Raw genomic sequence first — 144179 nt, 5'->3', positions numbered from 1 at the left:
TGCAAGGCCCGGAGTCTGGAGTCCACGGACAGGAGCAAGACCCAGAAGGCGGGCTCCGCACCGGACCTTAACAGGTACTCTCGAACGAGAAGGGTATTGAATACTATAGGGTAAGATAGACAAGTAGGGTAGTTATGGAAACTATGATGATTAAAGAAGAGGAAGTAATGGCGTTTTCAAAGAATATAAAACTGGATAAGCCTCCGGGTCCTGACTGGATGTTCCCTGGGACTTTGAGGGAAGTTAGTGTAGAAATTGCAGGGGCTCTGACTGAAATATTTCAGATGTCATTAGAAACGGGGATGGTGCATGAGGATTGGCGTATTGCTCCTGTGGTTCCCTTGTTTAAAAAGGATTCTAAGAGTAAACCTAACAATTATCGGCCTGTCAGTTTGACGTCAGTGGTGGGTAAATTAATGGAACGTATTCTTAGAGTAGGTATATATAATTATCTGGTTAGACAGGGTCTGATTAGGAACAGTCAACATGGGTTTGTGAGTGGAAAGTCATGTTTGACAAATCTTATTGAATTTTTTGAAGAGGTTACCAGGAAAGTTGACGAGGGTAAAGCAGTGGATGTTGTCTATTTGGACTTCAGTAAGGCCTTTGACAAGGTTCCACACGAAAGGTTAGTTAAGAAGTTTCAATCGTTAGGTATTAATATTGAAGTAGCAAAATGGTTTCAACAGTGGCTGAATGGGAGATACCAGAGAGTAGTAATGGATAACTGTTTGTCAGATTGGAGGCCGGTGAATCGTGGTGTCCCTCAGGAATCTGTACTGGGTCCAAAGTTGTTTGTCATATACGTTAATGATCTAGATAATGAAGTAGGTTTTCAAAGGTTGCAGAGAGATTTAGACCAGTTAGAAGAGTGGACTGAAAGGTGGCAGATGGAGTTTAATGCTGATAAGTATGAAGTGCGACATTTTGGTAGGAATACTCAAAATAGGACATACATGGTAAATGGTAGGGCATTGAGGAATGCGGTAGAACAGAGTGATCTAGGAATAATGGTGTATAGTTCCCTGAAGGTGAAATCTCATGTGGATAGTGTGGTGAAGAAAGTTTTTGGTGTGCTGGTATTTATAAATCAGAGCATTGAGTATAGGACTTGGGATGTAATGTTAAAATTGTACAAGGCATTGGTGAGGCCAAATTTGGAGTATTGTGTACACTTTTGGTCACCGAATTATAGAAAAGATGTCAAAAAATAGAGAGAGTGCAGAGGAGATTTATTAGAATGTTACCCGGGTTTCAGCACCTAAGTTACAGAGAAAGGTTGAACAAGTTAGATCTTAATTCTTTGGAGCGTAGTAGGTTGAGGGGGAAATTGACAGAGGTATTGAAAATTATCAGGGGGAAAGATAGAGTTCACGTGGATAGGATTTTTCCATTGAGAGTATGAGAGAATCAAACAAGAGGACATGAGTTGAGAGTTAAGGAGCAAAAGTTTAGGGGTTAACACAAGGGGGAACTAAGACCTGAGACCACACAGAGAGTAGTCACTCTCTGAGACCATTCAGAGAGTGGTAGCTGTGTGGAACGAGCTTCCAGTAGAAATGGTAGAGGCAGGTTCGGTATTGTCATTTTAAAAAATGGATAGGTACATGGAAAGGAAAGGAATGGGGGGCTATGGGCTGAGTGCAAGTCGGTGGGACTAGGTGAGAGTAAGCGTGCGGCACGGACTAGAAGGGCCGAGATAGCCTGTTTCCGTGCTTTAATTGTTATATGGTTATATGGACTGAGTAAGTTTTGCGGAAATTGCAGTTGGCCTGGTAGTCCCTGGACCTACTTAAGAGCCGCCGATTGCCCTCGTTGGATCTATTCTGTCTATTCCAGGTCCAAAATGGAAAAGGCTCCGAATCCTGCTTTGCTCTTATCAAACGAGAGGTGAGGTTGCGAAAATAGTGGGTACAGAAGAACAAGAAAAAATCCAATAACAAGTTCGTTTGGCACACAAGGTATTTCATAGAGTTTGCTCAAGCTATGTTACTCCAGCTCTCCTGGAACCCGGTTCTAATCAATACCTCCGGTCAGATGGAGTCAACCAATGAGAATCGCTCCTTATCTGAGCTTCTCAGTGCCCATGGCCATGAGATTCGTTGTCAAACAAGGTGTCCCTCCTTCATACAGTTCATCTGCATACCGTTATACCCGTATATCTGTATACCCTTCAGCATCCACGAGTCAAAGTCTCCCTACCAAAATCCTTCATTGCACAAACATAGCATAGAAGAAATATAAATTAGGTTTCTGGTGAGACTTTGAAAAACGTTCCCATTCCGCAGGGGCCACTTCACAGAAAAGGTAGACATCAATGCTGAAATTCACTATCATCTTCGATGCAATGTAAGACCATAAGACCATAGGATATAGAATCAGACTTGGGCCATTTTGCCTCATCGAGTCCTCTCCGTGATTTCATCATGACTGATCCAATTTTCTACTCAGCCCCAGTCTCCTGCCCGTATCCCTTCATGACACGACCAATCTAGAATCTATAAACGTCTCCCTTAAATATGCATAAAGCCTGGGCCTCCATAGCCACCTGTGGCAAAGATATCACAGCCTTTTATTAACTGTCGAGTAGCATCGTTTCAAACCCTGGCATATACTTGCATTTATCCTGCAGTGGGATGGAGAACAGCCAGAGGTCGTGGTACATATTGGTACCAACGACATAGGCAGAAAAAGGAAAGAGGGCCTAAGGGTAGACTACAGGGTGCTAGGAAGGTAGCTGAGAAGCAAGATCACAAAGGTTGTCATCTCAAGATAATTGCCTGTGCCACGCGACAGTGAGTATAGGAATAGAGGGAGGTGGAGGATAAATGCGTGGCTGAGGGGTTTGAGCACCGGGCAGGATTTAGATTTCTGGATCATTGGGAACTCTTTTGGGGCAAAAAGGACAGGTTGCATTTGAATCCCAGTTGGACCAATATCCTGGCGGGAGGTTTACGAAGGTTATCGGGAAGAGTTTAAACTAGGATTGCTGGTGGGTGGGAACCAAATTGAAGAGACGAAGGAAGAGGCAGTTGGCTCACTAATAGAGAAAGCTTGGAGACAGTGCGACAGGCAGAATAGACAGGTGATCGAGAAGAGATGCGCTCAGACCGATGTTTTGACATGTGCTTATTTTGTTGTAGTGATTCTAGAGAAGTATAATACTAACAGGGTTGTCGTGGTGGGAGATTTTAATTTCCCAAATATCGATTGACATGTCCCTGGAGAGAGAGGTCTAGATAGGATGGAGTTTGTTAGGTGTGTTCCAGAAAGATTCTTGACACAATATGTAGATAAGCTACAAGAAGAGAGGCTGTACTTCATCTGGTATTGGGAAATGAAGCTGGACAGGTGTCAGATCTCTCAGTGGAAGAGCATTTTGGAGACAGTGATCATAATTCTATCTCCTTTTCTACAGCATTGGAGAGGGATAGGAACAGATAAGTTAGGAGAGCGTTTATTTGGAATAAGGGGAAATATGAGGATATCAGGCAGGAACCTGGAAGTATAAACAGATATTCACAGCGAAATGTATGGAAGAAATGTTGCAAATGTTCCGGGGATATTTGCGTGGAGTTCTGCATAGGTAAGTTCCAGTGAGACAGGGAAAGAATGGTAGGGTGTCGGAATAGTGGTGTACAAGGGCAGTTGTTAGTCTAGACAAGAAGAAAAGAAGAGCTTGCGGAAGGTTCAGAAAGCTAGATAATGATAGAAAGCTAGAAGATAATAAGGTTTAGCAGGAAGGAGTTCAAGAAAGAAATTAGGAAAGACAGAAGGGGCCATGAGAATGTCATGGTTTGGTCCGAGAAATGATCATTCCGGTTCATTGTCCGGTCCAACTTCTTATTCCAGGTTGTCCAGTTTTCCCCAGTTTCTGTTGAGGCAGCTGATTGCCATTTGTGTTGGCTTCAAAAATAGCTTCAGGATTCAGCCTCGGGCGGCTGGTTTGTTCCTGTCCAAACCCCCTGTCTGTAGCCCTTCCCTTCACTTTACTACGGGAACCTTGCCTTCCCTCGCCTTGCCTCGCCTGGGGCCTTGACTTGCCTTGCTTCGCCTGGAGCCTTGCTTTGCCTCGCCTGGAGCCTTCCCTTCACCACTGTCAAGATCAACTGTCTTTCATTGTTTTGAACTGTCTCTGTGTCCACTCCTTCGCTAGGTAGGCCTGGCATTTGCCGCTATCTGGTGTTAAGAACCGTCTTTCAGTTCGCGCTTTCGCTTGATAGGTCCGGCCGTCTGCCGCTACCTTGTGTTAGGAACCGTCTCATCGTATTCTGCATGCTGTGTAATGAGTCCCGGTCCGACGTCCTGTACTGAAGGAGGGGTCCCGGCTCTGTGTTCCATGTCCCTATTTCTTCCTCGACCAAGTCAAGGCTTCGAGGTCACGTCCAGTCCTAGCCACGGACAAGAAACTTGACCTGTCCAAGCTACGGCTTTGTGTTCTCGTCTTATTCATGTGCCTCGCCCAGCCCACGAGTACCTTGCCCAGCCCAGTGCTGGGGTTCCCTCGTCTTGTACTGGAGTTCCCTTGTCCTAACCAGGAGTCTCACGTCCAGTCCTGTTGCCTCTCCTCATCCTGTAGCCACGTCTTGTCCTCACCTAGTTCTGGAGTCCGAGCCTGAGTCAAGACCCAGGTTCTGGGTCCTTGTCCAGTCTCTGGCTCGCAAGCCCAGGTTCCTGGTTCCTAGTTCCATGTCCTGGATCCGCTATCCTAGTCAAGTACTAGCCCAAGCCCAGTATCCTTGTCTCGTCCAGGGCCTATATCATGTCAAGCGTCTTTTCTTCCACACTTCCCTTCCTTCCTTTTCACGCCTAGTCCTGTACCTTGTAGTTCAATGTCTGTGTCTTGCATTTGGGTCCGCTCCCAACGCCCTACCTTTATGACAGAGAAGGCCTTGGCAGATAGGATTAAGGCAAACCCCAAGTCAGTCTACAAGTATTTGAAGAGCCAGAGGAGAAGACGTGAGAGAATAGGCCCAATCGAGTGTGACAGGAAACGCGTGTATGGAACCGGAGGAGATAGGAGAGGAATTTAATGAGTACTTTGCTTCAGTATTCACTATGGCAAAGGATTGTGGTGATTGCAAGGATAACTTACAGCGGACTGAAAAGTTTGAGTATGTAGATATTAAGAAAGAGGATCTGCAGGAACTTTTGGAAAGCCGTAAGTTGGATAAGTCACCAGGACTGGGCGAGATGTACCCCAGACTACTGTGGGAGGCGAGGGAGGAGATTGCCGAACCTCTGGCGATCATATTTGCATCATCAATGGGCACGGGAGGGGTTCCAGAGAGTTGCGGATGTTGTTCAATTATTCAAGAAAGGAGTAGAGATAGCCCAGGAAATTATAGACCAGTGAGTCTTACTTCGGTAGTTGGTAAGTTAATGGAGAATATACTGACAGGCAGGATTTTTGAACATTTGGAGAGACATAATATGATTAAAAATAGTCAGCAAGGCTTTCGGTAAAGCAGGTCGTCCCTGCAGAGCTTGATAGAATTTTTTAAGGATTAGACTAAACTCATTGATGATTGCAGAACAGTAGACATCATGGATATGGATTTCAGCAAAGCATTTGACAAGGTACACTATACAGGCTTATTGAGAAATTAAGGAGGCATGGGATCCAAGGGGAAATTGCTTTGTGGATCCAGAACTGCTTGCAAACAAAAGGCAAAGAGTGGTTGTAGACGGATCATATTTTCCATTGAGATCGATCACCAGTGGTATGCCTGAAGGATCTGTTCTGGGACCCCTGCTCTTTGTGATTTTTATAAATGACCTGGATGAAGAAGTAGGGGGATGGGTTAGTAAATTTGCTGATGACACAAAGGTTGGAGGTGTTGTGGATAGTGTGGAAGGCTGACAGAGGGACATTGATAGGAGGTAAAAATGGGCTGAGAAGTGGCAGATGGAGTTCAACAGGTAAGTGTGAGGTGATTCATTTTGGTAGGTCAAATATTATGACAGAATATACTATTAATGGTAAGACTCTTGGCAATGTGGAGGATCAAGGGGATCTTGCAGTCCGAATCCATACGGCACTCAAGGGTGCTGCGTCGGTTGACTCTGTGGTTAAGAAAGCATACGGTGCATCAGCATTAATCAAACGTGGGGCTGATTTTTGCAGCCGAGAGGTATATATTTGGTACAGCTAGATAAGACTATAGAATGCAGTGCTCAGTTCTGGTCGCCTCACTACAGGAAAGATATCGAAATCATTGATATCATTGATAACCAAAGGGTGCAGAGGAGATTTACAAGGATGTTGCCTGGATTGGGAGGCATGCCTTATGAGAATAGGTTGAGTGAACACGGCCTTTTTTCTTTGGAGCTTCGGAGGATGAGAGTTGATCTGATAGAGGTGTATCAGATGATGAGAGGCATTGATTGTGTGGATAGTCAGAGTTTTTTTTCACAAGGCTGAAATGGCTAGCACAAGAAGACACAGTTTTGAGGTGCTTGGAAGTAGGTACAGAGGAGATAACAGGGTAATTTTTTTTACGCAGGAAGTGGTGAGTGTGTGTAATGGACTGCCAGGCGACGGTGGTGGAGACGTATATGATCTTTTAAGAAACTCCTGGACAGTTGTATGGAGCTCAGAAAATATAGGGCTATGGGTTATCCTTGTTAATTTCTTGGGTTAGGACATGCTTGGCACAGCGTTGTGGGCCGAAGGGCCTATATTGTGATGTAGGTTTTCTACGTTTCTCTGTTTCTATTTTGCATTAGTCTTCACTGTGGAATTCGCTAGCAGTATGATGGAAGTTCCAGCTTTCACAAGTCATGAAGTGTGTGAGGTTACCGTTACCAGGGAGAAGGATCGTGGGGCACTGACAGGTCTGAAGTTAGGTACGTCACCTGGACCAGATGATGTATACCACTGGGTTCTGAAAGAGATGCCTAAAGAGATTGTGGAGGGATTAGTAATGATCTTTCAAGAATCATTAGATTCTCGGATGGTTTTGGAAGACCAGAAAATTGCAAACGTCACCCCACTCGACAAGAAGGGAGAGAGGCAGAAGGAAAGAAATTATGGGCCCGTTGGTCTCTCCTCAGTGGTTGGGCAGATGTTGCAGTCAATTGTTAGTGGTGTGGTTTCGGGAAATTTGAAGGCACATGATAAAATGGGCCACCATCAGTATCATTTCCAGAAGGGAAAATCATACCTGACAAATCAGTTAGAATTCTTTGAAGAAATAACCAGCAGGATAGACAGAGGCTCTGTTGATGTTGAGTATTTGGAATTTCAGAAGACCTTTCACAAGGTGCCACAACTGAGTCTGTTTATCAAGCTAACAGCCTGCTGTGTTACAGAAAATATTGTAGCAGAGTTCAAGCAGTTGCTTATTCTCAGAAGACAAAGAGTAGAAATAAAAGGAGCCTTTTCTTGTTGGCTGCCGGTAACAAGTTATCTTGCACAGGGGTCTGTGTTGGGACCGATCCTTTTTACGTTATATGTCAATGATGGAATTGATGGCTTCGCTGTAAGGTTTGCAGACGATATGAAGGTAGGTGAGGGAAAGGTTGTTTTGTGGAAATACAGAGGCTACTGAAGAACTTAAACAATTCAGGAAAATGGGTTTAAAAGTGGCAGATGAAATAAATTGTTAAGAAGTGTATGATCGTGCACTTTGACAGAAGAAATTAAAGTGTTAACTATTTTCTAAATGGACAGAAAATACAAATAAAAAAGACGGCACAAAGGGACCTGAGATTCCTTGTACAGGATTCCCTAAATATCAATTTCCAAGTTGAGTCTGTGGTGAGGAATGCAAATATGGAATTTGCATTCATTTCGAAACGACAAAAATAAAAACAAGGATGAAATGTTGAAGATGTAAAGCACCGGTGAGACCTCACTTGGAGTATTGTCACTAGTTTTGCACCTCTTTATCAACGGAGGTTCACGAAAATGATTGCAGGTTTGAATGGCCTGTCAGGTGAAGAGCGTTTGATTGCTCTGGACCTGTGTTCATTGGAATTCAGAAGAATTCGCGGTGACCTTATTGCAACCTATCGAATGGCAAAATCCCTTGACAGAGAGGATGTTTCCTATGGTGGCACTGTCTAAGCCAGAGGCTACAGCCTCAGCATTGAGCGATGTCCTTTTAAAACCAAGATGACGAGGCATTTCTTTGGCCAGAGAATGATACATCTGTGGAATTCAGTATCACGAGTGGTTGTGAAGGCCCAGTGCCTTATATATAATTAAGGCAGAGTTTGCTTGGTCAGGGCATAGAGGTAGACGGGGAGAAGGCATTAGATTGAAGCTCTAGAAAAAATGGATCAGCCATAATGAAGCAGTGAGCAGATTCGATGGGCCAAGTAGCCTAATTCTACTACTATATCATATGGTCTTATACGATGGCTAGGCAGCAGTGTTGCCTGCCCTTCTCCATATCCTTGAGACACAATCCTGGATAGCAAGGCATTGGAAAGTCAATACCAATGTTCTGTCTGCAAAAACTCCGCAAGAATGGTAAGTAAACTAATATCCGTATCCTCTTCTCGGACAACGCTTCCAGCATTGAATATTTCTGTCCGTTCCGTTAGAGAGACTGCAGTGATGTCCTGAAACAAGCATTGTTTTCTGAGCCTTGTCATGGGGTGAAAATGGCAGGTTGGATCAACGTTCAAAGATCTGCTCCAGGAATTCCTGAACAAATACGGTATCCCCTGTGATTCCAGGAAATTCCTGATCCAATGCCCATTCAAAATGTGAATTCAGGATGGAACCGTAAATCTCTTCAGACGTCCAGAACACGCACATGTCCTGTATGAACAACATTCGGAGTGGACCCAGTGTTTCCAAATGTATATAATTTATGAGATGCATAGCTCGGGTTCCCATGGATATCATCTCAAGCAAATGTGAAGGATCTCTTCCCTTAGCAGTACCCAAAATACAACCCCAACACGGTGACCCTCGCCACTTCGACCTATTCCTACTTATTTCGTCTGTCCCCACCATTAGCCGCACATTTAAACTATACCCATATGTTTTTCTCCATCAACTCGCCCCCAGACTCTGCAATTCACCTGCACAATTTTCATCGTCAGGCCAGCATGTCTTTTGGGTGTGGAATGAAACTGGAGCACAGGGTCAATAAGAAAGCTCCACACTGACAGTACAGAGGTTTGGGTTCCAAACCCTATATTTGACTCTCCCCTATGTGCCGCTGTATCAGATATAGTCCAAGGGATCTTCTCTGTGCCACATGGTTGGAGAAGGCACCTGGATCAGGCACCTGATGACATTGACCGATCTGCAAATGATAACTGGCACCCTTGGCTTCCCGTAATCTGAAGTGCTGCACAGCCCACAGCAGCCTGCAAAAGGTGAACAGTCAATTACTGGCACAAAATGAAGCGAATAATGGGGCTGTTTGAGACTGGAGGTTGATAACGATCTTTCTCTCTTTGATTCCTGTCTCACGTTCAAATCAACAGCGTGTTTCTGTTTCCTTCTGCCACAGGGTGTTACGGTGATAAGACCTCCGGCGTTATGCAAGTTTCACACAGTAAGATTTCCGCCCTGGCTTTTGTTTATCTGCTGCGCAAGGACTGAGCATTATTCTCACCCTTTACAGGTTCTCATCACTGCGTGTCTCGAGAATATTTACACGTTGAAATATTTGTCAGTTGGCGCACTCTGTGCGCAGCTTTCTATTTTACACCAAGATTGATCATTGCAAATCTGAGTTCTCCAAGTGCAAGATGCTCAGAGGATGGCAACAAGGAAATGATGAAAGACTCCTCTTACCCAAGTCATTCTCACTTCTCTTCCTTCCTTCCAAAAGATACTAAACTTTGCAAACAGCTACCAACAGGCTTAAGGATAACTTATATCCGAGTGTATTAACCGACTTCATCCATGATAAAGATGATTACAGTATTTGCATCTTAATTGTGCAGATTGCATTACACTTTCCCTGTGATGCTGACACTATATTTTACAAACTGCTAATATCTTTCCTTTTCTACTTACACTTATTGGCCACTTTACTAAGTACGTCCTGTACCTAATTAAATGGCCACTAGGTGTAAGTTCATGGTCTCCCGCTGTTGTCGTCCATCCACTTCAAATTTCGAAGTGTTTGTATGCTCAGAGATGCTTTTCTGCACAGCGCTGATGTAACGTGCGATATTTGAGCTACTGTCGCCTTCCTGCTAGCTTGAAACAGTTTGGCTTTTTTTCTAACCTTTCTCATCAACAAGGCGTTTTCGCCCACAGTTTCGCGGCTCGCTGAAAGGTGTTTGTTTGATTTCCCACCATTCTCTATAAACCTCAGAGACCGTTGTGCATGAATACCCCAGGAAGTCAGCAGTTTCTGAGATAGTCAAAATACCCCCTTCTGGCACCAACAAACTTTCTGCGGTCAAAGTCACTTACGTTATATTTTCTCCTCATTCTGATGTTTGTTCTAAACAACTGATTCTCTTGAACATATCTGTATGTTTTTATGAACTGAGCTGCTGCCACTTGTTTGGCTGATGAAATATTTGTATTCATGTGTATGTGTACAGGTTTACCTAACTCTGTGGTCACTGAGTGTATATACTTATGCTTCGAAACATCGGGCTGGTTACCGTGTATGACAAAACTTTCACGGCATCTCACTTAGTGCGGCAATCAGAAACCAATGAGAAAGAACTGCTTTTCTCAGAAAGTGGTGAATCTGTGGAATCTCTAACCAAGTAAGCAGTCGAGGCCACATCCATGAACATATTTGATACATTTTTGCATGTTAGGGGAGGGAAAGCAGGCAGATAGAGCTGCGTCCACGGCCAGATCTGTCATGACCTTATTGAATGGTGGAGCAGAGTCGACAGGACAGAGAGCCGACTCCAGCTCCTAGTGATTCTGTGTTCTCATGATTTCCCCTGCAGCTCTATAAAATGCAGAACCTTTCCATGCAGAAATTCCATCACAGCCAACAGAAAGGACAAAAAAACAAAGTGCTAAACAGAAAAAAAGAAGAAGAAGAAGAAGAAGAAGAAGAAGAAGAAGAAGAAGAAGAAGAAGAAGAAGAAGAAGAAGAAGAAGAAGAAGAAGAAGAAGAAGAAGAAGAAGAAGAAGAAGAAGAAGAAGAAGAAGAAGAAGAAGAAGAAGAAGAAGAAGAAGAAGAAGAAGAAGAAGAAGAAGAAGAAGAAGAAGAAGAAGAAGAAGAAGCTATAATTATCATGAGATGAGGAGCCCTTGAAATTGAGACAATCTGTTGTGGGAACAGTTCAGTGACGGAGTAAATAAAGTTGAGAGACATTATCGCCTGTAGCTCAGGAGCCTAATAGTTGAGGGGAAATAATTGTTCATGAACCTGGTGGAGTGGGTCCTGAGGATCCTGTCCTTTCTACCAGCTAGTAAGAGCATGGCCAGGGTGTTGGGGATCCTTGATGATGGATGTTTCTTTCCTTTGACGGCGCTCCGTGTAGATATGCCCAATGGTGCGAAGGGCTTTACCTGTGGTGGAAACGCCCAAAGCCACTGCACTTTGTAGGATTTTCCTTTCAAAGGCATTGGTGTCCATCCCAGCCTGTGATGCAGCCAGTTAATATACTCTCCTCCGCACATCTATAGAAGTTTGTAAAAGTTTTAGGTGTCAGGCCGGATCTTCACAAGCTTGTCAGGTAGTAGAGGCTCAGCCATGCTTTCTATTTTTTTTTAAGTGCACTTTTTTAAATATATTTTTATTAAATTATTAACAGAATTACATAAAATGAATAGAATAATAGAGTAATGAAAATTAATATTAGCCCTCTCCCCTCCCCTTAACCCTCCCCCCCCCCCCCCCACTTAACATCACTGTCTAAACAAGAAAAGAAAAAAAAAGAAAGATTGCCTGGATATCGGTTGATCCCCACATGTTCCATGGTGTTCAAAAAAACTTTAGTATATAACTTTATTTTTTCCCCAAATAACTAATAATTTTATCTTCAAAGGACCTATATAGTTAGTCCTATCTTTTGTAGATAGGGGTGCCAAATTTGCAAAAATATATCATATTCATTTCTTAAATTATAAGTAATTTTTTCAAGTGGAATGCAGCTATATATTCCATTATTCCAACGGTCTATAGTTCAGTATAAATCTGATTTCCAGTAACTGCAATAGCTTTTTTGGCTACTGCCAATGCAATTTCTATCATTTTTTTCTGATTTTATTCAATTTTGTTTTCGATATTATCTCTTCAATATCGCCTAATAAAAATAATATTAGGCTATGTGGAAGTTGTATTCCAATAATTTGTTTCAGTAAAAGTCTTAGATTTATCCACAAAGGTTGAATTTTAAAACATGAACAAGTCGAGTGTAAAAAAGTACCGATTTCTTGATTACATCGGAAACATTGGTCAGATAAATTTGGGTTTAATCTATTTATTTTTTGTGGTGTAATATATAATTGATGTAAAAAATTGTATTGTACTAATCTAAGTCGGACGTTTATTGTATTTGTGATACTATCAAGAGATAGTCATATATCAATTTCAATATTCAAATCAGTTTCCCATTTTTGTCTTGACTTATGAATTCTTGGTTTAATTGGCTGTTTTTGTATCAAATTATACATACAAGACGTAATTCTTTTAATTTTTCCTTTTTGAATTAAAGTTTCTATTTCATTAGGCTTTGGCATTAACATTGTTTGACCCAGTTTATCTTTTAAATAGGCCTTTAATTGAAAATAACAGAAAAGAGTGTTATTTGATATTTTATATTTATTCTTTAATTGATCAAACGATATCAATATACCTACTTCAAAACAATCACCTATATATCTGATCCCTTTTTGAAACCAGTTATGTAAAAATTGATTATCCATTGTAAAAGGAATAAGTCTATTTTGTATTAGGGTTCTCTTTGCTAATAAAGATTTCTTTATCTCATCATCCACATTTACCTTATTCCAAAAATCGATCAAATGTTTTAATATAAGAGATTCTTTCTTTTCCCCTATCCATGTGGATTCCCATTTATATATAAAATCTTCTGATATATTTTCTTCTATCTAGTCTAGCTCTATTCTAATCCATGCCGTTTTCTCTTCATCAAAAAAAATGTAATAAATCTAAGTTGATTTGCTTTATAATACTTCTTAAAATTTCGGAGTTGTAACCCTCCTAGGTCAAATTTACATGTCAATTTTTCCAACGATATTCTTGACATCTTACCTTTCCAAAGAAACTTACTCACACATTTATTCAACTCTTGAAAAAACTTCTAGGGCAGTTGTATTGGTAATGTTTGGAAGCAATATTGTAATCTAGGAGATATATTCACTTTTTATAGCATTAATTCTACCTATTAAACTTATTGGTAACATTATCCATTTATCAAGATCTTCTTGAATTTTTTTCAATAACGGAAAATAATTTAATTTATATAAATTCTTTATATCATTATCGACTCTTACACCTAAATATTTTATACCATTTGTCGGCCATCTGAATTGAGTTACTAATTGACAAAGACTATAATCTCCTTTAGTAAGGGATAAAATTCCACTTTTATCCCAGTTTATACCCTGATATTTTCCCATATTCTTCCAATCTAAAAGATGATTTATGCAACGAATGCAATGGGTTTGTTAAATAAATCAGAATATCATCAGCAAATAAATTAATCTTGTATTCCTCCTGGTTAACTCTGAAGCCCACAATATCTGGATCGGTTCTAATTAATTCAGCAAAAGGTTCTATCGCCAATACAAATAGGGCAGGTGATAATGGACAGCCTTGTCTAGTCGACCTTCTTAACTGGAATGATGTTGAAATAGACAATAGACAATAGGTGCAGAAGTGGACCATTTGGCCCTCCGAGCCTGCACCGCCATTTTGAGATCATGGCTGATCATCTACTATCAATACCCGTTTCCTGCCTTGTCCCCATATCACATGATTCCCCTATACATAAGATACCTATCTAGCTCCTTCTTGAAAGTATCCAGAGAATTGGCCTCCACTGCCTTCAGAGGCAGTGTATTCCAGACCCCCACAACTCTCTGGGAGAAGAAGTTTTTCCTTAACTCTGTCCTAAATGACATACCCCTTATTCTCAAACCATGCCCTCTGGTACAGGATTCTCCCAGCATCTGGAACATATTTCCTGCCTCTATCTTGTCCAATCCCTTAATAATCTTATATGTTGCAATCAGATCCCCTCTCAATCTCCTTAATTCCAGCGTGTACAAGCCCAGTCTCTCTAACCTTTCTGCATAAGACAGTCCTGACATCCCAGGAATTAACCTTGTAAATCTACGCTGCACTTCCTCTACAGCCAGGATGTCCTTCCTTAGCCCTGGAGACCAAAACTCGACACAATACTCCAGGTGTGATCTCACCAGGGCCCTGTACAAATGCAACAAGATTTCCTTGCTCTTGTACTCAATTCCCTTTGTAATAAAGGCCGACATTCCATTAGCCTTCTTCACTACCTGCTGCACTTGCTCATTCACCTTCAGTGACTGATGAACAAGGACTCCTAGATCTCTTTGTATTTCTCACTTCCCTAACTTTACACCGTTCAGATAATCTGCCTTCCTGTTCTTACTCCCAAAGTGGATAACCTCACACTTATTCACATTAAACGTCATCTGTCAAGTATCTGCCCACTCACCCAGCCAATCCAAGTCACCCTGAATTCTCCTGACATCCTCATCACATGTCACACTGCCACCCAGCATAGTATCATATAAATCGTTGAGGTAAATCGTAAACAGCTGTGGTCCCAATACCGAGCCCCGTGGCACCCCACTAGTCACCACCTGCCATTCCTAGAAACACCCATTCACCGCTACCCTTTGCTTTCTATCTGCCAACCAGTTTTCTATCCATGTCAATTTCTTCCCCCCGACGCCATGAGTTTTGACTTTAACCACCAATCTCCTATGTGGGACCTTATCAAACGCCTTCTGAAAATTTTCTGAAATTTGACCATTTGTCACTACTTTAGCTTTGGGACTAGTATTTATGGATTTAATCCATTTTATAAAGTATTTTCCTAACGCATATTTTCCAATACCTTAAATAAAAAGTCCCATTCCAATCTATCAAATGCTTTTTCTGCATCCAAAGCAACTGCCACACTCATTTCCTCCTTCTTCTGTGCCAGATGAATTATGCTAAGTAACCGAGTTACATTATTCGCCGATTGACTATTCTTAATAAAGCCTGTTTGATCCATATGTTTTAATTTTGGTAAATATTTAGATAATCTATTAGATAAAACTTTTGCTATTATTTTATAATCCGTATTCAACAAAGAGATAGGTCTATATGATGTTGGTTTTAAAGGATCTCTATCTTTTTTTGGCAATACTATTAGGATCGCTGTCGAAAAAGATTTTGGAAGTTAATGTGTTCTGTCTGCTTGATATATTAACTCCCTAAAGGGAGGATTTCATAAATACTTGAATTTTTTATAAAATTCAGGCGGAAAACCGTCTTCTCCTGGAGATTTATTACTCTGAAGTGATCCTAACGCTTCTTCAACCTCTTTTAATGTAAAGGGCATATCTAATCCTTTCTGTTCTTCCGAATTAAATTTTGGAAGAGTTACTTGTGATAAAAAAATTATATCTCAGCAATCTCATTTTGTGATTCTGATTGATATAATTCGAAGTAAAAAATTTTTAAAGTTTCATTAATTTCTAAAGGTTTATAAGTAATTATATTTGCACTTGTTCTGATTGCATTTATTGTTTTTGAAGCCTGCTCTGTTTTCAACTGCCACGCAAGAATCTAATGTGATCTTTCACCTAAATCGTAATATCCCTGTTTAGTTCTCATAATTACTTTTTCTGTTCGATATGTCTGAAGTGTATTATATTGTAACTTCTTATTGACAAGTTGTCTTCGTTTTTCTTCTGTCATATATCTTTGGGATTATTTTTCTAATTCTGTAATCTCTTTTTCTATTTGATCAATTTCTACCATATATTCCTTCTTAATCTTAGAAGTATAACTTATTATCTGACCCCTCAAATATGCTTTCATCGCATCCCATAATATAAATTTGTCATCAACTGAATATGAGTTTTTATCCAAAAAAAATTGGATCTGTTTTTTGCATAAAATCGCAAAAATCTTAACGTTTTAATAAAATTGAATTAAATCTCCATCTGTAAATCAATTCCTCCTTATCCATCATTATCACTGTCATTGTCAAAGGGGAATGATCTGCTTCATGTTCCACACTTTTCATTCTATCCTGAATATTCATTGATAATAGGAAAAAATCAATCCTTGAATAAGTTTTATATCTATTTGATAAAATGAATAATCTCTTTCTCTTGGATTAATTCTTCTCCATATATCAATCAAATTTAAATCTTTCGTCAATGAGAAAGTTAGCTTTATTACTTTTGATTTTGTAACAGCCTTAGTTGACCTATCTAGAATTGGGTCTAAACAAAAGTTAAAATCTCCATCTATTAATATTTTATCATGTGCGTCGGCCAAATTCAAAAAAGCTTCTTGTATGAATTTTGAATCATTTTCATTTGGTGCATAGATGTTCATAAGAGTCCATAATTCTGAAAATATTTGTCAATGTATAATCACATATCTACCCACGGAATCAATTGGTACATTTTGTATTTAACTGGTAAGGTTTTATTGACCAAAACTGCAACTCCCCTCGATTTTGAATTAAATGAAGCTGCAATAACACTTCCAACCCAATCTCTCTTTTATTTCTGATGCTCTGTCTCTGTTAAATGTGTTTCCTGCAAAAAAGCTATATCTCCTTTCATTTTCTTAATGTATGTTAAAGCTCTTTTCCTTTTCACAGGTCCATTAAGCCCACTAACATTAAAACTTTAAAAATTTAGTAAATTAGTCATTCCTAATATCTTGGGGAATCTCTTTAAAATTCTCCATGTTGCTAAATGTCTCCCCCCACAATCATCCAGGCAAAAAAAGAGAAATAGAAGAAAGATAGATAGTAAATTTATAAAAAAACAAAATAGCCCCTCACTAATGTTGCGAATGAATAGAAATACAACATTATCCCCCTCCGTTTTACGGGTCATGGCAATCGCCATGATTACATATGTGAATCCTGCAGCAATCGATCAGAAGCTCCTCCATCTCCCCCGTAACAAATAGATATATATATGTGAAGAAGAAAAAATTATAATATCTCTACTCCCAATTAATATTTCTCAATTATGTTTTAATCTTGTTTCCCTTCTATCATATACTTAAAGTATATTTGTATATTCTTCTACTCATAAATGCCCATCAAATCCGATCCCTATCTCAATCTTCATCTTTAATCCATTTCATTTCCATAACTCTTTACCGCATCTCGTGAATATCAGGAAGTTCTTGTATAAACTCCTCCGCTTTCTGATGATCAGTAAAAAAATCTTCTTTCTTCGTCATCCAAAAAACTTATCAGTGTTGCTGGGCAGCACAATATAAATTTATAACCCTTTTCCCATAAGATTTTTTTCACTGATTTAAATTCCTTCCGCCTCTTTAAAAGGTCGTAACTTATATCAGGATAAAACAGAACTATTTTCCCTTCCATCATCAATGGCCCATTTCTCATTCTAGCACCATGAGCAGATGCCTTCAAGCTCTTTTCTTTATCTTGATATCTTAAACATTTTATCAAGATTGATCGTGGATTTTGATCTTGTTGGGGCTTTGGTCTTAAACCTCTATGAAGCCTTTCGATTTCAATTAACTAACTTCCCTCTTCCATTTTCAAGATTTGAAAGAATTTTATTGAATCTTCTTCCTCTATACTTTCTTTATGACCAACAATCTTAATATTGTTTCGTCTGCTGAAATTTTCAAGCACATCTACTTTTTCCAACAACCGTTTTCTTTCTGATGTCCAGGCAAGGATATTATCTTCCATCTTGTTCATTCTTTCAGTGTTGTCTCCCATTTTTTCTACCAACTTTTTAACTTTCTTATCCGTTTTCTTTTGTTTTTCCACCACCTTATCAAGCGCAATCTTCACATTTCTAATATCTGTTTTTATTACTTTTAATTCATGCATTTTGGTATCAGGGCCTTTCTTAAGTCTCCAGAAAGTTTTCCACTTTCAATTTCCTCCTGTTCTTGTTCTTCTTCATCTATTTCTTCAGCTGTGTTTTCCAGAGAGTCCGATTCGATTTCAGATTCATCTTCATTTAAACTTCCAGTCGCAGCTAGAACTTGTAGTTTTGTTTGTACCTGTTTGTGCATAGTCGTTCCTTCACGCATGCGCAGCTCCCGCTGTTTCTTCTTAGAGACCGTTGATATTGCCGCAGTCTCCTGCCCTGCACCATCGGAGGCGACATGTATTTCGCTGGGAAGAGATCCAACTTGAGTACGAGGCTCCGCCAAAACGGCAGGGCCTCTTTTCCCGCCAACTAGCTCTGTCTTCAAAGTAGTAATTCTCTTCTGTTTCTGTTCAGGAGGCATATCTAAAGATAGTCCTGAATTGTTTATAAGTAGTTTCTAGAAGGTATTTATTAACTCTTCTTCACTTAAACTTTGTTTTATTGGTTTTTACGGAAGAGCTGGATTTCCACGTCTCGATCCTACGTCATCACGTGACCCCCTCCCCCTCCCCCACTTAAGCGCACTTAAGTGCTAGGCACAGATCAGATCCTTTGAAATGATAACACCGAGGTAATTGAAGATGCTGACCTGCTTGGCCTCTGATTCTAAATAAGGAATGGCACATGGACCTTCCATTTCCTCCTCCCGAAGTCAATTATCAGCTCCTTGGTCTTACTAACATTGAGTGAGAGGTTGTTATTGTGCGCCCACTCATTGAGATTTTCAGTCTCCCTCCTATATGCTGATTAGTCAGCACTTGGATTCGGCCAAAGATAGTGTTGTAGTCAACAAACGTAAATATAGCATTAGAGCTGTACTCAGCCTCGCAGTCATAAGTATAAAAGAGTAGAGCAGGAGGGCTAATTAAACATGTTTGTGATACACCTGTACTGATGGGTATTGCGGAGGAAATACTGATGTCAGTCTGAATTAACTGGTGTCAGCAAGTGAGGACATCATGGATCCAATTGCACAAGGAGGTATTGAGGCCAAAGACTTGAAGCTTATTGTTTAGTTTTTAGATTTTGTAGTATGAATATGTAGTTGTTGAAGAGCATCCTGACGTATGCATCTTCTCTGTTCAAATTCTCCAGGGTTGAGTGAAGAAACAAAGAAATAGTATCTGGTGTGAATCTGATTTACCGGTCGGCAAATGGGAGCAGGAAAAAGTCGCTTCTCAGGCAGGAGTTAATATGTTTCGTCAGCAAACTCTCAAAGTACTTCATCACAATGGAGGTACGTGCAACTGCAAGAGAAGCTTTGCACCAGATTACCACAGTCTTCTTCGGCACAGGTATAATTGAAACCTGCTTGAAGCAGCTAGGTACCTCAGACTGCTGAAGCAAGAAGTTGAAGATCTCGGCGAACTCTCAGCCAGTTCATCAACAGAAGTCTTTAATATTCGGCGAGGGATCCCATCTGGGCCGGATTCTTTCTGTGGGTTTCCCCTCCTGTAGGATGCTCGTTCGTCGGCCTCTGAGGCTTGAACTCATAGGGCTATCGGGAGCTGTGAGAGTTCATGACGTTTCTTTCATGTTTTGGCGTTCAAAGCGATCATTAAAGGCATTGAGCTCCTCCGGAAGCCAAGCTTTGTTTAAAGTACATTAATTAACAAAGTACGTATACCAAAATTTGATTCCTTGAAGGCTGTTACGGCCAAAATAAAGAAATGAAATGGAATGTGCGAAGAAACTAATCATAAACAATGAGTGACAAAAAAGCCAAAATTCAAAAGAAGACATATTGTGCAAATAGAAAATAATACTGAACCTTAAAGCTGAAAAGAGTCCTTGCATTTGAGTCGTAGGTCAATTCATAACTGTGGTGATTGAAGCTCTCCACACTGGTTCAGACGCCTGCTTATTGTTCCGAAGTCTGATAGTGTGGGACCTAAGGCTTCTGCAATTCCTGGTGGTATCGAGAAGAGAGTATGGCCTGGATGGTGGGGTGGGATGGGTGCAGGAACACCAACACATGTGCCAGAAGAGAGAACGACACCTCAAATTTCTATTCATATCATGTCTGTCTATGTACAACACAATATGACGCCACTTACCACTAATTCCTCTCGTACCCTTGTTCCTGGGAATATCCCGAACCCTAACGTAAAGACTATTGTACACATCTAAATTTTGGAAATTGTCCTTTGAATGGACGGATATTGATCACTGATCCAATATAAAAGTAACAGTTCCTTGTTCCTTGTTCCATGACCGGTGAGAAAAGCAATCGTTTGGTACTATGCCCTGTTCCTATTGCAAAAAAATCAATGTTTTGTCCTTATTTATTCAACAGCCACGCCTGGAGAGAATCCTGCTTTCTACAGGAACTCCAGCAACAATGAATCACCTACAGCTACCGTGGAGGATCTGCTGGTAACGGCTGGGTGGTGAAAGTTATGAAGTCACTACGAGCTGAAATGCACGGTTTGCCGCTGTTGCTTCGAAGGCCTGGTATTGTTGTTGTTGTTGTTGTTGTTGTTATTATTATTTTTTTTTTCATTACACACCTCATCATACCTCATTGAAATGTATAGTAAATACGACGGGTAGATGACTCTGCACTCATCAAACAGTTCAATGCATTCCCTTACAATGTTTCCTATTAAACGATGAGTCAGTGAAGTATTTCAGAGTCTGCTGCACTGAACCGAATTTCCACATTGACCTGACATGGGAGGGCCATGGACTTTGGTCCTTCGCCACAGAGCCTTTGGGTTGGCTGCGTCAGTTACATCACTTCCCTCCTGAACTCCGGAAGTAACCAGTTAGTGGAATTTACTTGCAGGCATAACCAAACAATGTTAGCTCGCGTTTCGGGCACACCAAGCTATCCTTGCAACTAAATGATGAACTCCCATCAGCATTTGGTGATAATCGTGATATGCCTTCCCTCCTCAGACTCTGTGCAGCAAAAAGTCCTCTATTACACACCTGATTACCAATGTTCCTTCCATTCTATTCCGGAAGAAGGTCCCTACTTGATAAATTACAGTCCACGAGAAATTCAAATATTACCTCACTCGTACTGAAGTCAGACTCCAGCTGTGTCGGCAGGATTTCATACGAGGTTACCTCTCATTGGGAACCAAGCAAGAAATCCGCCAATTTATTGCAGGGCTTATTGAGAAAATGGGATGCGATCCAAAGGGACGTTGCTTTGTGGATCCAGAACAGGCTTGCCCTCAGAAGGCAAAGAGTTGTTATAGACGAGTCATATTAAGTATGGAGTCTGGTTACCAGTGGTGTGCCTCAGGGATCTGTTCTGAGACCCCTACTCTATGTAATTTTTAATAAATGACCTGAATTAGGAAGTGGAGGAATGGGCTAGAAAACTTGCTGATGACACAAAGGTTGGAGGTGATATGGATAGTCTGGAGGGCTGTCAGAGTTTACAACGGGGCATTGATACTACGCAAAACAGGGCTGAGAAGTGGCAGATGGAGTTCAACCCAGATAAGTGCCAGGTGGTTCATTTTGGAACGTCAAATACGATGGCAGAATATAGCATTAATGGTAAGACTCATGTAAGTGTGGAGAATCAGAGGGATCTTGTGGTCCGAGTCCAAAGGACTCTCAAAGCTGCTATGCAGGTTGACTCTATAGTTAAGAAGGCATACTGTGCATTGGCCCTCATCAATCGTGAGATGGGTTTAAGAGCCGAGAGGTAATTTTACAGCCATATAGGACCCTGGTCAGACCCCACTTGGAGTACTGTGCCCAATTCTGTTCACCTCACTCTAGGAATGACGTGGAAACCATAGAGGGATGCAACGGAGATTTACAAGGATGTTTGCTGTTGCCTGGAATGGGGAGCATGCCTTATGAGAACAGGTTAAGTGAACTCGATTTTTTCTCCTTGGCATAACAGAGGATGCGAGGTGACCTGAAAGAGGTGTATAAGATGAGAGACATGGATCGTGTGGATAGTCAGAGACTTTTCCACAGGGCAGAAATGGCTAGCACGAGGGGCACAGTTTTAAGGTGCTTGGAAGTAGGTACAGAGGAGATGTCAGGGGTAAATTTTTATACGCAGACAGAATGGTGAGTGCGTGGAATGGGCTGCCGGCGGCGACGGTGGAGGCAGAAACGATAGGGAGTTTTAAGAGACTCCAGGATGACTACATGGAGCTTAGAAAAATAGAGGGCTATGGGTAAAGCTTAGGTAGTTCTAAGGTAGCGATATGTTCGGCATACCTTTGTGGGCCAAAAGGCCTGAATTGTGCTGTATTTTTTCCAAGTTTCTAACTGTCCTGGCTAATGTCAGAAATTAGAGTCAAGAAATGCTGCATTTCTTATCATAAAGGGTACGTGATAATTAGATTCATTTTTAATATTATCAGCATTTGCCGTAAAATTTGTTACAGCAGCAGTACAATGGAATACCTGATAAATAAATATAGAGGCAAAACTGATTTACATTAAGAAAATTAAAGTACGCCTATTAAATAGTATTCCAGTAGAAGTGTTAGAGCCAGGTTCGGTATTGTCATTGTCATTTAAAGCAAAATCGGAGAGGTATATGGACAGGAAAGGAATGGAAGGTTATGGGCTGAGTGCGCGTCAGTGGGACTAATTGAGAATAAGCGTTCGGCACGGACTAGAAGGGCCAAGATGCCGTGTTTCCGTGCTATAATTGTTATATGGTTATAAAAAGTAAATTTAAGGAAGTATTTCTCTATAACAGAAAAATAAAGTCGTGACTGGTTAAGTATCTGTTTAGAAATCTGATAGCAGAGGGGAAGAAGCTGTTCCTGAATCGTTGAGTGTGTCACGGTACATTTGTAGAGGATTTCGGGAGTTTTAGTTGACAAACCAAATCTCCTCAAGCTGCTAATGAAATATACCCGCTGTTTTACTTTCTTAATAGCTGTCATGGTTCTGGTTGGCCGTTCCCCTTTAACACTTCTTTCTCCCTGATTTTGCTCCAATTTCAGTCACATGTTGTTTGTTTACCTAATTGCCATACACCGACTTCTCATCAAAGACTGGGGAATAAATACCACGGCGACACGATCACAGATTGCCAGTTTGATAGTCAATTCTCGTGTGATACTTCGTTCCCTAGTCTGATTGGAACCGTTAATTCTAAGTTCCACACTAGTTTCTCGATAGTCCCTGTAGATCCCGTCTCCTTGTCAAGATTCCTCCAGTTTCATGTTCTACGTTCAGGTCTACGCCAGCCTCCCCAACTCTGTTGACGAGCCGGAGTCCTGCACGTGGGTTCTCCTCAGTCACCCCCCAACCCCCACCCGCAACAATAGCTGCATCAGTATGTTGAGACCAGGTTAGGTCCTCGGAGATATTGACAACCAGGAACTTGAAATTGCTCACCCTTTCCACTTCTGGCCCCTCTGCAAGGATTGGTTCGTGTTCTCTCGTCGTACCCTTCCTGCTGTCGACAATCAGCTCTTTGATCTCGCTGACGCTGAGTGCAAGGTTGTTGTTGCGACACCACTCATCGAACTGGCATTTCTTTCACATGTACGCCCTTTCAACACCATCTGAAATTCTGCCAACAATGGTTGTTAATACATACGTAGGCATACTTTAATTTTCTGTCAGTTTATAGATATTGTTTGAGCTATGCCTGACCACCACAGTCATGGGCGCACGGAATAGAGCAATGGGCTCAGCCCACATCCCTATGGCAAGCTAGTGTGAATTGACAGTGAGGTGGAGATATTATCTCCAGTCTCCACAGATCGTGGTATTCCAGTTGGGAAGACGAGCATTAAGTTCCAGAGAGAGGTACAGAGGCATAGGTTCTGTAGTCTGTCGATCAAGACCCTAAGAATGATGGGTTAAGTGCTGAGTCAAGTACAGCATTCTGACACAGGTATTTGTCTCCCTGGTGCCAGGGTCCGGGATGTTTCTGATCGCGTCCAAGATATCCTGAAGTGCGAGGGTGAAGAGCCAGAGGTCATGGTACATATAGGTACTAATGACATAGGTAGGAAAAGGGAAGAGGTCCTGAAAGGAGAATATAGGGAGTTAGGGAGGGAGTTGAGACGAAGGACTACAAAGGTAGTAATCGCGGGATTACTGCCTGTGCCGTGCGACAGTCAGAGTAGGAATGGAACGAGGTGGAGGATAAATTCGTGGCTGAGGGATTGGAGCAGGGGGCAGGGATTCAAGTTTCTGTATCATTGGGACCTCTTTTGGGACTGGTGTGACCTGTACAAAAAGGTCGGGTTGCACTTGAATCCAAGGGGGACCAATATCCTGGCGGGGAGATTTGCTAAGGCTACTGGGAAGACTTTAAACTAGAATGGTTGGGGGGTGGGAATCAAATTGAAAAGATGAGAAGAGAGGAGGAGAGTTCACAAATAGAGAAAGCTGGGACACAGTGTGTGAGGGAGGATAGGCAGGAAAGGATAGGCGATGTAAGGGAGAAGGAAGGAAAAGAAGATAGTAAAGTTGTTTGCACCATTAGGGTTAAACAGATAGTACGATGTGGAGAATTCCTTAAGTGTATTTATTTTAATGCTTGGAGCATTGTAAGAAAGGTGGATGTGCTTAGAGCACGGATTGATATCTGGAAATATGATGTTGTAGATATTAGTGAAACATGGTTGCAGGAGGGGTGTGATTGGCAGCTAAATATGCCTGGATGTCGTTGCTTCAGGTGTGATAGAATCTGAGGGGCATGAGGGGGAGGTGTTGCATTGCTTGTCAGAGAAAGTATTACTGCTGTGCTTTGGCCTGATAGATTAGAGGGCTCGTCTAGGGAGGCTGTTTGGGTAGATTTGAGGAGTAAGAATGGTGTAGTAACACTTAATGGGGTGTGTTATAGACCATCTAATGGGGAGCGAGAATCGAGGAGTAAATTTGTAAGGAGATAGCAGATATTTGTAGTAAGCACAAGGTTGTGATTGTGGGAGATTTTAATTTTCCACACATAGACTGGGAAGCCGATTCTGTAAAAGGTCTGAATGGTTTGGAGATTGTAAAATGTGTGCATGACAGATTTTGCAGCAATACTAAAGATGGTACAAACTAAAGATGGGGCAGAGTTGGATCTCCTGTTCGGGAATGAGATAGGTCAGTTGACAGTGGTATGTTTTGTGGAGCACTTGGGGTCCAGTGATCATAATGCCATTAGCTTCAGTATAATTATGGAGAAGGGAGGACTGTACCCAGGGTTGACATTTTTAATTGGAGAAAGGCTAACTTTGAGGAGATGCGAAAGGACAGTTGTCATTGAGGAAGCTCACTCTGCCTTTCTCGGGCACTGGTATTAATGTTGTCCTCTTGAAGCAGGTGGGAATTCCTGACTGTAGCAGTGAGAGATTCAAAAATGTCTGTGAATACTCCCGTCAGTTGGTTGGCACAAGTTTACAGAGACTCATGAGGGGTCTTCCTCGTGAAAGGCAGCTTGACGTCGATCTCCGAGGTAAAGATCACAGGGTCATCGTATGCAGCAGGGATCGTCTTTTCTGTGGTTTTAGCCTACCTTTCAAAGAGAGCACAAAGGTCGTTGAGCTCGCCTGCTAGTCAAGTATCGCTGCCATTCGTGATCTTTGGTTTTGCTTTGAAGGAGGTAGTGGCCTGCAATCCTTGTCAGAGTTCGTGTCCATCCAATACTGCTTCCAACCTCTCCCAGAATTGTTCCTTAGCTCTTGAAGTAGCCCTCCGCAAGTCCATTCCTGGTTTTCTTGTACAAACCTGGGTCACCAGACTTAAGTACCATAGATATAGCCTTCAGCATACTACGAACTTTCTGGATCATCGATGGCGTTTGGTTGGGAACGTATGGTAAGTTTTTGTAAGCAGACACTCATCCACAGAGGTTTTTATGAGGTAGGTGACAGCTCTAACATACTCATCTAGGCTTGAAGATGACTCTCTGAGCACAGTCTAGTCCACTGATTCAAGGCAGTCCTGTAAGCGCTCATGTACCTTTCAGGTCCATACCTCACTACTGGCGCTGTAGTCTTCAGTGTCTGCCTACACTCGGGAAGTAGAAGTACAGCCAGCTGATCAGACCTACCTAAGTGCGGCATGGGATGGCACGGTAGGCTCTTGAACTTAGTGGAACAGTGCTCCAAAGTGTTATTTCCTTTGGTACTGTTGATGTTTTACTAATACTAATTTTTATTGACTTTATCAAGCTGGCCTGCCTAAAATCTCCCAAAATGGTAGGGTAGGCGTTGGTATCCGTGTCGATTTCATTCGTGTCGATAAAATCATTCAGTACGTCCAGAACCAGTTTGGCAAGCTGTTCTACCAAAACTATCATTAATTCCAAGCGTGTATAATAAACATGTGTAATAAGTATGTATATTTGGAAGTGGTTTAGCATAGAATACCCGGGGATACGAGCTCCATCGCTTTCTGAATGACAAAGGTCCCACTTTCGAGGGAGGTCTAAGGAGGTGTCTGAGACTCGGCCCTGGCCTCTGGGAGTTATTCGTTTTCTCTGTACATTGACGCCCGATGGTTCTGTACGGACATGTGTAGTCTATACTAGGGAAACGGGCGTTGCGACTGACATTGTCCATGCTGCCAATCGATAACCCATTTATACTAATCTCACATTCATCTTTTCTTCACATCCGAATGTCGTACCCTCGTATTCTGCCATTCAGGCTCATATGTCTTTTCGATCAGGGGACAAATTGGAACTCGGGGAAAGCTCATCATTGTTACTAGGAGAAGGTGCAGACTCCACGCAGAAATCATGCTGGAATTTCTTTAGTCAGAGGGTGATGAATCAGTGGAATTCATGGTCATGCTGCCGTGGAGGCCAAGTCGTTGGGTAAATTTAAAGCTGAAGTTGATAGGCTCTTGATTAGTAAGGGTGTAAAAGGTGTGCCTCTGTTGGTAAGAGATGGAATACCATCTTTTGAAAGAGATGACATAAGGTCAGAGAATGTTGAATTTTTGCGGGTGGAGTTAAGAAACTGCAAGGGTTAAAACAGCACATTATAGGAATCATATATAGGCCTCTAAGAGGTAGCCAAGATGTGAGGTGAGATTGCAAAGGGATGTGGAAACGGCATGTAATAATGTCAATGTTATAACAGGGAACATCTATATGCAAGGGGATTGGGAAAATCAAATTAGTGTCAGATCACAGGAAAGATAATTTGTTAAATACTGACGAGATCGTTTTTAGAGCGGCTCTGCTTGAGCCTACCAGGATAATGCTGTCTTAGATTGGGTGTTGTGTAATAAACCAGATCTTATAAGGTAGCCTATCGTAAAGGAACTCATATTCTAATTTGAGAGGAAGAAACATAAATAAGGTGGGTCATTATCATAATGTAATAAAGGCAATTCCAGTGGCATGATTGAAGAGACTGCCCAGATGGATTGGAAGGCAGAGCAGAGGTGGCTGAAATTTCTGGAAATAGTTAACCAGGCGCAGGATAGGCAAGTCCCACAGAGGAAGAGTTTCTCAAATAGCAGGTGTAGACTGTGTCTGACAAGTGAAGTTGAGGACTGTATAGAAGCCAAGGAAATGGAATGTAATCTAGCAAAAGTGAGTGGAAATTTGGATGATTCGGAAGTTTTTAAATTCCACAAAAGGCAACTTTAAAAAGCCATAAGAAGGGAAAAGATGAAATATGAGGGCAAACAATCCAATAATACAGAGCAGAACATTAAAAAATTTTCCAGTTATTTCAAGAATGAAAGAGAGCCTTGAGTTGATATTGGACCACTGAAAAATGTTTCCGCTGAGGTAGTAATACGAGACAAAGAAGTGGTGCCAGAGGTCCGTGAGTGTCTGGGAGCAGGAGCGAGTGCCATTGCTATTATAAAAGAAAAATGTGCTAGACAAACAGAAGGTCATGAGATGGATAAGTCACATGGACCAGATGGACTACATCCTAGAATTCTAAAAGAAGTTGTTGAAGAGATAGCAGATGCATTGGTTATGGTTTTTCAAGAATCACTCGATTTTGCCATGGTTCTGGAGGAATGGAAAATTGCAATAGTCACTTTAAGAAGAGAGGAGACCAAAAGAAAGGAAATTATAGGCCAGCGTAACGTCAGTGGTTGTCAAAGTGTTGGAGTCTATTATTAAGGATGAAGCTTTTGGGTACTTGGAGACTAATGATAAAATGTCAAAGTTAGCATGGTTTCTGTGAGGGAAATCCTGCCTGACAAATCTGTTAGAGTTCCTCGAGGAAGTAACGAGCAGGGTGGACAAAGAAAAGACTGTGGGTGCGATTCACTTGGATGTTCTGCAGGATTTGATAAGGTGCCACATACGAGGCTGCTTAACAAGATAAAATCCCATGGCATACAGGAAAGATACTACCAAAGGCATAGGAATGGCTGACGGGAAGAAGGCAGTGAGTGGGAGTAAAGAGCGCCTGTTCTGGTTGGTTGCCAGTGACTAGTGGTATTCCTCAGGGATCAGTATTGGCACCGCTACTGTTGACGTTGTTTGTCAATGATTTAGGTAATGGTACTGATGGCTTTGTGGCAAAGTTAGCAGATGTCACGAAGGTAAGTGGAGCTGTAGGTAGTGTTGTGGAAGCAATGTGATTGCAGAAGGTCTTAGATACATCGGAGGAATGAGCAAAACATGGCAGATCGAATAGACTGTTGGGAAATGTATGATAATGCACTTTGGGAAACGGAATAAAAGTGCAGACTTTTAACTAAATGTGGAGAAAATTCAACACCAGGGGTGCAGAATGACTCGGGATTCCTCGTCCAGGATTCCCAGAAGGTTAATCTGCATGTTGAGTCTGTGCTAAAGAATCATAAGTCTATGGCATTCACTGTCGGAGGTGGTGGTAGGTGCTGATATATTAAGGATATATCTTACATAGATCGGCATGTGGACGGAAAGGAAATTGAAGAGCATTGTGGGCGGGAATGATTTGATTGCTCTTCGATCAAGTTAAGAAATCAGTAGAACTTAGTGGTCCGAGGGCCCCGGACTATTCTCTACCGTTATCCGCTCTATGTTCTCAGACACAGTAATACAGAAGCGGAAAGAAGCTGCTTGATTGACCAAGGTCCCATGTTTGAAGGAGGTATGAGGTGGAGCCTGAGACCCGACTCCTGGCCCCTGCGGGTCAATTATTTATACTCCACCTCAACATCCAATTTTACCTTACGGGTTGCTCGTGTGAAGTATATAGTTAGTTCTCCCGTGCACCTGTTCAGTCTGAACCTACCGGTGGGGTATATCTTGAGAGGAAACTGACCGATAAACTTAGAGCTCTTTTATACATTTATTTTTATTTTCATTTCATTGAGAGTCAGCATGGATGATTTATTATCCCACTCAACCCCAAACTTCTGCAAAAACCCATAACCTTTTACACCCTTACTAATCAAGAGTCTATCAACTTCAGCTTTAAAATTACACAACGACTAAGCCTCCATAGCTGTATGACCATGAATTCTACTGATATCAGCACCCTCTGACTAAAGAAATTCTGGCCCGTCATGATTTCTGCACGGAGTCTGCACTTTCTCCTAGTAACAATAATGGGCTTCCCCTGAGTTCCAATTTGTCCCCTGAATGAAAAGACATGTGAGTTGGTAGGTTAATTGCGTGCAGATGAATAGCCGCCTAGTAATCCCCCAATGTAATGATATGTTGACTTTGGCCTATTTCATCGTGTGCCTCCACGGTGAAGACCGATGCAAACTATCTATCTATCTATCTATCTATCTATCTATCTATCTATCTATCTATCTATCTATCTATCTATCGGTCTATCTATCTTCCGTTCGTCCGCCACTTCCTTGTCCCCAGTTACTGTGTCCAATGAAGAATCCCACACACCCTGCCTATGGACTCTTTGCCCCGCTCCTTTAGCGAAGAGGCAACAGCTACTAGGTTTGGAAACAGTTACTTCTCCTAGCCGTCAGGTTGTAGAGCATCCCCAGCCATTAATTACCCATCTATGAGCTCCCGGCGCTACCAACCACAATCGGGTATTTGTACATTGGGTTTTGTTGGACTGTTTCCATGTTTATATGAATTTTGTTCTCGATTTTTTATTGCGTTCTTCATGTTTATTGCGTTTTTGAATGCGGCATCGGACCTGGAATAGCAAGCGTTCTGATTTCCTTTAGACTGGTGAAGGATAAAAATAAACAACTCTGACTCTTGAAACTTGAATATTCAGTAATCTATATCTCAAAACCACAGACTCCTCTGCCCAGCAGATTCGGCGATTTTGCTTATGTTAGCTAATTATATTTTATTGTGACTGGATTTAATTCCATTCTTTTCTGCTTAGCCCTTGTCGGCACTTGAGCAAAGCACAGCAACATTTCGCTGCCTGCCCGCATTCGACCTTGCCTCAAAATTTGTACTGTCTAGTCAACTGACGTCAAAGACTATCACTATTCGTTTTATATTTTGATATTCCTTTCAGCCGAAGTGTTACCTTCGATTTCCATTTGAGAGTTTTAGTTAACGGCCCTGTTTGTCCTAGTGTTTATTGGTTTCCTTTCCCTCTATCTCTGTTCCCATTAAAGTCTGTGAACTATCGACCCACTTCAGTTTCTCTGCCTCTCCCCTCCCCCCTCTCTCCCCCCTTCGCTCTCCCTCTCTCTCCGTCCACCCCCGCAATTGGGCCATATTCAAATTTACTGACACTGCATCCTGCGGTTAGAGCAATTGACCTCTGCCAAACACAGCGTCTTTCTTTCTGTGAATTATTTCTCCAAAATTAGAAGGTTTTCCATTGAATTCCATTTTATCAATTTTGAATTGACCACAGACCCTACCCTGCTTGTCTTAGTCTACCGGAGAATGGTATTATCCAGGAGAATTAATCTTAAGTAGCCCGTTCCTGAAACGGTATCTGCATATCAGTGAAGGAGCCGTTGTGTTTAATAGTAAGGGAGGTGGGTTGAGATCCTCCGGTAGATGATGATCAGACTGAGCACCGTTGTAATGATTGCCTTAACTCTCTGTGTGGGTTATGCTTGGGTGTCAGGGTGTGCGATGATAAACGACTGAACCCCAGTGGAGGAACGACAGACTCCCGTGTTGAGACAGAAACTGCAGTTTATTCACAGGAATTCCAAATGAACATCTGAAGCATTTTAAACAATCGCGCCAGTCAATATAAACTTGTCAAGACTGAACAGCAAGCACACGAGATTAACGACTCTAGAAGGTCGGGTGGGTGTTATCTGATCCTTCAGCTGATCCAACACAGTATCCAGGGCCTTAAACAGTCCTTCCAGTTGAAACGACACTTCCCCTCTGAGTCTGTTCGGTTCATTTACTCTGTTCAGTGATCCCGGAGTGGCATCCTGTACATCGGTAAGACCCGATGTAGATTTCGAGACCACTTCGCCGAGCATCTACGCTCGGTCCGCCAGAACAAACGGGATCTCCCACTGGCCACCCATCTGAACTCTACTTCCCATTCCCGTTCTGATATGACCATCAATGGCCTCCTCCACTGTTGTGATAGGGCCACTGTTAGGTTGGAGGAGGAACACCTTATATTCCATTTAAGTAGCCACCAATCTGATGGCACGAACATCGCTTTGTCAAACTTCCGGTAATGCCGCCCAACCATTTCTGATCCCCTTTTCCCTTTCTCACATCATCTCCCTGGCCGCCTCCAGCATTTTCTGTGTTGCTCGAATTTCCACCATCTGCAGACTTCCTCGTGTTTGCAACAGAGTTTTATAACTCCGCAACATTTGACTCAGGACTTGGTTGCATCAATTTCTTATCGGTGGTCATCTCGTTCTCTCTTTCACTCTAAACACTCTAAATCGTGAGCAGGGGCAGCGACAGACTCCTCAGATCTGCCCGGCTATTCAATATGATCATGGCTGATATGCCCCAGGCATCAAACACTCTTCTGTTCCAAATCCCCTAAACTTCAATTTGTCCATCTGCCAAATATTCATCTATTTTCAGTTTAAATTTATCACTTTCCTCGGTCTCTTGTTTAATCTCTCTGCCCGAGAACAGCAAGGAACTCACTGGTCTTGCACATCATACCGTAGTGGCGTGTTAACTGTGATTTTACAATCCACCCCCTGCCCCCCACGGTTCTGCGCTCTAACTCGTGGCCTTTAGTGAGGAAACTTTTATTGAGTTTTTTGAGACATAACTTTTTAATTTCGGGTTCCTGATTTGTTACAGTTGTTTCAGTCTCCAGTTTTGATCAGGCAGTATTGCGAATGGAAATGCTGCTTTGGTTGAGTTGTAGTCATCTAGTGACCTATCGGGGGTTGCTACTGGACAGACGTCATTGATATGGTCTCATCCATACTATCCGCTGGTACGTTGGGTCGCTGAATCTTCCGCTTAGGCTTACCGAGCTTCAGTTTAGCAATGAAATCTTTGGCTGAATCTTTTGTATATTCTTTTGCTTTATTTTCCAATTCTTCGTTCAATTTATTCTCCAATTCTTGCATTTCCATCTTCTCCAGCATGTTCTGATAGATTGCCTCGTAATATCCCTCCTCAGTGCAATAGCCACACTTCCACGTATAAAGGAAGTAAACATGTACCAGCAGAGTCATGGTCGCCGCCAACAAAATGACTCCAATCATCTGTTGGGATTGAAAAAAAAGACGCTAAGAGACCGAAGCAGACAGATATCTTTATGTCTGTTGTTCAATAAGATCAAGTTTACGTTTTCAATGACGTCACCTTCGACCGTTCAGCAAGATCATGAATTTTTCCGCTAAACAGGTCATCTTTTACCTCAGTACTTCTTTTCTCGCCCCGTAACTTCTATGGCTATTCTGATGACATAAACTGGTAAACAAACAAATAGATGAATAAATGAATAAAAATACGCAAATGCGATTGATAAATGAAAACAAATATAGGCATAAATAGACAAACAATCAATAATTAAGTCAACTAAGAAATAACTAAATAAATAATAAGAAATTAATAAGTGAACAAACAGATATATAGTTAAACGGAGAAATAAGTAAATAAATGCATAAACAGATAACAGACAGACAGAGGGATAGGTGATTGATAACCAGTTCAATAAATAAGATGATTTATTTCTGTCCCAGAGGTCGTGCACTGAAGCATCAGAAGACGGACAATCATAGCACCGCTGAATACAAGAACTACACCATCGTCCACCCACCCGGTCAATGCCATCAACCTAGAGCTATTTGCTCGCACTAAGTCCGTCTGCCACAATTTGGTTCAGATACAATGGGCTAGAGTCTAATTGTACGCTCCTTTATCTCCATGTCTTGCTGTTTTTTCCATACAATCACCACCCTCTATGTGGAAAATCTACCCATCAGGTCCCTTTGTGCTGAAACCTCTACGTCCCAAGCTCCAGTCCAGTTCCAGTTCTGACCGGCTTCCCGGTAACACGCAGTCGTTATGCAACATCAACAATGCGGGCATATTCGCGGGCCCGAGTGCAGAACCCTTACAGTCACAGACTCGAAGCCACAGCTTCGAGTCTGTGTAGTAACTCCCGTCCAGAAATACACTGACGATCCATAAGACAGATGGCATCCCTACTTTCACCAATGTCTTCGTTGGAAAACAACATTGAATACAGGGGCACTGGACCTTACAGGAACCGCTGGTCTCTCTGCGAGGACGGATACAGCCTGGCCCACACTTCAGCACTCTCTGTGAATCCGGATCCAAGAAAGCGCAGATCATATAGAGGATAACTGCGGGCACAACGAAAGCAATCGCGGTGTAGGTTGTGTTCCAGTCCGGAATACAGGGACATGGGCTGATTTTCATCAGACGTCTTTCATGTAGCAAACCATTCAATCATGGGATCATTTTCCTCAACCTCCTTTGAACCCTCTCCAGTTTCAGCACGTCCTTTCTAAGATAAGTCCTGACATTGCGCACAATACTGCATGTGAAGTCTCCCCAATGTTTTATAAAGTTCCAACATTACATCCTTGCCTTTATATTCTAGTCCTCTTGAAATTAAACACAACATCCAATTTGCCTGCCTCACCACAATCTCGACTTGCAAATTAATCTTTAGGAAATCCTGCAGAAAGCCGCCCAAGTCGATTTATCCTCAGTATTTTTGTATTTTCTCTTAATTTAGAAAATGACCAACCGTTTCATTCCTTCTACCGAAGTAAATGACCATACACTTCCCAACAATGTATTCCATCTATGACTTCTTTGGCCATTCTCTTAAACTGCCTATGTCCGTCTGTAGCCTCTCTACTTCGAGAAAACTACCTGCCCCTCCACCTATCTTCATATCGTCTGCAATCTTTACCACAAAACTATCCATTCCATCACCCAAATCATTGGCATATAACGTAATAAGAATCTGTCCCAACAAAGATCCCTGTGAGACACCACTAGTCATCAGCAACCAACCTTTATTCCCACTCTTTGCATCCTGCCAATCAGCCACTGCTTTATCCTAGAATCATTCCTGTAATACCATTTGTTCGTAGCTTGTTAAGCAGCCTCAGTGTGTCAAAGGCCTTCTGAAAATTCAAGTACACAGCATCAACGGATTCTGCCTTGTCTATTCTGCTTGTTGTTTCTTCAAAGAATTCTAACTAATTTCTCAAGCAATATTTTCTCTTGAGAAAAACATGTTGGCTACGGCCTTTATAATCACGTGCCTCCAACTACCTTGAGACCTCATCCTCACTGGTCGACTCCAACATCTTCACAAACGTTGAGGTCAGACAAACTGATGTGTTGTTACCATTCTTCTGTCTCTCTCCCTTCTTGAAGAGTGAAGTAAAGTTTGCAATTTTCCAGTCTTCCAAAACCATACTAGTATCTGGAGATTTTTCAAAGATCATCACTAATGCCTCTAGAATCTCTTCAGCCACCTCTTGCAGAAGTCTGGGGTGCACACCATCTGATCCAGGTGACTTGTCTATCTTCAGACCTTTCAGTTTCCCAAGAATCTTCTCCCGAGTAATGTTAACGCCCCACACCTCATGGCCCCCGACACCTGCAACTTCCACCATACTGCTAGTGTCATCCACGGTAAAAACTGATGGAAAACACATATTCAGTTCTTCCACCATTTCTTTGCCCTCCATTACTACCACTCCAGCATCCTTCTCTAGTGGTCCAACATCCACTCTTGCCTTTTATTTACACTGTGTGAATCTGCACAAACTTTTGGTATATTCTTTAATATTATAGGCTAGCTTACTTTCGTATTTTATCTTTACTTTTTAAATGGCTTTTTGGTTCATTTTTGTTGGTTTTTGAAAGCTTTTCAATCCTCGAAATTCCTACTAATTTGTCCTCTATTATATGCCTTCTCTTTGGCTTATCTGTTGACTTTGACTTCTCTTGTTAGCCACGGTTTTGTCATCTTGCCTTTAGAATATTTCTTCCTCTACAGGATGTTTATGTCCTGTGCTTTCAGAATTACTTCCAGAAATTCCAGCCATTGCTACTCTGCTGACATCCCCACTGGCGTTCTTTCCAAATCAATTCTGGTCAAATTCTTTCTCTTACCTCTGTAATTCCCTTTCTCTACTGTAATACTGTTACATCTCTCTTTCGCTTCTCTTCCTCAAATTTCAGTGTGAAATCGATCATATTATGATCACGTGCTCCCTTAGAGTTCTTTTGCCTTAAGCTTGCTGATGAAGTTCTTTTCACAACACCTCATAGAGAATAGTTGATGCCCGGGTGGGTTGAACCACGAGCTGCTCTAAAAAGCCACTTCTTAGGTACAGTAGATATTCCCCTCCTGGTATTCAGCACGAACCTGATTTTCCCTAATCTACCAGAATATTGAAATCCACCATTACTATGGTAACATTGTCCTTTTGGCATGCATCGTCTATCTCCCGTTGTAATTTGGGGACAACACTGCAACTTTTTACCCTTGCAGTCCCTTAGGTCTATGCACAATGATTCTGTATACTGCATGCATTTAAATACAACACCTTCAGTCCTATATTCACCCTTTCCGGTTTCGTCCACATTTTACGTTGCAAATCATCCTATTGTCTGAACCTATGCTTTATCAACAGCCCCTCCTCACTGCATACTGCCCCTGTTTATAAACAAGCCAACTCGTGGATTTTGTAGCAATAAACCCACCTTTATTGCATACACCTACGGCTGGGGTGTATAGAACTCTGGTCACCAAAACCATGTTTCTGATTAATCTCCCGCCCAAACCCCGGTTTGTGTGAATTCGTGTGATTTCTTGTTCTGCTATAGCCCGACAGCATGAAATAACTAATCGCACACTGAATACAAACATAATATATTTGTGAACGTTAACTTAAAAGTGTTGGTAAGGAAAAGAAAGAAAAAAAGGAAAAAGGGCCAATAAAATTAAACAATCAAATGTGCACAGGTTGGAGCACATATCTTCCAAAAGCTATATTCACCAACTCCCGCGCCTTGGCTCCACTGAATCACATTTCCCACCAGATCGAATCCTATGACCGGTTCTCACCAGCGTCTTCTCTCTTCATCTCTGCCGATCAAAGGCTAAGTCTCACACCAGTGTCAGGTACAGTAAAAACCGCTCCTGCAAAGGGGTGTTTTGGAAAGTGGACCTTCTGCCCTGATTGGATGGCCCACATTCCAAAGCCCCCTTTATCTCTAACAGTAACCCAAACACCGCTTCTACAGAAAGTCCATTCCATGCAATACCCTATAACATTAGCAGTAAAACCTTTACCAAGGCATTATATTAACTTTGTCTGAGGTCTTACCAATAACTACCTCAACAAACTTTCCAGTAATTGTTCTAGCATTCTGGTTCCTACTCCCCACCCCTGTAATTCTAGATTAAACTCCACGGTGCTGCATTAACAAACCTTCCCGCGAGAAGATTAGTCCTCCTCTAGGTCAGATGTAAACCGTCCTTTCTGTACTGGTCCTACCTTTACTATCTTTAAGGTTATTTTACCTTAAACTCTCTAATTAATTCCAATTTATTGCACAAAACCCAATCCAGAGTAGTTGTCTCTCACCCACATCTCTGCTATTTTGCGCACATCTGTCCTCGCACCATCCTCGCGCCGCCAACCCAGACATACAGTTCTTAATGTCCTCAATTACCACCCCACTAGTCACACATCCATCATATACAGTGTCCAGGCCTAAGTTTTGTCTGTCCTCCTCTATGACACTGAGACACAAACCACATACAGCATGGTATTGGAGAGTCAATAGCAATCTTCTCTCTATAAAACGCCACAGGCAGAATAAGGGAGACAATAGCAGTGCCCTGGATGTCCTGAAGCAAACACTATATTCTGAACCTTGTCATTGGGCAAGACTACCAGGTTGTTTCATTAATCAAAGATCTGCTCTCAGAAGGTCTGAACTCATAGTACTCATAGAAACACAAAAACATAGAAACCCTATATCACAATACGGGCCCTTCGGCCCACACAGTTCTGCCGAACATGTCCCTAACTTAGAAATTACTAGACTTCCCCAGGCCTCCATTTTTCAAAGCTCCATGTGCCTATCGAAAATTTTCCTAAACGAACCGATTGTCTCCGCCTCTACCACCGTTGCCTGCAGCCCATTCCACGCACTCACCATACTGAGTAAAAAACATTACTCCTAACGTCTCCTCTGTACCAACTCCTCGGCACCTTAAACCTGTGTCCTCTTGTGGCAACCATTTCAGACCTGGGAAAAAGCTTCTGACTATCCACAGGATCAATGCTTCTCATCATTTATACACGTCTGTCAGGTAACTTCTCATCCTCCGTTGCTCCAAGGAGAAAGGCCAAGTTCACTCAACCTGTTTTCATAAGGCATTTTACCCAAACCAGGCAACATCCTTGTAAATCTCCTCTGCCCCGTTTCTGTGGCTTCCATAGCCTGGCATGGATCGGTCCGTAAAATCCGCATGCTGGTTCACGGTCCGGTCCTATTCCTTACTCCAGGTTTTCCGGTTCCCTCTTGTTCTGTTGGGTGCTCTAATTGAGGGACCGGATTCTCATTTTGGGCTGGCTACAAAAATAGCTCCTGGGTTCAGATTCATCGGCTGGACTGTTCCCTTCCCTTCCTTCTGAAGTCTTGCCTGCAACCTCGCCTGCATCACTGCTAAGTTCCACCACCGCAGCAAGACCGGAGCCGAACTGTGTCTGGATAAGGAACAGTCTATCGTTGTTTGAAACTGTCTCTTTGTCTCCTCGCCTTCGCTGGGTAGGTCCGACTGTTTGCCGCAACCTTGTGTTAGAATGGTCTCTTTGTGTCCTCGACTCCGCTGGGTAGATCTTGCTGTTTGCCACTACCTTGAGTGGAGAACTGTCTCTCAGTGTACTGTGTACGAATCCCGTCTCTACGTCCTGTTCCCTAGGAGGGGTCATGACTGTGTATGAGAAAAGGCCGAGTTCACTCAAACAGTTTTCATCAGGCATTCTCCACAATCCAGGCAACATCTTTGTAAATCTCCTCTGCACCATTTCCATGGCTTCCACAACCTTACTGGAGCGAGGCGACCAGAACTGAGCACACTAATCCAAGTTGGGTTTGGCCAGGGTCCTATATAGCTACAACATTACTTCTCCGCTCCTAAATTCAATTCCACGATTGATGAAGGCCAATGCACCGTACGCCCTTCTTAACCACAGAGTCATCCTGCGCAGACGCTTTTAGCGTCCTATGTACTTGAAACCCAAGATCCCACCTCACACTTAGATGGGCTGAACACCATCTGCCACTTCTCAGACCAGTTTTGCAGCCTATCTATGTACTGCTGTAACCTCTGACAGCCCTCCATACTATCCACACCTTAAGGCGATTAAGCACCTTAGGGTAAAGGAAGCTTTAGGACCCTCGCGTTAACCTCAGGGTTAACCCTCGCGTTAACCCTGAACTTTTGGCCCCTAACTCTCAACTCATATCCTCTTGTTTGAACCTCCCCTACTCTCAATAGAAAAAGCCTATCCACGACAACTCTATCTATCCCCCTCATTATTTTAAATACCTCTATCAAGTCCCCCCTTAACCTTCTACGCTCCAAAGAATAAAGACCTAACTAGTTCAACCTTTCTCTATAACTTAGGTGCTGAAACCCCGGTAACATTCTAGTAAATCTCCTCTCTACTCTCTCTGATTATTATTATTATTAATAATAATACTCTCTCTAATTATTATTAATAATAATACTCTCTCTAATCATTATTCCTAGATCGCTCTGTTCTGTTGCATTCCTCAATGCCCGACCATTTACCATGTATGTCCTATTTTGATTAGTCCTACCAAAATGTAGCACCTCACACTTATCTGCATTAAACTCCATCTGCCATCTTTCAGCCTACTCTTCTAACTGGCCTTAATCTAACTGCAAGCTTTGAAAAGCTACTTCATTATCCACAACGCCACCTTCTTAGTATCATCTGCATACTTACTAATCCAATTTACTACCCCATCATCCAGATCATTACTGCATATGACAAACAACACTGAACCCAGTATAGATCCCTAAGGCACACCCCTAGTTACCGGCCTCCAAACTGACAAACAGTTATACTCTCTGGCATCTCCCATCCAGCCACTGACGAATCCATTTTACTACTTCAGTATTAATAGCTAACGATCGAACCTTCCTAACTAACCTTCCGTGTGGAACCTTGCCAAAGGCCTTGCTGACGTCAATGTAGACAACATCCACTGCTTTACCCTCGTCAAATTTCCTCGCAACCTCTTCAAAAAATTCAATAAGATTTGTGAAACATGACCTTCCACGGACAAATCCGTGTCGACTGTTTCCCATCAGACCCTGTCTATCCAGATAATTATATATACCAACTCTAAGAATACTTTCCATTAATTTACCTACCACTGACGTCAAACCTACCGGCCTGTAATTGCTAGGTTTACTCGTAGAACCTTTTTTAAAGAATGGAACCACATGAGCAATACGCCAATCCTCCGGCACCATCAGCGTTTCTAATGACATTTGAAATATTTCTGTCAGAGTCTCTGCTATTTCTACACTGGCTTCCCTCAAGGTCCTAGGGAACATCCTGTCAGGATCCTAAGACTTATCCAATTTTAGATTCTCTAAAAGCGCCAGTACTTCCTCTTCTTTAATCATCATAACTTCCATAACTGCCGAACTTGCTTCCCTTACCTTATACAATTTAATATCCTTCTTCGTGAATACCGAAGAAAAGAAATTATTCAAAATCTCCCCCATCTCCTTTGGCTCAACATATATCTGTCCACTCTGATTCAATAAGGGACCAATTTTATCCCTCACTTAATCCTTTTACTATTAATATAACTGTAGAAACGCTTTGGATTTATTTTCAGCTTACTTCCCAAAGCTACCTCGTATCTTCTTTTAACTTTGCTGATTTCTTGCTTAATATTCCTTTTCCATTCTTTATATTCATCGAGCACCTCATTTACTCCATGCTGCCTATATATATTGTCGATCTCCCTCTTTTTCCGAACCCGTTCCAATATCCCTTGAAAACCATTGCTCTCTCAAACTTTTAACCTTTCTTTCAACCTAAGAGTAACATAAAGATACGGTACCCTCAAAATTTCACCTTTAAATGACCACCATTTCTCTATTACATCCTTCCCATAAAACAAATTGTCCCAATCCACTCCTTCTATATCCTTTCGCATCTCCTCAAAAGTTAGCCATTCTCTAATCAAAAATCCAAACCCGGGCTCCAGTCCTATCCGTCTCCATAATTATACTGAAACTAATGGCATTGTGATCACTGGACCCGAAGTGCTCCCCAACACATACCTCCGCCACCTGACCTATCTCATTCCCTAAAAGGAGATCCAACACTGCCCCTGCTCCAGTTGGTACCTCTATATATTGCTGCAAAAACTATCCTGCACACATTTAAAAGACTCCAATCCATGCAGCCCTTTTACAGAATGGGCTTCCCAGTCTATGTGTGGAAAATTAATATTTCCCACAATCACAACCTTGTGCTTACTACAAATATCTGCTATCTCCTTACAAATGTGCTCCTCTAATTCTCGCTCCCCATTAGGTGGTCTCTAATACACCCCTATAAGTGTTACTACACCTTTCCCATTCCTCAAATCCACCCAAATTATCTCCCTAGACGAGCCCTGTAATCCATCCTGCCAAAGCACAGCAGTATTTTTTTTCTCTGACAAGCAATGCAACACCTCCGCCTCTTGCTCCTCTGATTCTATCACACGTGAAGCAACGAAATCCAGGAATATTTAGTTGCCAATCATACCACTCGTGCAACCATGTTTCACGTATAGCTACAACATCATATTTCCAGATATCAATCCATGCTCTGAGCTCATCCACCTTTCTTACAATGCTCCAAGCATTAAAATAAATACATAAATAAATAAATCTCCCCGCCAGGATATTGGACTCCTAGAAGTGCAACCCATCGTTTTTGTATAGGTCACACCTGCCACAAAAGAAGTTCCAATGATCCAGAAACTTGAATCCCTGTCCCTTGTTCTAATCGCTCAGCCACGCATTTACCCTCCACCTCATTCCATTCCTACTCTCACTGTCGCTTGGCATAGGCACTAATCCTGAGATTACTGCCTTTGCAGTCCTTCTTCTCAACTCCCTTCCTAACTCCCTATATTCTCCTTTCAGGACCTCTTCCCTTTTCCTACCTATGTCATTGGTACCTATATGTACCACGACCTCTGACTCCTCACCCTTCCACTTCAGGATATCTTGGACGCAATCAGTAACATCCCGGACCCTGGCACCAGGGAGGTAAACAACCATCCGGTCTCCTGCCTGCGTCCACAGAAACTCCTATCTGACCTCCTAACTATCGAGTCCCCTATTACTACTGCCTTCCTCTCCCTTTCCCTACCCTTCTGAACTACAAGGCCGGAGCTGTGCCGGATGCACGGCCACAGCTGCTTCCCCAGGTAGGCTGACCCGCCCCCCCCCCAACAGTACTCAAACAGAAGTACTTGTTGTCAAGGGGTACAGCCACTGGGGTACTCTCTAGTACCTGACTCTTCGCCTTCCCTTCCTAACGGTGACCCACCTGTTTGCCTCCCGCAGCCACGGTGTGACCAACTGCCTGTAACTCCTCTCTGTCAACTCCTCACTCTCCCTGACCAAACGAAGGTCATTGAGCTGCAGCTCCAGTTCCCTAACACGGTCCCTTAGGAGCTGCAGCTAGGCGCACCTGGGGCAGATATGGACGTCCGGGAGGCTAGGAGACTCCAGGACCCCCACACCTGACTCCGAGAACAACAAGCTGCCCTCAGACTCATAATTCTTCCTTTCCTCAAATAACAGGAAAAATTGAAAACTAAACCTACCTTGGCTCGCCCGTTTCCGCCTTAGCCCGTTGAGCCAAAGCCCTTAAACCTTCACTCCGCTCCCGGCTCACTCCGCCGCCCGCTGTATAGGGCTGTGTTCCTTTTAAATTTTCTGCGCTTCACTCCCCGCGTCACACGCTTGTGCAGTCGCGCCTCTCTTCACCCGATGAGAAGAAAAAAAATCAAAACGGCTCCCGCAGTACTCACGTTCTGATTCTCAGAATTCCTTCTCGAAAAATGTCACAATATGATAGAGTTTAACTTGAAATTTGATAGGAAGAATGTAAAGTCTGATATAGCAGCATTTCCATAGAACCATAGAACACTACAGCCCTCCATATTGCGTCGACCCATATAATCCTTAAAAAAAGTACTAAACCTATACTGCTCCATAACTCTCCATTTTTCTTTCATCCATGTGCCTGTCCAAGAGGCGCTTAAATACCCCTAATGTTTTAGCCTCCACCACCATCCCTGGCAAGTCTTTCCAGGCACTCACAACTATCTGTGTAAAAAACTTACCGCTAATGTCTCCCCTAAACTTCCCTCCCTTAATTTTGTACATATGCCCTCTGGTGTTTGGTATTGGTGCCCTGGGAAGCAGGTACTGACTATCCACCCAGCTATGCCTCTTATAATCTTGTAGACGTCTATCAAGTCCCCTCTCATTCTTCTACGCTGCAAAGAGAAAAGCCCCAACTCTGCTAACCTTGCTTCATATGACTCGTTCTCCAAACCAGGCAATATCCTGTTAAATCTCCTCTGCACCTTCTCCATGGCTTCCAAATCCACATAACTCCATTTCAGTAGAGTAAAGGAAATCACAGTGGTATGAGAGAGCAGTTGGCCAAAGTAAATTGGAAGGAGATTCTGTTGGTGACTGCAGAGCAGCAATGGCGTGAGTTCCTGGGAAAATGAAAGAAGTACAGGATAGACGTATTCCAAAAATGAAGACATACTCAAATGGCAAAATAGTACAACTGTGGATGACAAGGGAATTCAAAGCTAATTTAAAAGCAGAAGAGAGAGCATTCAACAAAGCAAAAGTTGGTGGGAACACAAAGGATTGAGAAGATTCTAAACCCCTACAGAGACCATCCAAGAGAATCACTGGGGGGAAAAGATGAAACATGGAAGCTCGCTAGTAAACAATATCACAGTGGATAGTAAAAGCCAGAGAAATAATAATGGGAGACATTGAGAAAGTAGATGATTTAAATTACTATTTTTCCTCAGTTGTCACTGTGCAAGACATGAGCAGTTTGCCAGATGTTTAAGACTGTGATGGAAAAAAAGTGAGTGCAGATATTATTACAAGGGAGAAAGTGCTCAAAAATATGAGAGCTTAAGAGCACATAACTTACCCGGACCAGATGAACTGCACCCAAGGGTTCAGAAAGAGGCAGCGGTTGAGATTGTGAAACCATTAGTAATGTTCCTTCAAAAATTATTGGACCTCTGGCATGGTGCCAGGGGACCGGAAATTGTAAATGTCACTCCACTCTTTAAAAAATGGAAGAAAGCAGAAAGTGGGTGGTTTTATTGAACCCTCAACAGTCACAGAAACATCGAGGAGCAGATAGGCAGGCAGATTCTGGTACGGTGCAATTATTATAGGGTTTTTGTAATAGGAGATTTTAACTTACTAATATTAACTGGCATCTGCTTAGAGAAAGGGGTTTAGATGATGTAGAGTTTGTTCTGTGTATTCAAGAAGGTTTCCTCATGCAATATGTAGCTAGCCCAACGAGAGAAGAGACGGTATTGATCTGGTATTGGGAAATGAACATAGCCATGTGCCACATCTCTCGTTGGGAGATCATTTTGGAGGTAGTGATCATAACACTATCTCCTTTATCATAGCTCTGGAGAGTGATTGTATGTCAGTACCTCCAGCTGAACTTTGCCTTTTTGTGCGTTTTCCCCTTAGCCGTCAGTCTATGTTTTTCTTATTGTCATGTGCTCTTGTTTGTTTTCATGCCCCATGTGCTGCTGTCCCCGCTCCTGCTCTACTCCGGTCCCTGTATTGCTGAGTACTCCGTCTCTCAGCTGTTTCTCACAAGTTATTACCTGTTTTGCTGCCACTTCGGTCTCATTGTGCTCCACCTTTCATCTGCCTCTCTGTTTACTGCTCAGTGTATTTCAGTCCTGTGTTTTCACCTGGTCGTTGCCAGATTGTGCCAGTGAATTTTCCTGAGCCTTTCCAGCATTTGTATCTGTATTCTGTCCGTCTGATTATCGACTCTGCCTGTTTCCCGATTCTGGTTTTTGGATTTCGCTGAATGTTTTGATCTCTGCCTGAATTCTGACGCAGTCTTTGTTGGCACCTCGGAATTTGTTACTCAATTAATATCACTTTCTGCACAGTACTGGTCTGCGATTGGATCCCTGCTCCAGCGCCCTGACACAGGAGCAGAAAATTTTGCAACATAATCTTTTGGGATAGGGGGAAACGGGGTACTGTTAGAGCTCTAGAAAATTACGAGGGTGGCAGGAAGGAGCTCAAAACGAAAATAGGAGAGCTAGAAGGGCCACACGATGGCCTTGGTGAGCATGATTAAGGTTTTCAACAAGTAAATGAAGAGCAACAGGATGACCTGTGCGCAAATAGGAGCAATCAGTAGCGAGAGTGCATGTGCATGGAGCCGGAAAAAGTAGCGGAGGTATTAATGGATACATTGCTTCAGTATTCACCAGTAAAAAGGACCTTGTAAATTGTGGGTTGATTTACAGCGGACTGACAAGCTTCGATGTACAGACATTAAGAAGGAGGAAGTGCTGGACCTTCTGAAAGACATTAGTTAGATACGTCGCCAAGGCTGGATGGTCTGGAAGGCTGTCAGAATTTACAGCGCGACATCGATAGGATACAGAACTGGGTTGAGAAGTGGCAGATGGCATTCAACCTAGATAAGTTTGAACTGGTTCATTTCGGCAGGTACAATTGGAGGACAGAATGTAACATTGAAGATAAGACTCTTGGCAGTGTGGAGGTTCAGTGACATCTTGGGGTCTGTGTCCACAGGACTCACAAAGCTGCTGCGCAGGTTTACAGTGTGATGGTTTACAGGCTTATGGTGTGATGGCCTTCATTAACCGTGGGAATGTGTTCAAGAGCAGTGAGGTGATGTTACAGCAATAGAAGACCTTATCTGGACCCCACTTGAAGTATTGAGTTCGGATCTGGTCAGCTCACTTCAGTAAGTATGTGCATACTATACAAAGACTGCAGAGGAAATCTACAAGGATGTTACCTGGATTGGAAAGCATGCCTTACGAGAATAGATTGAGTGAATTTGGCCTTTTCTTCTTGGACGACAGAGGATAAGAGGTGATCTGAAGGAGGTGTGTAACATGATGAAGATATTAATCGGGTGGATAGCCAGAGACTTTTTCACAAGGCTGGAACGGCTTACTCGAAGGGGCATAATTTTAAGATGCTTGGAATTAGGTACGAGGGGGATGTCTGAGGTGAGTTTTTCACACAGAGTGGTGGATGCGTGAAGCGCACTGCCAGCGATGCTGGTAGAGGCAGATGTAATAGGGTCTTGCAAGAGCCTCTTAGATAGCTACATGGATCTTAGAAAAATAGAGCGGTTTGTGGTAGGGAAATTCTACGCAGTTTCGAGTGTAAGTCACATTGTTGGCACAACGTGGTGGACCGAAGAATCTGTAATGTGCTGTAGATTTCTATGTTCTATGTTCCATGTTCTAAAGTAAAGTATAGACCTCAGTGTTTGGAAGGATGTTGTAGTCAATTGATAAGGATATGGTTATGGAGTACTTAGTGACACAGGACAAGATAGGACAAGTCACATAGTTTGTGGAAGGGATAATCTTTCCTGATGAACCTGTTGGACTTCTTTGAGGAGATTACAAATAGTATAGATAAAGGGGATGCAGCGGATGTTGTATATTTTGAATTTCCAAAGGCCTTTGACAAAATGACACACATGAGGCTATTTACCAAGTTAAGAGCCCATGGTATTACTGGAAACTTACCGACATGGTTAAAGTATTGGCTGATTGGCAGGAGATGGGGGTGGCAATAAAAGGATTCTTCTCTTGTTGGCTGCCAGTGACTAGTGGTGTCCCGCAGTGACTGGTGTAGGGACTGCTTCTTTTTTATGCCGTACATCAATGATTTAGACGATGGAATAGATGGCTGTGTTGACAAGTTTACAGATGATATTGGAGGAGGGACAGATAGTGTTGAGGAAACAGGAGGATGCAGAAGTATTTAGACAGATTTAGAGAATGGGCAAGAAAGTGGCAATTTAAATAGAATGCTGGAAAATACAAGGTCATTCATTTTCGTAGGTGAAATATTGATGCAGACTATTTTCAAAGCGGGGAGAAAATCCAAAAATCTGAGATGCAAAGAGACTTGGGAGTCCTTGTGCAGAACACCATTGAAGTTAACTTGCAGGCTGTGTCAGTAGTAAGGACGGCAAATGCAATGTTAGCATTCATTTCAAGAAGTCTCGGAAAAACAAACAAGTATGTGATGCTGAGGCTTTATAAGGCACTGCTGGGGATTCAGCTTGAATATTGTGAACAGTTTCGTCTCCTCATTTCAGAAACGATGTTCTAGCTTTGACGAGAGTCCAGAGGCCGTTTAGAAGGGAGATTTCGGGAATGAAAGAGCTATCATATGAGAAATGTTTGATTGCTATGGGTCTGTACTCGCTGGAATTTAAAAGGATGGTAGCGGAGGATCTCAGTGAAAACTTTCAACTGTTGAAAGTTCAAGAGAGAGTAGATGTGTAAGGTTCTTTTCCCATGGTGGGGAGTCTAGGACAAGTTGGTATAGCCTCAGGATGGAGGAGCGTCCATATATAAAACAGAAATGCAGAGCAATTGTTTAAAGTAGTGAATTTGTAGGATTTGTTACTATGGGCAGCTGTGGAGAACAAGTCGCTGGGTGAGTTAAAGCAGAACTTGATGGGTTCTTGATTGAATAGAGCATCAAAGGTAATGGAATGAAGGCCGGTGAGTGATAATTTATGGTTGAATGGCAGAGCAGATTCGATGTGGCCAAGGACCTGTTTCTGCTCATGTGTCTTATGGTCGTACCAACTTAATTGATTTATTTGACAAATTACGAGGGAAATTGATGAAGGTAGAGCAGTTGGTTTGTCTATATATATTTCAATAAGGCTTTTCACGAATTCCCTCATGGGGGCAATCGAGAAAATTGGGATACATGGGGTCTGCGGCGAATTTGCTGAACAGGTTTGCGCATGGTCATGGTCGAAGAGATTAATTCGAGCTGGAGACCTACAATTAGTGGTGTGTGCTTGGACCTCTGTTGTTTGTGATGAATATAAATACCCTTGATGAAAATATACATGGCTATGGTTGAGAATTTGTGGATGATACCAATACTGGTGGAGTTGTGGATAGTGTTGAAGACTGGCTAGGAATACAGTGCGAGATAGAGCAGTTCCAGTAATGGGCAGAGTAATGTCAGGTGAATTTTTAACACAGAGACATGTGATGTGTTGAACCTTGATCAGGCAAACGCAAGGAGACAGTACAGTTTTAAGGACAAGAGCCTTAACTGTGTTGATGAGCAGAGAGATGTAGGGGTCCAAGTTTATAGCTCCTTGAGAGTGTCTACACAGGTCGGTAATTGGTTAAGAAGGCTTCTGGAATGCTTGCTTTCATTAGTCAAGGACTTGAGTGCAAATGTCAAGAGGTTACGATGCAATTTTATGAAACTCTGCTTTGGGTACATCTGGAGAATTGCACCCAGTTCTAGACGCCTCATTACAGATTGTCGCGGTTTGGAGAGAGTGCAGACGCGATCTACCAGGTTGCTGCCTGGTTTAGATGCCATGTGCTATCATGAGAAACTGGAGAGTCTTGATGTTGTTTTCTGCTGTGAGGCGTCGGCTGAGGGCACGTCTGATAGAGGTTTGTACGATTATAGGAGTAGACAGAGAATATATTTTTCCAGGGTGGAAACATCTAATACCGGAGGACACGCATTTAAGGTGAGGAGAAGGTTCAAGAGGGGTGTGAGGGGTAAATTGTTTATGCAGAGAGTGGTGTATACTTGAAATTCGCAGCCTGGAATGATGGCAGAGGCAAATACATTAGACCCTTTTAAGAGACACTAAGGTAGGTATTTGAATGTGAGGAAGACGGAGAGATATGACCACTATGTAGGTGGAGGGATTAGTTATTGAGTTGTTTTATTTTACTCTTTAGCCAGTTGGGTACAGAATTGTGTGCAGAATGGCCTGATCCGGTGCTGTAATGTTCTAATCCTCTGTCTATGGCTAAGCATTCCACATCGGAAATGAGAAAAGTGCTGTGTTAATTCGGACTCGGCTTCCATAATCTTTGGAATGAATTATAAAATTTGAAAACAAAATTAAATTCAGCCCCGGGCTAAAGCGTTAACACTCTTATGAAAAAGAGTCTAAATGGACAAAGTTACTGCAACCGCATGTAATTTAGTTTACTGGACTTCAAAAAAGTGACAGGTTCTTAAGAATTAATAAGTTCTGAAAATGTTATTAACTTTAATTAGCACATCACCGCTCCCTCAAGTACATCCTGTGCTAACAAGAAGTGAGAAGTGCACTGATGCACAACCACAAACATACTGTTTCTTTTTTTCTCTCTCACACACACACACACACACACACACACACACACACACACACACAATCTCCCATGCATTCTCAAGAATTTACTTTGCATCTTAGCAGTTGTAATGCTCCATAACGCATTTTTGAAACTCGTAGAGCACCGGTGCACATTGAATCCGTTAACAACAAAACTGAGGGTGACTTTTTTAGAGTGAATTACAAAGGGCTTAAGAACATAAGAAATAGGAGCAGGAGTTGGCTATCTGGCCCGCCGAGCCTGCTCCGCCATTCAGTAAGAAGGCTGATATGGCCATGGACTCATCACCACCTACCTGCCTTCACCCTCGTCCATGACCCTTAATTCCCCTTCTATGCAAAAATATATCCAGCCTTGTCTTAAATATATTTACTGGCGTAGCCTACACTGTTTCACTGGGCAGAGAATGCCAAACATTCACCACTCTCTGGGAAAAGTAGTTCCTCTTCATCTCCATCCTAAATATACTGCTCTGAATCTTGAGGCTGTGTCCTCTAGTTCTGGTATCACTACCATTGGAATAACAACTTTCTTGCTTCCATTTTATCTATCCCTTTCATAATTTTATATGTTTCGATAACATCTCATCTCATTCTTCTGAATTCCAGCGAGTACAGTCCCAGGCGACACAATCTCTCCTCATAGCCTAACTCCCTCATCTCTGGAATCAACCTGGTGAAACTCGTCTGCACCGCCTCCAAAGCCAGTATATCCTTCTTCAAGTAGGGGGAGCAGAACTTCTTGCAGTACTCCAGGTACAGCCTCACCAGTACCCTGTACAGTTGCAGCATAACCTCCCTGCTTTTAAATTCAATCCCTCAGGCAATGAAGGCCAGCTATCCAATTCCCTTCTTGATAGCCTGTTGCACTTGCAAACCAACGTTCTGTGATCTAACCAACATTTTATGATTCAAAAACCCTCTGATGCCTACTTCAACATGACGTTTATGCTTTAAAGTTTTAAAATAAAGTACGTCTGGAAGGTAAAAACATGTATTATATGAGAGTATTGCTATTATAAGTACTGGCTTCTGATTAATCGCAGATAATGAGCCACTATTAGAACTCCCCTCAGGGCAAATATATTACTCGCCCTTTTTAGCAGATGGTTAGTTTTGATAAATGCACAGATTGCTAAAATGCTTAATTCCAGACGTAGGCCTCTTAAACATTGACAAAAAGTGTCTCCCACCAAATGATTACAATCTATTCTTCTTCATTGTTTCATTGTAGATAAACCAGAATCTGGTCGGTCCATTTGTGCCATAATTTTAAATTAATCCTGCTGTCCTTATTCGCAAACCTGGCTAATATATTGTTTTCATGTTGCTCAATTAGGGTCTTGGAGGAGTCAAATTCTAGCCTGTCCTGTCCAAATTGAACAGCAGACATTAATCTTTTTCATATTCCTCAAAACACTGATACTCATTCTAATTAGAAAACAAAATGTTGCTTCTCTGCCTGTGAGAGCTGCCGGACATCTAGCAATTGTAGGATCATGTGACCTGTATCAGAAGTTGTTGTCAAAGTGTCTCTGCCATCAATTGAGATTATTTCTATGCTTCAATGCATTTATAATTTTACTAATCATGTAATTTTCTTCTCATTTATCAACCTTTTTTAAAATTCAGAGGAGGTACCGGTTGCTCCTTCAAAATTAATTTATTGTCCATATACAGTTCCACGTAACTTTATCTTATTCCTCATGAGGAATCTACTCTGAATGTCATTCTGTGATAGACTATTGTTACGGATTCAAGCAACAATAAATATATGAGTTAGGCAGGGGTTTTTATAACAAATAGCACGTTTATTAAACACTGAAAGCAAACCCCCCAAAAGTAAACAAACCACTCACTTAACCGGAAATCAGCTGCTGTGCGGCAGCTTAAACAGTTCTTAAAGCAATGAAGCTTAAACAATTGTTAAAGCGATGTTGCAAAAACAGTTCTTCAAAGTAGTATTGGAAAAGTTCAAAATGCTCACAGTCTATTTAAGGGAGAGACTTTTTAGGACGATTTAAATTCTCTTTCACGTCGTGTTGCTTCGGTTCCCAAATCGAACTTTTCCCACGAGGAATTTACGTAGATTGACAAATGGAACGGCTTAAAGGCACTGACCTTTCCTTTACAGAACTGTTCCCAATCCTTTCTGCTACTTCACAGGGATTAACACGAGAACAGTCAACGAATTCTTTCCGAATGAGGATCAAACAAGGTTGAACCTGTTTCACCGTCAAAATCGATTCTCTTCGATCTTTTATCTCCCGGACTTCGATCTTCACTCTCCACTGACTCTCAACTAGCAGTATTATAAAGAAACTGCTGGCAATGACCTTTTAAACTTTAGGCATTAGATAAAACTTCATCTTTCAACTAAACTGCATCATAACATTAAATCACGCAGTGGCATGAAGTCAAATCCAACCACGAACGGCCCGTCCTCACAGGGAGGGGTCCTCCTTTTATACCCTGTTTAAAAAACCTGTCACATGACCTCTACTGGCGGCAAAATGACGTCACTCCCCGATTCCAAGACCATTACCTCAAGTCCAATATAACCAACCCCAGTCACGGGGCAAGGGTACACCTGTCACGTGTCACGGGTACGTAACACTATCAACATATGATAAAATGTTGGAGGTCACTTGATAGGCCAAATGGATTCGTTCTGCTCATGGTCTTATGGTCATTCAGCTACGAAAATTGTTCTCTTACAGCAGTTGTCGCTCTACCTGTCTTTCCATCATTAAGAACGGCCATAATACAGGACATGCTGTTTTCTCCAAATGCCCTCTAAAATGCACTCAAAATTTTAGTAACAGCTTCTGCCTCTCTGCAAAACAACCAATTTCCAGACATGTGCCAAAAATATTCAAGCTGATTACCGGATTCTGATTCAAATTCTGTTTGTCTCAACTCTGTTCTTCATCGTTACCTGAACGAAGTTTACAACGTTATGAGCGGCTCAGACAGGATGAATAGAGTGAAATCTAGTACCCATATATTAGACCTGGCCAACCTAGAATCTATCAATCGCTGCTTTAAATGTACTTAAATACTTAGAGGCAGACAGTACTGCACAGAATTAATTCCTTCAGCGCATCTAGTCCATGCCAAAAACAATTTAACTGCCTACTCTCAATGCCCTGCACTGGCACCATAGCCCTCCCTATCCCTACTAACCATGTACCTATCGAAACTTCTCTCAAACGTTGCAATCGAGCTCCCATGGACAGCTTGTACTGGCAGCTCATCCCATACTCTCACGACCCACTGAGTGACGGGGTTTCCCTCACGTTCCACTTAAACTTCTTCTCTTTCACATTTAAGCCATGACATCAGGTTGTTGTCCCACCAAACCTAAGTGGAAACAGCCTGCTCGCATTTACCCTATCTATACCCCTCATAGTTTTGTACACTTGACGAAATGGTAGAGGCAAATAAATTCGAGGCTTTTGAGAGACACTTGGAGAGGTATATGAATCTGAGGAAGACGGAGAGTTATGGCCGCTATGTAAGTGGAGGGATTAGATTTCGAGTTGTTTTAATTTAATTTTTAACTGGTTCGGTACAACATTGTAGGTCGAATGGTCTGTTCCTATACTGTCCTATTCTAAGCCTATATCTGTGTCTAAGCATTCCTCATCGGAAATGAGAAAAGCAGGGTGCTAAGTCCATCTCGGCTTCCGTAATCTTTGCAATGACCTGTACAACCTAAAAACAAAATTAAATTCAATCATGGGGAAATCGTTGACATTCATATGAAGAACAGTCCAATTGGGTAAAGTTACTGCAACCGAACGGAATTATGTTTACAGACCTATAAAAAGTGATAGGTTCATAAGAAATAATAACTTCTGTAAATGTTATCAGCTTTAACCAACAGATCACTGTTCTCTTATACACATCATGCGTTTTATTTATGGCTTATAATTGACCTCAGCTAAAGGTTTTCCCAAATCTACCACCATCAGAAACCTAACAAGAAGTGAACAGTGCACTGCTGCACATTTGCATATATTCACAACCCACAAACATACTCCCCTTCTTTCTTTCTCTCTCACTGTCTCTGTCTCTCACGCACACACACACACACACACACACACACACACACACACACACATGCACGCACGCGCACACACACATGCACACGCGCAATCTCAAATTCTTTCTCTACAATCTAATTTGCATCTTTGCAGTTGTAAGGCTTCATAAAGCATTTCTGAAACTCGTAGAACATTGCTACACTTTGAATACGTTAAAACCAAAACTAGGGGTGAATTTTTAGAGAGAAATACAAAGGGCTTAAGAACATCAGAAATAGGAGCAGGAGTAGGCCACCTGGCCAGTCATCCCTGGAATCATTAAGCCACGAAATCAGGTTGTTGTCCCACTAAGCCTTAGTGGAAACAGCCTGTTTGCATTTACCCTACCTATACCCCTTATACTTTTGTACACCTAAAAAGAGACTTGGGGGCCAGGCCTCCACGGCTGCCTGTGGTGATGAATTCCACAGATTCACCACTCTCTGGGTGAAGAAATTACTCCTCAACTCCGTTGTAGTAGGATGTCCCCCTATTCTGATGCTGTGTCCCGTCCTCTTTGGCTCACCCGTCATTCAATACCGGAATTATTTTCGTGAAACTCCTTTGAAACCTCCTGAATTTCAGCAGCTCCTCCCTAAGTTAAGGGGTCCAAAACTGCTCCGGATACTCTCGATGAGGGCTCACCAGTGCTTAAAAAGTCTCAACATTACATCGTTGATATTATATTCTAGTTCTCTTGGAATGAGTGCTAACATCGCATTTGCCTTAGGTCATCAGTCGCCTAAACGCAGTGATACCCTCGAGCCAGGGATCACTGGTTGGCCTTGGGTAACCGGCCATCTTGATGACTGGCGGGAAGTGCCGATGCTACCAGCCTGGAGCGCGAACAGATGGGCGCCGTCTCTAAACCTGTTCACCACACCGAATGTTCATGGGGAACCCGGTGCTAAAATATTTACAGACGACCTAATTCGCGCTCAGGGTTTTGTAATAGCCAGAGCAGCTACCTCGCTGCGATCTACTGAAAGTCATCCCTCCAGCCAAACTTTTGTCGGTCGATAGATCATACCTGCCTACAAGAGGGGCAGGCACGCGCCCTGTCGTACTCCTCACTCGGTCTGTCGATCTCTCCGGATTGCAACCGCCGCGCCCCCGGCACTAACCTCGTCCTCTCACTGGTGTGTTGCAATGATTTTATATGTTCAGACAAGGAAAATATGCGTTCTCTGTTTAAGATCGAAACGTTACTAAAAATGTCATCATGCTATTTACTTAGAAGTGAGTTATAATTGACTTATCACTATTTTGACTCTGCTCAGCCACTCAATCATGTCTGATCCTTTCAACCTCTCCTCAGCCCAACTCCCCGGCCATCTCCAGGGAACCTTTGATGCCGTGCCCAATCAAAAAAAAAATGTCAAGCTCTGCCTAAAATGCACCCAACGACCTGACATTCACAGCTCCCTATGGTAACGAATTCTACAAATTCACCAAACGCTGCCTAAGGATGTTTCTCCGTTTCTATCTTTAAAATGGACGTCCCTCTATCCCGAGGCTGTGCCCTCTTGTCCTTGAATCTCCCATCAAGGGAAACACACAATCTACATCTACTCTGTCTGAGCCATTCAACATTCAAAAGGAATTCCTTCTAAATTCCAGCGAGTGCAGACATCAAACGTTCTTCGTATGATAACCATCCCATTCCCTGAATCGATCTTGTCAACCTCCTCTGAACCCTCTCCAATGCCAGCACATCTTTTCGTAGATACGGAGCACACATCTGCCCACAATACTCAAGGTGATGCCTCCACCAGTGCCTTATAAAGCCTCGGCATCGCAGCCCTGCTCTTGTATTCTAGACCTCTTGAAATGAATACTAATATTGCATTTGCCTTCCACAACACCGACTTTACCTACAAGTTAACCTTTCAGGTGATCTTCCCAAGTCCTTTGGCATCTCGGATTTTCTGATTTTCTACCCGTTTAGAAAGTAGTCTGCACATTTACTTCTGCAACCAAATTGCATGGTCATGCATTTTCCAACATTATATTTCATTTGCCACTTCCTTACCCGTTCTCCCAATCTGTTTGTCCTTCTGCAGCCTCTCCATGTCTGATCCTCCGATGACTACAGGATCAGACATGAGGACCTCTAATTTTCCTCTCCTGAAGTTAACAATCAGTTCCTTGGTCTTATTGACTTTGAGTGAGAGGTTGTTGTTATTACATCACTCAGCCATAGTTTTGACCTCTCTCCTGTATGCTGATGCATCAGCCCCTTTGTCATAGCCCACAACAGCTGTGCCATCAGCAAACATGTAAATTATGTTGGAGCTGTACAGTCATGGGTGTAAAGCGAGTAAAACAGAGGGACACATCTCTGCGGTTCTCGTGTGCTGACAGAAATCGTGTTGCTAATCCGCATTGACTGGGACCTACAAGTGAGAAAATTCAGGACCAATTGCACAAGGGGGTATTGAGTCCAGGTCTTGGACTTTACTGATTAGCTTTAAGAGGATGGTCGTGTTAAATTCTGAGCAGTAACCGATAAAGAGCATCCTGATGTATGCACGTTTGCTGTCCAGCTGCTTTAGGGTTGTGTGAAGAACCAAGGAGATAGCATTGGCTGCAGACCTATTGCTTCGGTAGGTGATTTGGAGCAGATACAACTCAACATTAAGACAGGAGATTATATGGTTCAACACCAGCCTTTCAAATCACTTCATCACAGTGAACGTAAGTGCCACTCGGCAATATTCATTTAGACAGGTTACCACGCTCTTCTTGGGAACCGGTACGATTGTAAACTGCTTAAAGCAAGTGGGTAGATAGATAGGTATATATATATAGTGATAGATCGATAGATAGATAGATAGATAGATAGATAGATAGATAGATAGATAGATAGATAGATAGATAGATAGATAGATAGATAGATAGATAGATAGATAGATAGATAGATAGATAGATAGATAGATAGATAGATAGATAGATAGATAGATAGATAGATAGATAGATAGATAGAGAGAAATACAGACAGACCGTTAAAAGCATAGATAGACAGTCAAACAGAACTATAGATAGGTAGATAAATGTGAATGAAGACACTTGAAAAAGTAGTGGTAGCTATGAATTTGCTTCATTATTCGACAAATTCAGATACAGCAGGCATCATATTGAGGCCCTTTTGGTTGACGGTCTGGCTGACCCAAAGTGAGGCATGATACATTATGTGCTAACCCCAACATCACATCTTGTGGCGAACCACTTCCCAGCGCACTCGAACCGGCTCACAAATTGGCGCGCCCCGGCCTTGAGGCCGGCCCTAAAAAGGGCGCCTGGCCTTCTTCACCAGCAAGGGGGAAAGCCCGCGCGCGGGACGGGACTTGAATATGCGCCCCCCTACAGCACCCCCGCCCGGGGAGGGCGGGAACACGAAGACTTTAAAGCGAGGCTGCGAAGTTTGAATAAACCTCTTTTGCGACTGCAGCTCACCGACTGCGTGTGTAGCACACCGCTGCAATCTCCGGATTCGCATACACACCACAGACGACAAAATGAATTTTAATCAGCATTGTCTGGTCTGCCATTCAAGGCCCTTAGGAACCTATTGTGCACAGTAGCCTTCTGAATTAAATCTCTAATTTATATTGATGTTTGAAGATTGGTGGCTGAAATATGCTAAACCCAAAAATCGCTCCAACATTTTCTCCGCTTGGTCTTCCAGGACAAAAATAATTTTGTACAAGGAAGGCCAGCTTTAAGGAGGATCGTCTCAAATAGAGCAGCAGAAATGCGCTACCGCTGAATTTCCCCCAATCGCTTTATATGTCATCTACATCTACCCGACCATCCCTCAACATTACTTACAAAATACTTAGCACAGAGATTCTTCCAGAAATTTGAACAACAGTCTTTAGAACAGCAGCTTCATTCCTATGCGTGTTGGCTCTTCTCCTGCTCGCTGATTGCAGCTCAATCGTACTCTTTGTCTTCAGTTCGTCCTCTGGTAGCTAAAGCTCTCTCTTTAGAGGGGTACCAGCAAGGCCAGTTTATCAGATTCACGGACCTTCTCATCCATGTACAGGAAAGGATTTGGGTGGTCTCCATTTCAATAACTGGAAGGATCTCTCCCCTCTGGCACCTCCTTCCAACCTGCAAACTCGAGGAAATCTGCAGATGCTGAAAATTCAAGCAACACACACAAAATGTTGGTGGAACACAGTAGGCCAGGCAGCATCTATAGGAGAAGTACTGTCGACGTCGTCAGTGTTTCTCCTATAGATGCTGCCTGGCCTGCTGTGTTCCACCAGCATTTTGTGTGTCTTCCTTCCAAACTGTCCAGTCGATCGCCGGTCCAACCGCTGAAAGGGCAGTTGCTCAAATTGCATTCACTCCCCATTTGGGCTGAGAGTGACAGCCTTCTGATGCTGTGTGCTATCTTTCTCAGTCTGCCATGCCAACGAAATTGTTAACCTGATGTTGGTGCTTTAACTTAAATCCCTTCCCACCAATGTCTCCCAATATCTTTTCTATTCTATGCTATTCATCGTATCGCCTACCTGCAGCAACCAACCTTCAGGAGAGATTATCATTACCATTACTGTTCTGCATGCAATTCACGGTTTTCTGTCATGCTCTGGGCGTCTTCTCCCTTCTCGTTTGCTGTGGGTGCATTTCCATCAACTGTGCTCTGGTGTGACGGGGCCAGCTGGAGTTTATTAGGTTCTCTGTAATTACACAGTTACTAGGTACACTTGATCCCCCGCACTGTCTGTGAAAGCAACAAAAAGGTGAGTCGTACTGTTTAACCTGCACCAACCGGCTTCATCGCCAAGTCTGCTCACAGACACAAGCGTCACTTGTTGAAAGTAACATCTGTGGTCCTGTCGATCTGGGAGGAACCCCTGTCTTTTCAGGCAGCACCCTCACCAAGAACGTGTCACCTGGTTATGCGAGGTCTATCTCCTTGCCCTCCGTCTCTCTGATCAGCAAAGTGCTGCTGTTGTTTTGGTTGGTCCTACAACAATATAAGTTGGTTACAATGCCCTTCACACACTGTGTCAATACATCCCTGTAGATCCCCGGCTCATAGCACCCGGGAATTACCCATAAGGGAATCACATTGCTTGCCACGTTAATAATTCATACGGGCTGAGACCAGTGTGTGCTGCTCCGGGTTCCTTGCAATCTCATTGGGATTCCTGGTAAATCACATCTTTCCCATCTCAGCGATAGCTTTGGCTAAGGAATTCTTAGTCTCCTTCGTTCAGTTCATCATTGCCAGTATTCATGAACTCTGAGAGTAGTAGGGTACTTGGAACCAGCCTGTGCGATTGTTCACAAGATTAGGTCAGTTATCGATACGGATACTGATGTGTCAACTAACATATCAAGGGGGACATTTCTTTGTGGATCCAGAACTGGCTTGCCTGGAGAGGGCACAGAGTAGTTGCAGACGGGTCATATTCTGCATGGAGTTCGGTAACCAGTGGTCTGCCTCAGAGATCTGTTCTGGGACCCTTACTCTTCGTGATTTTTATAAATGACCTGGATGAGGAAGTGGAGGCATGGGTTGTTAAGTTTGCTGATGACATAACGTTTGGGGATGGTGTTTATAGTGTGGAGGGCTGTCAGAGGTTACAGTTGGACATTGATAGGATGCAAAACAGGGCTGGGAAGTGTCAGGTGAAGTTCAACCCAGCTAATTGTGAAGTGGTTCATTTTGGTAGGTCAAATATGATGGCAGAATTTAGTAATAATGATAAGACTCTTGGCAGTGTGGAGGATCAGTGGGATCTTGGGGTCCCAGTCCATTGGACGCTCAAAGCAGCTACGCAGGTTGACGCTGTGGTTAAGAAGGCAGGCGGTGTATTGGCCTTCATTACTCGTGGAATTGAATATAGAATCCGAGGGGTAATGTTACAGATATATCGGATCTGGCTCAGACCCCACTTGGAGTACTGTGCTTAGTTCTGGTCGCCTCACTATAGGAAGAATGTGGAAGCCATAGAAAGAGTGCAGAGGAAATTTACAAGGGTGCTGCCTGGATTGGGAAGCATGCCTTATGAGAATAGTTGAGTGAATTTGGCGGTTTCTTCTTGGAGCGATGGACGATGAGAGGTGTATAAGATGATGAGAGACATCGATCACGTGGATAGTGACAGGCTTTTTCCAAGGGCAGAAAAGGTTGCCACAGGAGGACACAGGTTTAAGGTGCTGGGGAGTAGGTACAGAGAAAATGTCGGGGTAAGTTTTTTTACTCAGAGAATGGTGAGTGCGTGGAATGGGCTGCAAGCAACGGTGGTGGAGGCAGATACGAAAGGGTCTTTTAAGAGAGGTTTGGATAGGTACATGGAGCTTAGAAAAAATAGAGGGTTATGCATAAGCCAAAAAAAGGAACATGCTCGGCACGACTTTGTTGGCCGAAGGGCCTGTATTGTGCTGTAGGTTGTCTATGTTTCTAGGTTTAAAAGCTGCTGAAAGATCATCAGCTTTGTTAAAGACAAAGGCTGACGGCCACTGGGAAAGTCCACCATTTTGTCCTCTCTCTCTCTCTCTCTCTCTCTCTCTCTCTCTCTCACACACACACACACACACACACACACACACACACACACACACACACGCACACACACACACACACACACACACACACACACACACACACACACACACACACACACACACACACACACACACACACACACACACACACCCTCCCCGCCGCCACCGGCTGTCTTCAAGTCTAACATCAAAGCTGATGGAAAATCAATCATCAGCTTAATGTAAGACGGCGCGAAGCTCCTCGGCGTCTTCACAGAAAATGGGTTTCATTTTGAAAGTAAAAATCTAACCGTGGTCGACAGCAATTGCTCGCAGTTCTTCAAAAAGCACTTCAGCATCATAAACAGGAAATGTGAACTCTACACCTTTAGCTAGAATGTGACAAAGGTGATAAATTGCACGGTTCTGGCCAGAGGGTGTATCTAGTAAACAATGTTTGTGTTTCTTTAGAAACATCCTGTAAGATGTTTCTTTAGAAACATCCTGTAAGATGTTTCCTTTACTAAAGCCACCATGGGAGCAAAGTATCTCAGGAAAACAGATCTGACCACAGGGCATTCCCTTTCATATCCTTCTTACACAGTCAGCGCCATCTTGCCCAACACACCGCCCTCGGATCTATTGCCTTGAGGATGAGACGATCGCCTGTCTCATTGTGGACTGTACATTTGCAAACAAGGGCTAGAAAGGGACGGAAAAGGAAAAGGGTCGTTGTTGGGGACCATCCCGAGCTGTTGTGTGGCAGAGTACTCTGTTCGGCTGGCTGATCCCAGGAACACACATGAAGACAAACATAAAGATATATAAGAAAGGAAATCTGTATGTAAGGCGCCCCATCAATGATCACACTTACAAGGTGAGCTACCACAAGAAAAGATCCCCATCATCAGGCCACGTTTTCTCCTTGCCGCTACCTTCCAGCAGGAGGCACATGAGCCTTGGGCCCCATTACATCAGGTCCAGGAATAACTATTACTATGCAAACTTCAGGCTCCTACTTCAGTGTGGATAACATCATTCACTTCAACGATGACCTGAGTTCACAACCTATAGATTCACTTTCCAGGGCTCTACAACTCAATATTAATTAATTATTTATTTATTTATTCATTTATTTATTCATCCATCCATTTATTTATTTATTTATTTATTTATTCATTTATTTATTCATCCATCCATTTATTTATTTATTTATTTATTTATTTATTTATTCATTCATTTATTTGTTCATCCATCCATTTATTTATTTATTTATTTATTTATTTGTTCATTTATTTATTTATTTATTGTTATTTATAATATTTTTCTTGTTTATGCATTGGTTGTTTGTCAGTCTTTGTTATTGTAATTTTCTTAAAATCTATTTTAGTGCTTTATTATCTGAAGGTAGTAAATAGTGACAAGTACGTACTTTGACAATAAACTAAACTTCGAATTTTGAAGAGCTCTGGAAGATCATCAATTCGGTGATGGAGTACACTAAAGCCCAGTCACCACCGGAAAATGAAAGATTTGGTCGTTTGTGGAAAAAATACTCTCAGACCTTTCATGTATACATATCTCAAGGAAGCCATCGAAATGACTATGCGCCTTGTATGAAGAATGCACCAACATTACAATGTATAAACTCCAAGAGACTACGAATTTATTTAAAAATGCACACTTGTTTGTAGTCCTTGTGTATACTTTTCATCAATAACATTACTTTGAAATAAGACTGCTCACTCAAGAACGAGTTCTTTAGCTTTATTTCACAGTAGTAAGTTATATCCAATAATTTTTCCCAGATTTATTTTATCCTAATAGCTCAATGATGTGTGCGCTTGAAAAGATAAACCACTGCATCGTGCATTACATATGGTGCGGCCAGCTGGTGTTAATCTTTCTGGTTCTCGGTAATTACATAGTTACTGGTACACTTGATCCGCTACTCTGGACCTGGGAGCAACAAGAAAGTGAGTCGTATGGTTTAACCTGCGTCCATTGTCTCCACTGGCTGCCTCGCTGAGTCTGCACACAGACACAAGTGTCTCTTTTTAAATTTACCATCTCTGGTCCTATCCATCAGTTACAAAGGCCTTTCACATGCTGTCATTCTATCCCTGTAAGTTCTCAGCTAACCACAACCGGTATTGCCCCAAAAGGGAGTCACATGGCTCGCTGCATCAATAATTTGTAGCTGGTGAGACCGAGCGTGCTGTTTGGGGTTGCCTGCAATCTCATTCGGATTCCTGGTAACGCATCTACCCCTGTCTTTCCCGTATCAGCTCTCGCTTGGGCTATTGCATTGAATGTTCAGTTCTTCCTTTCCTGAACTCTGAGAGTGCTGTTGGATAGCTGTGAAGTTACAACTCCACGTCGTGCCCATGCCATCAGATAATCATGCACATAAGGTATACCAGCTGTCTGTACAGCATATGTATTTACACGTTGCCTTTACTATAAGACCTTAAGACCATAAGACTTAGGAATAGAATTAGGCCATTTGGCCCATCAAGTATGCTCCGCCATCCAATGATAGTAGATCCTTTTTTTTCTCCTCCTCAACTCCATTTCCCACCCATCTGCTCGTAACCTTTGATGCCATGTCAAATCAAGAACCCATCAACCTCTACCTTAAATACACACAACGACCTGGCTTCCACAGCTACACGTGGCTACAAATTCCACAAATTCACCACCCCCTGCCTAAAGAAAATTTTCCGCACCTCTGTTTTGAATGGACACTGCTCTATTCAGAGGCTGTGCCCTCTTCTCCGAGACACTAACACCACGGGAAACATCCTTTCATCATCTAATCTGTCTTGGCCTTGCAACATTCGAAAGGTTTCAATGAGATCCCCCCCTCACCCTCCTAAGTTCCAGTGAGTACAGACCCAGAGCCATCAATGGCTCGTAGCATAACCTTTTCATTTCTGGAATCATCCTTGTGAACCTCCTCTGAACCCTCTCGGACGCCAGCACATCTCTTCTAAGAAGAGGAGCCCAAACGTGTATACAATGCTCAAGGTGAGGCCACACAATCATATCCCTGGTCTTGTATACTAGACCTCTTGAAATGAATGCTAATATTGCACTTGCCTTCCTCACCACAACTTATCCTGCAAGTTAACCTTCAGAGTGTTCTGCACAAGGACTACCAAATCCTTTTGCATCTCAGATTTTTGAATTTTCTCCCCATTTAGATAACAGTCAAAGTGCACGATCATGCATTTTCTAACATTATATTTCATTTGTAACTTTCTTGCCCGTTCTCCTAATCTGTCTGTCCTTCTGCGTCCTACCTGCTTCTACAGCACTACTTGCCCCTCAACCAATCTTCGTATCATCTGCAAACTTGGCATCAATTACATCTATTTCATCATCTAAATCATTTATATGTAGCAGAAAAGGAAGTGGTTTCAGAACTAACCCCTGCGGAACACCACTAATCGATGGCAGCCAGCCAGGATCTTTTTATTTCCACACGATGCATTCTTCCAACCAGCCAATGCTCTGACCTTCTCAGTCACTTTCCTGTAATACAATGGGCTCTTAACTTTGTAAGCAGCTTCATTTGTGACATCTTGTCAAAGGCCTTCTGAAAGTCCAAATATACAGCATCCGCTGCATCCTCTTTACCATCCTACTTGTAATCTCCTCAAAGAATTCCAATAGGTTTCCATATGGGAACCATGCTGACTTCGTCCTGTATTGTCCTGTGTCAACAAGTACCGCATCACCGTGTCCATAACAATAGACTCTAACATCTTCCCAACCACTGAGGTCATACTAACTGGTCTATAATTTCTTTTCTGCTGCCTGCTCCTTTCTTAAAAAGCGGATTTTTGTAATTTTCCAGTCCTCTGGCACCAAACCAGAGTCCAGTGATTTTTGAAAGATCATTTATAATACCGCCATAATCTCTAATGCTACCTATTTCAGAACCCTAGGGTGCAGTTCATCTGGTCCAGATGACTTATGTACCTTTACGTCTTTCAGCTTTTTGAGCACCTTCTCCTTTATAAGAGTAATTGCACCCACTTCACACACTAAAACCTCTGGTACGCTGCTAGTGTATTCCACAGAGCATAAATACTCATTTAGTTCATCTGCCATCTTCCTGTCTCCCTTTATTATTTATCCTGCCTCATTTTATTTCACTGTCATTTCACTTTTATTTTCAACATACTCTCCACATTGATATTATTTGCTAACTTGCTTTCATCTTTCACCTTTTCCCATCTAATGGTTCTTCTAGTTGCTCTCTGCAGGTTTTTGAAAACTTCCCCAATTCTCTAGCTTCCCACTAATGTATGCTTTGTTCTATGCCCTCTCTTTTGTTTTTAAATTGGCTTTGGCTTTCCTTGTTAGTCACGGTTGTACTATTTTGCCATTTCAGTATTTCTTCATTTTTGGAATACATATGTCCTGCACCTTCCTCATTTTTCCTAGAAACGCACGCCACTGCTGCGCTGATGACATCCCTGCCTACACAGCTTTCCAGGTTACTTTGGCCAACTCCTCTCTCACACCACTGTAATTTCCCTTACTCCACTGAAATACTTCTTCGTCAGACTTTACTTTCTTCCTATTAAATTTGAAGCTGAACTCAATCAGATTGAGATCCTGATTCCTAAGGGTTCCTTAAGCTCCCTAATCGCCTCCCATACATTATGTAAGACCCAATTCAGTATAGCTGATCCCCTAGTAGGAGCTACAGGCAGCTAGTCACACCAGAGCCTCGGGAGACATTTAAGTTGTAACAGTCAGGAGAGGGAAGTGCAGGAGTCAAAGGCTGGAGGGTACCCCTGTGGCTGTCCCCCTTGGCAATATCTACTCTTGCTTGAGCACTGTTAGGTGGGAAGGCCTAACTGGGGGAAGCAACAGTGGCCACGCTTTTGGCACATTGTCTGGCCCTGTGGCTCTGAAATGTAAGGAAATGAAGAGGATGGCAACAGTGATAGGGGACTCTATAATTAGGGGGTCCCACGGGCGATTTTGTAGACGCAGGAATGAAGCATGGATGGAAGTTTGCCTCTCAGGTGCCAGGGTACAGGATGTTTTTAATCCCGTCCTGAGGTGTGTCTATTTAAATGTGATGAGTATTGAGAGGAAGGTTGACGAGCTGAGGGCGTGGATTGACACGTGGAATAATGGCATTGTAGCCATTAGTGAAACTTGGCTACAGGAGGGGCAGGACTGGCAGTTTAATGTTCCAGGGTTCCGATGTTTCCGACAGGATAGAGGCAGAGGGATGAAGGTTGGTGGGGTGGGGGGGAGAGGTGGCATTGCAAATCAGTGAAAATGTTACAGCAGTGCCCAGGCCGGACACATTAGAGGGCTTGTCTACAAAGGCTGTATGGGTGGAGCTGAGAAACAGGAAAGGTATGACCATATTAATGGGGCCGTATTATAGATCACCCAACAATCAGTGAGAATTGGAGGAGAAAATCTGCAGAGAGATAACAGACAACTGCATGGAACATAAAGTTGTGATAGTAGTGGATTTTAATTTTCCCCGTATTGATTGGGACTCCTATACTGTTAAAGATCTAGACGGGTTAGAGTTTGTAAAATGTGTCCAGGAAAGCTTTCTAAATCAATATATAGAGGTACCGACGAAAGAAGATGCAATATTAGATCTCTTATTAGGAAACGAGTTCGGACAGGTGCTGGAAGTCTGTGTAGGGGAACACTTTGGTTCCAGTGATCATAACACTATTAGTTTCAACTTGATCATGGATACAGATAGACCTGGTCCTCGGGTTGAGGTTCTAAACTGGAAAAAGGCCAAATTTGAAGAAATGAGAAAGGATCTAAAAGGCGTGGATTGGGACAGTTGTTCTCTGGCAAGGATGTCGTTGGTAAGTGGGAGGCCTTCAAGAAAGAAGTTTTGGGAATGCAGAGTTTGTATGTTCCTGACAGGATTAAAGGCAAAGTAAACAAGAATAAGGAACCTTGGTGCTCTAGTGATATTGGAACTCTGATAAAGAAGAAAAGAGAGGTGTATGACGGGTATAGGAAACAGGGAGCAAATGAGGTACTTGTGGAGTATAAAAAATGCAAAATTTACTTAAGAAAGAAATCAGGATGGCTAAAAGAAGACATGAGGTAGCTTTGGCAGTCAAGGTGAGGGATAATCCAAAGATATACAGGTATATTAAGAGCAAAAAGATAGAAAGGGATAAAATTGGTCCTCTTGAAGATCAGAGTGCTCGGTTATGTATCGAAACAAAAGAAACGGGAAAGACCTTAAAAGGTTTCTTACGTCAGTATGTACTAAGGAAACTGGCATGGAGTCAATAGAAATAAGATAAACAAGTAGTGAGGTCATGGAACCTATACAGATTGAAGAGGAGGAGGTGCTTGCTACCTTGGGGCAAATCAGAGTAAATAAATCCCCAGGACCTGACAGGGACCTTGAAGGAGACTAGTGTTGAACTTGCAGGGGCCCTGGCAGATATATTTAAAATGTCGGTATCTACGGGTGAAGTGCCAGAGGAATGGAGGACAGCTCATGTTATTCCGTTCTTTAGAAAAGGCTCTAAAAGTAATCCGGGCAATTAGAGGCCGGTAAGTTTGACGTCGGTAGTAGGTAAATTATTGGAAGGAGTACTACGATACAGGATCTACAAGTATTTAGGAAGACAGTGAATTATTAGGGAGAGTCAGCACGGCTTTGTGCGTGGTTGGACATGTTTAACAAATTTATTCGAGTTTTTCGAGGAGGTTACCAGGAAAGTGGATGAAGAGAAGGCAGTGGATGTTGTGTACATCGACTTCAGTAAGACCTTTGACAAGGTCCCGCATGGGATGTTAGTTAGGAAGATTCAGTCGCTAGGTATACATGAAGAGGTAGTAAATTGGATTAGACATTGACTCAATGGGAGAAGGTCGAGAGTGGTAGTGGAGGATTGCATCTCTGAGTGGACGCCTGTGACTAGTGGTGTGCCACAGGGATCTGTGATGGACCCATTGTTATTTGTGATCTATACCAATGATCTGAATGATAATGTGGTAAATTGGATCAGCAGATTTGCTGATGATACAAAGATTGGAGGTGTAGTGGACAGTGAGGAAGATTTTCAAAGCTTACAGAGGGATCTGGACTAGCTGGAAAAATGAGCTGAAAATGGCACATGGAGTTTAACACAGACAAGTTTAAGGTATTGCAAATTGGAAGGTAAAACCAGGTTAGAACATACAAGGTGAATGGTAGGGAACTGAGGAGTACATTAGAACAGATGGATCTGGGAATACAGATACAAAATTCCATAAAAGTGGCATCACAGATAGATAGGATAGTAAAGAGAGCTTTTGGTACATTGGCCTTTACAAATCACTATAAATGTGACTAAACTCGTTGATTAAGATTGAGCAGTAGAGGTAGTGTATATGGATTTCAGCAAGGCATTTGATACGGTACCCCATGCAAGGCTTATTGAGAAAGTAAGGAGGCATGGGATCCAAAGGGACATTATTTTGTGGATCCAGAGCTGGCTTGCCCACAGAAAGTAAAGTGTGGTTGTAGCCTGGTCATATTCTGCATGGAGAGCGGTGACCAGTGATGTTCCTCAGGGATCAGTTCTGGGACCCTTACTCTTCGTGATATTTATAAATGACCTGGATGAGGAAGTGAAGGGATGGGTTAGTAAGTTTGCTGATGACACAATGGTTGGAGGTGTTGTGGATAGTGTGGAGGGCTATCAGAGATTACAGCGGAACATTGATAGGATGCAAAACTGGGCTGAGAAGTGGCAGATGGAGTTCAACGCAGATAAGCGTGAGGTGGTTCATTTTGGTAGGTCAACTATAATGGCAGAATATAGTATTAATGGAAGACTCTTGGCAGTGTGGAGGATTAAAGAGATCTCGTGGTATTAGTCTATAGGACATTCAAAGCTGCTTTGCAGGTTGACTCTGTAGTTAAGAAAGCATACGTTGCATTGGCCTTCATCAATCGCGGGACTAAGTTTAGGAGCCGAGAGGTAACATTGCAACTGGTCAGACCTCACTTTGAGTACTGTGCTCAGTTCTGGTCGCCTCACTGCAGGAAGGATGTGAAAACCATAGAAAGGGTGCAGAGGAGATTACAAGAATGTTGCCTGGATGTGGGAGCATGGCTTATGAGAATATGTTGAGAGAACTCGGAATTTTTTCCTTGGAGCAACGAGGGATGAGAGGTAGTCTGTTAGAGGTGTACAAGATAATGAAAGGCATTGATCGTGCGGATAGTCAGAGGCTTTTTCCCAGGGTGGAAATGACTAGCACGAGAGGGAATAGTTTTAAAGTGTTTGGAAGTAGTTACAGAGGAGATGTCAGAGGTACGTTTTTTTACTCAGAAGGATGTGAGTGCGTGGAAATGGCTGCCGGCGACGGTGGTGGGGGCAAATACGACAAGGTCTTTTAAGAGTCTGCTGGACAGGTACATGGAGCTTAAAACAATAAAGGGCTATGGGTACCCCTCGGAAATTTCTAAGGTAAGGACATGTTCGGCACAGCTTCGTGGGTCGAAGGGCCCGTATTGTGCTAGACGTTTTCTTTGTTTCTGTGCAGGAGACTCAAAGTCAAACAGCTCTAAAAAGCTATATCTTCGGTATTCAACAAACAAACTCTCTTGAGAGCCATTAGCGACCTAATTTTCCAAATTGATCTGCAAGTTCAAATCTCCCATGACTATCATAACATTTCCCTCTTGACATGCCTTCTCTATTTCCTGTTGTAATCTGTGGTCCACCTGCCAGTCACTGTTGGGAGGCCTGAATATGTCTGCCATCAGGGTTATTTTACACTTGCAGTTTTTTAACTCAGCCCAGAAGGATTCAACATCTTCCGATCATATGCCACATCTTTCTACTGATTTGATGCCGCTCTTTACCAGTAGATCCACGCGGCGGGAATTAAACCCGAGTCGTTGGCGCTGTAATAGCTTTATGATCATCGTAACGCTACAATGCCACCCTAAAGTTACCTGGATAGACCAAAGACGCTGGGTCAGTCTTTTTGGGACACGGAAGATTGTAGTTGATCTGACGTGTTTAATTTTATGTAAGGTATAATCCAACTGGCTGGAGCGAAACTACTTTCATTTCCAGAGATGCAAAGTGACAAGACAAGGCACACAGACTTAACGTGATTGACTAGAGTCAAGACGTACACCAGAATGAACATAAATAGCCTTTTTGCATCGCAGGTGACTGGGGATCTGGAATGCCATTGCACAAATTGTGGTCGAGAGAGATTCAACTTTAACACTCAGAGGGGAGCGGGATGCGTATCTGAAAAGAAAGGACACGTTGATGCTGTTGCTCTTGAACACAGATTGTCAACGTTGGCAATTGTTCACTGTTTTCTTATTGTCTCACGAACCGAAATGCACTGCAAGCTTTGTCATACCTGGCACTCAGCCTGATATTTTGAAGCATAAGTAGACGCACTCAGCGGCCACAGAGTTAGGTCAGCCAGCACATATACTCATGAATACAAATATTTAATCAGCCAATCATGTGGCAGCAGCTCAGTGCATAAAAACATACAGACCTGGTCAAGAGGATCAGTTGTTTAGAGCAGACGTCAGAATGGGGAAGAGATATAATGCAAGTGACTTTGACCGTGGAAAGTTTGTTGGTGCCAGGGAAGGGGGTGTTTTGACTATCTTAGAAATTGCTGACCTCCTGGGGTATTCACGTTCAGCGGTCTCTGGGGTTTAAAGAGAATGGTGCGAAAAACAAACAAGCAACCTTGAGTGAGCTGTAGAACTGTGGGTGAAAACACCTTGTTGCTAAGAAAAGTTAGAAGACCATGGCCAAACTGTTTCAAGCTAGCAGGAAGGCGACAACAACTCAAATACCAGACGTTACAACAGCACTGTGCAGAAGAGCATCTCCGAAGTTTGAAGTGGATGGACGACAGCAGCGGAAGAGCATGAGCATACACCCTGTGGCCATTTAATTAGGTACAGAAAGCACCTAGTGAAGTGGCCAATGAGTGCAACTACAAAAGGTAAAACAGTAGCAGATTGCAAATATACTGTCAGAATTACAGGAAAAGTGTAATGCAATCTGCACAATTAAGATGCAAATATTCGTCTTTATCATAGATGAAGTCAGTTATAACACCGGGATAAAAGTTATTTTCAAGCCTAATGGTAGCTGTTTGCATATGACTACAAAAACATAAGATACAGGACCCGATACAGTAGGCCATTCTGTCCAGCGAGTCTGCTCCTCCATTCAATCAAGGACTGATCCAATTTTTCCAGTTATCCACACTCTCTTGCTTTCAATCCATACGCTTTGATTCACTGGTTAATCAGGAAAGTATCTATCTCTGCCTTAAATACACACAATGACTTGGCCTCCATGTCCACTCGTGGCAACAAGTTCCATAGATTTTCCACCATCTGACGAAAGTAATTTCTCCACATCTCAGTTCTAAATAGACGTTCTTTATTATTTAATGTGAATAAGTGTGAGGTTATCCACTTTGGGAGTAAGAACAGGAAGGCAGATTATTATCTGAACGGTGTAGAGTTAGGTAAGGGAGAAATACAAAGAGATCTAGGAGTCCTTGTTCATCAGTTACTGAAGGTGAATGAGCAAGTGCAGCAGGCAATGAAGAAGGCTAATGGAATGTCGGCCTTTATTACAAAGGGAATTGAGTACAAGAGCAAGGAAATCCTCTTGCATTTGTACAGAGCCCTGGTGAGGCCACACCTGGAGTATTGTGTACAGTTTTGGTCTCCAGGGTTAAGGAAGGACATCCTGGCTGTAGAGGAAGTGCAGCGTAGATTCACGAGGTTAATTCCTGGGAAGTCTGGACTGTCTTACGCAGAGAGGTTAGAGAGACTGGGCTTGTACACGCTGGAATTAAGGAGATTGAGAGGGGATCTGATTGAAACATATAAGATTATTAAGGGATTGGACAAGATAGAGGCAGGAAATATGTTCCAGATGCTGGGAGAGTCCAGTACCAGAGGGCATGGTTTGAGAATAAGGGGTAGGTCATTTAGGACAGAGTTAAGGAAAAAATTCTTCTCCCAGAGAGTTGTGGAGGTCTGGAATGCACTGCCTCGGAAGGTAGTGGAGGCCAATTCTCTGGATGCTTTCAAGAAGGAGCTAGATAGGTATCTTATGGATAGGGGAATCAAGGGATATGGGGACATGGCAGGAACCGGGTATTGATGGTAGTTGATCAGCCATGATGTCAAAATGGCGGTGCAGGCTCGAAGGGCCAAATGGTCTACTTCTGCACCTATTGCCTATTGTCTATTGTCTATTGAAAGTAATTTCTCCGCATCTCAGTTCTAAATGGACGTCCTTTAATTGTGAAATTGTGCTCTCTTGTCCTAGAATCTCTTATAATGGGTAATAACTTAGTCAAATCTAATCTGTTTAGGCCTTTTTAACTTTTGAAATGTTTCTATGAGATCCCCCTCAATCCCGAACTCGAGGGAATACAACCCAAGAGCTGCCAGACGTTCTTCATACGGTGACCCTTTCGTTCCTGGAATCATTCTTGTAAATCTACTCTGAACCCTCCGTAACGTCAGTATATCCTTTCGAAAATAAGGAGCCCCAAGCTGCATATAATGCTCCAAGTGTGGTCTGACGAACGCCTTATAGAGCCTCAACATCACAACCCTGCTCTTATATTCTATGCCTCTAGAAATGAATGCTAACATTGCATTCGCCTTCTTCACAACCGACTCAACCTGGAGGTAAACCTTTAGGGTATCTTGCATAAGAACTTCCAAGTCCTTTTGCATCTCTGAATTTTGAATTCTCTCGCCATATAAATAATAGACTGCCCGTTTATTTCTTCCACCAAAGTGCATGACCATACAACTTCCAACATTGTATTTCATTTGCCACTTCTTTGCCCATTCCCCTAAAGTATCAAAGTCTCTCTGCAGGTTCTCTGTTTCCTCAACACTACCCGGAAAGAAGGAAAAGAAGAGAGAATGATTGCGGTGAGAGGGGTCTTTGATCACTTCATTGTTACCATCTTCTGAGCATCTTGCACGAGGAGAACTAAGATTTGCACTAACTTGCACAGAGTTTGGCAACTGACAAATATTTCAACGTGTAAATTGATAGGCAGTGATGTGAACCTGTAAAGGGGGTGAATAATGTTCAGACCTTGTATAATAGATAAACAGGGTGCCAGTTTTCATTTGCAAACCGGCCAATGTCATCAGGTGCCTGATCCATGTGCCTTCTCCAACCACGTGGCACGGATGAGATCCCTTGGACTATATCTGATACGGTGGCACAAAGTGTAGAATCAAAGACAGGGATTGGAACCCAAACCCCTCTACTGTCAGTGTGGAGCTTTCTCATTGACCCTGTGCTCTAGTTTCATTCCACACCCAAAAGACATGCTGGCCTGACGATGAAAATTGCGCAGGTGAATTGCAGAATCAGGGTGGAAGGAAACATTTATGATTAGTGTGGGTATAGTTTAAATGTGTGGCTGATGGTGGGTACAGAGCTGATGAGCCGAAAGCCCCTTCTTCCAGACTGACGAAATTAGTAGCAACAGAGCGAAGTGGGGAGTGTCACTTTTGAGGCTGCATTTTGGGCACTACTGAGGGAAGAGATCCTTCACAATTGCTGGAGTTGATATCCATGCGAACCCGAGTTATGTATCTCATAACTTTATGCACATTTGGAAACATTGGGTCCATTCCGACTGGTCTTCATACAGAGCATATGCGTGTTCTCGACGTGAAAAAATTTACAATTCCATGCAGAATTCGCATTCTCTGTTTTGAATGAGCATTGAATTAGAAATTCCCACGAATCCCAGAATGTTTGTTTTAGGACAACACTGTAGTCTGCCCAACGGAGCGGACTGAAATACTCAATGCTGGAAGCGTTGTCCGAGCAGAGGATACTGATATTAGTTTATTTACCCTGCCTGCAGAGTTTTTAAGAGACAACATTGTTATTGACTTTCCAATGCCTTGCTAATGAGGCTCTATGTGGCTTCTGTCTCAAGGACATAGAGGAGGGCAGGCAGCCCTGCTATCTAGCTATTGTATAAGACTATAAGATACACGAGTAGAACTTGACCACTTGATCCAACGACTCTGCTCCGCCATTTCATCATGGCTGATCCATTTTCCACAGCCACAATCTCTCGCCCTCTGCCCGTATTCCTCTATGCCCTGACCAAGCAAACTCTGTCTTAAATATACATAACGACTTGGCCTTCACAGCCGCTCGTGATAACGAATTCCAGATATGCGTCATTCTCTAACCAAAGAAATGCCTCCTTATCTCCGTTTTAAAAGGACATCACTCTATTCTGAGATTGGACACTGCCACCAGAGGAAACATCCTCGACATGTCCTGTCTGTCAAGGATTTTTGCCATCGATAGGTTTAAATTAGGTCACCACTCATTCTTCTGAATTCCAGTGAACACAGGCCCAGAGCCATCAAACGTTTTTCCGTTGACAAGGCATTCAAACCTGCAATCGTTTAGTGAACCTCCTTTAAACACTCTCCAGTTTCAGCACATCCTTTCTCAGATAAGTTGTTCAAAACTGTTTACAACACACCATGTGAGGTCTCACTGGTGCTTTAACATTACATTGTGGCCACCCACTTCCTAGCGCACTCTAACCGGCTCACAAATAGCCAGCGCGCCGGCATAAAGGCCAGTGCCAAAAGGGCGCCAAGTCTGCTTCACCAACAAAGGGAAAAGCCCGCGCGGGACTGTGAATACGTGCCCCCTAAAGCTCTGCCGCAGCAGTTCCACCCCACCCAGCGCCGTTTCGACTACATTCATGTGGATATCGTGGGCCCCCTGCCTGTGTCGCGCGGAGCGCTATCGTGGACCGGTTCACCAGATGGCCAGAGGCGATCCCGCTCACCGACACCACCTCCGAATCTTGCGCCCGGGCACTGATCGTCACCTGGGTATCACGCTTTGGTGTACCGGCCCACATTACCTCCGAAAGAGGCGCCCAGTTCACCTCCGGCCTGCGGTCGGCTATGGGACAGGACTGTGAATACGTGCCCCCTGCAGCATCCGCGCCCGGGGAGGGGGGGGGGATCAGGGAGGCTTTAAAGCGAGGCCGCGAAGTTCGAATAAAATCTTTTTGTAACTGCAGTTCACCGAATCCGTGTCGTTATTTCAGTAGCACACCGCTACAACATCCTTGTTTTATATACCTGTCCTCTCGAAATGAATGCTAACACCCCATTTGCCTTCCTCACCGCATACTCAACCTGGAAATTAACCTTTAGGGATTACTGCACAACGACTCCCAGGTCCCTTTGTGCCGACTTTTTTGAATGTTCTATCCATTTAGAAAATAGTCTGCACTTTCGTTTCTTCTATAGAAGTGCACGACCATGCGCTTCCTAACACTGAAATTCCATCTGTCATTTTTACCCATTCTGCTGAATTGCTTAACTTCTTAAATAGACTCTGTACTTCAACAAAACAGCCTGCTCCTCCACCTATCTTCATATCGTCTGCAAACTTTACAACAAAGCTATCAATTCCATCATCCAAATATTGACATATAACGTAAAAGGAATCCCCAACACAGACCCTTATGGAAGACAACTTGTCACCGACAGCCAACAACAAAAGGCTCATTTTATTCCCACTCTTTGCCTCCTGTCAATAAGATGACAATAAGATGTAGCTTTATCTCTGCTACAATATTTTCTGTAATTCAATGGACTCTTAGCTTGTTAAGTAGCCTCAGAAGTGGAACCTTGTGATAGACTTCTAAAAATTCAAATATTCATCATCAATATAGTCTCCGTTTTTTATCCTGCTTGTTATTTCTTCAAAGAATTCTAACTGACTTGTCAGGAAAGATTTTCCCCTGAGGAAATCCTGCTGACTATGGTCCATTGTATCATGTGCCTTCAAATACCCCAAAACCGCATCACTAACAATTGACTGCAACATCTGCCCAACCACTGAGGAGAGACCAACAGACCAAAAATTTCTCATAGAAAACATAGAAAACCTTCAGCACAATACAGACGTTTCGGCCCACAAGGCCGTGCCGAACATGTACTGACTTTAGAAATTACCTTGGGTTACCCATAACCCTCTACTTTTCTAAGCTCCATGAACCTATCTAGGAGTCTCGTAAAATACCCTATAGTCCCCGCCTCCATTACTATCGCCGGCAGCCCATTCCAGGAACTCTCCACTCTCTGCATAAAACATTTACCCCGGACATCTACTCTGGACCTACTTCCAAGCACCTTAAAACTGTGCCCTCTCGTGTTAGCCATTTCAGCCCTTGGACAAAGCCTCTGACTATCCACACGATCAATGCCTTTCATCATCTTAAATACCTCGATCAGGTAACCTCTCATCGTCGATCGTTCCAAGGAGAAAAGACCAAGTTCCCTAACTCGGTCTCTAAGGATCTGCAGCTGAACGCACCTGGCACTGTGGCCGTCCGGGTGGATAGCTGGGAGTTTCTCGGGCTTCCCACATCTGACACCCAATACAGAACACAGGCCTTGCAGACATACTTCCTCTTCCTATTCTTGACAAGTAACTTTTGTCACCTCGACCTGTTATCGCCGAAACCCCGTTGAGCCAAAGCCCTCCTGCTCTGAATACCTACACTGTCGTCCTCTCCTCCAACGCCCGCTCTATAAAGCTGTCTTCTTTTTAAATTCTTCCTGCAGGTCTAACTCGCTAATGGCCACTTGATTGCTCAGTTGTGCCTCAATCAAAGCCCTTCTTCTGCCTTTCTCCCTTCTTAAAGAGTGGCGTGACATTTTTTCAATTTTCCAGTATTCCAGAACCGTACGAGAATCTACTGATTCTTGACTGATCATTACTAATGCCTCCACAGTGTCTTCAGTCCCATCTTTCAGAACCCTGTAGTGTCCACCATCTGGTCCAGGTGACCTATCTACCTTCAGACCTGTCAGTGTCCCACGATCCTTATCCCTAGGAATCGCAAAGTCACACGCTTCATGAACTGTGACACTTGGAGCTTCCATCATATTACTAGTGAATAATGCAAAATGTAGGTATATGCCAGGTTTGAATCGATGCTATTTGGCAGTTAATTAAAGGTTGTCATATTTTTTCCACAGGCAGCTGTGGAGGCCAAGGCTTTGTGCATATTTAAGGCATACATTTATAGACTCTTTATTGGTCGGGTCATAAAGCGATACGGGGAGAAGACAGGAGACTGGAGCTGAGGTAAACAATTTGATCAGCCATGGTGAAATCGCGGAACCGACTCAATGAGCCATAATGGCCTAAGTCTGTTCCTGTATCTTATGGGCTTATGGTCTTAGATTGCTTAGAGGATGATGGTGAATTTCACCATCGATGTCTACCTTCACAGTGAAGTGGCCCCAACGGAATGGGATCATTTTTCAAGGGTCGATTATTAACCTAATTTATTTTTTCTTGGATGCTATGTTTGTACAGTGAAGGACATTGGTAGGGGGACTTTGGCATGTGGATTCTGATGGGTATACCTGTCACTGGATATGCAGATGTACTCTAAGACGAAAGGAGGGGCAAAATGTTTGACACCAAATCTCATAGTCATGGGCATTGAGGGGCTCAGATAAGGAGGGGTCCTCACGGGCTGACTCCCATTTGGCCAGAGGTATTAGTTGGAATTGGGTCCAAAAACATTCTAGGAGAGCTAGAGTAACACAGCTTGATCAAACTCTATGAAATACTTTGCATGCCAAACGAATTGTGTCATTGGAATATTTCCTTTGTTTCTGAACGCACTATTTTCTCAATCTCGTCTCTCGTTTGAAAGGAATGTGACGGGGCAAAGCAGGATTCCTGGCCTTTTCCAGTGTAGACCTGGGATAGACAGAATAGATCCATCGAGGGCAATAGGCTCTTAAGTAGGTCCAGGGACTGCCAGGCTACCTGTAATTTCTGCACAACTAACTGAGTGGAGACGCTTCCCCTCACGTTCCTCGTAAATCCTTCATATTTCACGCATCGCCCATGATCTCCAATTGTAGTCCTACCCAACCTCAATGGAAAAAGCCTCTATACCTCACATAATATTATATACCTCTATCAATCTAAAGAATACATTCCTAACCTATTCAATTTTTCCTTATAACGCAGGTCCTCCAGACCCGGCAACATCCTTCTAAAGTTTCTCTGTACTCGTTGAACCTTGTTTACATCTTTCCTGTAGGTAGGTGACTAAAACTGCACACCATACTACAAACTAGACCTCAACAACGTATTATTGAGCTTGCACATAACATCCATCTCCGCTGCTCAATACATTGATTTATGAAGACTAAAGGTTTTCTTTACGAACCTATCTACTTGCGACGCCACTTTCACCGAATTATGATCCTATTTTTCCAGAAACCTTTGTTCCCCCACACTCCTCGATGGTCTAATGTTCACTGTGTAAAACCTACCCTGGTTAGTCCTACCGAAGTTCAAATCCTCGCACTTGTCTGCAGTAAATTCCATCTGCCATTTTCAGCCCATATTTCCAGCTAATGCAGATCCCTCTGTAAGCTATGAGAGCCTTCCTCACCGGCCACTACACCTCCAGCCTGGGTGTCATCTGCAAATTCGCTGATATAGTTAACCACATTATCATCCCTATCATTGATATAGATGACAAACAACAAAAGGCCCAGCAACAATCTCTGCGGCACACCTCGTCACGGGTTTCCAGTCAGAGAGGCAACCCTCTGCTACCACTCTCTGGTTTCTCCCACAACGCCGATGTGAAGTTCCATTTACTGCCTTGTTCTGAATGCAGAGCGACTGAACCGTCTTAATCGTCCTCCCATGTATGACAGTCTCAAAACCTTTCTAAATTCAATGTGGACAGCATCCACTTTCCTGGCAACTTCCACGAAAAACACTATAAGATTGGTCAGACATGACCTGTCAAGCCCGAGGCCATGCTGACTATCGCTAATCGTGCATGTCTATTCATATACTTATATATCCGGTCCCTTGGAATACCTTCCAATGATGGAGTGGATGACTTTGTGGCGAGGGTTGCAGACAACATGAAGGTAGGTGGAGAGCAGGTAGCTTTGAAGAAGTAGAGGGGCCAGATTAAGAGAATGGGCAAAGAAGTGGTAGAGGGAATATAGTGTCATGTACTTCGCTAGAAGCAATGAAATGGTTGGTTATCTTCTAATTTCGGTGAAATTTTTCTTTAAAAAGCAGCAACTGAGTATTAAAGGATCTTCGGGTGTCCTTGTGCAGGTTTCCCTAAATTTCCTAATTTGTAGGTTGAGACTGTAGTGAGGTAGGCAAATGCGATCTTGGCACTTATTTCAAAAGGACTAGAATATAAAAGCATGGATGTAATGTTGAAATTTTATGAAGTACTGGTGACGCTTAACACGCAGTACTGAGCGCAGTTCAGGGCACATTATGTTAGAAAGGATGTGCTGAAACTGGACAGGGTTTAAAGGATATTGACGAAAATGACTCCAGGATTAAATGGTTTATTACATGAAGAGCTTTTGATGGCTCTTTCCCTGGATTTACAGGAATTCAGAAGCATGACTGGTGACCTAATTGAAACCTAACCAATGGTGACAGGATGGGATAATGAGAAGATTTTTCCAGTGGTGGGAGAGTCTAAGACCAGAGGACACAGCCGCAGAATAAAGCCGTGTCTTTTTGGAGCGGAAATTAGGAGGAATTTCTATAGTCACAAAGTGATGAACCGATGAAAAGACGCCACGGGCAGCTGTGGAAGCCAGGACTTTATGTTTCGTTAAGGCAGCAGTCGATTGATTGTTCAAAGCATGAAAAGAGAAGGCAAGAGATAGGGGCTGAGAGAAAAATTGGATCAGCCATGATGAAATGTTGGAATACACTCGATGGGTCAAATAGTCCTATGCCGCTCCTATACTTTATGGACATGGTCAAATTAGTTTAAACTTTCCCGAACAACCCTAGCAAGCATGGCTGCAATGGCACTGGCCCCACTCAGGTTCAGATGTAACCCGTCCGTACCTTCCCCAGAAGAGTTCACAATGGTCCGCAAATATGAACCCCTACCCCATGAGCCGGTTGCTCAGCCACGCATTCACCTGCCAAGTCATCATATTCTTACTCTCACTGGCGCGAGACATTGGTCCAGTTTTCAGTTTTCTACCTCTGTCCCTCAAATCTCTTTTCAGGACCTCCACACCTTGTCCACCGATGTCATTGGTGCTAATATGTACCAAGACCCTCGGTTGCTCATCTTCCCCTTTCAGAATGCCATTCACCGGATCTGAGACCTCCCTGACTCTGGCACGGGGGAGGGAACATAGCATCTCGGTGTATCTAGCCCGCCCGCAGACTCTCGTATCAGTTCCACTGACTATGGAATCTCCGTTCAGCACTTCAGTCCTCGCAGTTTTCTGCGCTTCTGAGCCACAGCACCAGAGACTCTGTTTCTGGGACTCTCTCGGTAGGTCGTCCCTCTCAACAGCAAATCAAGTGTTATACCTATTATTGAAGGGACTTCGCACTATTGACGCCGCCTTTCTTACTGGAATTCCCTGTTTTCGCAAAGCGGCAGTTGCGTCCTTAACTCACCACTGTTGCGGATTTGTTCTCACAAGTTTCCGGATTGCAAGCCGAACTTCAGTCAGGGCACACTAGTGCGCATGTCACTGCGGATTTTAAAGTTATGCCGACAACCCCTTCCCTATTGGGTGGCGTTTAACCGATTAAAATAAAAGCTGCAGCCCATCGCTGTGCTGGGTTTCCTCAGAGGTAGAATACACTTGGCGTCGACCCCCATGGCGCTGCAAGCGTTCAGAAAATTGAAAGATATCCTTCTGAAGAATTACCCTAACGCGCTGAAAATCGGTGGGAATGGTGCGATCACAGCAGTCCTGTATGGGTTGGAGGAAACGTTGGAGAAAATCAGCCCGTGTCCCTGTATTCCGAAATGGAACGCAACCCATGCCGTGATTGTTTTCGTTGTGCCCGCAGTTATCCTCTATATGATCTGCGTGGTCATGTACCCAGATTCACGGAGAATGTTGAAGTGTGGGCCAGGCTCTACCCGTCATCGCAGTGAGACCGCCGGTTGCTTTAACACGTGCTGCACCTGGAATAAATGTGGTTTTGCAACGATGACATTGCTGAAAACAGGGATTCCATCTGTCTTATGGATCGTCGTTGTATTTCTGGACGGGAGTTACTATACCTGTTCGAAAGACCGAAACGCGACCCGCGAAATATGCAAAAATTATTGCAGCAGTAATGATTCCCCTGACGTGGTCGATCATTGCTTCGAGTCTCGGGTGAGTGTCATCAGCTGTGACTTCGAGTCTGTGACTGTAACGGTGCAGCACTCGGGCCCGCGAATATGCCCACGTTGTTAATGTTGCATAACGACTGCGATTTACCGGGAAGCCGGTCAAAACTGGAACTGGAATGGGGCTTGGAGGGTAGAGGTTTCATTTCAAAGGGACCTGATGGGTAGGTTTTCCACATAAAGGGTGGTGATTGTATGGAATGGAAAGTAAGACACGGCGATAAAGGCGCGTACAATTAGACTGTAGCCCATTGTATCTGAACCGAATAGAGGCAGACGGACTTAGTGCGAGCAAATAGCTCTAGGTTGATGGCATTGACCAGGTGGGTGGACGATGGTGTCGTTCTTGTATTCAGCGGTGCTATGATTGTCCGTCTTCTGATGCTTCAGAGCACGATCTCTGGTACTGAAATAAATCAACTTATTTATTGAACTGGTGATCAATCATCTATCCCTCTGTCTGTCTGTTGTCTATTTGGTCATTTATTTACTTATTTCTCCATTTATCCATATAATTATTTGTTTACTTATTTGTTTCTTACTATTTAATTATATATTTCTTAGTTGACTTAATTATTGCTTCTCAATTTATGCCTATACTATTTATTTATCGATCGTATTTGCGTGTTTTTATTCATTTATTCATCTATTTAGTTGTTTACCTGTTAATGTCATCAGAGTAGAAGTTACGGGCTAAAAAAGGAGTACTGAGGTAAATGATGACCTTAAGTTCATGATCTTGCTGAACGGTCGAAGGTGACGTCATTGAAAAAATGAACTTGATTAAATTGATCAACATTCGTAAGATATGTGCCTGCTTCTGTCTCTTAGCGATTATTTTTTCAATCCCAACAGATGATTGGAGCCATTTTGCTGGTGGTAACCGTGATTCTGGTAGCAATATTTTACTTCCTTCCTGCGTGGAAGTGTGGCGATTGCACTGTGGAGAGATATTACGAGGCAAAATATCAGAACATGCTGGAGAAAGTGAAACGGACCAAGATGAAGGAAGAATTGGAAAAGGAAGCAAAAGAATTTGACGAAGAATCATCCAAACAGGTCATTGGTAACCTGAACCTCGGTAAAACTAAGAGGAATGATCAGCAATCTAATGCACCACCGGGTAATGAGGACGATACAGCGAATCTCAATCCTAATCCAAACGTCATCCCAATGGCACCTGTCCATTAGCAACCCCTGATATAACCATATAACAATTACAGCACGGAAACAGGCCATCGTGGCCATTCTAGTCCGTGCCGAACGCTTACTCTCACCTAGTCCTACCTGCCTGCACTCACCCCATAACCCTCCACTCCTTTCCTGTCCATATACCTATCCAATTTTTTTAATGACAAAATCGAACCTACCTCTACCACTTTTACTGGAAGCTCGTTCCACACATCTACCACTCTCTGAGTAAAGAAGTTCCCCCTCGTGTTCCCCTAAACTTTTGCCCCTTAACTCTCAACTCATGTCCTCTTGTTCGAAATTCCCCTACTCTCAATGGAAAAAGCCTATCCACGTCAATTCTATCTATCCCCCTCATAACTTGAAATGCCTCTATCGTCCCCTCTCAACCCTCTACTCTCCAAAGAATAAAGACCTAACTTGTTCAACCTTCCTCTGTAACATAGGTGCTGAAACCCAGATAACGAAAACCAGGAATATTTAGTTGCCAATCACACCCCTCCTGCAACCATGTTTCACTAACAGCCACAACATCATATTTCCTGGTATCAACCCATGCTCTAAGTTCATCCACCTTTTTTACTATACTCCTGGCATTAAAATAGATGCACTTAAGAAACTCTCCACCTCTTCTTCTCTGTTTATCCCTAACGGTGCAAACAACTTTATTACCTTTTACTTCCTTCTCCCCTACATCTTCGGTCTGAACGCTCCCCTTCTCTATCACCTGCTTATCCTCCCTCACACACTGTCTGCTAGCTTTCTCTATTTGTGAACTAACCTCCTCTCCCCTAGTATCTTCAAATTAATTCCCACCATCCAACCAATCAACAGTTTGTAGTTTCAAGTCTTCCCAGCAGCCTCTGCAAATCTCCCCGCCAGGATATTGGTCCTCCTAGGATTCAAGTGTAACCCGTCCCATACCCTGGCTTCTCAAGAACCTATCTCTGTCTGCTTTAAAGGCACCCAGTGTCTTGGCCTCCAAAGCCGCTCATGGCAACCAGTCTCTCAGCCACGCATGAATATGCCTGATCATGCTACTCCTGTGCTTGTTATCATGTGGCACGGGCAGCAATCCTGAAATCAGTAAACTAAAAAGTTATATTTCAAAGGTATGGATACCAGCCCGACTTTACTCAGTAAAAGCCACGAGTTAGAGCGCACAACCGGGGCGGGGAGGAGGCGGATAGTAAAGTCACAGTTAGCACGCCACTAAGAAATGGGCACGTGCCTGGAGGGATCCCCGCTCTTCTTGGTCAGAGAGATTAAACAAGAGGAAATTGATTTACTTAAGATGGAAGTAGATAAATATTTGGCAGATGGACAAAGTGGTACAGCCGGTGCGTATCAGCCACGATCATAGTTAACAGCGGGGTTGACTTGAGGAGTCTGTCGCTGCCCCTGCTCCCGATTTAGTGCGTTTAAAATGAAAGAGAGAACGAGATAACCACCGATAACAAATTGAAGGAACTGAGATTCTGAGTTAAATGTTACAAAGTTATAAAAACTCTGTTGCAAACAAGGGGAAGTCTGTAGATGCTGGAAATCTGAGAAATAGACACAGAATGCTGGAGGTGGGCAGGGAGATTAGATGAGAGAGGAAAAAGGGGTTCGGAAAAGGAGGAGGGCGGAGCTGGGGGACATTACCGCAAGTTTGAAAAATCGATGTTCTTTCCATAAGATTGGAGGCTATACAAACGGAATATAAGGTGTTCTTCCTAAAACCGAAGTGTGACATCCTCCCGACCGTGGAGGAGGCCATAGAAAAACATATCGGAATGGGAATGGGAAGCGGAAGTAAAATGGGTGGCCAGTGGGAGATCCCGTTTGTTCTGGCGGACCGAGCGTAGATACTCGGCGAAAATGTCTGCCAATTTACATCGGGTCTTACCGATGTACAGGAGGCCACTCCGGGAGCACTGAACAGAGTAAATGAACCCAACAGACTCAGAGGGGAAGTGTCGCTTCAACTGGAAGGACTGTTTAGGGCCCAGGATACTGTGTTGGATCAGCTGAATGGTCAGATAACACACACCCGACTGTCTAGAGTCATTAATCCCTTCTGCTTTCTAGTTAACCTTGACATGTTTATACTGACTGGCCTGTGCGTGATTGTTTAAAATGCTCATTCCGATGCTCATTTGGAATTCCTATGAATAAACTCGAGTCTCTGTCTCAACACGGGAGTCTGTCGTTCCTCCACTGGGTTTCAGTCGTTTATCATCGCACACCGTGACATCCAAGCATATCCCACACAGAGAGTCAAGGCAATGCTTATAACGGTGCTCAGTCTGATCATTATCTACGGGAGGATCTCAACCCACCCCCCTTACTATTAAGCACAAAGGCTCCTTCGCTAGCATAGGAATTCAAGATTAATTCTCCTGGATAATACCACTCTGTGGTAGGCTAAGACAAACAGGGTAGGATTTGTGGTCAATTCGAAATTGGTAAAATGGAATTCAACGGAAAACCTTGAAATTTTGGAGTAATAACTCAGAGACAGAAAGACGATGTGTTTGGCAGAGGTCAATTGCTCTAACCGCACGATGTTGTCTTAATAAATTTGATTATTCCCCAATTGCGGGGAGGGAGGGGGAGAGAGAGAGAGAGAGAGAGAGAGAGAGAGAGAGAGAGAGAGAGAGAGAGAGAGAGAGAGAGAGAGAGAGAGAGAGAGAGAGAGAGAGAGAGAGAGAGAGAGAGAGAGACCAAAGCGGGTCAATCGTTTACAGACTTCAATAGGAACAGAGTGAGAGGGAAAGGAAAACAATAAGCACTAGGCCAAACTGGGCCGTTCACTAAAAAGGAAAATGAAGCCAACTCTGCGGCTAAAAGGAATAACAAAATATAATACGAATAGCGGTAGTCTCCGGCGTCAGTTGACTAGACAGTCCAATTTCTCAGGCAAGGCCAAATGCAGGCAGGCATTTGCTGAGCTCTGCTCGAGTTTCGGCAAGTGCTACGCCGAAAAGAATGGAGTTAAATCCCATCACAATAAAACAATCATTCGCTAACATGAACGCAATCGCCGAATCTGCAGTGCAGCGGAGTCTGTGGTTTTGACATATAGATTATAGAACATTCAAGATTCAAGAGTCGGGGTTGTTTATTGCCATCCTTCAGTACACCAGTGTAATGGAAATCAGAACGCCTGCTAGTCCAGGTACGATGCCGCATTCAAAAACACAATAAACATGAAGAACACAAAAAAAAACGTCGAGAACAAAATTAATATAAACATGGAAACAGTCCAATAAAACCCAATGTACAAATACTCGAGCGTGGGTGCACATGCTTAGGTTTACCTCATGTACATAGTGTGATTGTAGTTACATAAAGTAACGCTAGCTGCCGGAGTATCTGCGCATAAGGTGACTGACAGGAAGTGATAAAGTGATAAGGTAGCAGCAGGGCACATGGAACACAGTAAGACACTGACTGAGTCAGTGTAGGTATGAGGTGTGGAGTGTCGGTGTAATCGGGCAGCACATGTGGGGAGAGGGTGTGGGATGAAGGCTGCCGAGGGATTTTGGGTAGAAGTGGGTGATTTGGATGTAGTGGGCGTGGTAGTGAGGGGAGCTCATAGATGGGCAGTTAATGGATGGAGATGCTCTTCAACCTGACGGCTTGGAGAAGTAACTGCTTCCAAACCTAGTAGTTGTGGCCAGGGCATTTGTTCGCCTCTTCCCTAATGGAGCGAGGCAAACAGTCCACAGGAAGGGTGTGTGGGATCCGTCATGAGAGGTACTAATGAGGGAACAAGGAAATGGGTAAGAACTGAATAAGTATTTTGCATCAGTCTTCACCGTGGAGGCACATAATAAAAATAGGCATAGTCAACATGGTTTCCTCAAGAGATCCTTCATAATATGGTTGGCATTTTTCCAGCACATCTCTGTACAAATGTTCCTGATGTCGGTAGGCCGGTGCCCTTGATGGATGCTCTGAGCGATTTTAACTATTCATTGTAGAGCACTACAGTCCATCACATGGAACACAGTAAATAATCTCGGGAATTACTGCCTGTGCAACATGACAAAGAATGTAGGAATAGAAGGAGGTAGAGTATAAATGTGTGGCTGACTGATTGGAGCAGGGGGCAGGGATTCAGATTTCTGGATCACTGGAACCTCTTCTGGGGCAGGTGTGACCTCTACAAAAAGGATGGCTTGCACTTGAATCCGAGGGGGACCAATACTCTGGCAGGAAGGTTTGCTAAGGCTTTTGGGGAGAGTTTAAACTAGATTTGCTGGGAGATGGGAACCGAATTGAAGTAACGGAGGAAAGAAAGGTTGTCTTACAAAAAGAGAAAGCTTGGAGACAGTGAAAAAGGGAAGATAGGCAGGTCATAGAAAAGGAACGCACTGAGACCGATGGTTTGAGATGTGTCTATTGTAATACGAGGAGTATTATGAATAAAGTGGATGAGCTTAGAACGTGGATCAGCACTTGAGCTATGATGCTGTGGCCATTACAGAGACTTGGAAAGAGCAGAGGCAGGAATGGCTACTTCAAGTGCCAGGCTTTCGATGTTTCAGAAAAGCAGGGAGGGAGGCAAAAGAGATAGGGGCGTGACACTATTGAACAGATATAGCGTCACGGCTGCAGTAAAGGAGGAAATCATGAAGGAGTTGTCTACGGAGTCTCTGTGGGTGGAAGTTAGGAGTAGGAAGGGTTCAGTAACTCTACTGGATGTTTTTATAGACCACCCTGTAGTAACAGGGACATCGATCAGCAGAAAGGGAGACAGATTCTGAAAAGGAGTAATAATAACAGGATTGTTGTGGTGGAACACTTTAATTTCCCTAATATTGATTGGCATTTCCCTGAGGGGTTTAGATGGGGTGGAGATTGTTGTGTGTGTTCAGGAATGTTTCTTGACATAATATGTAAATAAGTCTATAAGAGGAGGGACTGTACTTGATCTGGTATTGAGAAATGAACCTGGTCAAGTGTCAGGTCTCTCAGTGGAAGAGTATTTTGGAGATAGTGATCACAATTCTATCTCCTTTACCATATCATTGGCGAGGGATAGGAATAGACAAGTTAGGGAAACGTTTAATGGGAGTAAGGGAAAACATGAGGCTATCAGGCAGGAACTAAGAAGCATAAATTGGAAAGAAATGTTCTCAGGGAGCCGTATGAAAGAAGTGTGGCAAATTTTCAGTGGATATTTGCATAAGGTTCTGCATAGATATGTTCCAATTAGACAGGGAATGTATGGTAGTGTACAGGGACCGTGGTGTACAAAGTCTGTTGTAAATCTACTCAAGAAGAAGAGCTTACGAATAGTTCAAAAAAAATAGGTAATGATTGAGATCTAGAAGATGATAAGGCTAGCAGGAAGGAGGTTAAAAATGAAATTAGAAGAGCCAGAAGTGGCCATGAGAAGGCCTTGGCGGACAGGATTAAGGAAAAGGAAAACCCCAAGGCATTCTACAAGTACGTGAAGAGCAAGAGGGTAAGACGTAAGAGAATAGGGCAAATCAAGTCTGACAGTGGAAAATCGTGTATGGAACGGGAGGAGATGGCAGAGGTAGTTAATGAATGGAAACATTCAAGTTGGGTAAGTCACCGAGACCGGATAAGATGTACACTAGGCTACACGGGGGAGGCGAGAGAGGGGATTGCTGAGCCTCTGGCGATGATCTTGGCATCATCAATGAGAACAGGCGAGATTCCAGAGGATTGGAAGGTTGCGAATGTTGTATCCTTCTTCAGAAAAGGAAGTAGGGATAGTCCAGGAAATAATAGACAAGTGAGTCTTACTTCACTCGTTGCTAGGTTCATGGAGAAGATCCTGAGGACTTATGAACATTTGGAAAGGCATAATATGATACGGAATAGTCAATATGGCTTTGTCAAAGTCCGGTCGTGCCTTACAAACCTGACTGAATTTTTTGCGAATGTCACTAAACACATTGATGAAGGTACAGCCGTTTATGTAGACTATATGGATTTTAGCAAGGTATTTGATAAGGTACTCCATGCAAGGCTTATTGATAAAGAAAGGAGGCATGGGATCCAGGGAAACATTGTTTGTGGATCCATCACTGGCTTGCCCACAGAGGGCAAAGATTAGCCTGGACGGGTCATAGTCTGCATAGAAGCCAGTGACCAGTGATGTGCCTCGGGGATCTGTTCTGGGACCTCTGCTCTTCGTGATTTTAATAAATGACCTGCATAAGGCAGTGGAGGGATGGTTTAGTAGATTTGCTGATGACACAAATGTTGGGGATGTTGTGGTTAGTATGGAGGGCTGTCAGAGGTTACAGTGGGACATTGATAGGATGCAAAACTGGGCTGAGAAGTGGCAGATGCAGTTCAATGTAGATAACTGCATAATTATAACTGCATAGATAAGTCTGAAGTGATTTATTTTGGTAGGTCAATTATGATGGCAGAATAGAGCATTACTTGCAAGACTCTTGGCATTGTGGAAGATCAGAGGGATCTTGGGGTCGGAGTCCATAGGACACTCAAAACTGGTGCGCAGGTTGACTGTGTGATTAGGAAGGTATACAGTGCATTGGCCTTCATAAATCGTGTGATTGAGTTTAAGAGCCGAGAGGTAATGTTGCAGCTATATAGGATCCAGGTCAGACTCTGCTTGGAGTATTGTGTTCAATTCTGGTCGCCTCACTAAAGGAAGGACGTGGAGACCATAGAAAGGCTGAAGAGGAGATTTACAAGGATGTTGCCTGGATTGGGGAGCATGCCTTATGAGAATAGGTTGAGTGAACTCGGCCTTTTCTTCTTGGAGCGACGGAGAATGAGAGATGACCTGATAGAGGTGTATAAGATAATGAAAGGCATTCATCATGTGGATAGTCAGAGGCTTTTTCCCCAGTGATGAAATGGCTAGCACGAGAGGGCATAGTTTTAAGGTGCTTTGATGCTGGTACAGAGAAAATGTAAGGGGTAATTTTTTTACACAGAGAGTGGTGAGTGTGTGGAATGGGCTGCCGGCGATGCTGGAGGAGGCAGTAACGATAGGGTTTTTTTTTTGAGACTCCTGGATGGATACATGGAGCTTAGAAAAATAGTGGGCAATGGATTAGCCTCGGTAGTTCTAAGGTAAGGACATGTTGGGCACAGCTTTATGGGCCGAAGGGCCTGCATTATGCTGTAGGTTTTCTATGTTTCTATGATTCTAACTGGACAGCAAAGTACAGGCCTTTCAGTTCAAGATATTGACATTTTAATATATTCCAAGATCAAGCTGTAGGAAGGACTGATCACTTATATGAATCGGACTGGGATTTTCGAGTGTCTTTATATTGAGTTTCGTTCAAACCGTAGGCAGGGTGAGTTCTTTGGAGTTTAAACCCGACATATTCCTGGGTGCTAAAACAGTGCAAGTTCATTAAAATGCTTGCAAGTTGGTATAATTTTGTATCATAAAATTATTCTGTTTAATACTATCACATCTATATGTTTCATCTATAAGATCTTGGTCAATCAAGCAGCTTGTTTCCGCAGGCATTCTCCCTAAGACGCTTGTGGCATTACAGAGTCTTAGAACAGTCATTCTCAACGGGAGTCATATGGCCCCCTTGGGGGTCCTGGCACATTTGAAAGGGGCCACCGACGGAAAACTGTGAGATGACCTCCAACTGTCGTTGCCTAACTTTTAGCCCGATATCATGAAACTTGCAGAAAAGCACCAAGCTCAAGGATCGCATTAGGCCTGATAGATGTTTATTTTCATACAGTCTTTTTTTAAGATTTGTCCAGTATGTCAAAATGTTCAAGCTTTCTTGGTGTTCAATAATAAATGATTTTCTCTCTATCTGTTTGTGTTGTATCTCTGTTTGAAAGGGGGACCCTGGACCCTGAGAAGAGCACCTATGGGGGCCGTGGCCAAAAGAATGGTTGAGAATCACTGTCCGAGAACATAGAGCAAATAACAGAAAGGAATATTCCGGGTCCCTCAGACCACTATGATCTACTGACTTCTTAGCTTGCTCCAAGATCAATTGAAATCTACTCCCCACAGAGCCCTCCATTTTTCTTTCATTCGCATGTCTATCAGGGTGAAATTGTGGAAGACATAGCAGTATACCAGAGGTCCGTGAGTGTCAGGGAGCAGGAGTGAGCGCCATTGCTATTATAATGGCAAAAGGTGTGAGACAAACAGAAAGGTCATGAGATGGATAAGTCACATGAACCAAATGGACTACATCCCAAACTTCTAAAAGAGGTTACTGAAGAGATAGAAGATACATTGGCTATGATCTTTAAAGAATCACAAAAAAAATGGAGATGAGAGATATAAAAAACAGCCATGATGGAATAGCGGAGGAGATTCGATGGTCCTAATAACCTAATGGTGCTCCTATGTCTTATGGTTTTATTGTTTCTTGGCACCTACTGTTAACCCCGACTCACATTCAGAAAAAAAGTTACAACTCCCAGCTGAATTTCAAAATGCTGTGCGCTTCTAACACACAGCTAATGAGGAGTGAACCTTGAATACAGCTTTAAGAGGGTGACGAGCTCAGCAGGGTGGAAACATTTTGCTCGAACCAGCTGTCGGTGCTTCCTGGGTGGAAATTAGCAAATCATATGATAGCTAACTCACACAGGTTTGCTGTTAGGATTAGCGTACCGAGTGCTTTGGAATTGTCACTCATTCACCCTGCGATACCATCGCTTGTTCCCTTTCAGAAGCTGTAAAGCAAATTTTTCAAAAATAAATCCCTGTATCCGGTGGGACTAAGTACAATTGTAACTGGAATCCTTTACGGAGTGGAATACCTGATGGAGAAAGAGAGTCCGTGTCCCTGTGATCCGAAGCAGAATGTTCACTACGCGTGTATTTCTTTCCTTATTCCAGCATCCGCGATGTTCCTGCTCAGTCTGCTGGTGTCACCCGATGCGGGGAAAGTGGTTATGTGCAGGGTCAGCTTTTGTTTCCCAGCTACTTCCACATCAACCCCGGCCAGAGTGAAGTAGATTGATTTAAGTGGGCTTTAAATATGTGACGAGACTTCGATGGCCCTTTTACCCCAGCCTTCGCCCTAACTTGAAACTATCCGCCCTCAGCCCGTGATCCTGCTGGCGTAGAGTTCTACATTCATTCATCACAGAAGGCAGTGCATGTTAGACCATAAGGCATAGAAGCAGACCTTCCATCATCGTAGATTTATTATCCCTCTCAATCCGTTTAGCCCATTTTCTCACCGTAACCTTTGACTCCATCAATGATCAAGTACCTGTCAAACTCAACTTTAACTAATAACTTAATGACTTGGCCTCCACAGCCGTCCGTGGCAATGAATTCACATATTCACCAACCTCTTGAGAGAGAGAATTCCTCTTCATCTCTGTTCCAGATGGACTTCCCTCTATTCTGAGTCTGTGCCCTCTGGTCCTAGACTCAGCCACATGGAAACATCTTCTCCACAAACACTCTATCTCGTCCTTTCACTGCTCAACAGCTTTCAATGACTTCCTCCTCATTCTTCGGAACAGCTGCAAGTACAGGTTCAGAGCCATCAAAAGCTCCTCAGATGTTCACCCTAACATTCCCAGAATTATTTTCGTCAAACTCCTCTGAGCCCTTCCAAATCCTGCACAAGGAACCAAAGCTGATCATAATCCTCCAAGTGCGGTCTGACCAACGCTTTATAAAGCCTCAACGTCAAATCCTTCCTCTTATATCCTAATCCTCTCAAAATGAGTGCCATCTTCAGATCTACCTTGCTTACGACCGACTCAACCTACAGGTCAGACTTTAGGGATTCGCGAACGAGGACTCCCAAGGCGTTTGCACCTCTGATATTTTAAATTTCTCCTCCGTTTACAAAACTGACTACGCCTTTATTTCTGCCAGCAAAGTGTATGACCATACACTTCTCTAAACTATAATCCAACTGCCACTTCTTCACTCATTACCCCAATCTGTCTAAGTCCTTCTGACGACTTAGCTTTATACAGTTTACAAACCTGGCCACAAAGTTGTCAATTCCATCTTCCGAATCATAACCATATAACGTGAAATAAAGTGGTTCCAATACTGACACTGTGGACCATCACTAGTCACAGGCATCCAATCAGAAAAGGATCCCTATATCCCCTCTTTTTTGCCTCCTTCCAGTTAGGCAATTTTCTATCAGTGTCAATATATTTCCCATTCCACCGTGGGCTCTTTTCTTGTTAAGCAGCTTCACGTCCAGCACCTTGCTAAAGGCCTTCTGAAAATCCATGTGAGCAACATCCAATGATTCTTCGTTCTCCATTCTTTCTGTTATTTCCTCCATTGCAGTAGCTTATCCATTTCAAGGTTGGAAATGCTTTGCGTTCTGAGATGCTGTTCTGCACAATGCTGTCCTAACTCATGGTTATGTCGCCTTTCTTTCAGCTTCGACCAGTCTGGCCATTCTCCTCTGACCTCTGTCATTAACAAGGCGTTTTCGCACACAGATCAAGATGTTCTTTTTACACCATTCTCAAACTGAAAATCCCAGGTTATCACCAGGTTATGAGATCCTCAAACCACCATGCCTGGTACTATCATTCCACGGTTATAGTCACATAGATCAAATTTCTTCCCAATTCTGATGTTTAGTCTGGACAGACTAAAACCTCTTGACCGTGTCTGCATGCTTTTTTCTGCACATAAATGCTGTCACGTGATTGGCTGATTAGGCATTTGCATTAATGAGTACATGTAATAAATAGGCCACGGAGTGCACATGATAAAATGGGCTGTAGGCAGAATGGTTTCCTCAAGGAAAAATCTTGCCTGACAAATCTGTTGGAATTGTGTTAAAATATAACAAGCAGGATAGACAAAGGAGAATCGGTTGTTGTGTACATGGGTTTTTGTGCACACGAGTCTCCTTAAAGACTTTAGCATGGATAAAGCAGGAGATGAATAGTGGGAATAAGGGGAACCTTTCCTGGTTGGCTGCAGGTGACTAATGGTGTTGCACAGGGGTCTGTACTCGGCCCATTTCTTTTTACGTTAAATGTCAATGATGATGGAATTGCTGGCTTTGTTACAAAGTTGGCAGACGAAATGAAGATAGTTGAAGGATCAAGTAGTTTTGAGCAGGCAGATAGGCTACAGAAGGCCTTATAAGGTTTAGGAGAATCGGCAAAGAAATTGCAGATGGAATACAATGTCGTGAGGTATACAATCATGCACTATGGTAGAAGAAATGAAAGGGTTGACTATTTTATAAATGGAAAGAAAATTGCAAAACAAAGCTGAGGCACAAAAGGTCTTGGATGTCCATGTGCAGGAATCCCTCAGGGTTCATTTGTGCGTTAAATCTGTGATGAGGAAATCAAATGAAATATTATCATTAATTTTAAGAGGACTAGAATATAAAAGCAATGATGTCATGTTGAGTCTTCATAAAAGAATAGTGAAGCTTCACTTGGAGTATCGTGAGAGGTTTTGGGCCCCTCCCCTTAGAGATGATGCTCTGAAACTAGAGCGGGTTCAAAGGAGGTTCACAAAAATGATTGGAGGATCGAATGGCTTGTCATATGAAGACCCTTTCATAGCCCTGGCCAGTATTCACTTAAATTCAGAAGTCTTGAGGGGTGATATTTTTGAAATCTATCGAATGGCAAAAGGCCTTGATAGAGTGGAAGTAGAAAGGATGCTGCCGATGGTGGGAGAATCTAAGATCAGAGGGCACAGCCTCAGAATAGAGGGACATCCTTTTAGAAGAGAGATAAGGAGGAATTCCTTTAACCAGAGCGTGATGAATCTGTCAAATTCTTTGCCACAGGTTGCTGTGAAGGCCAAGCCATTATGGCTATTTAATAATTTTTGATTGGTCACAGCAGGAAGGGCTACTAGGAGATGGCGGAAAATTGGGTCTAGGCCGAGATTTGGATCAGACGTGATGAAATGTTGGAGCAGACTCGATGGTGCAAAGTGCCTGATTCTGCTCCTGTATATTATGGTCATATGGTCTTATGGAGTTTATATACAATACCTAATCGGTATTACGACCAAGTCGTCTTTAAGAACTCGTCCAGTTTCCCTGTGTTTGGTCCATAATCCAAATTTAGTCTATCCATGTACCTAACAAACTATCTTTAAATGTATTTGTTTCCACAGCTACCACGTCATCATTTCAGATACCTGCTTTCAGATACCTGCCAGTCCCTGTATGAAAAGGTTGGCTTCAGAGCGCATTTAATTTTCTCCTTGCATTTTAAACGCATGTCCCACAGTTTGAGACACCTCATAAACCCCATCCCATACATCTACCTGCCTTTCCTCACCGCCACCGCCGTGGAAAAAATTTGCCCGTTCTGTAAAATGAGTTAAACATTTTAGATTTCAATTGTAAGGAGCGTGAATGAAGAATGGATATGGCCAAGAGAATATCTCTGATAGAGTGAGAATAAACGATAGTGTGCCAGTTAGAAACCTATTATGCTTCTCAGTCTCTCATCGCGTGGCAAACAGACGGCCAAAGGTCTTCACCGCACACCCTCTGCAGCAATTACATTTATTTAGGTAAGAAGACCTAAATAGTCCATGATGCTATACACGTATGATTGTAGTTAGACTGTTCTCACCCCTTTCAAATTCTCTACTATGGTTTACCTTCCTTCGGGCGCTGTATCCGCATATTCTTCTTCATCGCAAACGCACACATACCTCATTTAATGACATCATTATCTTAATAAGATAACATAATTTTCAGTTTTGGGTAGAAGTGGAGAATATAACGTCTCTCCGCATTGTCTTTTATCGCTAATATCCTTGACTAGTCACCCAGTTTTTTATCTAGTCACGTCCTTATCCTTATTCGTTTTCTCACTTACATCTCTATCATAATTCTTTTATTGCTTTATGTAATCATGTAATTTGGCAACTTGGTTAGTCACTCTTATAAACTGAGGAACATTAGCGGAGTTTTTTGCATTTCTTTCATACAGATCGATTGAATATAAAAGTTCATTGAGGCAGTGCATTTAAAATAACAGAGCGCCAACTAAATCCTTATAGTGCAGAGAAAGGGCAGTGTCGGTCAACACTAAAATTCAAATTTATAATGACGAAGACTGTCAATTGCCCTTGTTTATATTTGTTTGCTTTGTATCATTTTGCTTGTGTGTAACTTAGTATGAATAAATATTTTAAATAAGTCTGTTCTGTGTTTTCACTTGCATTATTCAACTTGATAGGTTCAAGAGTGAAAACTGAGAAAAGAATTTCATGTCCATCTCCAGAGTGACATTGTGGTATCCCAATATGGAATAAAAGGAAGTTAAATACAGCAAAAGAGTAAATCAGCAAGAAGTTACTTTTGAACAGCACAGTTAAAATTCTGGTGGGACTTAGCAGGTAGGCCAGCATCTATTTAGGGAAATGCATCCCTGTGTCACAATGGAGCAATATTCAGTAATGCTACATTTGGCCATGCCATTCAATAATTATATCCTGGCCCGGTATTATCTTCCCACGGTGCTTCAATTCACAGATATCTGAGTTAACTTCCATCACCCATTCCCTTGCACACACCCTCAGTTGACTAAATTCCTAATGTAACATGAAATTAAAATTTTTCACTATCCAAAGTACTTCTAATTTTAATGTCATCCGCAAGAATATGGATCATCCTGTCTCTATTCTGTACCACATGGGAACGGAAAATGCATTTCAATACAAACCCTGTGGTATGCCGCTGCTTCCTGCAGCTATCAGGTTTTTAGAAAGCAAAGAAAACGACTCTCCGCTCTCACAGTGTTGCCTCCTACCTCCAAACAATGTCGCATCCGATAGCTTCTATGTCATCTGACCCTGTGTGATACATCCTTTGTGCGCGCGCGCACGCACACGCACACGCACACGCTAAAGTCTTTCTTTGTCACACACTCAGGATCAGTGCACACCATCAAGTAATCAAGTATCTCCTCGCTACAGATTAAGCCTTATTTCCCATTCATTTCGCCGTGAAGTTCTTTATTCTGCTGCAGGTGCTTATGAAAGGCCCGACCTTTGTGAACCTACGTGACTTAAACCACCAAAAGCCGATCTTTACCTGTTCACGTCAGTTAGCATATCTGCATGCACACAAAGCAAGGCTAGTTTCAGAAATAAATCCATCTCGTTTTCTGCAGTCTTTCTGGAACGCGAATCCTCTGCCTCTCCTCCATTCTGGTCTAGGCCCCACAGAATGGTTCCACAAACTCGAGAAAATCTGCAGATGCTGGAAATCCAAAACAACACACACAAAAATTGCTGCAGAAACTCTGCAGGCCAAGCAGCATCAATGGAAAAGAATAAACAGCCCATGTTTCAGGCCGAGACCCTTCGGTAGTACAGTCCTCTTTTCCAGAGAGACTGCCTGGCCAGCTTAGTTCCTCCAGTATTTTGTGTATGCTGCTCCAACAGAATGGTTGGTTGCTGTTTAAATCCCTGGTTTAGCAGCACTTACTGACGGTGAGTAAGTTATAGCACTGAAATATTATATAGGATCATATATTTTCACACTCTCATTGCACCTGTGGGTTGCTGAATAGAGACGAGATCCTTCAAAATGATATTAAGGAAACAAAGATTAAATTTATTTTTCACGTGTATATCGAAATAAACAGTGAGTGCATCATTTGCCTCAGCGATCAGTCGTATATGTGCTGGTGGCGCCATACTTCCAGAGCAAACATAGCATGCTTACTACCCTGCAACCTAACCGTACACCTTTTGGGCGTGGGAGGAAACCGGATCACTCGGAGAAAAGGTACACAGTCACAGAGGGCAATGGCTGGTGCATCCAGCCGCTGCTTCTAACAATCCGCGTTCAGGAGTTGAAGCTGGAACTGAATGAACTCCGGATTATTACACCAAAGGTGCAGGACACAGGACAGCCAGAAAGGGGGAAGTGTTTAAGGAGCCAGTGCAGAGTGCCCCTGTGGCCATTTGCCTCAACAACAGTCATACCACTTTGGGTAATATGGGGGATGACCTAACAGGAAAATCATAGTGGTCGGGTCTCCGGCACTGAGCCTGCCTCTGTTACTCAGAAAAGAAGAGGGAGAAGAGCCGTGTTACGGCGATAGGGGATTCGTTAGTTGGGGAACGCACAGGGGGTTCTGTGGGTGAGAAGGAGATTCCTGAATGGTATATTACCTCCGTGTACCAGCGTCCGGAACATTTCAGATCCCGTCCTCAGCATTCTAAAGTTGGAGCTTAAAGAAGCAGAGGTCGTGATCCACACAAAGCCATGGGGTACGAGTGACGAGGTTCTGCACAGGGAGTTCAGGGGGTTAGGTGCGAACTTAAAGCGCGGGGCCTCCAGAGTTGTGATCACCGGACTGTTGCCCGTGTCACGTGCTAGTGAGGCCATAACTAGGAAAATTATGCAGTTTAACGCGTGGCTAAGGATTTGGTGCAGGGCAGAAGGCATAAGATGTTTGGATCATTAGTCTCTCTTCCAGGGCAGGTACAAAAGGGACGGTTCGCAATGAAACTGGAAGGGGAACTAATGTCCTAAAGGGGACGGTTTGTTTTTTGCACCATGGACCGGTTTAATATTGACAATATTGCGGACCAGCCGACGGGGTGTGGGAGGTGGGTGTTAATCACGACAGGAATGTAGGTGATAAGTCAACTCTAAGTCACTTATAAGTGCCTAATACACTCAATTTCGTTTCTAAAAGGGTTTATCTAACGAATTTAATATTAAACACACAGCGCATATTTTCCTTGCATTATAAGTCAATAGCATCAAAGTAACGTTTGGATATGAAACACACAGCGCATATTTTCGTCGTAGTCCAGTGAGAGGACAAGGTAAGGGCCAGAGGTCCCCGTCCCGGGGCCGCGGCGGTCGCGGTCCGGAGAGGGCAACCGACTGAGCGAGGAATGCGACAGGACGCGTGCCTGCCCCCTTGAAGGTAGGCAGGATCTATCGACCGACAAAAGTTTGGTTTCAGGGATTACTTTCAGTAGATCGCAGCGAGGCAGCTGCTCTGCTACTTACGAAACCCTGAGCTCAAATTAGGTTGTCAGCGAATATTTTAGCACCGGGTTCCCCACGAACATTCGGTGTACTAAACAGGTTCAGTGACGGCGCCCATCTGTCCACGCTCCAGGCCAGTAGCATCGGCACTTCTCGCTGGACGCGCGAGGCGGCCGGTTACCCAAGGCAAGCAGTGCTCCCTGGCGCGAGGGGATCACTGCGTTTAGGCGACTGATGACCTCGCGTGAGTTCAAGTTCAACAGTGGGCGTGACAGGGAATGAGGAAAGGTGCAGCTGACTCATATCGTTTCATATCGCCAAATCATATCGTTTCCCTGCAGCCCGGTGGCTGGGGGCCACTGTGTTAATGCTCCACGGTAGGATTTAAAATAGAGCTGCAGGAGGGTGGGAACCAGTGTGCCAGAACGGCTCGTGAATAGGTTGTGGAGACAGATCTTTGTAAGAGCTCAGACAAAGTCAGGTATCATAAGGTTGAGCATGGTATGACAGGTATCCCGAGTTGTGTTTATTTCAATGCAATAAGTATCGTAAGAAAGTTGATAATCTTATGCTATGGATCAACACCTGGAATTATGTCGTCATAGACATAACGTCATAATTGGGTGGGACTGAGATATTAAATAGGTATGACCATGGTAATGGGGCTACATTACATACCACCCAACAGTCCTAAGGATTTAGGGAACAACTTTGTAAAGTGATCACAGAGTGTTTTAAGAACCATAAGGTTCTTATCGTTGGTGATCTTAAATTTTCCACATATTGACTTAAGAATCCCATACTGTAAAAGGACAAGATGGGATCGGTTTGTCAAATGTGTTCAGCAAGGTTTCCTTCATCAGTACATAGATATCCGAATGAGAGAGTGTGCGTGACTGCATTTGCTATTAGCGAACCAGACAGTTCAGATGACAGAAGTATATGTCAGGGAGTGCTTTCCCTACAGTGACCACAATTCATTAGTTTCAAGATAACCCCGCAAAAAGTAGGTCTGGTCCGCGGGTTTAGATTTTAAATTGGAGAGAGGCCAATTTTGATGCTATCAGAAATTATCTACAAATTGTGGATTTCTCAAGACCACAAGATAAAGGAGCAGATGTAGACCATTCGGCCCATCGAGTCTGCTTCGCCATGAGCTAAACTATTCTTCCACCTGGTTCCAGTTTCCGGCTTTTTCCCCATATCCCTTGACTAATTACATACCTATCAAACTCCTCCTTAAACACCCTGAATGATCAGGGCCTCCACAGCTGCATGTGGCAATGAATTCTATAAATCCACGAGCCTCTGGCTAAAATAAAATTCTCCTCATCTCTGTTATAAATGGGTACCCTCTAATTCTAAGACTGTGGCCCCTTGTCCTGGACTTACCCGCCATTTGGATTGATTTGGACCGGCTGTTTTCTGGCAGATGTGTACTTGTTAAGCAGGAGGCTTTAAAAGCTAAACTTTGACAATAGAAAGCTTCTTTGTGACTGTCAGAATAAAAGAAACATGACAAGTGTAGAAAACATCGATTTTCAAGAGATATTGAGCCCCTGGTTAAGAGAACAACGGAGGTGCACAGCAGGTATAGGCCATCCGGAACAAATACACTGCTTAGGAAATGCAAGAGAAAACATAACAAATAAACCACTCAGGCTAAAAGAAGGTATGCAGTTGCCCTAACAGGCAACTAACATATGCCCTAACATATTCTACAGGTATCATAAGAGCAGAAGGATTGCAGGAGGCAAAATTGGTTCTCTGGACAACCAGAATAGTAGTCCATGTGAGGAACCACAACAAGTGGGAGAACTATTAAATGAATTCTTTGCATCTCTATTTACTCAGGAGACGGACACAGAGTCTATAGAAGTGAGGAAAAACTGCATCAACTTCGTGGAGCATGCCCAGGTTAAAGAAGAGGAGGTGTTTACTACCGTGAGGCAAATCAGGGTGAATAAATCCGCAGGGACTGACAAGGAGTTCCCTCGACGCCTACGGGAGGCAAGTGCAGAAATTGCCAGATCCGCAGCACAGATATATAAATCATCTTTAGTTACAAGGGAGGTTCCAGAGAATTGAAGGATAGCCAGTGTTGTTCCATTGTTTAAAACAGGTACAAAACACAAACCGGGAAATTATAGTCCAAAGAGTCCAAAATCAGTTGTTGGAAAGTTATTGGAAGGTACTCCAAGTGACAGGAGGAAGAGATATTTGGAAAGACATAAACTGATTAACGAGAGTCAGCATGGCCTCTGGTAGGCCATGTCTAACCAATCTTACAGAGTTTTTCATGGAATTTGCAAGGAAAATTGATGTTGTGTACATTGAATTTAGTAAGGCATTTGACATGATCCTGCATGGGAGACTGCTCAGTAAAGAACAAAGAACAATACAACACAGTGCAGGCCCTTCGGCCCACAATGTTGTGCCGACCCTTAAACCCTGCCTCCCATATATCCCCCCAACTTAAATACCTCTATATACCTGTCTAATAGTCTCTTAAATTCCACTAGTATATCTGCCTCCACTACTGACTCAGACAGTGCATTCCACGCACCAACCACTGTCTCAGTAAAAAAGATTCCTCTAATATCACTTGAATTTCCCACACCTTACCTTTGAAGCCATGTCCTCTTGTATTGAGCAGTGGAGCCCTGGGGAAAAGGCGCTGGCTGTTCACTCTATCTATTCCTCTTAATATCTTGTATACCTCTATCATGTCTCCTCTCATCCTCCTTCTCTCCAAAGTGTAAAGCCCTAGCTCTCTTAATCTCTGATCATAACCCATACTCTCTAAACTAGGCAGCATCCTGGTAAATCTCCTCTATACCCATCCAATGCTTCCACAGCCTTCCTATAGTGATGCAACCAGAACTGGACACAGTACTCCAAGTATGGACTAACCAGAATTTTATAGAGATGCAACATTACTCCGCAACTCTTAAACTCTATCCTTCGATATATGAAAGCTAACACCCCATAAGCTTTCTTAACTACCCTATCTACCTGTGAGGCAACTTTCAGAGATCTGTCGACATGTACTCTCAGATTACTCTGCTCCTCCACACTCTCAAGTATCCTGCCATTTACTGTGTACTCTGCCATAGAGTTTGTGCTTCCAATGTGTACCACCTCACACTTCTTCGGGTTGAACTCCATCTGCCACTTCTCAGACCACTTCTGCATCCTATCAATGTCTCCCTGCAATCTTTGGTAATCCTCAACACTATGCACAACACCACCAATCATTGTGTCGTCTGCAAGCTTGCCAACCTACCCTTCTACCCCCACATCCAGGTCATTAAGAAAAATTACGAAAAGTAGAGGTGCGAAAACCGATCCTTGTGGGACACCACTAGTCACAACCCTCCAATCTGAATGTACACCCTCCACCACGACCCTCTGCTTTCTACAGGCAAGCCAATTCTGAATCCACCTGGCCAAACGTCCCTGGATCCCATGCCTTCTGACTTTCTGAATAAGCCTACCGTGTGGGGCCTTGTCAAATGTCTTACTAAAATCCATGTAGATCACATCCACTGCACTACCCTCATCTATATGCCTGGTCACCTCCTCAAAGAACTCTATCAGACTTGTTAGACTCGATCTGCCCTTCACAAAACCATGCTGACTGTTCCTGATCAGACCATGATTCTCTAAATGTCCATAGATTCTATCTCTAAGAATCTTTTCCAAAGGCTTTCCCACCACAGATGTCAGGCTCACTGGTCGATAATTACCCGGACTATCCTTACTATCTTTTATGAACAAGGGGACATCATTCGCCTCCCTCCAATCCTCTGGTACCATTCCCGTGGACAATGAAGAGATAAAGATCCTAGCTAGAGTCTCAGAAATCTCTGCCCTCGCCTCATGGAGCAGCCTGGGGAATATACCGTCGAGACGAGGGGACTTATCCGTCCTAATGTATTTTAACAACTCCATCACCTCTTCTCCCTTAATATCAACATGCTTCAAAACATCAACCTCACTCATATTGTTCTCACCGTCATCAAGTTCCCTACGCGCGTGTGACGTCAGCGTCGAGCGCGCACTTTAAAAGCCAGGACTTCTTTTCAGAGTGGTCATTTGAATCGGGAGCAAGTTACAGCTTGTGATTCACCTGGGAGCTCAGAGAATTCGACCGTGTAGGTAGGATTTAAGCCTACCTGGTCAATACCTGTGGAGGAGGGGGAACTGCGCAGGCGCGAGTGACGTCAGCGTCGAGCGCGCACTTTAAAAGGCAGGACTTCTTTTCAGAGCAGGCAGCGGAGTCCGTGGAAGCAGAATCCTGGGCTTTGGCTAAGTGGGTTTCGGCGTAAGGGGGCTTCGGGAAGCCTGTGTGATTGCTCGCTGAGGGGAAGAAGGTAAGGTCGCTCGGTGCTTTTTAGACTTATTCTATTAATCCAGTTCAGGTATGGGGGAGACAGTCAGAGCAGTGTTGTGCTCCGTATGCAGTATGAGGGAAGTCAGGGTCAACATAGTTGTCCCTGATGACCACACCTGCAATAGGTGCGTCCAGCTGCAGCTCCTATCAGCCCGAGTTAGGGAGTTGGAGCTGGAGCTGGATGAACTACGGATCATTCGGGAGGCAGAGGCAGAGATAGATAGGAGTTATCAGGAGGAAGTCACACCAAAAAACCAAGAGGTAGGCAGATGGGTGACGGTCCAGAGAGGCAGGGGGAGCAGGCAGAGAGAGCAGAGCACCCCTGCGGCCATTCCCATTAACAATAAGTATACCGTACTGGATACTGTTGATGGGGATGACCTACCAGGAATGGGTTGTAGTGGTCCTGCCTCTGGCACAGAGGTTGAACCCTCAACTAGAAAGGGGAGGAGGGAAGAGAAGAGAGCGATAGTTTTAGGGGATTCTATAGTCAGGGGGGCAGATAGGAGATTTTGTGGGGCAGATCGGGAGTCTCGGATGGTATGTTGCCTCCCTGGTGCCAGGGTCCGGGACATCTCAGATCGGGTGCAGGCTATTCTTGAGAATGAGGGCATGAACCCAGATGTAGTGGTCCATGTAGGGACCAACGATGTAGGTAAGGTGAGTGAGGGGGTCCTGCTTAGAGAGTTCAGGGAGTTAGGAGTGAAGCTGAAAGGCAGGACCTCCAAGGTGACAATCTCGGGATTGTTACCTGTGCCACGGGCGAGTGAGGCGAAGAATAGAATGATTATGCACATTAATACGAGGCTGAGAGCATGGTGCAGGAAGGAGGGGTTCAGGTTTTTGGATAATTGGTCTTTGTTCCAGGGACATTGGGATCTGTTTCGAAGGGACGGTCTACGTCTGAACCGGAGGGGTACTAACATTCTTGCAGGAGTGTTTGCCGGTGCTGCTCGGGGGGTTTTAAACTAGATGTGCAGGGGGCAGGGATCCAGATCCAGAGGGTTGGTCAGAAGGAGCATGGGGTTAAATGTGTAGAAGGTTTGGGTGATCTTGAGAAGGTCATCAAAATTCAGGGTGCAATTAGCCCGATGGAAGTTCAAGGAGCTGGGTTAGGTACAGTAGACAGTGTTTTAAGCAAAGAGAGGAGGAATGGGCTGAGAATTCGATACTTGAATGCGCGTAGTGTCAGAAATAAGACAGATGAGCTTGAAGCTCAGATGAAAATGGGGAACTACGATATTGTTGGGATAACGGAGACATGGCTGCAAGGGGATCAGGCCTGGGAATTGTGTGAGGGAAGAACTGGCCAAAGTTAAATGGGCGGCTGCCCTGGCAGGAAAGACAGTGGATCAGCAGTGGCAGATATTCTTGGGCATAATACAAAAGATGCAAAAGCAGTTCATTCCAATGAGAAGGAAAGATTCAAAGAGGGGGAAGGGGCCACAGTGGTTGACAAAGGAAGTCAGAGATTGTATAGCATTAAAGAAAAAGAAGTATGACAGGGCTAAGATGAGTGGGAATACAGATGATTGGGAAAGTTTTAAGGAACAGCAGATCTTAACTAAAAAAGCAATACGGAGAGAAAAAATCAGGTATGAACTCAGTCTAGCCAGGAATATAAAAGGGGATAGCAAAAGCTTTTTTAGCTATGTGAAGAGAAAGAAGATAGTTAAGAACAATGTTGGCCCCTTGAAGAATGAATTGGGAGAAATTGTTATGGGAAACAGGGAAATGGCAACAGAATTTAATGCGTACTTTAGAGCTGTCTTCACCAGGGAGGACACAAGCAATCTCCCAGATGTATGGATGGGCCAGGGTCATAAGATATCAGAGGAATTGAGACAGATTGACATTAGGAAAGAAACTGTGATGAGTAGACTGGTAGGACTGAAGGCTAATAAATCCCCGGGTCCAGATGGTCTGCATCCGACGGTTCTAAAAGAGGTGGCTCAGGAAATTGCGGATGCATTGGTAATCATTTTTCAATGTTCCTTAGATTCAGGATCAGTTCCTGAAGATTGGAGAGTGGCTAATGTTATCCCACTTTTCAAGAAGGGAGGGAAGGAGGAAACGGAGAACTATCGCCCTGTTAGCCTAACGTCAGTCGAGGGGAAGATGCTTGAGTCCATTATTAAGGACGAAATAGTGGCACATCGAGATGGCAGAAATAGGATTAGGCCGAGCCAGCATGGATTTACCAAGGGCAAATCATGCTTGACTAATCTGTTGGAGTTTTTTGAGGGTGTAACAAGGATGTTAGACGAGGGTAAGCCAGTGGATGTTGTATACCTAGATTTTCAGAAGGCATTCGATAAGGTGCCACATAGGAGATTGGTGAGTAAAATCAGAGCTCATGGCATTGGGGGCAGGGTTTCAACATGGATAGAAAACTGGTTGGCAGATAGAAAGCAAAGGGTAGCAGTGAATGGGTGTTTCTCGGACTGGCTGGAGGTGACTAGTGGGGTACCACAGGGCTCTGTATTGGGTCCACAGCTCTTTACGATTGATGTCAATGATTTAGATAAGGGCATTGAAAACTATATCAGCAAGTTTGCTGACGATACTAAACTGGGTGGCAGTGTGACATGCGAAGAGGACGTTAGGAGAATACAGGGAGACTTGGATAGGCTGGGTGAGTGGGCAGATACTTGGCAGATGTCATTCAATGTGAATAAATGTGAAGTTATCCACTTTGGAAGCAGGAACAAGAGGGCAGAGTATTGTCTGAACGGTGTAGAGTTAGGTAAGGGAGAAATGCAAAGAGACCTAGGAGTCCTAGTTCACCGGTCAATGAAGGTGAATGAGCAAGTGCAACAGGCAGTGAAGAGGGCAAATGGAATGTTGGCCTTTGTTGCAAGGGAAATTGAATACAAGAGCAAGGATGTCCTTTTGCATTTGTACAGGGCCCTGGTGAGAGACCACACCTGGAATATTGTGTACAGTTTTGGTCTCCAGGTTTAAGGAAGGACATTCTGGCAATTGAGGAAGTGCAGCGTAGATTCACTAGGTTGTTTCCTGGGATGGCAGGGCTGTCTTACGCAGAGAGTTTGGAGAGATTGGGCTTTTACACGCTGGAATTGAGGAGATTGAGAGGGGATCTGGTTGAAACGTTTAAGGTAATTAAAGGATTTGATAGGATTGAGGCAGGAAATATGTTCCAGATGTTGGGAGAGTCCAGTACCAGAGGGCATGGATTGAGAATAAGAGGTCAGTTATTTAAAACAGAGTTGAGGAAGAGCTTCTTCTCCCAGAGAGTTGTGGAGGTGTGGAATGCACTGCCTCGGAAGACGGTGGAGGCCAATTCTCTGGATGCTTTCAAGAGGGAGCTAGATAGATATCTGATGGATAGGGGAATCAAGGGATATGGGGACAAGGCAGGGACTGGGTATTGATAGTGAATGATCAGCCATGATCTCAGAATGGCGGTGCAGACTCGAGGGGCCGAATGGTCTACTTCTGCACCTATTGTCTATTGTCTATTGTCTCATTGGTGAACACCAAAGAGAAGTATTCATTGAGGACCTCGCTCACTTCCGCAACCTCCAGGCACATCTTCTTCCCTTTATCACTAATCGGTCCTATCTTCACACTTGTCACCCTTTTGTTCTTCACACAGTTGAAGATAGGCTTGGGGTTTCCTTTATCCTACTCGCCAAGGCCTCCTCATGCCCCCTTCCTGCTCCCCTCAGCCCCTTCTTAAGCATCTTTCTTGTGACCCTATTATCCTCAATTGTCCCATCTGATCCTTGCTTCTAAATCTCACGTATGCTAAACACAAAGTACGCTGCAGATGTTGTGGTCACAGCAACACGTACAAAAGCTGAATGAACTCAGGAGGTCGGGAAGCATCCGCTGAAATGAGCTGTCAATGTTTCGGACCGAGATCCTTCCTCGGGACTGAAGAAGGAGGGGGCAGGGGTCCTATAAAGAAAGTGCGAGGAGGGTGGAAGGTGTCAGGTGAAAAACCAATCAGTGGAAAGATCAAAGGGTGGGGAAGGGGAAGCAGTGAGGGGATAGGCAGGAGACGTGAAGAAGGAATGTAAGGGGAAAGCACTATGGGTAGTACAAGAAGGCAGAGTCATGAGCGAGGTGATTGGGAGTTAGAAGAGGAGGCAGAGTGAAAGTGGGATGGTGGAAGGGAGAGAGAGGGAATGACTGGAAGTTGGAGAATTCAATGTTCATACCAAGGGGCTGGAGACTATATGAAGTGTTGCTCCTCTAACCTCAGTTTGACCTCATCATGGCAGTAGAGGAGGCCATGTAAGGACATATCCGAATGGGAATGCGATGCAGATTTGGATGGCAGGGATCGGTGCTCGGCTCTTTGGTGTTTGCCATCTATATCAATTATATGGATAATAATGTGGTTAATTGCATCAGCAAATTTGCAAATGACACCAAGATAGGGGATGTAGTGTCCGTGATGAAGGCTTGCAGAGGTATCTGCACCATGGGAAATATGGGCTGAAAATGGCAGAAGGAATTTAATACAGACAAGTGCGAGGTTTTTGAACTTGGGTAGGACCAACCAGGGTAGCTTTTACACAATGAACAGTCGGGCATTGAGGAGTGTGGTAGAACAAAGGGATTTGGGAATATACGTCCATAATTTGGTAAAAGTGGCATCGCAGGTAGATAGATTCGTAAAGAAAACCTTTAGCCTTCATAAATCAGTGTATTGAACGGGGGAGATCTATTTTATAGGGAAGTTGTATAATGCGTTGGTGAGGCCTAGTTTGTAGTACTGTGTAAACTGTTGGTCAGGAAAGATGCAAACAAGTTTGAAAGAGTATGTAGAAAATTTGCAAGGTTGCTGCCGGGTCTGAAGGACCGGCATTATCAGGAAAGATTGAATAGGTTAGCAGTGAACGCAGAAGATTGATATATGTATACAAAATTATGTGGGATACAGATTGGGTAAATTCAAGCAGATTTTTTTCACTGAGCTTGGGTGGGAGTACAGTTAGAGATCACGAGTGAAGGGTGAAATGTGAGGAGTTTAAGGGGAATATTTGGAGAAGCGTCTTAACTCAGAGGGTCGGGAGAGCATGAACTGAGGTGCCAGCACAAGTGGTTCATTGGAGCATGATATCAAAGTTAAAGAGAAATTTAGGTAAGTAAATAGATGGCCACGGTGCAGATCGATGGGAGTGGGCAGTTTAAGTGGATTCGGCAAGGATAAGATGGATCGAATGGCCTGAGTCTTGGCTGTTAGAGACAATAGACAAAAGGCGCATAAGTAAACCATTCGGCCCTTCGAGTCTGCACCGCCATTCTGATTTATGGCTGATCATCTACTATCAATACCCAGTTCCTGCCATGTCCCCATATCCCTTGATTCCCCCATCCATAAGATAAATATCGAGCTCCTTCTTGAAAGCATCCAGAGAGTTGGCCTCCACTGCCTTCCGCAGCAGTGCATTCCAGACCCCCACAACTCTCTGGGAGAAGATGTTTTTCCTTAATTCTGTCTTAAATGACCTAACCCTTATTCTCAAACCATTCCCTCTGGTACTGGACTCTCCCAGCATCTGGAACATATTTCCTGCCTCTATCTTGTCCAATGCCCTAATAATCTTATATGTTGCAATCAGATCCCCTCTCAATCTCCTTAATTCCAGCATGTAAAAGCCCAGTCTCTCTAACCTCTCTGCGTAAGACAGTCCGGACATCCCAGGAATTAACCTTGTGAATCTACGTTGCACTTCCTCTACAACCAGGATGTCCTTCCTTAACCCTAGAGACCAAAACTGTACACAATACCCCACGTCTGGTCTCATCAGGGCCCTGTACAAATGCAAAAGGATTTCCTTGCTGTTGTACTTAATTCCCTTTGTAATAAAGGCCAACATTCCATTAGCTTCCTTCACTGCCTGCTGCACTTGCTCATTCACCTTCAGTGACTGATGAACAAGGACTCCCAGATCTCTTTGTATTTCTCCCTTACCTAACTCTACAGCGTTCAGATAATAATCTGCCTTCCTGTTCTTACTCCCAAAGTGGATAACCTCACTCTTATTCACATTAAACGTCATCTGCCAAGTATCTGCCCACTCACTTAGCATATCCAAGTCACCCTGAATTCTCCTAACATCCTCATCATATATCACACTGCCACCCAGCTTAATATCATCAGCAAACTTGCTGATGTTACTCTCAATGCCTTCATCTAAATCGTTGACGTAAATTGGAAATAGCTGGGGTCCCAATACCGAGCCTTCTGGCAACCAAATAGTCACCACCTGCCATTCTGAGAAACACCCATTCACCGTTTACTTTCTATCTGCCAACCAGTTTTCTATCCATGTCAATATCTTCCCCCCAATGCCATGAGCTTTGATTTTACCCACCATTCTCCTATGTGGGACCTTATCAAATGCCTTCTGAAATTCGAGGTACACTGCATCCACTGGATCTCCCTTGTCTAACTTCCTGGTTACATCCTCGAAAAACTCCAATAGATCAGTCAAGCATGATTTGCCCTTGGTAAATCCATGCTGGCTCGGCCCAATCCTATCATTACTATCTAGACATGCCACTATTTCACCTTTAATAATGGATTCTAGCATCTTCCCCACTACTGATGTTAGGCTGACAGGACGATAGCTCTCTCCTTTCTTAAAAGGTGGGATAACATTAGCCATTCTCCAATCCTCAGGAGCTGATCCTGAATCTAAGGAACATTGGACAATGATTACCAATGTATCCGTAATTTCCAGAGCCACCTCCATTAGTACCCTAGGATGCAGACCATCTGGACCTGGGGATTTGTCAGCCTTCGGTCCCATCAGTCTACTCATCACCGTTTCCTTCCTAATGTCAATCTGTTTCATTTCCTCTGTTACCCTATGTCCTTGGCCCATCCATACATCTGGGAGATTGCTTATGTCTTCCCTAGTGAAGACAGATCTAAAGTATTTATTAAATTCTTCTGCCATTTCTCTGTTTCCCATAACAATTTCACCCAATTCATTTTTCAAGGGCCCAACATTATTCTTAACTATGTTCTTTCTCTTCACATACCTAAAAAAGCTTTTGCTATCCTCCTTTATACTCCTGGTTAGCTTGCGTACGTACCTCATTTTTTTCTCCCCGTATTGCCTTTTTAGTTAAGTTCTGTTGTTCCTTAAAAATTTCCCAATCATCTGTCCTCCCACTCACCTTAGCTCTGTCATACTTCCTTTTTTTTTAATGCTATGCAATCTCTGACTTCCTTTGTCAACCACTATGGCCCCTTTCCCCCCTTTGAATCCTTCCTTCTCCGGGGGATGAACTGATTTTGCACCTTGTGCATTATTCCCAAGAATACCTGCCATTGCTGTTCCACTGTGTTTTCTGCTAGGATATCCGTCCAGTTAACTTTGGCCAGCTCCTCCCTCATGGCTCCGTAGTCTCCCTTGTCCAACTGCAACACTGACACCTCCGATCTGCCCTATCCTTGTCAAATTCTTCTCTTTCTGTTCTGTTTTTCTGTTCTCTTTACCTCCGTAGAGGGTGCAAGCATAAAAGGATGAAGGCTGCGATTTACCCTTAGAGTCAGAAGACCTGTTTGAGATACTAAAGGAAAACTTTAAGTCGGTGTTCAACAAGAAGGAGAGTGAGAGCAATGTGTAAAACGGAATATGAAATTTTGCGATCACAAAGGACCCGCTGCTAGGGTTCTTGAAGAACATTAAGATAGATAGCTAAGTGATTGAGTAAGTTTTGTGGAAATTACAGGTAGCCTGATAGTCCCTGGACCTATTTAAGAGCCTAAAAATCATGAAAGGTAGGGGTCCCAGAAGCATTCCTTGTGGGACACCACTAGTCTCAACCCTCCAATCTGAATGTACACCCTCCACCACGACCCTCTGCCTTCTGCAGGAAACCCAATTCTGAATCCACCTGGCCAAACTTCTCTGGATCCCATGCCTTCTGACTTTCTGAATAAGCCTACCGTGTGGAACCTTATCAAATGCTTTACTATAATCCATGTAAATCACATCCATTGCACTACTCTCATCTATATATGCCTGGCCACCTCCTCTAAAAAGGCTTGTTAGACACGAACTGCCCGTCACGAAGCCATGCTGACTGTCCCCAATCAGACCATGATTCTCTACATACCCATAGATCCTATCTCTAAGAATCTTTTCCAACAGCTTTCCCACAACAGACTCACTGATCTAATATTATCCGGACTATCCTTTCTACCTTTTTTGAACAAGGGGACAACAGTCGCCTCCCTCCAATCCACCAGAATCATTCCCATAGACAATGAGGACATAAAGATCCTAGCCAGAGGCTCAGCAATCTCTTCTCTTACCTCATGGTGGAGCCTGGGGAATATCCTATCAGGCCCCGGGGACTTATCCGCACTAATGTATTTTTAACAACTGCGACACCTCTTCTCTTTTAATATCAACATGCTTCAGAACTTCACCCTCACTCATACTGTCCTCACCGTCATCATGTTCCCTCTTATTGGTGAATATCGAAGAGGAGTATTCATTGAGGACCTCGCTCATTTCCACAGCCTCCAGACACATGTAAAAAATGATGGATGGCTTGAGTCCAAAGACAATTGGAAACCTGGATTGGAAGGGCTAGAGAACAAAGAGAAAATATGGACTTAAAATCATTTATGACTGAAACCTGAAACTGGAAATAAGAGCAGAAATTACACGTGTGTGTTACAGGTTTAACTCAATATGATAAGAAATTTGACTACTCTACAACCACAAGTAGCTGGAGCTGCTCTAGAGTCCAAATGTAGTGAGACCCAGTGTAACACAAACAAGTAGGATCAGTTTTGGGAGATACAGGGGAATTTGTCACTTTGGTACCAGGGTACCAGCAAGCACAGGTAATATTTAATCTAACTGAAATAATGGTAGCTAAATGGTGCTCGTCTACAACGGAACAGTTATTTACACATTTTCTTGGGAGAAACTAAGCAGCAGTGTGTTTAATTCGGTCAAAAATAGAAAAAGAGAGGACTACTGGAATTAGTGAAAGTAGGTTATGCATCAAGGTTTGCAACGGTCAATATGTATGTACAACAGTTAAGAAACCAGATGTCATCCTTTCAGCAGAAAATGCGGGATATTACTGGAGAAAAGTATTGGATTCAGATGCAGACTAATCAAATTGGTCGGAGTGCATCATAGGTAACTCTGGATTCAGGGAATTTCTGAAGCCCCTTCAAGATACCATGAATTCGATAATTGACTGCATACAGTAGACCTGAGGAAAGCTGAGATCTGTGCTACATATAACTGTACTAGTTGGTTGTGCGTCATGATTTATACAACTTGATTACAACCTGATTCATATCGATATCACACTCGGCATCAGATGAATAACTAAAACAAGCGTTTGTGGAAAAATGCTCTTGTGTTATCTTAGAGCTTACACTAACCGATAGAGTACCGGGTGTGTATGACGATGGTGAAAGAAAGTATTATCTCCGAAATGAGAAAAGCACGGTGTTAAGTCCATCTCCACTTCCGTAATCTTTGAAATGAATTGTAAGACCTAAAAACAAAATTCAATTCAAACATGAGGTAAACCGTTAACACTCATATGAAGAATAGCCTAATTGAGTGAAGTTACTGCAACCGAACGCAATTATGTTTACAGAAAATCAGGATACAGAGAAAGCTACACTGGACTACAGACCTACACAGGACTGCATAAAGTGCACAAAAACAGTGCAGGCATTACAATAAATAATAAACAGGACAATAGGGAAAGGTGATAGTATTATCCACCCTGAGGTTCCGTCTAGTTTTTGTACTGTGTCATGTAATACCATGGTTCTTAAAAAGTGATAGGTTCATAAAAAATAATAAATTCTGCAATTTTAGCTACTTTAACTAACAAATCACTGTTCCCTTATGCACATCCTGTATTTTATTTATGGCTTATGATTGAGTTCAGCTAAAGGTTATCTCAAATTTACCACCATCAGAAACCTAACAAGAAATGAGCAATGCACTGGTGCACATTTACATAGAATCACGAAACACAAACATACTCTCCTTCTTACTTCTCTCTCACACACACACACACACACACACACACACACGCCAGCGAGCGAGAAATCTCAAATTCTTTCTCTACAATCTCACTTGCATCTTTCCAGTTGTCAGGCTTCATAACGCCATTTCTGAAACTCGTAGCACACTGGTGCACTTTGAATCGGTTAAAACCAAAACTAGGAGTGACTTTATAGAGTGAATTACAAAGGACATAAGAACATAAGAAATAGGAGCAGGAGTAGGCCATCTGGCCAGTCAACCCTGGGATCATTAAGCCATGACATCAGATTGTTGTCCGACCAAACCTAAGTGGAAACAGCCTGCTTGCATTTACCCATTCTATACCCCTCATAGTTTTGTACACCTAAAAACCGAATTGGAGGCTTGGCCTCCACAACTGCCTATGGTGAAGAATTCCTCAGATTCACCACTCTCTGGCTGAAGAAATTACTCATCGACTCTATTATAAAAGGAAGTCCCACTGTTCTGAAGCTGCGTCCTGTCCTCTTAGGTTCTACCAGCATAGGAAACCTAATCACGACGTCCACTCCATCAAGGGCTTTCACCGTTTAGTGTTGCCTTATTCTTTTGAATACTGGAGAATACAAGCCCAGAGCCATCACATGCTCCTCGTATGGGAAGTCATTCAATACTGGAAATATTTTCAAGAAACTCCTTTGAAACCTCCCGAGGTTCAGCAAATCCTCTCTAAGATAACGGCTCCAAACCTGCTCAAGATACTGTCGAAAATGCCTCACCGGTGCATTACATCATTGATTTTATATTCTAGTCCTCTAGGAAAGAAATGATAACGTCGCATTTGCCTTCATCACCATAGACGCAAAATACAAATTAACGTTCAGGGAATCCTACACAAGGACTGCCTTTGCATGATAGGTTTTCTTTTCTGTGTTTTCGTTCCATTCAGAAAATAGTCAATCTTTCCATTTCTCCTACCAAAGTGGATGACCATATACTTCACCAAACTGTATTCCACTAGCCACTGGACGTAATGTTGAAACTTCATAAACCACTGGTGAGGCCACACTTGTGGATTTTGCGAGCAATTTGGAGCCTCTCATTTTTAGTAATAATGGAGAGTGTTCGAAGGAGGTTCACAGAAATGATTCCAGGATTGAATGACTTGCCATGCGAAGAGTGTTTGATGGCTCAGAGCATTTCTTCACTAGATTTTAGAAGAATGAGGAGTGCCCTTATTAAAACTTATTGAATGGTGAAAAGCCTTAATAGTGTGAATGTTAAGAAGATGTTTCCAATGGCGGGAGAGTCTAAGGCCAGCGGATACTGCCGCAGCATGCAGAGGAGTCCTTTTATAATGAAAATGACAAGGAATTTCTTCAGTCAGAAAGAGGTGAATCTGTGGAATTCTTTACCTCAGGCAGCTGTGGAGGCCAAGTCTCTATGTATATTTAAGGGAGAGGATGATAGATTCTTGATTGGGTAACGCGTGAAGGGATACTGGGAGAAGGCAGGAGATTGGGGCTGAGATATTTATTCGTTCATTCATGATAATACATAAGACAAGGAGCAGAATTAGGCCATTTGGCCCATTGACTCTGCTCTGCCATTCAATCATGCCTGATCCTTTCATCCCAACTCAGCCCAAATCCCCGGCCTTCTCCAGGGAACCTTTGATGCCGCGCCCAATCAAAAAAATGCCAAGCTCTGCCTAAAATGCATCCAACAACCTGACATTCACAGTTCCCTGTGGTAACAAATTCTACAAATTCTCCAAACGCTGCCGAAGGATGTTTCTCTGAATCTATGTTTAAAATAGACGTCCCCCTACTGAGGATGTGCCCTCGTGTCCTTGAATCGCCCATCAAGGGAAACACACAATCCAAATCGACTCTGTTTGAGTCTTTCAATAGTCAAAAGGTTTCATCCTTCTAAATTCCAGCGAGTGCAGACGCGGAGCCATCAAACGTTCTTCGTATGATAACCATTCCATTCCTGGAATCGTTCTTGTTAAAACTCCTCTGAACCATCTCCAATTCCAGCCCATCTTTTCTTAGATACGGTGCACAAATCTGTTCACAATACTCAAGGTGATGCCTCACCAGTGCTTTATAAAGCCTGGGCTTCGCATCCCTGCTCTTGTGTTCTAGACCTCTTGAAATGAACGCTAACGTTGCATTTGCCTTCCTCACCACCGACTTTACTTGCAAGTTAACTTTTAGGTATTCTTCCGAAGTCCCTTTGCATCTCAAATTTTCGGATTTTCTCCCCGTTTAGAAAGTGATCTGCACATTTATTTCCGCTACCAAAGTGCATGACCATGCCTTCTACAACATGATGTTTAAATTGCCACTTTCTTACCAGTTCTCTTAATCTGTCTCAGTCCTTCTCCAACCTCTTCATGCCTGATCCTCTGATGACTACAGGATCAGACATGAGGACCTCTGATTTCCCTCTCGTGAAGCCTACAATCAGTTCCTTGGGCTCATTGATATTGAGTGAGAGGTTGTTGTTATTACACCACTCAGCCAAATTTTTTAACCTCTCTCCTGTATGCTAATGCATCACCCCCTTTGACATAGCCTGCAACAGTACTGCCATCAGCAAACTTGTAAATTATGTTGGAGCTGTACAGTCATGGGTGTAAAGCGAGTATAGCAGAGGGCCACATCTCCGTGGTGCTCATGTGCTGACAGAAATTGTGGAGGAGATGGTTTTACTAATCCGGACTGACTGGGACCTACAAGTGAGGATATCCAGGACCAAATGCACAAGGGGGTATTGAGCCGAGGTCTTGGACTATACTGATTAATTTTAAGGTAAAGGTCGTGTTAAATTTCGAGCAATAACCGTTAAAGAGCATCCTGATGTATGCACGTTTGCTGTCCAGATGTTTCAGGTGTTACGTACCTCGTAACTGGGTTAACGAGTCAGCAGAAACGGACTGATACGTTGGAGTCTGGTGGTACTGTAACTAAAGGTGTTTATTAGTAAACTAAGTAATACAGTGTCAAAAATGCAAATATACAGATAAAACAGGTTAGCAATGATATATATATTTATACAGAGGTGTGGAAATAAGAATCAAAAACCAAGCTCTATCAAAGTCTAGGGGTAAATAAGTAGATAATGCAAAGTTCAGTTCAGTTCTATGTCGAGCTAGTTGCTGTTGTGACATTGGAGAGAGAGAGAGTGAGAGCGCGAGACAGAGAGAGAGAGAGAGAGAGAGAGAGAGAGAGAGCGAGAGAGAGAGAGGGGGGAGAGGGAGAGAGAGAGCAAGATGTGAACAGCTGCAGCAGGAAAACATTCCGTTGTCTTCTTGTTCCATTGCACTGATGTGATCATTCGGTTATGACCCCTCCGTTCTCGGCTAGACCGTTCTTCCGTGGTGGACTCATCACTCTGGCATGAGTGACCACACACACAAGCCCCCACCGGTCCTGCCGTCAAACTGTGAGTTTTGTGACCGATCTCCTGATTCGGTCCTCCAAGCCCCCACCTTCCTGTGGGTGCACAACAATCTTACAGTGTCTCGTGGCGTGTCTGAGCGTGTCTCCGCAGACCCGTCTTTTATCCCCACTGACGGGGTATCAGCCATCCATCAACTCTACGTCCATCAAACTGACCACTCCCTGCTGTCTCCTCAGGAATGTTAACGAGCAAAGAAGTGTCCTTGTAGCAAAAGGTAAATAATCAGCGAAGAAGCCATAATACTAAATCATGTGTGTGTCTCTCTCTCTTACCTGCATCAGATGACTCTCCCTCTGTTCTCCAGCTATCTCTCTCAGTAGCAGCATAGGTCACGGGGGGGGGGTCAACTCTGGACCCCAGCTCCGTCTTGCTCTCTCATCACACATAACACAGGATTCTGTCAAGAGACAACGAGATAGAATCTGCTATAGACTTATTGCTTCGGTAGGTGAATTGGAGCAGCTCCCACTCACCATAAAGACAGGGAATGATAGGCTTCAACTCCAGACTCTCAAATCACTTCATCACTGTGAAACTAAGTGCCACTAGGCAAAAGTCATTTGGACAGGTTACCACGCTTTTCTTGGGAACCGGTACCATTGGAAACTGCTTAAAGCAAGTGGGTAGATAGATGGGTAGATAGATACAGATAGATCGATAAATGGATAGAGAGAAATGCAGACAGACCGACAAAAGGATAGATAGACAGTAAAATAGATAGACGGTCAGCCAGAACTACAGATAGGTAGATAGATGTGAATGAATTGACTTGAAAAAGTAGTGGTAGCTGTGAAGTTGCTTCATTATTCGACAAATTCAGATACGGCAGGCATCATACTGAAGCCCTTTTGGTTGACGGTCTGGCTGAGCCAAAGTGGGGCACGATACCTTATGTGCTAAACCCATCATTGCATCTCCCGATTCGCATCCATACCACAGACATCTAAACGATTTTTAATCATCATTGTCTGGTCTGCCATTGAAGGCTCTTAGGAACCTATTGATCATAGCAGTCTTCTGAATTAAATCTCCAATTTCTACACATATTTGAAGATTAGAGAATGAAATATGCTAAACCAAAGAAGAATCCGTTGGGGTCTGGTGGTACCAAACTAAAGGTGTTTATTAATAAAAATAAGAAAGACCATATCAATAATGCAAATATACATATAAAACAAGTTAGCAGTAATAAACCTAAAAGTGTAGGAATAATAATAATCAATAATAAACAAGCTCTATCGATGTTCAGGGGTAAATAAATTGTCATAGAAAAGTATAAAGTTCAGTTCAGTTTATAAGTGCTGATGTAGTTATGGTTGCTGTATTGTAATCGTTGGAGAGAGAGAGAGAGCGCGAATGAGCGAGATGTAACAGCTACAGCAGCCAAACCTTCCTTTGCTTTCTTAATCCGTCGTATCGGTGTGGTCATTCAGTTATGGCCTCTCCGTCCTTCTGTTAGACCGTTCTTCTGTGGTGGACTCGTCACTCTTGCATGAGTGGACACACACACAAGTCCCCACCGGCCCTGCTTTTACACTGATAGCCTTACTGACCTACCTCCTGGTTCAGTCTCCGAAGCCCCCACCTTTCTTGTGGGTTCCAACACTCAATCAGTGTCCACTGGCGTGTCTGGAGGGTGTCTCTCCAGACCTGTCTTTTTAACCCCACTCACGGGGTCTCAGCTATCCATCACTACTGAATGACTGTGTCCATCAAATAAGGCCAGTCCACTGAGGAATGTTTATGGGCAAAATAGTAGAAGATAAATAACCCTTGCAGAAATCATAATACAGTAAATCAACAGTCTCTCCCCCCTCTCTTATCTGTAGCAAATGTTCTTGCCTGTTTTTCGTCTCTTTCTCATGAGCAGCATAGCAACAGTAAAAGTTCGTGGTTCTCAGAAGGTGGGGTTGGGAATGGTTAACCCTTCACCCCATTGTCCATCAGGTCTGTTCATCACTCATAACACTGTAACGAATGCCTGTGAAGAGGAATGCAAGGGTTCAAACCAGCAGTTATTTAACAGAGGGCTCAGATCTATGGACTGTTCCCAGGGACACACACCCGTCTACCGTCGAAATGACTTCCACATTAGTCATTGAGAGTCTTAACAGGTGAAGTTTCTATTTTGTCCAGAAGCAACTACATGAGCGGTAACTGCCCTGAATACAGAGGTGACGTAACGCTCACACTAGAAATGTGTGGAATAAATTACACAATACACGCCCTAACGATATATACACACACACAGTATAGGACAGGAATCTTGATTGAAGTAGGTGGGTTTCGAGTTTCAAACAACACTTTTGCAACTTACTTTTCTGCGTGTAGTTCAGCGGAAATTATAAGAACGTCTGCTCATCTCCTCGCCCATTGCAGTAGAGGGTGTTTTACTAAGAGTGTTAGGACCGTCTAACTGCGATGGAAGGAGTGAAAACGTTCGTTTCAGAAATCTTTCCCTCCTCATTCATTGTCATTAGGAATGTAGGGTTAACAGGAATCTTGTATGGACTGCAACACCTGCTAGAAGAAAACAGCCCCTGTCCATGTGATCCGGAATGGAACACTCTCCATGTCAGTCTCGCTTTTATTATACCCGTACTTGTTCTTCTTCTCCTCAGTATGTTGGTGATACCGAATGCACGGATATTGCTGAAGTGTGGAATGCGCATTCGACGTCCTGGGAGAGGAGAGCAGAACCAACATGACAACGTTCAGTCCGGTGGTGAAGGAGAGCAGAACCAACATGACAACGTTCAGTCCGGTGGTGAAGGAGAGCAGAACCAACATGGCAACGTTCAGTCTGGTGGTGAAGGAGAGCAGAACCAACATGACAACGTTCAGTCCGGTGGTGAAGGAGAGCAGAACCAACATGACAACGTTCAGTCTGGTGGTGAAGGAGAGCAGAACCAACATGACAACGTTCAGTCTGGTGGTGAAGGAGAGCAGAACCAACATGACAACGTTCAGTCTGGTGGTGAAGGAGAGCAGAACCAACATGACAACGTTCAGTCCGGTGGTGAAGGAGAGCAGAACCAACATGACAACGTTCAGTCTGGTGGTGAAGGAGAGCAGAACCAACATGACAACGTTCAGTCCGGTGGTGAAGGAGAGCAGAACCAACATGACAACGTTCAGTCTGGTGGTGAAGGAGAGCAGAACCAACATGACAACGTTCAGTCTGGTGGTGAAGGAGAGCAGAACCAACATGACAACGTTCAGTCTGGTGGTGAAGGAGAGCAGAACCAACATGACAACGTTCAGTCCGGTGGTGAAGGAGAGCAGAACCAACATGGCAACGTTCAGTCTAGTGGTGAAGGAGAGCAGAACCAACATGATAACGTTCAGTCTGGTGGTGAAGGAGAGCAGAACCAACATGACAACGTTCAGTCTGGTGGTGAAGGAGAGCAGAACCAACATGACAACGTTCAGTCCGGTGGTGAAGGAGAGCAGAACCAACATGGCAACGTTCAGTCTGGTGGTGAAGGTTAGTTAAACCAACATGGCCGGAATAGTTGTTCTCTTTGTTACGTTCCCCGTAACTGGGTGTCAGACTAGCAAAGACTGAAGTATCCTTTGGAGTCTGGTGGTACTATATTCAAAAGTGTTTATTAGTAAAATAAGCAAAACAATACCAATAATGCAAATATACATATAACACGTTAGCAGTAATAAGCCTAAAAGTGTAGGAATAATAATAAGCAATAATAAACAAGCTCTATCGATGTCTAGGGGTAAATGAATTGTCATAGGAAAGTATAGAGTTCAGTTCTTAAATGCTGAAGTAGTTATGGTTGTTGTATTGAAATTGTTGGAGAGAGAGAGCTACAGCAGCCAAACCTTCCTTTGCTTTCGTAATCCGTCGTATCATTGTGGTTATTTAGTTATGACCCCTCTGTTCGTCAGTTAGACCGTTCTTCTGTGGTGGACTCGTCACTCTGGCATGGGTGGACACACACACAAGTCCCCACCGGCCCTACTGTAACACTGTGAGCATTACTGACCGATCTCCAGATTCGGTCTCCGAAACTCCCACCTTTCCTGTGGGTTCCCAACACTCATGGTCCACGGGTGTGTCTGAAGAGAGTCTCTCCAGACCTGTCATTTTATCCCCACTCACGGGATCTCAGCTAACCATCAACTCTGAATGACTGTGTCCATCAAATCAGGCCACTCCTGCTATCTCCTGAGGAATGTTAACGTGCAAAGTAGTAGAAGGTAAATAATCCTTGTAGAAGTCATAATACAGTAAATCAACAGTCTCTCTCCTCCTATTATCTGTAGCAAATGTTCTTGTCTGGGCTTTATCTCTCTCTCTCAATAGTAGCGTGACAACAGCAATAGTTCGTAGTTCTCGGGGGGGGGGGGTTGGGAATGGTTAACTCTGCACCCCATTGTCCATCAGGTCTGTTCATCACTCATGTTATCTTCAACCACCTGACATAGCTGAGGAGAATTCTACAAACAGCAACCAAAACCAAACAGGCAGTGGCTCCATGAAAGACCATACCTGCAGCAAAGGTTTTCCTTATTTTCTATTGAAGACACTGATGCAAATATGCATCCCACCTACGATATGGATCGTTATTTTATTACTGGACGGAGACTATGTCGCCTGTTATTTTGCCACTGCAATGAACCGGACGCAAAGCAATCTTTGCAAACACCTTTGCAGCCCCGAAGCTTCATCTTATCTGCTCAACAAATGCTACTGGTCCAGAGTGAGTATCTTTAGATGTTCTTTAAAGTACACGATTGCAACAGTGCAGAATTCTGCCCCGTAGATCCATCAGTGCCGTTAATGCTCCGGAACGTCATTAAGATGCGAAAAGGCCTTCAGAATTGATGTAGAAATGACATAGGTTAAAGTGAGTGGGAAGAAATTTATAAAGTGAATTAAAGGATAGATTTTCCACAAAACATGGAAAATACCTGGAAATAGCTGCTAGGGGAGGTGTTGCAGACTGATATAGCCAATTACAGGCACCATACCTCCAGACGAAACGGGTAAGGGGATACGGAATAAATGCAGGGAAATGGGGTTAGCGTCTATGGGCATCGTGGTCAGCAAAGTTCTAAGTAACTTTATTATCAAAGTACTCTTCTGTGACCGTATTCTTCTCTGATGTTAATGAACTTGTGGGCATTCATAGTAAATGCAAAATAACACAACAAAATGAATGTAAAATCGCACGCAACAAGACGGGCAAATGACCAATGTGCAAGAGACAGCGACCTGTGCAAATAGAAATGCAAAAGCACGAATTATCTTCATCCTCATGTCAGTTGGAAGTAAGTGACCCTTTGCAGTTCTCCACCAGGTCGTAACTGAATCACTCACTGAGTGCATTCAAAGCAGCGATTGATGGGTTTCTTTAGATGACAACGAAAGAAACATATGGATTTCGTACAGGAAAAGAATATTGGAGTAATAGACGACCTCGTTGAAAAAAATCTCTTGATCACTTTCAGCGGCCAGGCAGGCTAAATATTTATATGCTTCTTCTGTGTTTTTTTTATATCTCCTAACAGATCGGTGGAGAGTTTTTGCTACTGCTATCTGTATTCATGCTGGTATTAGTAAAGTTCTGTCCTGCATGGATTGGTAGTAAATGCACGCAGGAGAGTTATTATCAAATCAAGTATGAACATTCGTTGGTGAAGAAGAAACCGATCAAGAAGAAGGAGGAATTGGGAAAAAAGGTGGAAGAGACGGCAAGTGAGGAGGCCAAAGATTTCATTTGTAAACTGGTACTCGACAATAGGAATCAACAGGATGAACAGTAATCCATCTGCCGACGGATACGAATGGTGATAAATCGGATCCGAGGGAACTAAGCGGTTGTGGGCATCATGTATTCATGTTACGCGTCAATTATGCTTGTTATGGTAAATAGCCGCTTTAGTGGGGGCGTGATAAAAGCAAAGGGAATAAGTTTCATATTCTTGCTTACTTCTTTGCATTTCTTATCTTGGGATTGGAGAGGTGATATCTTTGCTGGTCACTTAATATCAGTTAATTTAACTTAATATACCTTCACACTTGTATGTTTGCTAATTGTTAATAAAGGATTAAATAAAGTTGACCATCATTTCATTGAAGCCGAAGATGAGGCAAGAAAATATAACAACCCCGTCTGTGGTCGAAGGATGGGGGCAATTGTTCGCTTGAATTTGGATTTTTTTTTTACCGCTGCACCAACTGTTGACAATATCACAATGAGCCGTCATCTTAACCACAATTCCAGACACTTCAGTGATCAACCAGAACTCACCAAGGCAGCGTTTACTTCCTGTACACCAGGTACAGTACCTCAATTTAACTGAGAAATTTATATTCTGTGCATCCAATGTTCCTTTTTCACAGTACACCCACACAATCTTACCACATACAAGAACAGAGGCAATAGAAAAACATGAAAAATAAATCTATAAATCTATTTATTGGCTATACAGAACACAATGGTAACGTTGAATCAGGTTCGCGGGTCTTGCGCGCGAGAGAAAAAAATAATGACAGCAAACAGTATATTAATCATTTATTTACAAGCAGTAACAATTGGACTAAACGTTCATGTTCCCCGAGTTACAGAAGCTACAAAGATGAATATTTTTAAAAAAAAACATCTCAGCTGGAGGCGTGTGCAGAGCATATCTTCCCCTTGGTCACGTGCGCTGCTTTCCTGAAGCAAAGGAAGCGAAAGCAAGCTCCTTCCACGTGCTATTTTATACCTGGGATGTTTGAAACTGGACACCAGGTCGCTAACCAATGGGAAAAGTAACTGCACTTTTTTGAACTAACTATTCAAGACAAAGTGACTTTCGGCAGCCTAAATAAATCGCGAACATTGTTGCGAAAGTGATGAATCAACCTTCAGACTGAAATGACTCGCGAATTCCTTAATAAGTTACATATCAAACACAAAAGCACAATACCCAATACTGTAAGCCCAATAGATATCTCCCAGTATACTACGGGAGTCTACCAGCCTCTCTGTGCCCTAAAAGGCGACCAGCCCCGCCGCTGAGTGTCAAAGCTAATGAGCTGCTCCCGCACTTGATCTTATACCCTGACTCTCAGATATGATCAACCAGGTGAGTGATGTTACCCGACCCGTCAGGAATGTAGGTGCAGCTTTCTTGACCAATAACAGTTCACGCGCCACCTTCCATTGTGAGTAGGTAATCTAAGGCCATCGAAATCAGTTCCTGGGACAGCCTGGCCGCATTATACCAAGAAAAATCTATCATTCAAAACATTCCTTCCTTTGTGATAGCCCTCTTACAGACCAGCATGGACAAGCTGCTCATCCATGGTATTGGGGCGGGATACATATAGCATATCACATATCAGACACATATCAACCACACCGCCCTGTTGTAACTACGGGTAGGCTAGTAATTAAATATGCAGTAAGTGCCATTCAGCACTTAGCAAGTACCCACCTTCACAATACCATTTGGGTAAACACAACCTAGGATACTGTTCTTGCTCAAACTTACCATCCATCCTGTACCTTGAACCTGTCCTGTGTGTACAACCTATACCAACACTCTGTCAGGTGGGGATATCACTTTAAGAGTCAAAATTTTCAATTTGAACAAAAGGCACGCAGGGATCTACCAGCTCTTAAAGCACTTAGTGCCCAAGGACTATTAAGCTCACGTCTCTGAAAGCTGTAACCTCACTCTGGGTTGAAGTTTGCTTGAATAGACTAACCCCTCCCAGCTCCCCCAAAATAGACTGTCAAAACCCGAGAAACCAGATAATTTCACCCAACGGTCATTTCTTTGTCAAATGGATAACATCAATGGCACCCCAACTGTGATGTAGTAAGGAAACCTCATACAGTGGTCCAGTGTCTAAATTCAAACGCCGTCCACAGGAATGTATCACAGGATCTCCAATCACAAGTCGGCTTTCTATTCTATGCTGTGCCATTCTTCAGCCTTCATTGCAGATTATCATTACCATTTTTGGGATCAATTCACGGTTTTCTGTCATGCTCTCGGCGTCTTCTCGTTTGCTGTGGGTGCATTTCCATCAACTGTGCTCAGGTGTGATGGGGCCGGCTGGAGTTCTCTGTAATTACACAGTTACTAGGTACACTTGATCCCCCGCACTGTGTGTGGAACAACAAAAAGGTGAGTCGTACGGTTTAACCTGCACCAATCGGCTACATCGCTAAGTCTGCTCACAGACATAAGAGTCACTTGTTGAAAGTAGTATCTGTGGTCCTATCGATCTGGGAGGAACTCCGGCCTTTTCAGGCCGCACCCTCACCAGGACCTGGTCACCTGACCTGGTGCGAGGACTATCGCTCTTCCCTCCGTCTCTCTGATCAGCAATGTGCTGCTATTGTTTTGCTCGGTCCTTCAATAATTGAAGTTGGTTCCAATGTCCTTCACATACTGTGTCAGTCTATCCCTGTAAGTCCCCGGCTCACCGCAATCCGTAATTACTCCATAAGGGAAATCACATTGCTTGCCACGTTAATAATTCGTAAGGGCTGAGACCAGTGTGTGCTGTTCCGGGTTTCTTGCAATCTCACTGGGATTCCTGGTAAATCACGTCTTTCCCAACTCAGCTATAGTTTTGGATAAGGAATTCTTAGCCTTCTTAGTTCAGCTCATCATTGCTGGCGTTGCTCACACACGCACACACACAGATCTGCAGGCTGATTCCTAGAATAACATCAAAGCTGATGGAAGATCAATCACCAGCTTAATAAAAGACGGCATGAAGCTCCTCGGCGTATTCACAGAAAATGGGTTTCACTTTGAAAGTAAAAATCTAACTGTGGTCTACAGCAATTGCCTGCAGTTCTTCAAAAAGTACCTCAGCTTCATAAACAGGAAATGTGAACCCCACCCCTTTAGCTAGAATGTGACAATGATGATAAATTGCACGGTTCTGGCCAGAGGGTGTATCTAGTAAACAATGTTTGTGTTTCTTTAGAAACATCCTGTAAGATGCTTCCTTTATTAAAGCCACCATGGGAGCGAAGTGTCTCAGGAAAACAGATTCAACCACAGGGCCCACCCTGTCGTATCCTTCTTAACGCAGTCAGCACCGTCATGCCCAACTCATCGCCCAGATCTGGCAGCTTAATGTTCCGGGGTTCCGTTGATTAGACGTGATAGGGTGGCAGGGATGAAAGTGGGAGAAGTGGCATTACTAGTCAGGGAAAATATCACAGCTCCGGGTCGTAGGCAAGACAACCCGGAGGGCTTGTCTACAGAGGCCATATGGGTGTACTGAAGAACGGGAAAGTGTGACCACACTAATAGGGTTGCATTATAGAGCGCCCAGAGTGAATTGGAGGAGCAAATCCGTAGAGAGGTAGCAGACCAATGTAAGAAACAGAATTTTTCCTTAAGCGGGGACACGACCAGCGCTAAAAGATAGAGAGAGAAGGAAGGAAGGAAGTTGGGCGCCCAAGGTTCTTTCCTGCTCCTTGATTGGCTGATAAATATTATTTTTTCCTTTCAATTTTATTGAGTATTTTCTTTCTTCCTGCACTCAAATTTTAATGTAACCCATAAAATATTTTATATAACCTTTAACACTTGTATAGTACCTTCTCTTTTTGCGAATGTCTGTTGTTGCTGAATCAGAAGAGAACTCGGATCAAATTTTACAATACTTCGTGCAGCAACACAGTACACTTACACTTGCAAAACTAGATTCGTTCTTCAGAAAGATTAGGAAACTTCAAACCCAAGGCTAACTCCAGGGAGCCACAACTGAACAGCTGTGGTAAAATGCACAATGGGCTGATGTTCCTCTTTATTGAAACATGCTTGCTCATCATTGTAAATATATGACCATAATACATAAGAGCAGAATTAGGCCATTCAGCCCATCGAGCCTGCTCCGCCATTCCATCATGGCTGATCCCGAATCCCACTCAACTCCATTCACTTGCCTTCTCGTCATATCATCTGATGCCCTGATTGATCAGGAAAGTAACAACTTCCGCCTGATATCTACCCACGGACTCAGCCTCCCCCGCAGTCTGTGACAGAGCATTCCACATATTGATTCACTATGCTCTGGTTAAAACAAAATCTCCCTTACCACTCTTCTAAATTGACGCCTTGAGGTTGTACTCTCTAGTTCTGTATACCCCTACCATAGGAAACACCCTCTCCACATCCACCCTATCGAGTCTTTTCAATATTCAGTAGGTTTCAATAATCCCCTGCGCATTCTTCTAAATTCCAGTGAGTAGAGGCCTAAAGCTCCCAAAAGCTCCTAACATGTTAACCCTTTCATCGCCGGAATCATACTCTTGGACTTCTCTGAACTCACCCAATGTAAGAGGCTAGCTTTGCTTTTTGAAAGTCTCTTATACTGCGCCACAGCCAAGACCAAACCAAAGCCTGGGACTGACTCCCAGGAGGAATATTGGTTTCAATGTCCTGTAAATATTCTATGGATTCATGGGGTCAGAGCCCAGATCTTAAAACGGATATCGGAGAATCAAAGGACAGCACAGGGTACCGATCATTCAGCACATAGGCATTTTCACCGTATAGCCACGGAAACTGCATTCAATTCCAGAACTAACTTTCTGTACAATCTAGTTCCATTATATCGTTTCAACAAAGCCAGTATTCTCCAGGAAGGACATTTACATTTTTTTGTAATTTATTTTTTTATTGAAGTTCATCAAACAAATATTTCCATAAGATGTATTTCAGACATTGTACATATATATCATATTGTAGCGGTGTGCTACACGCAGCGCTAAAATAACGACACAGAGTCGGTAAACTGCAATTAAAGATGATTTTATTCGAACTTCACAGCCTTGCTTTAAAGCCTCCCGCATCCCACCCTCCCCGGGAGCGGATGTTCTAAGGGACACGTACTCACAAACCCCCGCAGGCTTTTCCCTTTGTTGCGGACCTGGCCTTTATGCCTGCGCGCTGGCTATTTGTGAGCCGGTTCGAATGCGCTGGGAAGTGGGTCGCCACAATATAATCATATATATCACTAATCTCCACAAAGTATTTATCTGAGGTATACACTCATAGAAAAGAGTGGAAAGAAAAATCAAGCAAAAGGAAAGAACTATGGCAAGAAGGGCGTCATCTTTTTTTTTACAACAGATTCGTTGACGTGTGAGAATAAAATCAGGCCTATGAGGCATTATATAGTTAAACCATTTTCCCAGTATGAATCAAATTGTTTCAGCTTATGATTAACAAATGCCGTTATCTTCTCCATTATGTAAATGTCCATTGTAATTTCCATCAATGTATATAAAGTTGGGCTCTCCTGTGATAACCATTTCCTAGTAAGAGTCTTTTTAACAGTCACCAACAGTATATTTATCTCTTTTCATCCATTCTTGAGGTATATACCCAAAATATATGGCCCTACTCTCTAAGGATATTTCACATTTAAAGATATCTTGTAGGGCATTGTGTATCCCCCTCCAATAGTTTTTGATAACAGGGCAGACCCAAAAAATATGATAATCTTTTGCATTTTGATTTCCACAATTTCTCCAGCAAACAGGGAGGTTACTATCATTATGGGATTTCTGAGAGGGTGTAATGAAACATCTTATCACGTTTTTCCATCCAAACTCCCTCCATTTCTGTGAACTGGTACACTTCCATTGATATCTCCATATTGTTGTCCATTCTTCCTTAGATATAATTATCCCAACTTCCTTCTCCCATTTTGTTTTAATGTATGAAGTCGAATGTGTTTTAAGAGTTGACAACCCCTTACCTTACACATGCTTGAAATGATTCTACTACCATTATCCGAATTATATGCGTTTCTAAAGAGCTTTATGAAGCATGGATTTGCCTTGGTTACATTTTTAAGCGTCTTGTAAAAATCCTGTTTTTCTAATATGTGTTTCTCTTTAAGCATTTCAAAACTGTACAGTGTTCCTTCTTTCATTATGTTACAAAGAACTGTTATTCCTTTAGCTGCCCAGTCCTTAAATCGAGCAATCAATTTATATGGTATAAAATCTGAGTTATATGCACACCATTTAAGAATTGCATTATCTCCCTCTAGGTTATATTATTTTATAGTAGCTTTCCATATTTTAAGAGTCAATTTCACCCATTGGTTATCAATAGTAGTTATGTACCTTTGCAGGTTGTTATCAGCCAAAATTGCTTGTATGGGGATGGGAAGTACCCACTCCTCAATGCTTTTCCATTGAGCGTCATATGATGGGTTACACCAACATATCACAGCTCTCAATTGTGCTGCAAAATAATAATCTCTAAGAGAAAGTAGGCCCCATCCCCCCTTTTACTTTGCTGATTGCAAAGTTTTGAAATGAGCTCTAGGTCTTTTACCCTGCCAAATATACCTTGATAGCATCTTGTTCCAGTCATTGAATTGATTTTGATTAATCTCTATTGGTAGGGTTTGAAAGAGATATAACAGTCTGGACAGTATATTCATTTTAATAGACTCAATCCTTGAACCATGACTGAAAAAAGGAATCAGGTTCCATCTTGCCACATCTTCCTTAATTTTTTTATATAAAGGTTGATAATTACATTCTGATAATTTTGCCAAATCTTTTGGCATAATGATGCCCAAATATTTGAAAGACTCTGTGCGCCATGCCCGGGGGTATTGACTTTCAATTTCTCTTGGTGGGCTTTAGTAACATGAAAGTAATTGGGCTTTATCTATGTTGATCTTGTATCCTGATAATTAACCATATTGTTCACAGGATTGCATCAATTTAGGTAAAGAGTATGTTGGTTTCCCTAGATAGATCAAAATGTCATCCACATAACAAGCCAATTTATGCTCTGTCACTTTAATAGTAATTGCCCTGATATCTTCATTTTGTCTGATGTATTGAGCTAATGGTTCCAGATATAACGCGAAGTGTAGTGGTGACCATGCACAACCCTGTCTCGTGCCTCTTTCGAGGGTAAGACTATTTGATAAATATCAATTGATTTTAATCCTAGCAGTAGGATTGTCATATAGTGTCTGTATAGTTTTAATAATTGTGTCTTGGAAACCAAATCTATGTAAAACTCTGTAAAGAAAATTCCAATTAACAGAATGAAATGGTTTTTCAGCGTCCACGCTTATCACTATTGCTTCGATTTTATGTTTTTTTGTATATAATCCATAATGTGAAATGTTCTTCGTATCTTGGCTTGAGTCTGACGTTGTCGTATACAACCTGTCTGATCATTATGTATCAGTATGGGTAGAAACTCCTCTGATCGTTTGGCCATGATGGAGGTAAATAACGTATAATCTACATTAAGAACGGATATTGGTCTAAATGACCGGCATTCCATTTTATCAGAAAGGACATTTACAATGATGATCAAAAATATTATTTCATAAAAGAGCAAATTCAGTTCAGCACCGTGAAAGGTCCCACGGTTGTCGGGCTGTCACTCTGCGCTGCAACAGTGGCATGGAGATTTCCTGATTTGTAGTAAGAACGAAGCTCATCCTGTGTGTGTGCGTGTGCATGTGTGTGTGACAGAGAGAGTGGAGGGGGAGAGGGGGAGGGAGGGAGAAAGAGAGAGAGAGAGAAGGGGCGGGAGAAGGTGAGAGGTAGAAAGACAGAGACAAAGACAGACACACAAGAGAGATGGAGAGAGAGACAGAGAAGGAGAGAGCCAGAGAGAGAGTGACGGAAGAGAGTGGGAAGATTGTTTGCATTTGCCTGAGGAAATTTGTGTTAATACCCCGGTGAAGGATATTAAAAATATGGCCAGAATATCTCATACCAATACTCAGCCTTCTTTTACACACTGGGTGTTAGTCAGTCTCTGTTTGTATGCAGCTTTTTCATTGGTTCTGTTGTATTTACTTGTTTTAATGTGATTGCATGCAAGAAAATGAATGCGAAGGTAATATCTGGTGACATAAACATAGTTTGATAATAAATTTACATTCAATTTTGAAACTCTGTTGAGCGGCCTGATGTCTTGTACAGAAAATGCACTAACACTACAAGTATATATACATAAAGAACTGATTTATATAGAACAAGTACCATAGAAATTTACAACAGATTACAAGCTCTTCGACCCATAATGTTGTGCCATCCATGAAACCTACTCTAGAGACTGCCTAGAAATTCCCTAGCGCATAGCCCTCTACTTTTTCTAAGTTGCATGTACCTATCTAAGCGACTCTTAAAAGACCCTATTGTACCCGCTTCCACCGCCACCACTGGCAGTGCATTCCATGCACCTACCACTCACCTTTTGAAAACCCTACCCCTGACATACCCTTGGTACACATTTCCAAGCATCTTAAAACTATGCCCCCTCATATTAGCCATTTCAGCCTTGGCTATCCACACGATAGCCTCTGGCTATCCACACGATCAATGCCTTTCATCATCTTATACACCTCTATCAGGTCACCTCTCATCCTCCGTCACTCCAAGGAGAAAAGGCCAAGTTCACTCAACAAATTTCCTTAAGCTGTGCCCTCCATTCCAGGCAACATCCCTGCAAATCTCCTCTGCACTCTCTCTATGCTATCCATATTCTTCCTGTAGTGAGGTGACCAGAACTGAGCTAGTGGTGTCTGACCAAGGTCTTATATAGATATAACATTACCTCGCGGCCTTTGAACTTAATTCCATAATTGATGAATACCAAAACACTATATGCCTTCTTAACAATACTGCCAACCTGCACAGCAGCTTTGAGTATCCTATGGACACAGACCCCAAGATCTCTCAAATATTCCATACTGCCAAGAGTCTCACCATTTATATTATATTCTTTATTCAAATTGGACTACCAAAATGAGCAAATTCACACTTATCTGGGTTGAAGTCCATCTGCCACTTCTTTTCCCAATTCTGCATCCCGTCAATATCCCGCTGTAACCTCTGACAACTCTCCAGACTATCCACAACACCCCTAACTTTTGTGTCTTCAGCAAGCGTACTGACCCGCCCTCCTACTCATCAGCTGATAATTCATCGGGGGTGATTGATACGTTCGTGGCCTAAGGTAGAAGGAGATGAGTTATTAACTTCAAACTTTCTGCATAACCACTCAAGGAATTGAACTGCATGTGCACGTAACAAGAGCTGTATAACTCATCTCCTTCTACCTTAGGCCAGGTACTTCTCAATCACATGCTGTGGACACTTTCTGGAGGTCCAAGATCCGTATGCTCCACGACTGCTAGACTAAGTGTGTAAGTGTAGGTGCAGACTATGTTGAAAAATAAATGTACTAGGTTTTCTAAAATTGACTCCTTCTACTTTAGGCCACAAACTTATCAATCACCCTCGTATATTAAAAAGTTAAATTAACTAAGTCGTGCAAAAAGAGAAAAAGGAAGCATTGAGGTAGTGTTCATGGGTTCAGTGTCCATTCAGAAGTCGGATGGTAGAGGGGAAAGAAGCTGTTCCGGGATTGTTGAGTGTGTGCCTTCAGGCTTCATTGGCTTGAAGTTTCTGCATTTCACAAATCTTATGATATTTTGAAATAAGAAGTAACATTTGAAACCAAGACATTTGGTGGAAATTCACTTGTGTGAAACAATTTTTTGAACTGAGAGAATTTCCACTTGCAAAAGGAGCTGTCAATGTATGGAGCCAATAGCACAGGCCTGTGAAGCTAAATGCCTGTCGGGCGAGCACTGATAGTCACATAAGCCTCAGCTCCTTTGCTACCTAGGCTCTCCTGCCTTCCTCTATCGATCTTAAATGGAAGCATTAGAGCAACCAGAAGCATATGTAAAGGCACAGTGAAGGAGTAAGAATGGGCATGGGTTGATTCTCTTTATGCAAGGCAGAGAGTTCAGGCGAGATAGAGGTATAGCTTGATTTAAAACTTAAATATATCACATTATTTATTTGAAAACAATCTTGTTCTGTAACTCTTGTCTCATTTTGGTTAACTGTGCTGAAGCTGAATGAATAAGAGAGTTTTATATTTTCTGGATGTTTTGGTTGTCTTTGTGAAGTGTACGTCTGAGGTACCGATCTGCTTAGAAATTGCGGCACTCAGTTAAAGCCACAGAAAGAACTGGATAATGCACAGTAAAGACCTCATCAAAGGAATGCTGAAGGTCGTGGTTGAACAATATTGGGAGCTGAGTTGTGTTAAGAGCTAGTTCCTTGTTATTCACTGTGTTTTCACCAGAAGGCAGCAGTGAGAAAGTAGGGAGTTGTGATGGGGTGGAGCTTCAGGCGTTGGGTTTATTAACTGTTAAATATCCAATACTAAACTAACTCTAGGTAGAACTGATCTGAGAAGCATCTTGCCGACGCTGTCTTCACAAAATCATCTAAATTCCCTGGAAAGACAAGGAGTTCAATGTCAATGTCCTCCCCCAACCAACATCCTCACGACTGAGCGTCTACAGATGGGCAGTGGCAAACAGTCTGGATGGTTGGATCATGGCCTGGAATTCAAACTCCAATGTACACAGGAGCACAAGAGGCGACAGAGAGCAATGGATCTCCCCTCCAGCGAGGACACTGATGGTATCTCAGGAAGGCAACATCCATCATCAGTGACCCCCACCATCACAGGTCATGCAATCTTCTCGATGCTAACATCAGGCAGGAGGTACAGGAGTGTGAAGGTTCACTTCTAAAGGTTCAGTAGTAGCTTCGTCCCCTAACACTACCTCAAGCTGTTTCATTTTCTCTCTCTCTCTCTCTCTCTCTCTCTCTCTCTCTCTCTCTCTCTCTCTCTCTCTCTCTCTCTCTCTCTCTCTCTCTCTCTCTCTCTCTCTCTCTCTCTCTCTCTCTCTCTCTCTCTCTCTCTCGATTGGCACTAGAGTCGTTATTTCCTAGTCCTGGTAGGACGGTGGCGTGCTCAGACACTGTGGCCTTTTGGGGTCCAATCAAAGGCGCATTTGTTCATCCTGTATATTTTTTTTACAATTCGCAAATCACCACTGGATACTAAGAACATCAAGTATTGCAGATACCCCACCACCAATTTGCTCGATAGCTAAGGAGCGTGACTTACTGTTTATCATCGTTGTTTTATTGGCCGGACTTGTTGCATAACATTGTGCCAGGACGGTGTCTGATCAAACAAAGGTGATGTTTTTAAGATGTTTTTATTGGGACCGCAAGACCCTGGTGGACATTGGTACTGCACTCTGATATTCAATCGGTGCTGCCCTCTGGTATTTGCTCGGTGCTGCTCTCCTGGTGTTTGCTAGGTGATGCCCTCCAGTGTTCGCTCAGTGGAAGGACAAGCTGGACCAAGAAAGTTCACAGTTTTGCCACTCGGAAACTTGTGCTGCATATCTTTTTCTTTGTGATGGTATGTGTTTCTGAAATTGTAACCACGCGTGCTATTTACACTGTGCTGTGGGCTGTTGGTAATGTGTTTTGCACCTTGGCCCCAGAGGAAGGCTGTTTTGTTTGCTTTTATTCATGTATGTTTGAATGAAAATTAATCTTGAACTTGGTTTGCTTATTTTGTGCAAGTTTTTAAGTTATGTATAATTTATGTTAATTAAAGTTTATGTTAATTTATGTTTTTTCTGTATGTGATTGACTTTTTTGCTGCTGTAATGGCTAATTTTCATGACATTTGCATTCTGTGCTTCTATTCCTATGATAATAAACTTGAATCTGTATTGAAGCCATTACTGTAGTTGACTCCATTGACATGTGCAATACCAGAGTCCTGAGGTGATGTCCTGTTCTAGTCTGAATCAACCTGAAGGGGAAAAGCCTGCATGTATGTATTCACCCTTTATATACCTCTCAAAATTTGTATACTGTACCTCTATAAGATCTCCCCTCATTGTTCTTCACTTCGGGAAATGAACTCCTAACCTATTCAACCTTTCCCAATAACTCAGTGACCTGGAAGAAATGTAACCTCCACACTGACTCCTGGGAATCTCTAGCCCATGGCTGCTGTTAGTGGAAAAGGAATGCTTAAGATGGTATTAGGAAGTTCTTGGCCAGGCATTGGGAATGTGCAGACTTCTTACGTAAGTGGCTGAAGCAGCCTCCCCACTGACTCCGGGAATATTTGGCCCACTGTTGCTGTTCATGGAGAAGGAATGTTTGGGATGGAATTGAAAACCACAAGACTATGCAATAGAAATATGCAGATGTGTAATTGTGACAGTATTACAGCTGGGGCCATCAGAATTCTGAGTTCAATTCTGGCCATCCTCTGGCAGGAAGTTTGTAGTGTGTGTGTGTGTGTGTGTGTGTGTGTGTGTCTGTGTGTGTATGTGTGTGTGTGTGTGTGTGTGTGTGTGTGTGTGTGTGTGTGTGTGTGTATTTATGCCTCTCATAATCTGGGCAAAATCCACGCATTCCACTGAACGGTGTTGGAATTGAGTTCCGAACTCTGGAATGATTTAAACTGTAATAGTGTCATGCTGACTGCTACGCTACTGCAGGCTCAGTTATTTATCCTCCCTCACATCCATTCAACTCATTGCAGGTTCCATCTCTCACCTACACCCTGGAGGCAATTTAATATCCAACTAACCTGCCAATCCACTCGTGCTTGGGATATGGGAGCACCCGAGGGAACCCGATGTGTTCACAGAGGGAAAGTGAAGACTCTATGCTGACAGCAGCCGAGGTCAGGTTCAAACCTGGGTCACTGGCACTGTGAGGGAGCATCTCTACCAACTGCGCCATGAGTCACCCCCACCCCACCCCCGTGCCTGTGGGTTCAACGTTAACATTGGTCACCAGAGGACTCATCAATGAAGAGTGGATGGAGGTCTCCCAAGGGTAAATGGACAGGGACAGAGAAGGCATAGAGAGAGAGAGATGGGTGTTATACGGGCAAAAGGGATTGGTGGAGATATAGAGACATCAGGGGCAGGGTGAGGTAGTCCAAAGAGTCCATTTCCATGAGTCTATGATGGTCACCACACTATAGGAAGGACGTGCTTACACTGGTAATGGTGTGAAAAAGGCTCGTAAGGAGGTTACAAGGATTGGAGAGCTTGAGTTATTTGAGTTAGGACCTACTTGGTTTGTTTATTCCAAGCATAGCAAGCTGAGAGATGACATGACAGGTGTATAAAATTATGAGGGCATAAATAGCTAGTGTTTGCTCCCTATAGTACAGTTATCTAAAAATATAGGGCATAAATTAAAGAAAAGAGGATTAATGCAGATTGGAAGAAACTATTTTTCATGTAAAGGGTAGCTTGTATCTTGAGTAAACAGAGGAAGGGGGTGGAGGCAAGAACAGTAGTAACGTTTAAGGGACTCCTTGACAGGTACTTGAAGGGTCAGGACATGGAGGGATATTGAATTAATGCAGCAAGTTGCATTGAGAATAGATAGATATGACAGTCAGCATAGATGTGGTGGGCCGAATGGCCTGGTTATACGCTGGTCAGCTCTATTGTGAGTATGTGCTAGCTCAGAGATTGGTCAGCGAAGACAAGTAGGTCAGTAAACCAGGGGCCAGGATACTGTTCAAATCCCAACAATGCAGCTGAGCACTTAATGGATTACAAAGCAGGCTTCAGAAGTCTCTAACAGCAATGGTGAAACCATTGGAAGACTGAAGGCACCACAGCTCCGAGAAAAGGAATCTGACATGGCAACTTGTTCTGGCCTGACCCTTCCAGGGACACGTTGACCCCCGTGGGCTTTTCACACAGGCTCGACGGGGACTGGGCACAGTCTTAGAACCTTCTGCCGTTGCAAGGAAAAGCTGAATGGGGAGATCACTTGGGGAGTTTATATGGAAATAATAAGTTTATCGAACACTGATCAGGCAAAAAGAGGATTTAGACATCCCTAGTGTGGCCAATGCAGCACCAATTGCACCCATACCAAACCGTCAGACACATCTTCCCAACACACTGTGTTCTGCATCCACATGTTTACAGTGAGGTAGACTTTTGTAAATATAATGATTACCTGTTTCCTGTGACTGAAGAAATATTATTTCTGGAGTATGAAGTCAATAGGCTGCAGATGTGGTGAATTTATTGTTTTCAAGAAATATATATATTTTAGCTGATATCTTTTTTTTAGGTCATATCGTTTTTGGATTTTGCAGTGGTCGAGGGAGATAGGATTCCCCTGGGGTCTCAGCACTGCTGTTGTAACGTAACTGTAGTTTATGTTTGTGCATGTCCACACCTGCGTGTTCGTGTGTGTCTGTGTGCTCTGCACACGTTAATAGTAGTAAATTGGCTAACTGGTCAGAGGCAAAGGTAAAGGGGGCCTTTTATGGCTGGCTGCCAGTGAATAGCGGTGTTGCTCACAGGTTGGTTTTGGGGCTGTCTCTTTTTATGCTATATGTCAATAATTTGGACGATGGAATAGATGGCTTTGTGGCCAAGTGTGCAGATGATGCGAAGAGAGGTGGAGGGTCAGGTAGTGTTGAGGATGCTGGGAGTGCTGATGGGGAGAATGTGCAAAGAAGTAGCAGATAGGATGGAATGTAGGGTAGGAAATGTATGGTCATGAACTTTGGCAGAAGGAATAAAGACGTAGACTATTTTCTGAATGGGGAGAACATTCAAAACACAGAGGTGCAAAGGGACTTGGGAATCCTCGTGCAGGATTCTCTAAAGGAGAACTTGTAGATTGATTCGGTGGTGAAGAAGGTAAATGCAATGTTAGCATTCATTGCTGGAGGACCAGAATACAAAAGCAAGGGTGTAATGTTCAGGCATTTGGGGTATTGTGGGCAGTTTTGTGCCCCTCATCTATGGAAACATCTACTGTCTTGGAGTGGATCCAGAGAGGGTTCATGAGAATGATCTTCTGAATGAAAGGGTTAGCATATGAGGAGCATTTGATGGCTCTAGGCCTGTGTTTGTTGCAGTTTAGAAGAATGAAGGGAGATCTTATTGAAACCTATCAAACATTGAAAGGCCTAGATACACTGAATGTGGAGAGGATGTTTCCTATAGTGGGAGAGTCTAGGACCAGAGGGCTCAGCCTCAGAACAGAGCTCGGTTCCAAACACTGTTCATGCCATGTGCCAATACCATTAAGCAAGCGGTTCTTGGGCGTCAGATTGGGAATCCCTGGAATAGAGGGACGTTCATTTAGGACAGAGATTATAAGGAATTTCTTTAGTCACATTGTTGTGAATTTGGGAAATTCATTGCCACAGACAGCTGTGGAGGCCTAGTTGTTGGGTATATCGAAAGCAGAGTTTGTTAGATTCTTGATTAGTCGAGGCATCAAGGTTTACAAGGAGGAGGCTGGAGAATGGAATATAGAGGGGTAATAAATCAGCAATGGTGGTGTTCTTGATGGGCTGAATGGCCTAATTTCCTCCAATGTCTTATGCTTGGATCTTGTGATTTACCTCTGTATCTACATGCATATGTCTGTGATTCATCTTTGCTTATAAATATGTTAATATCTGTTTATAGAGTTAAATCTGTAATCATTCAATGATTATTGTGCGTGTGTGTGATGTGTCTCTGTATATTCAGGGATGCATTTGTACGTGTGTCTGTCTCAGTATGTGCATGACTCTGTACTTGTGCAATGTCACTATGTGTGTCTGTAGTTGATAGCTTCAGTGCAACGTGCCTTTGTGACTGTCCACCTTTCTAATATATGTGGGTCAGTTAGTTGGTCACTGTAAATTGTCCTGTGATTAGGTTAGGGTTAGTTGGGCATGTTGGGTTTGCTGGGTGGCAAAACTCGAAGGACTGGCAGAGACTACTCCATGTTGTACCACTAAGTAAATAAATCAGTATGGGGCATGTGTTGTTCTTTAATCCGTGTCTCAATGTTTGCCTGTATATGGCTATGGATACAACTGTCATTTCCTTATGGTATAGTGGAGGCTGTTCGGTCCATTGAGACAATGCCTGACCACAAAACAATCCTGTCAGTCCATTTCTCCCAGTTGTTTGCCTATAACCAAAGAGATGAACTGCACGTACATCTAATGAGAGCTGTATAACTCATCTCCTTCTACCTCCGGCCATGAACTTATCAATCACTCGTGCTGTGGACACTTTCTGGATGTGGAAAATCCATATGCTCCACGACTGCTGGACTAAGCATGTAAATGTAGAAGGGGACTATGTTGAAAAATAAATATGCTAGCTTTTTTTTTAATTGACTCCTTCTACCTTAGGCTACGAACTTATTAATCACCCCTTAAATATATCTCAAAGAGCATGACGTATTCTAAAGGCAAGATGACACAACCATGGCAAACAACACAAGTAAAGGCCAACAAAAGAGCAAAAGAGAGGGCATATAAGAGAGCCAAAAGTAGTGGGAAGGTAGAGGATTGAGAAGCTTTTAAAAACCAACAGAAGATAGATTATAAAAATAAACTAGCACTGAATATAAAAACAGATTGTAAACAGTTTTCTAATTATATAAAGCAGAAAAGTGTGGCTAAAGTGAACGCAGGTCCCTTGGGATTCATAAGCATCATTTGACAATGTCAGTAAAAGCGAGGTTACCACTTCAGAAGGACAAATGGAAGATCAAATTCTTATTTAAATGAAAATATATTTCAGCTGCTGTTGTGAGGGACTCGGGGTGCTTGTGCATGAATCACAAAAGGATGGTTTGCAGGTTCGGCAGGCTATTAAGACGGAAAATGGAATGCTGGCCTTCATTGTTAGAAGGATTGAATATAAGATCAGGGAGATTATGCTGCAAGTGTACAGCGTACTGTAAGGCCACACCTGGAATACTTATTATATTAGTCTCCTTACTTGAGGAAGGAGAAATGGTGCTGGGGGAGGTTCACCAGGTTGATTTTAGAGATGAAGTGGGTAGACTATGAGGAGAGATTGAGCAGTCTGGGACTGTACTACGCAGACAGTCATGACACCAAGCATTTCTACGACGCATTGAAGGCTGTGTATGGACCTCAGTCCACTGGAACCTCCCCCCTCCTCAGTGCAGATGGGACTCGGCTGCTGACAGAGAAAGAGCAGATTTTGGAGAGATGGGCTGAACACTTCAACCAGGTCCTCAACCGCCCCGCCGAAATCAATGATGAGGCCATTGCTCACCTACCTCAGGTGGAGATCAACCTGGACCTTGACAACCTCCCCACAGAAGAAGTTTGAAAAGCCATCAGGCAACTTTCTTGTAGCAAAGCACCAGGATCAGATGCAATCCCTGCTGAAGTCTACAAAGCAGGAGGCCCATTCATGATGCAGAAGCTGACTGAGCTCTTCCAGTCTATGTGGAACGAAGGAAAGATCCTGCAATAGTTGAAAGATGCCAGCATAGTCCACATCTACAAGAGGAAAGGCAACCGCCAGTCTTGTGGTAATCACAGAAGCATCTCCCTCCTGCCCATAGCTGGGAAGATCTTGGCTCGCGTCCTGCTTAATCGCCTTCTCCAACACCTTGAGCAAGGTCTCCTCCCAGAAAGCCAGTGTGGCTTCCGTGCAGAGTGTGGAACTGTCGACATGATATTTGCTGCACGCCAACTCCAGGAAAAATGTCAAGGAAATCCTCTTGCATTTGTACAGAGCCCTGGTGAGTCCACACCTGGAGTATTGTGTACAGTTTTGGTCTCCAGGGTTAAGGAAGGACATCCTGGCTGTAGAGGAAGTGCAGCGTAGATTCACGAGGTTAATTCCTGGGAAGTCTGGACTGTCTTACGCAGAGAGGTTAGAGAGACTGGGCTTGTACACGCTGGAATTAAGGAGTTTGAGAGGGGATCTGATGGAAACATATAAGATTATTAAGGGATTGGACAAGATAGAGGCAGGAAATATGTTCCAGATGCTGGAAGAGTCCAGTACCAGAGGGCATGATTTGAGAATAAGGGGTAGGTCATTTAGGACAGTGTTAAGGAAAAACTTCTCCCAGAGAGTTGTCGGTGTCTGGAATTCACTGCCTCAAAAGGTAGTGGAGGCCAATTCTCTGGATGCTTTCAAGAAGGAGCTAGATGGGCATCTTATGGATAGGGGAATCAAGGGATATGGGGACAAGGCAGGAACCGGGTATTGATAGGAATTGATCGGCCATGATCTCAAAATGGCAGTGCAGGCTAGAAGGGCCGAATGGTCTACTTCTGCACCTATTGTCTATTGTCTAAGAGCAGCACAGCAACTTCTTTATGACCTTTGTCGATTTGACCAACGCATTTGATACGGTCAGCAGAGATGGCTTATGGAAGATAATGGAGAAATTTCGCTGCCCCAGCAGATTCATCACGATTGTTCGGCAGTTTCACGATGGCACGATGGTGAAAGTTTTGAATGATGGTGACGAGTCAGAAGCCTTCCCAGTGTCGAACGGTGTGAAGCAAGGATGTGTTCTCGCCCCTACACTCTTTAGCATGGTCTTCTCTGCTATGCTGAATGATGCCTTCCGTGGTTGTCAGGATGGTATACACGTCAGATACAGGACTGGCGGGGGGCTATTCAACCTCCAGCGTCTACAGGCTGCTACAAAGTTAAAGGAGACCGTCGTCAGAGAACTCTTACTCGCTGATGATTGCGCCCTCAACGCCAGCACAGAGCAGAAGATGCACGGAGAAATGGATTGCTTCTCACAAGCCTGTGACAACTTCGGTCTTACAATCAGCACCAAGAAGACCGAAGCTATCTACCAGCCCACACCCGGAAAGCCCTAGAAGGAACCACACATCAAAGTAAAGGGGCAGAAGCTACTGGCAGTCGACAGCTTTACTTATCTGGGCAGTACTCTATCACGCGCGGTGAACATAGATTCAGAGATCAGCAACAGAATTGCCAAAGCCAGTGCCGCCTTTGGGATACTCTGTGAGAATGTATGGGAGCGGAGAGGACTCAGCCTTACCACCAAGCTGAAGGTCTACCGAGCAGTGGTTCTCACCACCCTCCTCTATGCCAGCGAGACCTGGACTGTCTACAGCAGACACACTAAACAGCTCAACCACTTCCATTTGAGTTGGCTCCACAGACTTCTCCACGGACGATGGCAGGACAAAGTCCGAGGCACGGAGTTCCTGGAGCGGGCTAGCACACACAGCGTGACATTAGGAAAGAAACTATTGACATTAGGAAAGAGACTATTGACATTAGGAAAGAAACTGTGATGAGTAGACTGGTAGGACTGAAGGCTAATAAATCCCCGGGTCCAGATGGTCTACATCCGAGGGTTCTAAAAGAGGTGGCTCAGGAAATTGCGGATGCATTGGTAATCATTTTCCAATGTTCCTTAGATTCAGGATCAGTTCCTGAAGGTTGGAGAGTGGGTAATGTTATCCCACTTTTCAAGAAGGGAGGGAAGGAGAAAACGGAGAACTATCGCCCTGTTAGCCTAACGTCAGTGGTGGGGAAGATGCTTGAGTCCATTATTAAGGACGAAAGAGTGGCACATCTAGATGGCAGAAATAGGATTAGGCCGAGCCAGCATGGATTTACCAAGGGCAAATCAGGCTTGACTAATCTGTTGGAGTTTTTTGAGGGTGTAACAAGGATATTAGACGAGGGTAAGCCAGTGGATGTTGTATACCTAGATTTTCAGAAGGCTTTCGATAAGGTGCCACATAGGAGATTGGTGAGTAAAATCAGAGCTCATGGCATTGGGGGCAGGGTTTCAACATGGATAGAAAACTGGTTGGAAGATAGAAAGCAAAGGGTAGCAGTGAATGGGTGTTTTTCGGACTGGCTGGAGGTGACTAGTGGGGTACCACAGGGCTCTGTATTGGGACCACAGCTCTTTACGATTTATGTCAATGATTTAGATGAGGGCATTGAAAACTATACCAGCAAGTTTGCTGACGATACTAAACTGGGTGGCAGTGTGACATGCGAAGAGGACGTTAGGAGAATACAGGGAGACTTGGATAGGCTGGGTGAGTGGGCAGATACTTGGCTGATGTCATTCAATGTGAATAAATGTGAAGTTATCCACTTTGGAAGCAGGAACAAGAGGGCAGAGTATTGTCTGAACGGTGTAGAGTTAGGTAAGGGAGAAATACAAAGAGATCTGGGAGTCCTTGTTCATCAGTCACTGAAGGTGAATGAGCAAGTGCAGCAGGCAGTGAAGAAGGCTAATTGAATGTTGGCCTTTATTACAAAGGGAATTGAGTACAAGAGCAAGGAAATCCTTTTGCATTTGTACAGGGTCCTGGTGAGACCGCACCTGGAGTATTGTGTACAGTTTTGGTCTCCAGGTTTAAGGAAGGACATTCTGGCAGTTGAGGAAGTGCAACGTAGATTCACTAGGTTGATTCCTGGGATGGCAGGGCTGTCTTACGCAGAGAGATTGGAGAGATTGGGCTTGTACACGCTGGAATTGAGGAGATTGAGAGGGGATCTGATTGAAACGTTTAAGATAATTAAAGGATTTGATAGGATTGAGGCAGGAAATATGTTCCAGATGTTGGGAGAGTCCAGTACCAGAGGGCATGGATTGAGAATAAGAGGTCAGTTATTTAAAACAGAGTTGAGGAAGAGCTTCTTCTCCCAGAGAGTTGTGCAGGTGTGGAATGCACTACCTCGGAAGACGGTGGAGGCCAATTCTCTGGATGCTTTCAAGAAGGAGCTAGATAGATATCTGATGGATAGGGGAATCAAGGGATATGGGGACAAGGCAGGGACTGGGTATTGATAGTGAATGATCAGCCATGATCTCAGAATGGCGGTGCAGACTCGAGGGGCCGAATGGTCTACTTCTGCACCTATTATATATTGTCTATTGTCTATTGTCTACACCCTCCTACAGAAAACCCAAGCCAGATGGGTTGGCCATGTCGTCAGGATGTCTGACAGTCGACTACCAAAACAACTGCTGTATGGAGAGCTGAGCCAGGGCAAGCGCTCAGTTGGAGGGCAGAAGAAACGTTTCAATGACTGCCTCAAAGTGTCCCTCAAGACCTCAACATCAATCCCAGTAGCTGGGAATCGCTTGCTCTGGACCGCCCAACCTGGTGGAGCAGGCCCACTAAAGGAGCGTATGCAGCAGAAATCAGATGCACCGCAGAGGCTCAGAGGAAACGCGCCGCGCGCAAGGCTCGAGCTATCTCCAGTTCCACTGCGGCACCTACCCTCATGTGTCCCACATGTGGGCGAGCTTTCAGGGCCCGGATTGGCATCACCAGTCACCTCCGGACCCACAGTCACAAACCATCCATCTGACAGAAGTCGTCTTCGACTCCGAAGGACGAACAACAACATTTACTAATAATCAGAGATCTCCTTTTTGGGGGTTTTTTTAGAGGTACTAGACAGGGCTGCCCTTCAAGTCCTTTACTATTTGATATTGCCCTGGAGCCCTTGGCAGTTGCTATTCGAGACTTAGCTAATATATTTGGCATTATTTGCGGCATTGGGATGCATAAAATATCACTATATGCAGATGACTTACTATTATATATTTCTAACCCAGAGAAACCCATTCCTGCAGTAATAATAGTACTTGCTCAGTTTAATAGTTTTTCTGGTTATATGTTCCGGTCTTGTCCTCTTCTAGGAAAATATTGGAAAGATATTTTTGATATTATTTCAGTAATTCTGCATAATGATTTACAATCTCATACTATTATTGCAATTTTTGGACCACCGGTGATAGTCTCCAGTCATTTATTCTCATTAGCTTGTCGTTTAATTGCATTTGTGACATTATTAGCCAGAATATCCATTTTACTCAAATGGAAAGGTTCCAATCCCCAGACCACATTTCAATGGTTTTCCCAAGTGATGGTACGTTTAAACTTGGAAAAAAATTAGGAGCGGTACTATGGACCCTGCGGTTAAATTTGAAGAAATTTGGAGGCCATTTATTCAATATTTTCAACCCAGTACCCTTGGAAATCTTTTCTGCACCTTTTCCAGCTTGACGCAATCTCTCCCATAATAGGGAGTTCTAGTGCACGCTGAGTGGAGCAGAGAATGCAGAGGCAGCCGGGTGCCAATGACTGACTTCAAGGTTTGAACACAATAGTCCAGCATATCTACCGGGGTTCTGTTCTGTGGCTTTAGCAAATAAAACACTTGCTGCAGGTGGAGGAAGTGAGAAAAAGAATGGGAAATGTGAGGAACCGTACAACAGGTCAGAAAACGTCTATGGGCAATGGATGCATATGTTGTAACATGCACTTTTCAATGCACCTGAGAAAGTGAGAGTGACACTTAAACAGAGTTTGGATTTCACCCGCAGTGGTTGGGTAACACATGTCTCGCGTGTGCCACTATCTCCCAGTACCCCATAATTATATAATAAAATGGACCATATATGCATCAGAACAGGTGTAACTTACAGATTAAAATAGACATTAATACTGTAAGACTGTATTTCAATAGAACAGAGTGATCTGGGAATAATGGTGCATAGTTCCCTGAAGGTGGAATCTCATGTGGATAGGGCGGTGAGGAAAGCTTTTTGTATGCAGACCTTTTATCAATCAGAGTATTGAATTTAGGTGTTGGGATGCAGTGTTACAATTGTACAAGGCATTGATGAGGCCAAATTTGGAGTATTGTGTGTACAGTTCTGGTCACCAAATTATAGGAAAGATGTCAACAAAATAGAGAGAATACAGAGGAGATTTACTAGAAAGTTACCTGGGTTTCAGCACCTAAGTTACAGAGAAAGGTTGAACAAGTTAGGTCTTTATTCTTTGGAGCATGGAAGGTTGAGGGGGGATTTGATAGAAGTATTTAAAATTATGAGGGGGATGGATAGAGGTGGCATAGATAGGCTTTTTCCATTGAGAGTAGGGGAGATTCAAGTAAGAGGACATGAGTTGAGTTAAGGGGCAAAAGTTTAGGGGTAACACAAGGGGGAACTTCTTTACTCTGAGAATTGTAGCTGTGTGGAACGAGCTTCCAGTAGAAGTGGTAGAGGCAGGTTCGATTTTGTCATTTAAAAAATTGGATAGGTATATGGACAGGAAAGGAATGGAGGTTATGGGCTCAACTTTAAAGTACAAAAGGAGAGAGGGGGGAGAGGGGCAGGAGGAGGAAGAAGTAAGTGCAAGGGGTAAATTGCTTTATGATTGTCACATACACTGCAGCAGAGTAAAGATCTTTCTTTTGTATTCCACCCATACTTTGTTATATAAGGAAGTACAATAAAATAATATGATCATAATAAATTATACAATAATAAAAGAATGAAGTTCTACCTTTGCAAAGAATTGCAGAACAAAGCTACAAACAGTTACGAGAAGTGGGAAACTGAAGTGAGTGGTACTGCCACAGACTAAACGCTTCGGAAAATCTGCTTGAACCTAACAGTGGCAGGGAGTAGTCGGAAATTGAAACGTTAGATCGTGAACTATCAAAGTCAAACAGAGCAACAGGAACAAGAATGAAATTAAACAGATCAATATTTTTGCACTTTACAAATTGTTACCCGCCATGTGTGAAACTTAGTGAAATAAAGGAACACTGACGATATTTTCTTTTTTTCTTTTTTTTCTTTTCTTTAGGAGCGTATCTTTCATTCAGTTACTAAAATCATTTTTTTTTAATTCTGGCTTGTTGCAGTGTCTTATTGGCCT

This window comes from Hypanus sabinus, chromosome 5 (assembly GCF_030144855.1).
Source record: "Hypanus sabinus isolate sHypSab1 chromosome 5, sHypSab1.hap1, whole genome shotgun sequence".
Taxonomy (NCBI): domain Eukaryota; kingdom Metazoa; phylum Chordata; class Chondrichthyes; order Myliobatiformes; family Dasyatidae; genus Hypanus; species Hypanus sabinus.
This window is presented reverse-complemented; position numbering follows the sequence as displayed.